General features: G+C 36.4%; 1 protein-coding gene across 5 annotated transcripts; it reads left to right on the plus strand.

The window, feature by feature from the left end:
• The first annotated feature begins 10331 nt into the window (after positions 1 to 10331).
• ITGAV (integrin subunit alpha V) lies at positions 10332 to 101695 on the plus strand. Of its 5 annotated transcripts, none has more exons than XM_055289951.2 (30): positions 10391 to 10954; positions 22463 to 22593; positions 42732 to 42823; positions 45848 to 45962; positions 51537 to 51598; positions 54061 to 54106; positions 56798 to 56923; positions 57775 to 57819; positions 58978 to 59021; positions 59110 to 59166; positions 61576 to 61628; positions 62044 to 62246; positions 67352 to 67543; positions 70399 to 70444; positions 72549 to 72656; positions 74952 to 75010; positions 76536 to 76690; positions 79633 to 79770; positions 84655 to 84722; positions 85383 to 85530; positions 86043 to 86135; positions 87617 to 87696; positions 88071 to 88151; positions 88592 to 88697; positions 89665 to 89823; positions 90604 to 90717; positions 96434 to 96547; positions 96650 to 96757; positions 97642 to 97764; positions 98034 to 101695. In XM_055289951.2, exons 1-30 carry the CDS (start codon positions 10770 to 10772, stop codon positions 98127 to 98129), a joined length of 3147 nt encoding a protein of 1048 aa, XP_055145926.1. In that variant the 5' UTR covers positions 10391 to 10769; the 3' UTR covers positions 98130 to 101695. The 5 variants fall into 5 exon arrangements, with proteins under 5 accessions (XP_055145929.1, XP_055145926.1, XP_055145927.1 ...); XM_055289952.2 differs by having other exon boundaries at positions 51540 to 51598; XM_055289953.1 differs by lacking the exon at positions 10391 to 10954 and adding an exon at positions 20637 to 20812.
• Positions 101696 to 110570: the final 8875 nt, after the last annotated feature.

Below are 110570 nucleotides of genomic sequence, written 5' to 3' on the forward strand. Positions count from 1 at the left end.
GATCATAGCTCACTGCATCTTCAAACTCTTGGGCTCCTGCTTAAGTCTCCGGAGTAGCTAGGACTACAGGCATGTGCCACCACTCCTGACTAACATTTTTTATTTTTTGTAGAGACTGAGTCTTGCTGTGTTGCCCAGGCTGGTCTTCAGCTCCTGGCCTCTAGCAGTCCACCTGCCTCAGCCTCTTCATTCTTGAAAGTGCTGTAGGATCTACCACAATACGCCATAGCATCTTGTATGTAGCACTGAGTTAGTAAAGGTTTTTTTTTTGAGACGGTGTCTTGCTCTGTCACCCAGGCTGGAGTGCAGTGGCGCGATCTCCGCTCACTGCAAGCTCCGCCTCCCTGGTTCACGCCAGTCTCCTGCCTCAGCCTCTCCGAGTAGCTGGGACTACAGGCGCCCGCCACCACGCCCGGCTAATTTTTTTTTATTTTTAGTAGAGATGGGGTTTCACCATGGTCTCGATCTCCTAACCTCGTGATCCACCCGCCTCGGCCTCCCAAAGTGCTGGGATTACAAGCGTGAGCCACCGCGCCCGGCAGTAAAGGTTTTATAATTCAATAAGCATTGATAAATCTATCTTCTGGCATCCTCAAAAGGTATTGTTGGTGATCAAGGAATAATTTTGTCAAAATAATTATCATTATCTACTTGCTTCTCTAACTCAATTACAACAGGAAAAAATTTTCTCTCTCCTTTTTTTTTTCTTTTTGGTTAAAAGTTCCACTTCCTATATGTAACACTGGATTTTCAAAGAATTGGCTGAATTCTTAACTAATGTACCCATGTGAAATACCTTAAAAATACATATATACATCAAGCTATGTTCAATAACCTTTTTACCTATGCATTTTTCATTTTTATATGACTTACTTTTCAAAAGTTTGTTATGCCATTTTTGGTAGTCAAGAAAGATTTCCTATTGGAGATAATATGTAAGGAATTATAAGATTCTCAGACATGTTTATAAAATCTTTTTAACTCATATTGTTTATGGTGATAATAGAAAGATAAATGCCTTTCAAGAGACCTGTGTACTAGTCTCAGCAACACCTTTTATTGATTTTATGACAATGGCCAAGTCCTCTCTGAGGCATCTTTTTCTCATAACAATATATACTTATATAGCATATATAGTCATATGAAAAAGACAAAATTTTATTTCAAACTCTGGAGCCAGAATCCTTTTTAGAATAAGAACATTTTAAACTTAGTTTTTCATTCAAAATTTTGAGTCTTGCAATGTAAGTTCCAAACATGGTCTGAAAAAAAAAGGCCAAAACAAAGAGAAGTCTTTGTTACTCAGTATGAAATCTGAGAAAGATGTAGACATGGCCTTGGCCCAGAAGGAAGACACGGGGGCCTAGGAATGAGGACAAGAAAAGCAGAAAAGGTCTGGTGGCAAGGAGTGCACACAACACAATGGCAGGCCAGGAGGCTGAGAAGGAGACACAGTCAACGCGGTGTTCCCATGGTAGGAATGGCTGAGGGCTGTAAATATGTCTACTATTCAACTGTAAGTGGTTAGCTGGTCTCCGCTGCATTACTCTGAAATATTACCCTCCACCATCACCATCAGACTTTCTACAGAATTCTGTTACGTGCAACCACCATGCATTCAGGTTCCTTTGTGGAATAAATGTAAAAGGGGCTATATTCCATTTTTCAGTTTGGATGAAGTATGTGCAAGGTTGAGTAAATAAACCGGATGCAGAAGGTGACGTGCCAGTGAGATTGGGAACTTAATGTTGGCTTAAGCCCCTCTGAGAATTCTTGGAACACTGGCAACAATCCTGGCAATAGTGGGAATTAGGTACAGCCCACATGCAATCTCAGATGTGCAAGTAACATCACATTATTTACATTAAAATCGATTTGATCTGACTCAGTATCCTTATTATTCCTGCACAACCCCATACATTTCTGTGGGTTTGCTCCTTCTAAGCAGAGAAATACCTGCTAAATCTGGAAGTCCCTGCATTTAGGGTTTTGTGTCCATAGCCTAGTACCTTGCTATCACATTTGACAATGAGACATGTGTCCCAGAGGAGAAGAGATATCGAAGGCAGTGAAAGAGAAAAGCAAGGTCAAAAATGTTGATGCCAGAGCAGCTTCTTCTTTTTTCCACTGCACTTGGCACACTAATTCTATTGATGATTAAATTAATGAATAAATGAATTCCTAATATTAAAAACAGAAAAATTTGGTTCAGAGTGGAGCAGCAATGGAGAAAAAGTTTTACCGTTTATTTTTGCAGCTATGGCAATATAAAGTTGGAAGAGACTTTAGAATCTATCAAATCTGATTCTTTAACCTCTGTATCAATACCATCTATAACTATGCTGTCCAATTTGGGAGCCATTAGATACATGTGGCAATGAAAAATTTGTTTAAGTTGAAATTTAATTTTTCCATCATACTAGTCACATTTCAAGAGCTCAAGAGCCACATATGGGTAATGCAAGTGTTCAGACAATATAGATATGGAACATTTTCATCATTGCAGGAAGTTATAGTAGACAACACATATTTATTACATGCCTATCAAATGATCATCTAGCCTTAGTTTTCATTCTTCTTAATAAATGTCCTTTACTATTGCATTTCAGGCCAGCCATATTGTTAGGTTGTCCTTGAAGTTTCTTCCATATATTTATCCTAGATATTTTAGACATATGAACAAGATTTATTCTGTATAGAGAGTACTTCATTAAAGTAACTGTTTAGAAATTTTGTTAATAATAAAGATAGTGTAAACTGAAATAGTTAGAACAACTAGACAGAATAAAAAAGTTTCTTAAGGACTCTCTTACAACCAAAGAATAGAATTAATTCATGTAACCATCTCCATACTAGTAATTTAGTCAAAACTCAGAAGAAAAGAAATCCAACTGTAGAATGCTTTATGCTTCACAAAATGCTGAAATGCATAAAACCTTTAATTTTTTATCTCTATGTGCTAAATCTAATGCTATTATGCAATTAAGAGTTATGTATCTAACATCTTAGTGAACATCATCATTTTCTATTAAACCCAAATATATCCATAAAGACCGAAAGGTGAAAATCTTTAGTCTTCAAGTTTTAGAGGAAGTAAGGGTGGAGATTTTAGAAAACCTCCCAGAAGGAACAAAATTAGTGATGGCACCAGACCATCTGAAAATTAGAGTATTGCTCACAGTGACTTAATTCATACTTGTTTTATTAATGTCAACAATTGGAGGAGCTTCCATGGAGCATATAAACTTTTAAAGACCCGAAACAGTGAACTGACTCATCTTTCTGTACATAATAATAACCTTGTATCATCAAGAAAACTACCTGACAATGTTTCTCTTTTAGCTACCCTTCTCTTTTAGAGTGGTCAGTATATGTAGCATAATTTCTATCCAAATAGGTTAAGAATAAAAATTTTTGGCACTCAAAATTTAAATCTCTGTTTGAGGAATTAAGGTGAGTATATCAGTTAAGATTAGGTTAGTCAAGGTATAACTGAAAATCCGAGTCATAACAGCTTAACAAAGATAAAGGTACATTTTTCTATTGCATAATACAGGTTTACAGTTCAAAACTGGTATGATGGGTCCATGGTTATGAGAAACACAAACTTTCTGTTCTATAATTCTTAGTTCATGACCTATATTACCAAGTATGGCTTCATGTTCACAATGTGGCTGCTGCAGCTCTGACTATCACATCCATGTCTTAGGCAGCAGTTATACAGAAATTGAAGAACAAAAAAGGTTCCTTGTGATAGTTAAGATAGCCCCTCCTAAAAGAACTTTCCTACAAGCTCCACCTGACAACTTCCACTGACATATCTTGTCCATCTGTAGGAAGCTGGAAATGGTTTCTTTTTTTTCCAGCTAGACCATTGTTGCCACCACACAATATAGGGGTTTTATTACCAAACAAGAAGCAGGCAATAAATATTGGATAGCTAGCTAGCAGTCTCTGTCTGAATAAGTGAACTATCCTTTCTTTGTGCTAAACTTACATTGTTGCACAGGCCATACTGTATATACTTACTTATACTGAAAACAGAATTGTGTAGCAATAGAGAGCATAGGATGTAATTAGGGTGATCCTTTGTTCCAATTTGCCCTGGAGAGTTCCAGTATATAGCTGTTGTATCAATATAATTATTATTAGTGTTTCTATTACTCTCTAAAGTGTCTCAGTTCGACAATAAATTGCATGGTCACCTTAGCTATTATAAACTGGCTAGAACATCTTTAATACTTCCTAGCTCTGTGACCTTAGCAAATTACTAACTTTTATAAACTCATTGTATTAGTTATCTATTACTGAATAACAAATTTTACACCCCAAATATATTGGCTCAAAACAACAAACATTATCTCAGTTTCCATGGGTCAGTAATTAAAGAGCTACTTAGATAGATGGTCCTGGCTCAGAGTCTCACTTGAGATTTAGAGGCTGGCAGGAGCTGCTATCATCTAAGGGCCTAATTGGGAAGCAGGATCCACTCTGAAAATTATTCGCTCACATGGCGGTTGGGAGGAGGCCTCAGGTCCTCACCATGTGGGTTTCTCTATAAGGCAGCTTGTGTGTCCTCACAACATGGCAGCTGGCTTCCCCTCCAAGAGAGAACAAAAGGAAGCTTCAGTGCCTTTTATGCCCTAGTCAACAAAGTCCCACAGTCACTTCCTCTTTATTCTGTTCACTAAAAGCAGTTCGCTAAGTCCAGCTGACACTCCAGGGGGGACTACAGGCATATGGCAACATGCCTGGGTAATTTTTTTATTTTTTGTAGAGATGGGGATTTGCCATATTGACCAGGCTGGTCTCAAACTCCTTGGCTCAAGGGATCTGCCCACCTTGGCCTCCCAAAGGGCTGGATTACAGGTGTGAGCCAACACACCTGGTCATGATTTCTATTTTGGTGCTTTGAATCTCAGTTTTATATGTCTTCTATCATAGATTGTACCAACTCTGAAAGATAAGTTTGAAAAAGGAGTCTTATGGAAATAGGACCACAAGGAAGGTGCTCAATAAATGTATAACTCCAGGAGAAAATATGACTGGATATTTAAAATGTAAGTTTGACTCTAGTAGAAACAATAAGTTTTAATATGTATTTATTACATATATATGTATATGTATACATATATGTATTGAGAGAGAGCAAAAGAGAGACAGAGTATTGCTCTGTTGCCTAGGCTGGAGTGCAGTGATGTGATCACAGTTCACTGTAACCTCAAGCTTCTGGGCTCAAGCGATCCTCCTGCCTCAGCCTCCCAAGTTTGTAGAAATGGGGTCTCATTATGTTGCCCTGGCTGGTCTCAAATGTCTGGCCTCATGCCATCCTCTGCCATGGCTTCCTAGAGTGTTGTGATTACAGGCATGATCTTCCTTGCTTGGCCAATGCATCTTTTCTTAATCTATGCATTAACTTTCTCTTCACACTTGAGTTTATATAGTGATGTCATTGAGCTCTTGCTATGCTGCCCAGGCTGGTCTCAATCTCCTGGGCTCTGGTGATCCTCCCACTTCAACCTTGCAAAGAACTGGAAATATGTTAGTTATTATTAAGTCTCTGGACAATGGAATTAATTCCTAAGGTCCTGTAAGCTCCGCGAATACAAAGACAATAAGGTATGGTTCCCAGTGAGTCTTCCTAGGAGACATGGGTTCTTGCTATGCTGCCCAGGCTTGTCCGAATCTCCTGGGCTCAGGTGATTCTCCCACTTCGGCCTTGCAAAACAGTGGGGATATGTTAGTTATTATTAAGTTCCTGGATAATGGAATTAATTCCTAAGGTCCGTAAGCTCTTTGAGGATACAAAGACAATAAGGTGTGGTTCCTAAGAGAAGTCTTTCTTGGAGACAGGCTGATGCCTAATACAAGCAATGAAAGAAGAGTAGGAAACAGCCACTTTGAGGACACTGTGTATGTTTGTATATAACAGAAGGATGGGGGCTTGTGGAAAATGGTTACAGGGAGGACTAATGTTGCCCAGGAAGATGGAGCCCTCTGAGCAAAGATGGCACTCTGGAGAAATGTTAAGTAATTTAATATGGCTAAAGCTCCTTTGTGAGGTGGGAGGTGTTAAGAAGTGAGAGTTGAGAGCATGACAATGCATAAGATCACCCTGAGGAGAAATGCAGTGATTCAAGAACACAGACTTGGGGAATCCTAGCATTGAAGGGGTAGTTTTGGAAACATGGCCCAGAAAGGTGACAAGTTTACTGCCTGCCTTCTCTTCTTCCCCATTCACCCAAAGAGCAGAAGTGCTGGCCAGAATCTTTTCTGATAGAGATCAGATAGGAAAGAGCAGCACTGGGAATGGAGGTAGTTATGGGAGTGAAGAGAGAACAAGTCAGTCTCCCTAATAAACAGCCAAGAGAGGAGTGACAGGAGTGAGTTAAACAAGCAAACAGCAACAAAAATTCCAGGGCAGGGTTTAGTGGGTTAAAGCCACCAGAGAAATGGAGAGTAGAAGCAGATTTCTGAAGTTCCCATGGGTTATTATCTGAATCTCCTTTGAGGTTCTTTGAGACAGATAAAATTTGAAATTCCTTGAGGTTCTTTGAGACAGATAAAATTTGAAATTCCTCTTAAATGATGGACTAAGTTCCTTTGTTTGCAGAGACAGAGCTGCATGAAGCCCTGATTTGATTATGGTTATTGAAGGACCTGTTGGACAGACACTAGGGGAACTAAGAGAGTGTAATAATAGTCATAAAAATTTACGGCAGGAGAATTGCTTGAATTCAGGACGCAGAGGTTGCAGTGAGCTGAAATGGCGCCACTGCACTCCAGCCTGGCGACAGAGTGACACTTTGTCTCAAAAAAAAAAAAAAAAATTATTATTGCTACCATGCTAAACTATTAGGTGTAAAAGTATTAATGGCAACCAGAACTGTTCAATTCTAAGAGATAGACGTAGTATTATTTCCCTTTCCCTTTCATAGATAAGAAAACTGAGGCACAGATTGGTTGGATTGATTTCCGCAGGGTCATACAACTAGTAGTTGGCAAAGCCAGGAATGGAACCCAGGCGCTTTATTTTACAGAAACCACTGGAATCAAGATTTTTACTAAAGTATAGGGTAGTAGAGGATAAAATTCAAAGTACAAATTCTTTTTACTATCTAATATTTTGTTTTCTAAGAAAAGGATTATATTCAATGAATACTTAATGTATACACAGAAGTTCTCCTTTTAAGTTGGAAAACTGTTATAATGTAGTTTAAAGAGCAGTGTCATGGGGTGGGGGAGGGGCATTACCATTCTTTCACAGACTAAAACATTCTTTTCTCTCTCCCATGCACATAGTACCAGGTGCAATGTGGATTTTGAATCAGCACTAGCTGAATTGACATGTTCTATAATACAATTTGCAAGGCACTGTGTGAGTGGCTGCTCAAGCATGGTCACACAAAGAGATGCCTGCATTTATAACGCCAAGTTTCTAAAGCTGCTGGGTTAGTCTGCTTCAGTTTCCTAATTGAAATGTATGTTTGCTTTTTTTTGTTGTTAGACAGTCTCGCTCTGTCACCCAGGCTGGAGCACAGTGGCCCACAATACCACAATATCTTGGCTCACTGCAGCCTCCGCCTCCCGGGTTCAAGCGATTCTCCTGCCTCAGTCTCCTGAGTAGCTGAGATTACAGGCACACACCACCACACCTGGTTTTTTTTTTTTTTTTTTTTTGAGATGGAGTCTCATTCTGTCATCCAGGCTTAAGTGCAGTGGCACGATCTTGGCTCACTGCAACCTCTGCTTTCCAGGTTCAAGTGATTCTCCTGCCTAAGCCTCCCAAGTAGCTGGGATTACAGGTGCCTGCCACTGCACCCCGCTAATTTTTGTATTTTTAGTAGAGATAGGCTTTCACCATCTTGGCCAGGCTGGTCTTGAACTCCTGACATCGTGATCCACCCACTTCGGCCTCCCAAAGTGCTGGGATTACAGGTGTGAGTGAGCCACTGCGCCCGGCCAATTTTTGTATTTTTAGTAGAGACGGGGTTTCACTGTGTTGGCCAGGCTGGTCTTGAACTGCTGATGTCAGGTGATCCACCCACCTCGGCCTCCCAAAATGCTGGGATTACAGGCATGAGCCACAGTGCCTGGCCTGTTTGCTTTTTAAAAAAAACCAAATTCCTTGATTTTCAAGACTGCTCATTCAAAATAAACTCATAAAGAATGGTTCAAGAATAAGTGCTTTCAGTAATTTGTAGCCCTATTTGGGGGTGTGTTGTTCACTCAAGTTTTGGTGGATGTACATGTGTAGTCATTTCGTGGGCTTCTTCTTTTCCCTGGTCCTCTCACATTTCTTCACTCCACCCTGGTCTGTTGGACCCCTGTCCTGGGATCAGAAGTTGAGGAGTGGGAGACTTACTGGATCTAGCCAGAGTTTAAACTCTTCTGTCTTCCTTATCTGGATGGATTCCCAGGTAGACTGGTTGTCATGTTTTTAAGATATAAAAGACCCTTTGGGCTTATGTATACATATCCATAGCCTCTTTGGTGTATTAGGAAAGAAGACGAGAAATAAGCTGTATTTGCATTTATGTGTAAGGATTTGTGTAGGATTTCCTCTCTCAATCAGTAATTTCTTTTAGGCAGATGCTAGACTATGCCCTGTAAAACATGCCAAAGGTTTTTTTTGCTGCATATCTGTTAGTCAAATTTTAAAATGGAAATATGTAATGCAATTTTTTTTTTTTTTTAGATGGAGTCTCACTCTGTGGCCCAGGCTGGAGGGCAGTGGCACCATCTCAGCTTACTGCAGCCTCCCACTCCCGGGTTCAAGCAATTCTCCTGCCTCAGCCTCCTGAGTAGCTGGGACTGCAGGCGCATGCCGCCACACCCGGCTAAGTTTTTGTATTTTAGTAGAGACGGGATTTCACCGTGTTGCCCAGGCTGGTCTGGAACTCCTGAGCTCAGGCAATTTGCAGGCTTCAGCCTCCCAAAGTGCTAGGATTATAGGCATGAGCCACCACGCCTGGCCTTTTTTTTTTTTTTTTTTAAACACAGGGTCTTGTTCTGTCACTCAGGCTGAAGTGCAGTGGCAGGCTCATGACTCATCATAACCTGGAACTCCTGAGCCTCAGCGATCTATCTACCTGCCTTAGCCTCCGGCATACCTAGGACTACAGGCAGGCACCACACTCCCAGCTAATTTTTAAATTTTTGTAGAGATGAGGTCTCCCTATGTTCCCCTGAAACTCCCGGTCTCAAGCAATCCTCCTACCTCAGTCTCCCAAAGTGCTGAGATTACCAGCATGAGCACCTGGACCTGCTCCAATAAATATTATAAATTCGAATTAGGCATTTCACTTCCATTTATATACATATCCTTTTACAGGATTATTTGATAGTTATTAATGTATATTGTGATTGAGTTTTAATAGTTACTTTGGGAAAACAGAAATTACTGTTCCAGTACTTACTTGTAAGTTGTTAAAGTCCACACAACGCGCTTAAACTTTATCTTGTTCAACAGATTCTGTAGCACATAGAACACTTGAAATATGGAAGAGTCACTTCTCTGGGCACTTTGCTCATTTCGTCTGCTATTCATTCACTGATTCGACATTTTATGATCGATTACTATCTGCTTGGCAAGGTGCTAGAAATAGGAATACTAAGAAAAAGGTCAAGGTTCCTGTCCTCAAGGCCCTCTCTCTCAGTCCAGTGTTGTCAAGGCTTGATGGAACACACCAGTGGCAAACAAGCACGACGGGCCTTATTTCACCGGTGTGCGGTCCTTCTTCCAGCTCTGAAATTATGTCTATCCAAACATCCTAAATCAACAAATCAGTTTTTCTAAATCATACAACTGCAGCTAACAAACTGGGAATAAGGCTTCGATTATTCTGACTTGATTTAAAACGATGACTGCTGATTCTTTGCCCTGCGAATCCTTTCTTTGACTACTAAGTTAAGCTTTACACACCTCACTTGCAAGAGGCTATGCTGGCTTTCTGGAAATCCGTAATTAAGTTCAGTGTTTGTGGGATGGAGTGTAATTAACGACCATTAATTACAGAGTTTCATTCGTGAGAACCTGCCAGGCTAAGTAGCAGAAACACGAGAAACTGGTAAAAAGCTTTCCTCGTTTTTAAACAAAAGTCGCACGGAAGTTCCCGGCGGGACAAGGGAACGTGGGCTGTCCTTGCTACTCCCGTGGACGCGGGTGGATTGGGACGCTGGACCGTGTCCCCCCGCCCCCGCCCCCACGCCTCCTCCGGTGCTCAGCCTGAGGCCTTCGTCCAGGAGCGCTGCCGCTGACCCAGGCTCAGGAGCTGGGGGCTCCGGCACAGACGCCCAGGTCTCGGGACAGGCGGCGACTGCACTCACGGAAGTGCGCTGAGCTCTCCCCTGTAGAAGGGCGCCTCTCCTCCCCCACTTCCTCCTCCAGCTCCACGGCGGCCTCCCGGGCCGGCTCCTCCTCCTTCCAGGTCTCCTCCCAGTGCCGCCGCGGCTCTCAGGCCCGAGGTGCGGCGCTCACCCCGGCAGTCCCTAGCCTGAGACGCTGCGTGGAGCGGCGGAGCCGGAGGGAAGCAAGGGGCCGTCTGCGCTGCTGTCCCCGCCCCGCGCGCTCTGCGCCCCTAGTCCCTTGCGGTCGCTCCGAAGCTCAGCCCTCTTCCTTGCCCCGGAGCTGTCCCGGGCTAGCCGAGAAGAGAGCGGCCGGCAAGTTCGGGCGCGCGCAGACTGCGGGCCGCGGGCACTGGGCGCCTCGGTGGGGCGGGGGGAGGTGGCTACCGCTCCCGGCTTGGCGTCCCGCGCGCACTTCGGCGATGGCTTCTCCGCCGCGGCGACGGCTGCGCCTCGGTCCCCGCGGCCTCCCGCTTCTTCTCTCGGGACTCCTGCTACCTCTGTGCCGCGCCTTCAACCTAGACGTGGACAGTCCTGCCGAATACTCTGGCCCCGAGGGAAGTTACTTCGGCTTCGCGGTGGATTTCTTCGTGCCCAGCGCGTCTTCGTAAGTGGCCGCACTTGGAACTGGAGCCGGCCCCCTCCCCCACCGCGCGCACCCACCCAGCGTTTCTCCATTGGGATTGATTTCTGAGAGATCCCGGCGTCTGTCTGTCTCACCCATCTTACCCCTCAAAGTGGTTTATGTCCTGGGTGGAGGAAATATTTGGGGAAATGAACTCCCCTTGGTACCCATCACCCAGTTACACCCCGCTCCTCACCTCTTAAAATTGGTTAGGGGCAGCGGGAGAGCTTTGAAGCCGACCTGTACTTAAAAATCGGGGAAAGTGGGAAATCAACAAAGGCTGATCTTGCCGGACTCCCCGCCTCCTGTGCCAATGTCGAGGATTTGGTCAATATCATCCCCGAACTTCTTTTTCTCGTCTACCAGTTAGGCTTCTTGGTAGCCTTTTTCTGCTTTACAGACTTAACGCCCGTCCTTTTCAGTCTCCCTAAACAAGCCCTCCCCCACTCTTTCCGCCTCTGTCTGATTCTGTTTCTCCTCACTCCTTTTGCAGACATTCTGATGACTTAAAATGACCATACTGTCCTATTGAATTCATTGTGTCTTATCTCTGGGACTGTCAGACATTTGCACATTTGAAGTTGAACAGATGAATTGAATGTGTCATCTGTTCTTTTTATAGTGATTCACTATTTAGGTCATTGTTCAGAAGGAACAAGGGTGTTTGCTGAGTTTTCACTCACTGCAGGTCATTTGAATACTGCAGTATTTAATAATTCAGTTATGTTTTCAAGTTGCCAACATTCCGCGTTGCAAGGGCTGTCAGGATTTCTAACAGTTATTGCCATTATTGTGTTAGAAATTGTCTCCGACTTTACCGAATGCTGACGTCATTCTCACCACCCCACCCCCATGTTAGCGTTAGGAGTACCGTTTTAATGAGTGTTGTCTGTTTTTTTAATGATGTTTAAATCTTGTTTTCAAGAGAGAAACTGTTCTTAGGGTGCCTTCTAAACGCTTAGACATTGTAACAACATATTTTTGTTTCCATATTTTCTGTATAAGATATCCCTTCGGGGTGAAGTGGAGGATAATTTTGACGGTTAGTACGTGGATAGGACCATCTTCCACTACACACATGCCTAATTTGAGGGTGGTCTTAATGTTTTTCTATGACTGTTGGGACACTCAGCAGAATTTAGTCTTAGTGTTTTTCTGAATGTTATTGAATATCATTCATTTTGGTAACAACCTTTGCAGCAATACATAGATTGGATGCGGCTAATGGAAACTTTGTTAGTGGAGACATTATTTTATGTAGCAAGCTTAGTTTTATTTGATGTTAGCAGTTACAGTGCTTTCTGTGAGACCTGGAGCACAGATTTTCCAACATGATAAAAATAATCATTATTTAGGCAACATTTACCAATTTCACATTCCATTTAGTCATTTTAGTCAGCATTATCTTTTTATTTATTGTTTTTAACCACAGGGGTGAATACCAAACGTTATCTTTAAACATTTTTGTTTCCAGATACTTTCAAGTGTATATCTTTATGAGACAGAACATTTTAGTTGCTCCCAAGGGTTCAATTTTAGATATAATTTGTACAGAAATTCTAATGATTTTGAAAATATATGTCTTCAGTCAAAAATTAGCATTTAAATACTTCAGGCCAGGCACGGTGGCTCACGCCTGTAATCCCAGCACCTTAGGAGGCCAAGACGGGCGGATTGTCTGAGCTCAGGAATTTGAGACCAACCTGGGCAACATGGTGAAACCCCGTCACTACAAAAAAATACAAAAATTAACCGGGCATGGTGGTGCACACCTGTAATCCCAGCTCTGCGGGAGGCTGAGATGAGAGGATTGCTTGGAAAGTGGAGGTTGTAGTGAATGGAGATTGTGCCACCACACTCCGGCCTGGGTGACAGAGACTGTCTCCGAAACAAAAACAAAATCAAAAACAAAAAACAACAACAAAATACTTTAAAGTTGATGGCAGTGTTTTACAAATGTTACTGTTAATTCTTCAGCAATGCTCTGAGTTTAGTGTAAGATAAATGAGGGGCTGATAAAGTGTTTTTTTTTTTTTTTTCATGGAAAATGCAGTAATGTTGAACTATTCATGATATTTGCTACTGCTGATTACAAGCCAGGGTGACTAATCTTTGGTCAGTCATTATAATCAATGAATATGTTATGACCTCACAGGTTTACATGACTTCACTCATAGACCTTTAATGATAAAGTAAAATTAAACTTGGGTTTGGTTTCATATAATATTTTGAAATATTCATCAGCAACTTTGTTACTGATAGACTAGAGAGCTCTAGGTATAGGTAACTTAAAAAATGGAAACCAACCTTGAGTTTTTTTTCTTGGTTTTTTTAAACAAAACATATATAAACAAAGGTTTTTACTTACTGAGCTTTTCAGATTTAACAAAAATTTATGTAAAATTATGCTGAATTTCTAAAAGGGCATTTTAAATTTAACAAGCATTGGAATCCAAGGTACATGGGATGCCATTTCCAATATTACCAGTTGGATTTATTGTTATTTGGTATTACCATAAACTTTTAAAAGAAAAAAAGCCACATAATGAAAAAGTATTTGTCAATTCAAGGGCGCCTTTCTTCTGAGGGTAGAAGGATTCGTGAGGAGCAGTGGTTGTGACGTCCACTCCTGTTGCTTTTTCCAGTTTTGGTGTCCACATACCTTGGGGAAGCTGTAGAAGTATTTTATGCCTAATTTTTCTCTTTATAGAAAATTATTATTGAATTATCTGCATAGTTCATAGTTTTGTTGTGAAAATTAATGAATCAATATTTATTAAAGAGAAGGACAAAGTACTAAGCAAAATATTAAGGCGGCCCCTCAAAAAATCACTCCAGAAATGAGTCAGGTTCGAAGTAAAAATTCACAAAAGTAGTGATTTTCAAAATTATGAAAAATAAAACATTCGCATACTTTTTTTTCTATAAGCATTTATTTATGCTATGTTGTAAAACTTACATAAAATTTAAAGATTGTATGCAGGCTAATAATTAAAGTCATACTTTTCTTGTGGAGACTAATTGGAAAAATTAAAAATTACATCCTAGGTTTAATTATAATGATGACATCTTATTTTGGTAAACATATTTTATAATTTGCTAAGCACTTATATCTCATTTCATTCTATAGCCCACACCGCTGGGGGGAAGTAAGGGGAAGCAGATATACTCATTCTTACAGATGAGGAGGAAACGGAGGCAGAACCGTTTGCAGTCTAGTTATTTGAGTAGGTTGGTGTGAGTAGAGGGTAAGGAAGGGAGGGATCCGAAGACAGGGTGTAAAATTCAAATCCCACTTTTTAAAATTCAAATATTGAATTTTTAAAGAAAATAACTGAACAATTTTAAAATTCATTCTTCAAATATATGTTATACAGTTCTCATTTTATGTATTTCTTTATTTTAAAATAATGCTATAACAAATAACACTGGATTCTTGCCTTTTCCCCCATTAAATGCTAATGGAGCCTTATCTTACAGCTGGCAATGTGTAGATGTGTGTGCCTTAGAAGCAGAAGGTCCTTCAATGGTTCTCAGTCCTAACTTCATGTTTGCAATATCTGGAAAGCCTTTTAAATAAAACTCCTGCCCTGCCTGTATCTTAAATCTAAAAGTAGATCTCTGACTTGATATTCCAGTGGCCTGGCCTGTGAATCATTTCTCGTTGACTAGCCTGTCTTAACTCAATTTGACTAAAAAGGAACTCTTCACCAAGAGATGTTAGTTGCACCTCTGTTTCTATTAACAGTGGCATCATTTTCTCTGTCACCTTGGAAATACTTTCCTATTCCTCCCTCTATTTTTCTGTGTTTCTCCTACTTTACCACCTTAATATCAGTCAGTGATTAGTCAACAGGCAGAAGCTCCTAGAAATTCTTCCTTTTTAAGGTTTTCTTGATACCATCTCTGCTTTCTACTCCTTATTTCAGTGTAGTTATGACAAGCGTGGTCAGTGGCACTCAGGTCCTCCCCCATCCCTCTGCCCATCATTTGGCTCTTAAACCTGCAGAACATCTTGTCTGTTTCTATTCATTTTATCTTTCTGTAACATCCTTTTTCGTCCTGGTATTCTGTTGCAAAAATTTTCATAATAAAGCTTCCGTTGCCAGCAAGAAAGTCCAAACCGCTTAACGTGGATTAAGGTCACTTACAATCCGTCCCAACCTGTGTGTATTTTTAAAACTTTATGTACCATTTCTACTCTTACCATTTTAACCGTTTTCACAACACTTTACAAAATGATGCCAGCTCATTTTTTATAAACTTCAGAGTAGCTCTGACTATATTGGTTGATTTTTCTCATCATAAATAATATACATGTATATTAGGGGACATAAAATTAGACCGTAATTTTGTTATTTAGAAAGCAAATCCTATATCGATTACTTCTGATTAAGGATAGATAATGTTTTATAGAGCATTATGAAAGAGAAGGGAAAATATGTGGAAATTGTAGTTACTGCTTCTGTTTTACATCATGTAGTTGTTGACTGGCATTTTTGTTTTTCTTTTGATTCAAAAAAGCATCTTTTAAAAAATGAAAAGTAAATCTGAAACTGGAATTGTAGCTTTGAAATAACATTCAGTACTATTTCATACACATTTATTTCTATATACATGTATGGTAGTTTTTCAGAAGTTCCTTTTGGTGAATGCTCATTGGTCAACTCAGAGTTAGCTAAATATATTAAACATGCTTTGTCTTAGAAAGGTCAGTGCTGAAAGCAGACAAACAAGTTAGTTTATTTGGAGGGTTTGAAAAATGGACTTGTCATTGTTTGGCAGGTTGCCCCTCCTTGGTTGTCAAGGTCACGTTCCGTGAATCAACTGCCCTTCAAGTACACTTTGGATAGGGAGTGCATCCAAAGGCCATCCTCCTGATTGGTTCCTCTGAGCCTCTTGTCTGTCTCCCTCTCACTGCCTCCTCTGATACCTCTCCCTCCCTATCTCTCTCTCTTTTCTCTTTTCCTGTCTCTTGTCCTTCCACTCTTTTTCCTTTCCTCTATCTCTTTTCCTCCTTTCCATCCATCTTTCTGTCCTCTCTCCCAAACTCAATCCTTTATATTTTAGCACTTCTTGGCATGGATGTAAACCTTAATTTTGATGTCCCAGAGAGTTATTTAATGGCAATGTTTCCAGTCATTAAAAAAAAATGTTGAGGATGGGGATTCTGATGATGTTCTTGGACACACTTTTTGGAGGGAAATGGAGTCTATCGAGAGAGTTGCAGGCATAGGAAATTAAGTCACTCAGCTACAGATTTACACTGCTAATCAGTGAAAACTCTTGTCAACCTTGCCTCACCATGTGTATTCTCCCCACCTCTCCACCATTGATAAGAAATATTTAAGCCGGGTTTTCTACCCTTCTTTCTCTTTTTCCCCTTCATTTGAGTTAATCACTTGACCATTAATGGCCCTTTGAAAAAACTGAGGAAAGAAAAGCCCTTTTAAAGACAGAATTTAAGTTTTACATTTTCTACTCTTTTAGGGAATAACTTATTAATGGCATCAATTGTTTTCAGGACCAAGATGATAATTAAATCCCATCATCTTGTTTTTCGTGGTGTTTCAGATTTTCTAAGTTTGCATTTATTTATTATCACCTTCAGAAAATTTCTTTTTAAAGTAATTACAGTGGGCATTGTTATCTCCATTCAATAGAAAAGGGAACAGAGATTCAAAGTTACTCCTTCAATTGATTTGCAGTGTTTGTAAATTTTAATTCCAAACTGTTTCCATTAGATAGTGCTGCTTAGATCACAAGCATTTTTTTCTGGTCTGTCAGTTCTCTTACCCTAATTAAGCTGTTGTACATATTCATTAGTCATTCTTAGATGAAATTCAAGTAACAATTATTTTTATGGAGTGTTTTATTAACTTTGTTTTTTGTAGTATGTGTTGCTTTTTTTTTTTTGAGATGGAGTCTCGCTCTGTTGCCCAGGCTAGAGTGCAGTGGCACGATCTTGGCTTGCTGCAACCTTCGCCTCCTGGATTCAAGCAATTTCTGGCTAACTTTTATATTTTTAGTAGAGATGGGGTTTCACCATGTTGGCCAGGCTGGTTTTGAACTCCTGACCTCAAGTGATCTGCCTGCCTTGGCTTCTCGAAGTGCTAGGATTACGGGCATGAGCCACCGTGCCTGGCCTGTGTTGCTTTTTATTCCTTAATTATTTTATATAGCATCTTTTATCACCTTGTACCCAGTTTTCTATGCAAGTATTTCTTTTTCACTACACAACTTCCTCATAAGACTTTAATATATGTCTAAGGTCATTTTACTTTCTCCATCTCTTCATTGTTCTCTTTAAAAAACTTAAATATCTTAATGATAACTTTAATATCGAGATGGCATTTTGGATGAAAAACTTCATTCATCAGCTTTTTTCCCTCACAAATTTAGCATGTAGATATTGACACATTCCTTTTATATTATTCTGCCATTTTGTAGCATTTCACCAGTATGCAAGTCTGCACATGAAGGTATGCTTAGGAAAACTTAATGAACATCCATATTTGTACACCTGATTACCATCATTTCAGCCTGTAATGTGCAGATAGCCTGATGAAAAGCAACAGGCTTGTTCCTGGTCTTATTCAAGGAACTCAAGCTATGTGCTGCCAATAGAGTGGTGTTTGCATTCAGAGAACTCTCCTACTGGGCTCTTTTTCTCTGTCTTTGTTGAAGGCCTTCTAATAACTTCCGAGTTCTGTCTGTCTTACAGTGCCAAGTAAAGAAAGTATCTGAAACCCAAAATTAAGTAGAGATGTTACATAAGGAAATTGTTTTAAGGGTAATTTAAATAATTGGATGTTTAATAGACGATGCTTTCTGCATTTTTGAGGGGTTCAGACATAGTAGAAATGACTCATTTATATATGGCTACTTTAAGATTGAGACACAGCTATTGAATTTACTTTGCTCCTCCACTGTCCATTTAAACTTTTCTTGAGTTCTTATAATGTGGCAGGTGCAAAAGATGAATTAGAGTACCCTACATTCAAAGAAGCAATTTATCATAAGGTAGGCAGGATAGTTTTGACCAAAAAGTTATAAAACATATTGTAAAACAGGGGTCCCCAACCCTCGGGCCATGAACCAGTACCGGTCCATAGCCTGTTAGGGACCATGCTGCACAGCAGGAAGTGAGCAGCAGGAGAGTGAGCATTACCACCTGAGCTCTGCCTCCTGGCAGATCAGCGGTGGCATTAGATTCTCATAGGGGCAAACCCTATTGTGTGAACCCTGTTGTGAAGTGTGCATGCAAGGGATCTAGGTTACATGCTTCTTATGAGAACCTAATGCCTGATGATCCAAGTTGGACAGTTTCATCCTGAAAGCATCCCCCTCTATGTCCAGGGAAGAAAAGGTTGGGGACCACTGCTGTGAGCTACTATTTGAAGACAACCCAGAAGTGATTTTTGCTTGTAGGTTTCCAGGCAAATTGAGAACCAGCTCTCCTATCCTGATGTAGAACCTGGTATTATCTACAACACTAAGAATGTGTACATACCTGTGCTTGTATTACTCTCATTAGGACTACTGTGGCAATGTCCCAAGCAAGCACTATTCAAAATATTGACCCTGAAAAGCAAACTTACCTGAACTGTTCTTTTGTTCTAGTATGCACTCAAAAATCATTTAATTCTGATGAAAAGGGGTAGTTGTGTGATTTGGGGTCAAATTTTAGACCTGTAGAAAAAAAATTGTATATGTAATAAATTTACATATTATAATTTATACACACACACACACACAGACACACACACACACACACACACAGACTTTCACTGTGTTAACCAACTCTGCTCTAGAAAAAGAACCAATGGGGTTTTGATGACGAGCTGGCCCTTAGTTATGGGAGGTGGGGACTCCCTTACTCATAGCCTTTTTTTTTTTTTTTTTTTTTTGAGACAGAGTTTTCCTCTGTTGCCCAGACTGGACTGCAGTGGTGCAATCTTGGCTCACTGCAACCTCCACCTCCCAGGTTCAAGTGATTCTCCTGCCTCAACCTCCCAAGTAGCTGGGATTACAGGCTCATGCCACCACGCCTGGCTAATTTTTTATATTTTTAGTAGAGATGGGGTTTTGCCATGTTGGTCTCAAACTCCTGACCTCAAGTGATCTGTCCGCCTCAGCCACCCAAAGTGTTGGGATTACAGACATGAGCCACTGTGTCCAACCTCTTTTTTTCTTATGAAAGATTTTTGCTGAATGAAAACTAAGTTCATTTTCTACCCAGAATCATTTTGCTGTGTTGGGAGAGAGCCAACAATGGTGTTTTACTGATGCCAAATATGACTGCATGAAGCTCTATTAAACAGGGCGTGGTTTGGTTGGGAGTTACATCTTTATTTTGAATTTGTGGATTTTTAAGATAAGTGTCAGAAAGCAGGATTCTTTGTAACCCTGCAATTCGTACAGCTAGCTTTTGTATAGTGTAGATGAGATTTGGCAGCTACTACCCAGAATAAGAAATTGATTTTAAAAGTTCAAGTGAATGCATTCCATATTTAAGATGTACATTCGTTCTAATTTCACAAAAAGGTGAAAAGCAATTGTAAATGTTTCCTTTGCCAGAATAATTTAAGTGACTTAGTATTTAATGAAACAAAATGATTATGGTGATAGCATTTTAGGACTGTTTTTGTCTGCCTATATCCTGTTTTATTTCCTCCTATATTTCAATCAGTTTCTTGAGAAGAAAGACGAAAATCTTTTTTACTTTATCTTCTTTCTCTTCTTGACTCCTAAATGTTGTTGTCCCTGAGAACTCACTCATTTCCCCTCTTCTTTCGACGCTTCCCCTGGCTGAATAACCCCATCTGTGTTCTGATACAGCATACTGTCTTGGCAGGGCTTCAGACTACAACTGGATGACTCAAAGATATCTCAGACAAACATATTAATAATTGAATTCATGGTTTTTCTGTAAATACTAATTTTATTTTATTTCTTGAGACAGGGACTCATTGTTTCACCCAGGCTGTTTGCTTACTTTGTAGCACTTGTAATCACAGCTCATTGCAGCCTCAACCTCCTGGGCTCAAGCCATCCTCCTGTCTCAGGACCCCAGCTCCACCCCCAAAGTTGGGACCACAGGCGCATGCCACCACACCCAGTGAATTATTTTATTCTTTGTAGAGATGGGGGTTTTACTATGTTGCCTAGGCTAGTCTTGAACTCCTGTAAGTACTTAATCTGCCTTCTGCTTCTCTGCTCTCTAGGCTTTTCTCCCATCAATGCACTCAAGAAGGAAACCTAGGTGGCATTCTTGAATGTCTTTTCTCTCATATTCAGGCCTCCAGTGATTGCTGTTCTACTCCAGATGTTTTTTTTCCATCTGTCACCTATCTTTCCACCCACCCTCCTACTGCAGATCACGCTCACCTGCTCCCCGAGCTGCGGCCAGTCCTTTGCTTTCCTTGTTCCATTTTTTTTTTCTCTCTCCCTTAATGCTTTCCCCATAAGGCATAACATTTAGTTTTCTTTAGTAGATGATTTCATTCTTCTCCTTAAAAAACTCAGTGGCTTCAAATGAACCTTGGGATAAAATACAAGGTTTAACCATGGCCAAAAGGCCCTGTTTGACTTAGTTATTGCCAGGTTCCTTGACCTTATCTTGTGCCACTCCAAGCTTGCCCTCTCCTTCAGCCATACCTTTCTTTGTAGCTCCTGGAGATTCAATTCTTTCTTGCCAGGATCTTTCTACGTCTGCCTCACATATTCCCTCCATCTCTTCATTCCATTCCCTCATCCCCACCCCCAACTCCCCTCCATCCTCAATACACAAATGCTCCTAGGCACCCTCCTTCTGATCCTGTACATCTTAATGTTGTAGTGAGTTCCTTAGAAATAACTTCTCTGTCTACTTTATCTAAAAGAGAACTTTCTTCCCCATTCTTTAAAGATGACTTCATTAGAGAGACTTCCCTTTACCTAGAGGAAATCTTTCCCCTCTCATCCTTAGAGATAACTGCTCTGTCTAAAGAAGGTCTCCTCTCCATATTCCCAAAACTTTCTCTCAGCTAATTGTTTGCTTACTTGGTAGGACTTGTAATAGTAATTTATTTGTTGGCTAGTTTATTGCCTCTAAGGGAATGTAAACTAAATTCCTCCATTAAGAGCAGGAACTAGCCAAGCACAGTGGCTCACGCCTGTAATCCCAGTACTTTGGGAGGCCAAGGCAGGCAGATCACCGGAGGTCAGGAGTTCGAGACCAGCCTGACCAACATGGTGAAACCCCGTTTCTACTAAAAATACAAAAATTAGCCAGGCGTGGTGGTGGGCGGCTGTAATCCCAGTTACTCAAGAGACTGAGGCAGGAGAATCGCTTGAACCGGGGAGGTGGAGGATACAGTGAGCCAAGATCACGCCATTGCATTCTAGCCTGGATGACAAGAGCAAGACTCTGTCTCAAAAAAAAAAAAAAAAAAAAAAAGGCAGGAACCAAGGTTGTTTTATTCATCTGGTATCTCTAGCACTTAGGACCTTGCTTTATGTAGAGGAAACGCTCAATTGATATCTTCTATGAATGAACAGTAAACAACAAAAGAAAAGATCTCTTTAGAATTAAAAATTTTACTCCTGATTATTGTGTCTGGTTTATTGTACCTTAATGACAAAGAAATTGAATGGTGGTCCTAATCTTTGACCAAGAATTGATTAGATTAATCTTGTGATAAGAAATTTTTTATTAAATAGCCAACTATTAAAAAAATTAAGCCTAGGCAATGTAGTGAGACCCCACCCCTACAAAAAATTTAAAAAAAAAAATTAGCTGAGCATGGTGGCATATGCTTGTAGTTCTACCTACTCGGGAGGCTGAGGTAGGAGGATCGCTTGAGCCAGGAGTTGGAGGTTGCAGTGAGTTATGATTGTGCCACTGCACTCCAGCCTGGGTGACAGAGCAAAACCCTGTCTCTTAAAACAAAAATAGAATAAAATAAAAATTACAGCAATATTTCTAATGCAAGATAATTTTTCTAAATGGGAAAATAATAATATTTATAATTGTACTTTGGAATAATTTACTTAGAATATATTTTTTTGCTCAACATTCAGAATATAGAAAATGCATAGTAATTCTCTCACACACACACACACGCACACCCACACACACACACCAGAACACCAAAACAAAACTTTCCTGCCTCTAGGCAGCATACATTTTTAACAGCTTTACTGAGATATGTGACATACAATAAACTGTACATATTTAAAGTGTATGATTGACCTGCATAAATTCCTAAATGAATGTAACCCTGAACTTGCCTTATAAAGTTATCAGGAAAAATAAACTATATCAAATAATGTATGCATGCAAGAGCGTACCAAATGAATAATGAAGATTATGCCCTCAGTGTATAGTAAATGGTTTTAAAAAATATTTGTAGATAATATCAAGGGAATGATTGCTCCTCATAAATCAGAAGATATTGCTTACGCTTTGTTTCGTTTAAACTTTGGTCTGCCCTTTTTGTATTTTAGCCGGATGTTTCTTCTCGTGGGAGCTCCCAAAGCAAACACCACCCAGCCTGGGATTGTGGAAGGAGGGCAAGTCCTCAAATGTGACTGGTCTTCTACCCACCGGTGCCAGCCAATTGAATTTGATGCAACAGGTAAATGTTGATGCACAATTTTCTTTTCATTGATTTCATTTGATTTTTTTTTTGCAATTGGTTTAGTTTAAATGTAGCCATTTAATACAATAGTATAGACAAACACCTCAGCTCCACAGGGTAAATTATATAAAGACAAACGATTTATTATATGATTTTTTCCTACAATTTTTGTGGTAGATGAAAGTATTAAAAGTATGTTGTGTTTCCATTGGTTCAGTTGTCTTCTGCCGTAAACTGATAGTATCAACCCACAGAAATTTGGGGTAAACCTGTTAGGATGTTTTTGTACCTTTTCTGAGAATAGGGGGCTCATAGGTACAGAAAGGCATTCTGCTGCTTCTCTGTCAACCAAATTGAAGCATGACTCACTGATTATTGTAGAAGATCAAATCTCTGATCATCAATGTATCCAAGCCTTGGGCTGTGCTATAAAAAGCAGTTGAGGAGGCTGGGCGTAGTGGCTCACGCCTGTAATCCCAGCACTTTGGGATGCTGAGGCAGGCAGATCATGAGGTCAGGAGTTCCGGACCAGCCTGACCAACATGGTGAAACCCCATCTCTACTAAAAATAGAAAAATTAGCTGGGCATGGTGGCACACATCTGTAATCCCAGCTACTTAGGAGGCTGAGGCAGGAGAATCTCTCGAACCTGGGAGGTGGAGGTTGCATGGAGCTGAGATTGCGCCACTGCACTCTAGCCTGGGTGACAGAGGGAAACTCCATCTTAGAAAAAAAAAAAAAAAGCAGTGGAGGAATCTTTTGCATTCAGGTAGACTTAGGTGACGTAAACTGTTAACACTTACCAAGACTTTGTTGGGACAATTATGTATTATGGTTCTGATAACAGGAGAATTTTATCTTAGGGATAATTTTCAGTGTCAGGATTGTGGTAGCAAGGAGAAAAATAGCATGTGTAAGATGGGAAATAAGTTTTACATTTTTGCCAGTGAAATAAAATATGCAGAATTCTGTACACATTTATATTGGTATATTTATATATATTTGTGAAATCTTAGATGATCCTTAAGGAAATAGTGTGACATTCTTCTAGTATGATAGTCTTACAAAATTTTTTATTGATTCTGATTTGCTGGCTTTGACAGAGTGCTTTAAGATAAACCTGCACAAAATTAATCCTTTTTTCCATATTGTTATTTCCTGCCAGTACTAAAATATATTGATTCTGGGAAATATATCAGTGAAACAGGAATCATGATGTGGACTGTTCCATTTGACATTGTGATCTGTGCCAAAATGATTGTTAGTCATTAAGCCAGCTGTTAATGGGAACCAGATCACATGCACATGTTTTCAGGGTTTTTTTTTTCCATTTGAAATTATCTACATTAAACTGTGTTGTTGTATTTTTCCATATATGGCTAATACTTGGAAAACTCCAAGAGTTTGTAAAAAGGCCCAATTTTACCATAAATGGAGAAATACCTGTGACTCATAATATGATAGTTTTAGGGCATTTATTGTCTAACAAAATATGAGAACTAATAAAACGAAACCACAGTTTAGATTTTGGTAGGTCGAACTGTTCAGATGTTTCCGTACTTAACACCATAGGTTTTTGTGTATTGCAAGATAATTTATTGCTTCAGATAATTTTTTGTTTATTGAAAATAATATATGCACATGGTAAAACGAATTTTAAACAGTCTCAAAGGGTGTATCATGAAACATACAACTCACATCAGTCTTCTCAGAAGCAATCACTTTTTTTTTTTTTTTTTTCTTTTTGAGATAGGGTCTCGCTCTGTCACTCGGGCTGGAGTGCAGTGATGTGATCACGGCTCATTGCAGCCTCCACCTCCCAGGCTCAAGTGATCTTCCCACCTCAGCCCCACAGGGAGTTGGGACTACAGAGGTGTGCCACCAGCCCGGCTAGTTTTTATGTTTTTTTTTTTTTAAAGAGATGGGGTTTTGCCATATTGCCCAGGCTGGTCTCAAAACATCTGGGCTCAAGCAGTCTGCCCCCCTCAGTCTCCCGAAGTCCTGAGACTACAGGTGTGGCCCACTGTGCACAGCTTGAGGCAATTACTCTTAACAATTTCTTTTATCCTTCTAGAATTTTCTTATTTCTGTATATGTATACATCCTTGAAAAAAAGGCAACTCAAAAATCTGATGCCGGCCGGGCGCGGTGGCTCACGCTTGTAATCCCAGCACTTTGGGAGGCCAACGCGGGTGGATCACGAGGTCAGGAGATCGAGACCACGGTGAAACCCCATCTCTACTAAAAATACAAAAAAATTAGCCAGGCGTGGCGGCGGGCGCCTGTAGTCCCAGCTACTCGGAGAGGCTGAGGCAGGGGAATGGCGTGAACCTGGGAGGCGGAGCTTGCAGTGAGCCGAGACTGCGCCACTGCACTCCAGCCTGGGCGACAGAGCGAGATTCCATCTCAAAAAAAAAAAAAAAATCGGATGCCTCCCTGCACCTAACAATAGAAATCTCTTGTAGATCTTTCCTTATCGGCATATGAATTTACCTCATATTTTGTAAATCACTGGTACTGTTCTATTGTATATGTGTACTTAATTTGCTTAAATTATATTTTCTACTAGTGGATACTTCAGTTATTTCCAGTCTTTTATGATGAACACTGCTGTAGTGAAAATGTTATACACAAGTATTTGTACAAATATGTGAATATATCTGTATGATAAAGGAGATTTTGGGATCAAAATATATGTATATTTAAAGTTTTGTTAGGTATTTTATACTTACCCTCACAGAAGTTTACACCCCTCCAGTTATGTTTTGAAACCCATGGCAACCTCATTTATTACCCTATTTTTAAATCTTTGCCAATTTTATAGGAGGAAATAGTATCTGTTATGTTAATTTGCATTTCTTTAATTAACAGTAAGACTGAGTGTCTTCATATTTGTTTGTAAGCCTTCAGTAACCCTTTTCCTGTGAGCTACTTTTAGTATATTTGCACATATTTTCTGTTAATTTGTGATTTTTAAAAAATGAATCTCAGTTTATGGCACTCCATCCTTTCCGTGTTTAGGCCAGAATCTGGAGCCATGTTTGACATTGAATCTGTCAGTAGGTCAAAATTTAACTGCTTCTCATCAGTCCACTGCCAATATCCTGGTCCAAGCCACCATTGTCTCCCACCTGGACTATTGCCCTAGATTTTTGAATTAGGGCACTGCCAGGAACGAGATGGCACACTTAAATTGGGGTAATTTGACTCTTTACAGAGGACTGTGCAGGTACGTGGGGATTGATTGTATATCAGCAGTAGTTAAAATATGTGACCTCTAGGCCTGAAGGCAGTGATTACCAGAATCTGAAGACAGAATACTAGGTGTAGAGAGCCACATGACAGGAGCTGTGGCTTTTTTCAGAGGGCGGGAGCCAGCCCAAAATGACCAGGGGATTATAACAATGAGCTCACTCTGCTTCCTCCCTTTGATTCTCTGTGCTGTGCTGTGCCTCGTAAACAGTAGGCACATTCCCACCTCACCCTTGCCTGGGCTGTGTTTCCTGCCTGGAACATTCTTTCCCTAAATATCCACTGCGTATCTGCTTCACCATCATTTTGAGAATTGCTCAAATATTATCATCTTAGTGATGACCATCTTATTTAAAATTCCAACTCCCTCTTCCCACCTTGTACTTCCATCCTCTTCTCTGTTTTTCCCAGTAATGCTTACATTGTTATATGTTATTTATTTGTTTTTAGTGAATGTCTCTTTCCTTCAATTAGAATGTAAGTTCCATGAGGACGGTTTTTTATCTTTGTTCATTGCTGAAACTCCGGAGCCTAGAACATTGTCTGGTGCCCAGCACAAGTTAGTGCTGAATAAATTGAGGAGATGAATGTACGATAAGAGGTTTTTGTATAGTAAGGAAATAACTAAAGTCCTTTAGTTGTCGTAGATGTACATATATATATAAATATATTTATATGTGTAATACATATATTCTTATGTATATGTATATCTTTTGTCCCCGTTTATGATATTTCTGTAATCCTTTTGTATAACTTCTGAGACCTCCCCAGTGGAAAAAAAATTGACTTCATTTTTTTATATTAGTATTTTTATTCAAATGGTATTTATTTGAATGTAAGAGGACGACACAGATTTAAATAATCCAGTCAAGAAAATGTATATCTAAAACAGCCACATTAAACTATATGGTATTGAGTTTCAAGGAAGAAATGCTTGTAGCTTATCGCATCCTGCTAAACTTTCTTTATGTCTCTCTCCCAAGGAACTCTTCATCCCATCTTAGCCCAAACATATAAGCATTCCTACAATACAAATGTCTTCTCTTTTTTTTATTATCTCAAGGGAGACAGAAGCTGAGCAGATATGTGGGGTTTCTGAAGGCAGCATCCCTGGGGCTCAAACCCCGGTTCTGCCAGTTACCAGCTGATGTTGCACGAGTTACTGTTAGGTTACTCTCATCTCCCTGGTGCAGTATTCTCAACCTGCTCCATGGGTGTGGATTACACCGCATGAGTTAATGTACATATAGGTGAAGACTTTTAAAGTGCTTAGGACAGGGATTGGCATGTTGAAATGGCTCAGTAAACATGAGCTGTTTCATGTCGCTATTCCTCCCTTTTGCCTTCTTAGAGACCCTCCCTATTCCTTCATTTGCTTCTGTATCCCTGCTGCATTACCCCTTTTCCTTTCTTCCCTAACTTTGAAGTGTGTTTAAAGTTTTTTTTACCTGAAAAACCAATCAAAAACTGTTTTCCCTTAAACATGTATCTTTTTGTAGTCACATCTTTCTCTCTTCTTTCCTTTACATCCATGGTTTTTGAATACATATTGTGTCTTCATCACTTGCCATGTTTCAACCCAATAGAATCACTGTTGGGTTGTGGCACCGACCCAACCCAGCAGTGATTCTAACTGTGATTGTTGACAGCAGCCTATTTGCCAGCTTCAGTGGATGCTTCTGGTCCCTCATCTTTTTGGACTGCTTGTTTACAATTCACCCCATTGGCCATTCCCTCCTTAAAGTTTCTGCTCTTTGTCTGCTTGAAATGATCACATCCTTTTATCCCTCCTAAACTTCTTGATACTATTGTGGACTTTCCTCTTTGACTCTTTTTCATCACTCCATTATTTGTTAAACCTCATGGTGTCATGAAAAGGAATAGGCCTTGTAGTTAGACAGACATGGGCTCAAATCTGGCCTCTGTCATTTTTGCTAACATTACCTTGGGAAAATTACCTGCCGTTCTACATTGTATAATACATTCCAGGGGTGATCACGAAGAGCATAAATTGGTTAGTTTATTTACTTTATTGTGTTTCTGAGCCCAGAACAGATTTAGGTGCTTAAAAGTGCCCTGTCCTCATGTTTTTAATATTTGGGAAGTAATTTAGTTTATGAAATAGTCTCAAGAAGATTAGCTGTAATTATATGATGTGGGAGATATTACAACACTTTGTCATTATTCGCATTTTTTTAAACTTCTGGGAAGACCTTTGGTATGCCCATGTGACTTTTTCTGGCCCATAAAACATGAGCAGAATTGTGTCATTTATGGATGGCAGGGTTTAAGAGCTGGGGCATTATTCTGCTCCTTCCCAGATGTCACAGGGAGAAGTGATAGTTGAAATGGTAGAACTTCTGTCAACCTGAGGCCTGTGGTAAGGAAGACATAAAGCTTAGACTCTTACTCATATGTGTGTGTACAAAAAAAAAATCTACTGTTATTTTTAACTACTTGAGATTTGGGGGATGCTTGTTACTGTAGCATAATGGGAACTAAACTGAATAACATATAGGGATGTTAAAATGGAATATTATCAATAATCATCTACTGGGAAATGGTTATTAAAACCGCTTTCTATTCTGCATGCCAGTTTAGTCTTCCTTTAAGTTTCTAGTCTGACTTACTGAGTATCTGAGTGACTAAATGACTAGGTATCATTGCTTATGCTAAAAATGGCCCCTGATGTTAAGTTGCATTTGGATTGGGAGAAACTATAAATAGACTAAGTACCTGATAGGGATATCATAGCTTTGGGGTTCCTTGAGTATAGTGACTTAAAACTGGCATGTGTTTTGTGGCGACTCTGGAAGCTATGGCTATGGAGTTGTTGCAAAAGATATCATTTCTGTGGGGGCAAGAGGCTTTGAAGCCAGAATGACTCTTGTGTCTACCAGGTTTTGTTTCTTCATATCTGAGCTGTCACCTGGTGGGACAAAGAGAAGTACTCTGGACAGCTGGGTGGACAGCTGTATAGGAAAGTTCATGTAAGGATTCTCACCAAAGAGGTATGTCTGGTTCTGTCCTGCTGGAAAGCTGTGGTTCTGTCCTATATCCTTGTAAATAGATTGGTTCTTCCTATGGCCTTTGATAGTTTTGTGAGTTTTAAAGTTTAGTTGAGCCTTAGGAAGCCCCAGATGATTGTTGCATCAACATTTGAAGTTTGTAATTGTATGAAATATTCTAGGCTGGTTGCTGCATAGTCTGTTTCTCCTTTGAAAAAATAGAATAGTAACTATATTCCTTCCTACAAAAAAGAACAAACCTCAGCTAGCTCTAGAATCACAATAAAAATTTTACAGTGAAGTGCTTGGAGATACTATAAATGCTTGCTTGGCATTAAGTAATACTTTGTAAAATGGTCCTTTCCTCTCCCATTCACCTTTTAGGTGAGGTTCTGCCATACTGGTAGTCTTAGTGCACTGAGTCTTAGTGCACGGAGTACAGTTCTCTTTCTTTATTAAGCTGAATTTTTTGTTGATTTTTTTTTCTTACTGATATTATAGTATGTTTGTTTTCCTGAGTAGACTATAAGCTATCTAAAGGCAGGGAACACATTTATTTCCACTCACCATTTATTCCACTTCCATATGGTGGGTTGCCTGTGTGTATGTTCCATGCAAGTTTTGGGCTCTTCATGAAAAGTAATAGAAATAGACTCTAGCTAAATTTAACAGAACAAGAATTTATTGGAAGGATGTTGGTAACTTAACAGTTATCTGAAAAAATAGGCAGGAACCAAGAGAAGTTAACAAAAGAACAACTAGTGGATTTTACTGTTGCTGGAACTGCTATTGCTGAATGTGGAATAGCACCATGAGAATAATTTCTTATCCATCATGCCTCTTTGCATCATTTTCTAGAGATTTAAAACTTTTATAGTAGTGTCTGTTTGGGTGAGTCTAAGTCTCATATCTGTGAAAGACCTGGAAAGCCTGTCTTATCTTGCACAACTAAGATTATGAGCTTGTAGAGGGAACTAAGAGGTATAGGATTAGAAGGGTGCCTTTTTCTTCTTTTGACTGGAAAACAGGGTAATAGGAAGGAAACATCCTTTGCAAATAACCCTTTTTATCTGTTGGGCTAATTAGTAATTCATGAACTAATTTTACTTTGTGTTTACCAGTGAGGTGCCTGGATATTAGATAGTATTATCATTTATTAAAAGGCCATTTAACTGTTGCTTGTCACATGCATTAAGACATACACTAGTAGCCAATTAAGAAAATCTGTATTTTGCTTTTAAGGTATCATAACACAACTTTCTTAGCTTTTAAAGAAGACAGATGGACACTTTAGATGTGCTTTCTTTCCTATCCTGTAACATGATTTTGGTGGTTTGAGTTGGGGGTAAGAGTGAGGCTTTCAAAAATATATTTGAGAGATCAGTCTAAAAGTTATTTCACTGTAATTCTGAAAAGTAGACGCAAATAGATTCATACCAAAATAAAGGAGGCATAATTGGAAAGTATCTAACTTTGCCTGGGGACTTTGAAGAAGGCTTCCTAGATTAGTTGGTGACATTTGAGCTAGCTAATGAAAAATGAGGTGAAATTCCTTAGATGTCGAAGAGGGTTCCAGCTTTAGAAAACAGTATGTGTAAGCTTAGTAAAAGAAGTTAGTGACTGATAATCATGTAATTCCATGTGCCCTACATATATGTATATGTATGTGGGCATAAGGGTTATACGTGTGTGGTGGTGGGGTTATGGTGTTGAGGACATGATGAGGAATAAAACTGGAAGTAGCTGGGGAAAGATATAAATGAGTTTTTAAAAAGATACTCTAAAGATCTAGCCAAATAAATTTACCATTAAATCTTAATGCATATAGAGTATTATATGAGAAATAGAAGGATCTAGAGCTCCATAGGGACATCTTGGATTCTTGGTTCCTTGTAGATTTCACATGAACATTGCAGATGAACTAATACTTTCAGTACCTGTTTTATTAATTTTCCTAGTCACTTTTTTGGTAAAATGATAGAAGTTACATGAAATAATGAATATTATCATATACATATATTCAAAATATTATAGACATGACTTTAAAAAATGTGGAGTTTCATGATACGAAGTTTAATTTAGTAGAAGGTACAATCCAGGATAGAAAAGTTACTCGCCGCTTTGATTTTTGAATAATATTTATGCTTTAGTGAGCCTTCAGGAGTAAAAGGAAACCTTAGTCCAAAATTTAGATTTGCAAAATTTATCTCCAAAACATGCTACCCTGTTAATTTTCTTTCAAGATCTTGACTCTGGCTTGTCATCTTTATTTTTCTTTTTCCCCCAAATTTGCTTGATAGAATGTATAAACAAAGCCACAACCAAGATGTTTTAAAAAGTTTCTTATTTTATCTGTTTATGCAATGATTGAAATATTACAACTTGCTTTCGAAATAGCAGTTGCCCTCTTGGATTTGTAAACCTTTTCATCCAGTGACTCTTCATAATTTATAGATTTTAAGCAAGGTCTGCATAATGACGGAATAGTTTTTTTCCCCTAAATTGAAAGAATAATGTGAACTTTGATATGTTGTGGAAGTAGTGAAAATGAAACAGTTATTTTGGGTATGATTTCTTTGTTTTAGTCTAAGATGATTGATAGGTAGAAAACTCACAAGTGGATGATTTAGTTTAGGGATTAATGATCTATGTATTTTCAGTAGTAAAGTTATTCCAAACTATAATAGATTGCGATGCAAAACAATATTGAGACTATTCATGTAGCAAACCTAGACTGCTCATGTAGTCTGTTATCTGTTTTGCCTTCATGGCCGCATTAGTTTCCTGTTGCCATTGTCATAAGTTACCAAAGGTAACACATCTGTTATCTTTAGTTCTGGAGGTCAGATGTCCAAAATGGATTCACCGGGCTAAATCAAGGTGAGAAACTGTTTCCTTTCCATTTCCAGCTTGTAGAGCCATTGGCATTCTTTGTCTTGTGGTTCCTTCCCTTATCTTCAAAGCCAGCAATAGCTACCAGTGTCGTTCTCATGCTGTATTACTTGAACAGTGACCCTACTGCCCCCTCCCATCCTTGTGATTATAATGAGTCCACCGGGATAATCCAGACTTACCTCTTATTTCAAGGTCCTTACTTTGATCACTTCTGCAAAGTCCTTTTTGCCTTACAAGGTCACATATTTATGTGTCAGTTTCTGGGAATTAGAAGTTGAATATCTCAGGGATAATTATTCTGCCTACCACGGTGCTCTTTTATATATTTTCTTTTTTAATTATTTGTTATTTTTCTCTTTAAAAAGGAGAGATGGGGTCTTGCTGTGTTAGACTAGGCTGGTCTCAAACTCCTGGCCTCAAGTGATCCTCCCATCTCAGCCTCCCAAAGTGCTAGGAGTACAGGTGTAAGCCATAGTTGTTATTGGTTATACTGCAAGCTATGCTGAGGCAAGAACCATGCTTATATAAGTAGGCATTGCTGTCTCTCTTTTCTTTTTCCCTTGGCAGCTTTGGTTATAAAGAATGCAAACTAGATTTAGAAGATGCAGGCTCAGATTCAGACTCTGATATTTATTAACTGTGACCTTGGGCAAGCACCATCCACAATTTCTCCATTTGTCAAATAAGCATAATACCTACCTCTCAGGGTTGCCATGTAGATCAAATGAGGTAATGTCAGTCAGGCATGGTGGCCTGGTGGCTCATGCCTGTAATCCCAGCACTTCGGGAGGCAGAGGCAGGAGGATTGCTTGAGTCCGGGAATTTGAGACCAGCCTGGGCAACATAATGAGATCTGATTTTTTTTACAAAAGATAATGTCTATGAAGGTATTAGGTTGGTGCAAAAGTAATTGCGATTTTTGCCATTATGTTCAATGCTTTGTAAACAAGAAAGCATTATATAGGTGAAGAAAGGATTGTTTATGTTGTGCCCATACTAGAACTGTGGGGAACTAAATAAATATGGGAAAGGAAAGAAATAAAGATAATTGTGGATATTCTTAAATTGATTATAGCTTGGTTTGCATTTTAACTTCTCTTATTGTGACATTTGAGAAAATCCTCTTCTTATAACATGTTTTCCTTTTCTAGGGAAGCAGATGTTACTGACAGACTGATCCTTGGCCATGTTTCTTAGTAATGTGTTTTTTTTTCCTCCCAAAAAGATAGACTGCTAATGTGCATTGAGAAAAAAGACCATGTATCACCGCCCTATGAAAGTCTGTTTGCTTAGAAATGCAGGCTTACCTACCTGTTTAAGTTTTCTTTTCTTTTTTTTTTTTAAAGGAGAAGCTCCTACCTTTATATTCCAAATACAGTGAATGGATGTCACCTACCACTAACCATTTCTGTCATACAGAAGGGCAGAGGTCAGATTACTCTTCTTCCTACCCGAAACAGCTTGCCGGAATGCTTGCCATTTGTTCCTAGAAGGGCCTGGCTGTAGGTTGAGAGCAAACCTTGGCTATGGCAGTTCTGTGGTCAAGAAAAGTGCTGTGGAGTATTTTCTGGGTATAACTAGGCTTTGTATTTAATAGAGAATATAAAACATTTATCTGTTTTCTAGCCTCTGCAGTACAATTTCCATCTCGTTGCAATTAAAACACTCAGGCAGACCCTAAACTAACCTCCTTTAAGTTTTACTTCCTCCTATTGATGAATTTTCTGTCTTCCAGAGTTGTGTCTAGGTATTTCTACAGTTGCACCTGTCCTGTAAACTAAAAAGTTAAAAAGAAAAGTAGTTTCCCTTCCCTTGTTAATACAAAACAAATTTATACTAAGGATTTTTTGAAAATAAAAATGTTTCTCCTGATATAATCTGTTATCCCCTGTTACAGAATTACACAGAGAGCTGGTAAGCACTTTAGAAATCTTTTAGTCTAATTACTTTATTACTAATTGACTGACAGTCATACAGTTAGTCAGTATTTTAATGTTTTCAGTATTTTACTGAAACAAAACTCACAAGCTCTTTTAAAGTCTCTTCCTTTCCCTGCTCACTTTGACCTGACTCAACCCATTCTTTAGGACTTAACATGGGATTGGCTTTTTATTTATTTATTTATTTTTTAAATTCCCAGTAAAGAGGTTTTGTCTTAAAATGTTAGATGCTTTCAGGATCATTTCCTTTTCATGACTAGAAGGAAACAAACCGGCATTGATAAAGCAGTGAGTGTTTTCAAAAGGCCTGTATTCTTTGTGCTGCACTCCAGCAGGACCACTGGAATTGCTCATGGAAGAAGAGGGAGATTTCGATTCTTTATTCACTGTAGTGGTAGTAACTAACTAACTCAATGAATACCAATCCCAGTGAAATGAGCTTCATTCCTCTTTTCCTCTGGTTCTGCTTTTCTGACTCTTTTTGTTTATTTTTGGGAAACAGCTGTATCTTATTTTATGTAAAAGATGTTTCTGGATAGTTCTATATAAATTAATAACACTTTTGCATGTCCATGGATTATGGTTGCAGAACTTATTTTTGTATATATAAATGATTTATTTTTCAAACACTTTGGATTTAGGGACCTTGGTCTCTTGGCCATTTTAAGTCAATACAGGTAAGCTTCAAGAGACATTTGAAGACACTTTGGAAGTTTATAAAGCAAATGATCCTTTCATTAATAGTACTAGTTCTAATATCTTACCACTACTTATTATTTGTCAGAGTCTTTTAAATAAATTAACAAACTGTATTTCCTTACTAAGTCAACGAAATCATTAACCACCAGTTTAGTCTTCAGTAGTATCTAGAATTTTTATTTTTTAATTAGTTATCTTATGCAATATTCTACTCTAATAGTTTAATTCTATAACATAGAATAGAGGTTCCTAGGAAGGTTAATGCTTAAAAAAAGAAGGAAGAGGTTCCTAGAAACGCTAATGCTTAAAGAAAGAAGGGCTTGTGTGATTAAAATTTTTTCTTGAATTTTATGAACTAAAACTCCTTTACATGTAAGAGATGAAAATATAAACATAAAGTTAAATAAGAAGGGATGTGGGAGCTTCAAACTAAGCTTTTGTATATGAGGATTGAAGGATATTTATCCACACTACTTTTTAAAAAAAAACATTTTATGAATAATGCATGGCCATTGATGAAAATATGAGAAAACCAGACCTACTTAAATCTCACCACTCAGGAAACCAGGGGCCATAGGATATACTTTTGTGTGTGTATTTGTGCATGTACCTTATGGCCTGTGTATATTCTGTGTGTGTGTGTGTCTGTGTATAAATATACAAAATACATAAAGTTATAATTTACTCTGTGTCCTATTCTGTTGGACATTCTGTTTGACATGCTTATTAGACTTAGTTCATATTACAAAAAGTTTTTTTAGTTAATTTTTAAAAATTAAATTTAGAAGTCATAGGAATGTGTGTTTTAGGATTTCTGATACATATTTGCCAAATAGGAGAATACTGACACAAGCAATCTTTGAACAAAATTTGATACTATCTTCCTTTGCCTGACAGGTGAAACATATATCTTGTTTTAATTTACATTTCTGCCATTTCTGGTAAGCTTGAGTCTTTTTTCATACACTTATTAGCTCTTTCTGGGTTTTAAAATTTTGTTTTCTATTATCCATTTTCATTCTCGATCTATTATATTATTCATTTTTATTCTTGGTCTATTACTCTTCTGACACATCTATTTTTAATTAATTTTGAAAAAGTCGTTATATATATATATATATATATATATACACATTTCTGTTCAATGCTACAGCTACTTTTTCTCCTGAAAAATTTGTCCTTTTTAAAAACAGCTTTATTGAGATATAATTTACCATAACATTGACCTGTTTTAAGTGTATAATTCAATGAATTTTTACTATATTTATAGAGTTTTATAGTTATTACTATAGTCTAATTCCAGAGCATCTCCATTACCCTAAAAAGAAATGTGTCCAACATCAGTCTCTCCCCGTTTGTACCTCCAGCCCTAAGCAGCTATTAATTTACTTTCTGTGTCTACGTATTTTTGGTTTTGGATATTTTATATAAACGGAATTATATGATACATAGTCATTCATATTGTAGCATGTATCAGTGCTACATTCCATTTTTATTGCCTAACAATATTCAACTGAAAGAATAAACATTTTGTTTATACCAGTAGATGCACATTTGAGTGTTTTCTGCTTCTTGGCTATTATGAATAATGTTACTGTGAACATTCATGTGCAAATCTTTGTGTGGACATATGTTTTCCTTTCTCTTGCATAGATGTCTAGGAGTGGAATTGCTGTGTCATATGGTAATCTATATTTACCTTTTTTAAAAACTGTCAAACTATTTTCAAAAGTGGCTGTACCATTTTACATTTCTATTAGTAATGTATGAGGGTTTCAGTGTCTCCGTATCCTTATGGACACTCATATTCTGTCTTTTTTATATTATAATAACCATCCTAATGAGTGTGAAGCCATATTTTATTGTGGTTTTGATTTGCATTTACCTGATGATGAGTAATGTTGAACATCTTTTCTTGTGCTGACTGGCTGTTATTTCTTCTTTGGAGAAACATCTATTCAAATTCTTTGCTCATTTTTAATTTGGTTGTTTGTCTTACTGAGTTGTATGAGTTTTTTTTTTTTTTTTCCATATTATTTAGGATACAAGTTTTTAATCCAGTATTTGATAAGCAAGTAATTTCCCCAATTTTGAGGGTTGTCTTTCCACTTTTTAAATGGTGTTTTCGAAGCACAAAAGTTTTTAATTTTAATTGGCTAATATATCTACTCTTTTATCATTATGCTTTTGGTTTTTTAAATCATTGCCTAACCTAAGTTCATGAAGATTTACTTCCTTGTTTTCTTTTAAGAGTTTTATAGTTTTAGCTCTTACATTTAAAAATGTCTGTGATCTATTTTGAGTTAATTTTCTGGTACGGTTTGAGGTATGGTTCCAAATTATTTTTTTTGCATATGGGTATCTAGTTGTCCCAGCGTCATTTGTTGAAAAGACTGTTTCTTTGCCACTGAATTTGCTTGGCATCTTTGTCAAAAATCAGTTGACTGTGAATGTAAAGGTGCCTTTGATGTTAAAATGTACTATTTATGTACTACTAAAAATACTAAAAGTGTCACCATTATAAATATATCACTGTTGACTGTTGTACACATTCAGATTTTAGGCATGCTAATATCTGAATATTTGCAGCTCTGAGTCAATGATATACCTTATTTCAAAATAGCATTGGGTTACAAATAAATGCAAGATAACAGTAGTTGTCTGACCTCCAAATCATTTTCTCTCAAATGTCCGTTATGGTATTTATTGCTCTCTGAAAATAATTTATATAATTATATATTACTTTTCTCCTTGAAAAGCAAGGACTTATCTGTCTCGTTTAATGCTGTATTACTAGCATATAGATATAGGAGGTACCCGTGATTTATGATTTATTTAAATAAATTAATGGATAATCTCAGAGATTTCTTCCACTAACCTGTCCATTTTTACCTAATAAATAAGCATGCTTTATTGGGTATTTTTTTCAAGCAAATTTATTATAGGAAGTACAACTAAACAAGTGATGTTTGAAGTAAAAAGCTACTTAAGAAAGTCTGTGAATTGTCTATGAATGCAGGGTGGTATTGTTTTAATAGACTTTTTTTCTTTTTTTTTTTTTGTTTGTTTTTTTTTTAGCAAAAAGTAAGTTAGGGACCTGAATTATTTCATTATTCATACAAGTCATAGTGATACATAGGAACCAAGTGACTAAAACCACATTTAGCTTCAAAATGGAAGTTTACTCTCTTGCTTTTCTAATGCTTTAGCATTCTTGTTCACTTTGGCCTTTTCACAAAAGGTGACATAATCTTGTTCCAAGGGATATTCTTTTGGCGTGAAAAGAAGAAACAAAACATTTTGCTTAGGGTAAGAAGGTAATTGTGTCTTAAAAATCAGCACTGCCCATAATTGTCCAGCAAGTTGAGTGCCAAATGTGTTGACAATGGCTTTGGAAACATCAGGGAAAAGAGTTGGCTGCTAATAAGGAATAGGGTCGAAAGCTACGACAATCCGTTTTTCTCATTTGCTTCTGTCCTCAAGCGTGCAGTCGTGGGAGTTTGATAAAATGCAAATGACAAGTTTCAAAACCTGGCAAAATAAACATGAAATTTTCAAGTCTCTAGTGATTTACTTGCTTATTAACTTCAAGTTTCTCTAGCAAAGTTTTCCTCTGTATTTTTGAAAGTGGTAGCATAGAGCCTTATGTTAATTTATATAATACAGAGCAATTTCTTCTCAACTTTATTAGAGAGATTTAAAGATTATTAAATAAAATAATATTTAAGTTATTAAATACTTTATTTAGATAATTAAATAAAATTATTTTATTGTGTGAGATACTCTTTTTTTTTCTTTTTTATTTTTCTGGGTGAACAGAGCTAATCTTCCAATGGGTTTTGTGATTATGGACAGAAATCTTTCTATTCTTGGCTGTTGCCGGAGAAAGCATTTCTTCCAGCCCTTGAGTTTCTGTGGTTGCCTGTGTCCTGTTTCCTTTTCAAGTGTGTCAGCATAGTCCAGGCTATCTGAGGAGGTCCAACATCATCCTAAATGCTGACTTCAGGGCTGTGATTCAAAATATTTACTTCACTCATGTGCCTCAGGATAGCTGCCAGTTTCAGCCAGGTCATGAATGAATTTGTCAGTTTGTCTGGAGAGCAGGCTTTCCTTTGCGTTCTCTTCACCCACTCTATTTACACTTCCTCTGGGTGAAACTTCTATGTAATGTTGAATCAAGGATTTTAAGACTTGGTCTTCAAAAAAACAATTTTGACTAGTAAAGAAAAACTTCCTAATGAGCAAACTTCTTAAAAAGATGGTAACATGAGGTTGTAACTCTGTTGCAGCTGAAGGCATTGAAAGCACTGGATGATGTTATTCTTTTTGAAGACCATTGACTAAGTTTTGGGTGCCAGTGTATGCCAATGCATTATATCCAGTTATACTGGACTACTTTGGTTTCCAAAAAGATATGTCAAATTCGTACTGTTTTGCATGAATTTTCTAGCTTAAGCTAACCCTGATGTCCACAAAGACAGATATCCATAAGTGTTATGGCAAGGGATGTTTTTCATACTTTTTTAAAGAAATAGGAAACAGAACATGGTAGCTTTGCAAGCCTATGCTGCTTGACAGTGCCCAGCAGCATCTTGTGCCACCATATACAAATTTAAAGAGAAGTAACGTTTGTTAAGAAAAACATTCATGGAGGTAAATTTTCGAAGTGGTAGGGAGAGATTGGATAACGTTTAATGAAGAAGAAATTTCACTTTTCAGGAATGTAATAATTGAGAAAAAAACGCTTAGCGTAGAAGGCAACTCAAAAATCCCATAAAGCCCATTCTTAGCATGGCATAAAAGCTCTTGACCAAAGTGAGAATGTAAATTAATACAGCTACTATGGAGTACAGTACGGAGGTTATTCTAAAACTACAAATGGAACTACCATATGATCTGGCAATCCCACTACTAGGCATTTATCCAAAGGAAAGGAAATCAGTATATCAAAGAGACATCTGTGTCCCCATATTTGTTGGAACACTATTCACAATCGCCAAGATATGGAATCAGTTCAGGTGTCTAACAACAGATGAATGGATAAAGAAAACATGGTGTGTGTGTGTGTGTGTGTATATATGTATGAGTGTGTGTATACATTATATACATTATAATATATATTTTATATATATATATAGTGTGTATATATATTCCTGTCTGTGTTCAGGAATATATATACACAGTGGAAAAATGTGATGTGTGTGCGTGTGTGTGTTCAGCCATAAAAAGAATGAAGTCCTGTCATTTATGGCAACATGGATGGAACCGGAGGATATTATGTTAAGTGAAATAAGCCAGGAACAGAAAATTAAACACTGCATGTTTTCACTCATAGGTGGAAGCTAAGAAAAAGTTGATGTCATAGAAGTAAAACGTAGAAGATAATAGAGGCTGGGAAAGGTAGGGCGAATGGGAAAATAGAGATTTGTTTAAAGACACAAAATTACAGCTAGATAGGAGGAGTAAGTTCTAGTGTTTTCTACCACTAGAATTATTATAGTTAAAAATAATGTATTATCTAATTTCAAATAGGTAGAAGGAAGGAATCGAATGTTCCCAACACAAAAAAGTGCTAAATGTTCAAGATGATGAACATGCCTATTACCCTGACCTGATAAGTATACATTATATGCATTGAAACATCACTATGTACCCCATGAATATGTAAAATTATTATATATCAATTAAGAAAAAAAGGCTCTTGGCTGGGCAGGGTGGCTCATGCCTGTAATCCCAGCACTTTGGGAGGCTGAGGTGGGCAGATCAGCTGAGGTCACGAGTTCAAGACTAGCCTGGCCGACATGGTGAAACCCTGTCTCTACTGAAAGTACAAAAAATTAGCTGGGCATGGTGGCGTGTGCCTGTAATCCCGGCTACTTGGGAGGCTGAGGCAGGAGAATCACTTGAACCTGGGAGGTGGAGGTTGCAGTGAGCTGAGATTGCGCTGCTATACTCCAGCCTGGGTGACAGAGCGAGACTCCATCTCAAAAAAAAAAAGAAAAAGAAAAAAAGGCTCTTGATAACCACTCCCTTCCTGACCATTCTCTCTAGTGAACAACTCACAATTCTCCTAAAAAAGCAGTGAACAACTCACAATTCTCTTAAAATATTCAAGACTACCCACTCTTCTGCCTCTTTGCACAAGATTTTCTTTTGGCCCAGAAAACATTTCCTCACTTGTACTGTGCCCTTACTTTCCTATAACTCTTTACTGGTGCCTGTACTATTTTCCACCATAATTGCTTGTTCCTGTGATTATCTTTTGTGTTAGAGAAATGTTTCCATAAAGAAGCAGACTACCATTTCATCATGGGTTAGCATCATGAATAGACAAATTTCAGTTAGGATTTGAACCCAGAGTGGAGGGAATAAAGTTTCCTGGCAAGAGGACCTTGGACACAAATGCCTGCAGGTGGGAATAAGCATGACTTGTTTCAGAGACTGGGGATGAAGGATAAGAGAACTCTTTCACATAAAAATAAGTATATCAGCCAGGCATGGTGGCTCACACTTGTAATCTCAGCACTTTGGGAAGCTGAGGCAGGTTGATCCCTTGAGCTCAGGAGGTCAAGACTAACCTGGACAACATGATGAAACCCTGTTTCTACAGAAAATACAAAAATTAGCCAGGCATGGTGGCATGCATCTGTAGACCCAGCTACTCTGGAGGCTGAAGTGGGAGGATCCCTTGAGCGTAGGAGGTTGAGGCTGCAGTGAGCTGTGATCACACTACTTCCCTCCAAAAATAGAAAGATTTCTAAATTTGAAATTGAGGGAGATGTGGGGGATCGATTAAATAAAGTATTCTATGGCTGTATAATGGGATACTACACAACAATGAAAATGATACTATAGGTCTGCCTTTATAAGTGGCATGTTAAGGGGAAAAAGGTATATATATTTATAAAATGATAATTTTAATGTTATCTTAAATATTGACTTAATATCTATTTTACATATAAAACATGCATGTATTCATGAAACAAGTCTTTAGGATAGATACTAATGTGTTAACAGAGGTCACTTCTTTATGGTGGGGTTGTGGTATTTAGATCTATCTTTATGGCTTTGTTTTATTTTTGGTTTGTTTTGTAATGAGTAAGACTTCTATAATTAGAGTAAATACAATAAAGTGTTAAAAAGGCGAGAAGGTACCATTGGTCTTGTACATATATTTTGTACTTATTGATTGCTATGTCTTAAAAATTATTTTGAAAATTTTCAAACCTATAGAAAATTTGAATTTCAGTAATACAATGAACAATGAACAATACACTGTTCACCTAGCTTCACCCATTGTTGCAGACATTGTTACACTTATCCCTAAATACTTAAGCATGTATCTCCTAAAAACTAGGACATTTTCTTATGTAAGTACAATATAGTCATCACATATTAGAAATGAATCATTATTATGAATAATGTAATATTAATAGTAACAATGTAATTATTGCTGAATTAAACATTATTACTGTTATTTACTCTAGTTTACATTTCAAATTTCCACATTTATCCCAATAAAGTCTTTTGTAACTTTGAAAAAAAATTATTTGGACATAAAATTCAATCAAAGATCACATCTTGCATTCGGTTGCCATGTCTTAGTGGTCTCTTTTAATCTAGAAGCGTTTCCTGTTCTGTCTTTCATGATACTGACATTTTTGAGGACTCTATCCCGGGTGTCCTGTAGGCAAGTATACTTGTATTGGTAAGAATATAGTGATGTTTGGTCTATCCCAATGCATCATTTTGTTTTTGACACTGGAATTTTAGTGTACAGAAATAATTTTCTCAATAGTGAGGGCTGAAGTGATAAAAATAAATGTTTGATTGTAGTGTGCCATATTGAATTCTTTTTTCTACCAACCAAATCAAGTTTCCTGGATTCTAATTCTTGCATTGTTATGTCGTAGGCACACGTCTCAGTCTTGTCTTTTAGAGCATTTTACACAAAGGTGTTTCGTAGCATTTAATTTTCATAATTATCTTTATGCCCCACAGAAAGATCTTCTGGGAATAGGTGATCATACGCATTTGTTTAATAGTTAATTATCTAACAGTTGAGCAACTGGAAAACTTTATTTACAATTGCTTTTTCAATCATGTGTATTATGATAATTAATGGGGCCAATAATAACACTGAGACACTTCTGGGTCATCATGTATTCTATGTTTCTGATTAGTTGAAAGTCTGTAAGGTATATAAACTGTATATGAGAAAAATAACCAGTGGAGTATTTGATTAATCAAAGGTGTACTATTTCTCAACCTAGCTGGATAAAAATAAACTTATATTAAGAATAGTATATTTTGTGTCTTACCACTCACAATATTCTTTTAGGCAACAGAGATTATGCCAAGGATGATCCATTGGAATTTAAGTCCCACCAGTGGTTTGGAGCATCTGTGAGGTCGAAACAGGATAAAATTTTGGTAAGTCTTCTGGATATTTACTCACGGGTGAGTTTAGTCAGTTTATGTGGAGATGCAGAAGGTTTTATATTTTCAGGCTGATAGTAAAATTCAGTATGCTCAAGGGTGCAGGGTATAACAACATAAGATAGCTCTGATCAAAGGCTACTCTGTCCAAGGAGGCCATCTCTCTAGCCCTTCTTGAACAGGCTTTCACATTTTTTCACCCTCATTCCTACTTTGTTTTACCTGCCCCGCTTGATAGTTCCTATCCATTTATTTCCACCTAGGCAAGTATAGGAATAGTGTGACTTTGGTTAACAAATGCTTTAGTACTTCCTCTCTCTTTTTTTTTCTCTGAGATGGAGTCTTGCTCTGTTGCCCAGGCTGGAGTGCAGTGGTGTGATCTCGGCTCACTGCAACCTCTGCCTCCCAGGGTCAAGCAATTCTCCTGCTGCAGCCTCCCGAGTAGCTGTGATTACAGGCACCTGCCACCACGCCTGGCTAATTTTTGTATTTTTAGTAGAGACAGGGTTTCGCCATGTTGGCCAGGCTGGTCTCTAACTCCTGACCTCAGGTGAGCCACCGAGCCCAGCCACTTCCTCTCTTTGAAAATACAACATGATGTTGAAGTGGAATACAGAACAAAGAAAAAAAAATAACAACCTTCCTTCACCTCGTCTCCCCCTATGCCACTGTCCATTTCTCTGCTCCTCTTCTCAAATACTTTCTGAAATGTTTTCTATGGTAACATCATAGTTCTTTACTTCACATTCCCTTTCCTATGTCATCATTGACTTTCAGGTCACTGAAATCCACTAGCATTTATACGTATGTGCATACATACATACCATTATGTTTTGTTTTCTCTGCTGGTATTTATTTTTATCTTTCTTGCACTCTCAGCATTATTCAGAATGGTCAACATCCCTTTTTTTTTTAAACTAAATTTTTCTTCTCTTGGTTTCTGTGAACTGTGTTTTCCTGGTTTTTCTCCTATCTTACTGGGTGCTCTTTTGTAGTCTCCTTTAATGGCTCCTCTTGCATTCAGTTTCCAAATATTGGAGTGTCCTTGATCTCTATTTAGCTTTCTTTGCTTCCTCTGACTACAACTTTTACCTAGAGGTTCCTAGCCTATCCCATGGCTGTATGTATAATCCCCAAATCTATACCTCTAGCTTTTAAGTCTCCCTGGATCCTTAAAGGCATATTTCCAGACTACCTATTTGGCTTCCAAATGAACATGGCCAAAATAGGACTCTTATTTCCTTCCATCAAAGAAGAAAAACAAATAACTATTATTATATATATATTTCCCAATTTATTAGGAGGCCTGGCTTTCCGCCCTGTTCACTAGTGAGCATTCACAATCTACCTCAAAAATATATCTCACATTTATCAGTAGATCTACATGTCCGCTATTTCTACCCTGCAACAAGCCACCATCATCACCCCCTTGGACCATTGCAATGGCTTTTCTCATCCTGCTGCTGCTTCTCTTACCCTAACTGCAGGAAGGACCAGAGTGAACCAGAGCATTTTACCTTCTTGATTAAAACAGTCAAGTGGCTTTCTATCACTCTCTGAATGAGTATGACAAGCTCATACTGTCTTAAAAACATCCCCAAAAACAAGTCACTGGCTGTGTCTTTGGCCTCCTCTCACTCCGTTTCACATACTAAAGCCAGGCTTGTCTTTATTTCTTCCACATTCCAAATCATTTCAGTTAGTACCTTAGTGTTTGTGTTCCCTCTGCTTGTATTAGTTGTCTTTATGATTTCTACTTGGCTATCCCTTTGTCATTCAGATTTTAGCTGTCACTCAGATTTCAGAGACCGCCCCCGCTCTTTTAATTATTTACATAGTATTTATTATTGCCTTTATTTTTTCATCTAATTATGCTGCATAGGGAAGGATTTGCTTAGGAGGTGAAGTTTCAGCAGACTTTAAAGGATGTGCCACATTTCAGCAATTGGAGGTGAAGGATGGGGTTAAGAGTGGGGATGTTCTAGGCGGAAAGAGGTGCAAAGAAGCAGGAGTAAGCAAAAGGAGCAAGCCACCCACTCTGGAGCAACAAGTACGAGTAGAAAAGTAGCTGCTATGACCTACTTTCACTGTTTTCAGGGTACATATACAATAAGTCAGTATTGATGTTCTGCAGTGCTTATGTTAGCACTTCGCTTCAAAAAGTATTATAGAAAATCAATTAAACCTTTTTCACTAAATGAATTGTTACACATTTGGTAGATTACTATGTTGTTAAAGCATTCATTACTCTACTGCTCTGTGTGGTATTACAGTCTAGAATGCTGAAAACAAAAAGGTCACAGTTGATTTGGAAAGTAAATAAAATAAGTACTGCACATTATTTTACTCTCTTAATAAACTATTTGCTGTATAATTTAGGGGGTATATTCCATATGCATGAGTGTTACTTAGTTCAAAAGCTAATTTGGTCTCTACCTTTAGCATAGCATATTACATCAAGAAATATACTACCTGAAATAACAATTTTGCTAACTATTTTGAAAAAAAAAATTGGACTACAAATATGGCCTTCAGAATAATGTGAGAAAAAGACTTCATTTAATATATTTACCACTATGATAAGAAATTTAAGGTATAGGATAGGTTTGATTAATTTCTATGAATGCTTTGAAAGTTGGCCAGGTGTGGTAGATATGGTGGCTCACAACTAGCACTTTGGGAGGCTGAGGCAGGAGGATTGCTTGAGTTCATTTAGAGACCAGCCTGGGAAACATAGTGAGACCCCGTTTCCACAAAAAAAATTTTTAAAAATTAGCCAGGCATGGTGGCATGCGTATGTGGTCCCAGCTACTCAAGAGGGTAAGGCCAATTACTTGAGCTCAGGAGTTCAAGGCTGCTGTGAGCCATGATCACGTCACTGCACTCCAGCCTGGGCAACAGACTGAGACCCCATCGCAAAAAAGAAAAAGTGGTATTATATTTTGAAGTAGTATAGAGCATCTGAAACACTAAATTTTTAGAAAGTCTTTATGTCATGGACTAAACCTTTGATTTTAGGCCTGTGCCCCATTGTACCATTGGAGGACTGAGATGAAACAGGAGCGAGAGCCTGTTGGAACATGCTTTCTTCAAGATGGAACAAAGACTGTTGAGTATGCTCCATGTAGATCACGTATGTATAGGATATTGTACCAGCTTTTAAGAAGAGGGGTGGGAAGCCTAGTTTGTTAAAAATGTGTGTGTGTGTGTGTGTGTGTGTGTGTGTGTGAGAGAGAGAGAGAGAGAGATTGAAAGATTAGAATTAAGATAGATATATTATGATGATAACAAAATGAAAACAATCCTACTAATGTAAAGATATTACAAATGTGAAGTAAACAGGTTTACTTTTTCTAAGAACTCATTTTCATCTTCCTTCGTTAGTATAATAATAATTACTACCTGATTTTAAGAACCTGTATTTTTGATGACTAATAGTCAAAAGATGCTCAGTTGAACTTCTCTAACAGAGAAGATGTAGACCCCACAGCTAAAGATTCTGATTCAGTAGGTCTAGGTCAGGCCTGGGTACCTGCACTTTTAACAGACTCTACAAGGCAATTCTGATAGATACCAAAGTTTGAGAACCCCTGCTTTATATTAATAATGATGTTGAAAATAAAGAATATTATGTCTTAAGGAGCCAAAGTTTATACAGGAAGATGAACATTGAACTTAGGAGTCTTGACTTGGAATTTTCCTGCTCTTAATCAGTTTCTTTGTTAACCTGCTACCAAGCCCACCCCTTTTTGGTGATCCAGAGGATTTTATGCTCTTTGCTAATATTACTTGAAATTTCAAAAGGAATTAATATCATGGCTAAAGATGACTTCAAACAATTATAATTTTGATTATCCTTTTCCAAAATCTCTACATCCACTTCTCTTTGGAGATTCCAGTCCTTTTGTGCCCTGCTACCCTTTGTTGAATTGGCTACTGCTTTAGATCTTCCTTGTACCAGAAGCATAAAAATAGATTACTGAAATGCAGTATAGTGTTTATGCCTAGAGCCCTTAGGCCATTATTTTTTGTGTTCCACTGGTCACCACATAGTTTATTAGAGAAAATTAGTTACAAAAGCACAACACGTAAGACTCTTACTCCTACATTTGTTTTGTCCATGTTAGGTGACATGTGACACCAGGCCAAAGGAACTGTTCTGTCCTCCAAATTCTAAGTAGTTGAACCTATGGGAAACTGTAGATTATTTCAATAAACACTTGTTTTCTTAGCCCAACACTTTGATCCTACCCGTTATAAGTGGGAAGTTAGCATTAAAAGAGTGATACCTACTCAGATCTGTATTGTGTGTTAGGAAAGAGAAAAAATCAAGTTAGAAAACATACACTGCACAGGATGAGGGAAATTGAGGCTTTATCCTCAGTGCTTGGATGCCATCTGTACTGCCATCTTTATGTTGGCGTTTTGGTTATGGTACTGTCATCTTCAGTGGTATGTAGAGAATCTGAAGATTAAATTTGTATTTTTAATTTCTATATTGCAAAAATGTTCCTATTTGAGAAGATAATTTTATAGCTATGAAGAATGAGTTAACCCTTGTATGCCAAGTTTGTTACTTATTACTTCTATGATGTACACACACACACAATACACTCTTATTTTCATTTGATGCATGTGGGAACTGAGATTCACATAGTTGAAGCAATTTTATTTCCACATCTCATGGGGTTGAGAGTGGGGATATTCTAGGCAGAAAGAGGTGCAAAGAGCAGGAGTAAGCAAAAGGAGCAAGCCACCCACTCTGGAGCATCAAGTACGTGTAGAGAAGTAGCTGCTATGACCTACTTTCACTGTTTTCAGGGTACATATAGAATAAGTCAGTGTTGATGTTCTAAATGGTCAAATGAGGATTTAAACCGAAGTTCGTCTATTCCAAAAGAACCTTTCCTCTACATTATTCACAATAGAAAATGTTTTCCATTTCAGTTGCTTCTGTATTAAGCACAGCTTTTCTACAAAGAATACCTCCTGCTTTCATGACCTAGGTTTAGATAATTCCTGATATGTAAGAATACATGGAACTCTCCTGAAAACATACATTCTAACGATGATTCCCTTGTTCACAGAATGCTTTTATTTGGTTTAGGCACAGAAATTATAAAGTCATTTAAAGCCATATTTTCTTTTTTTTTTTTGAGACAGAGTCTCGCTCTGTCGCCCAGGCTGGAGTGCAGTGGCTCAATCTCGGCTCACTGTAAGCTCCGCCTCCCGGGTTCACGCCATTCTCCTGCCTCAGCCTCTCCGAGTAGCTGGGACTACAGGCGCCCGCCACCACGCCCAGCTAATTTTTTGTATTTTTTAGTAGAGACGGGGTTTCACCGTGGTCTCGATCTCCTGACCTCGTGATCCGCCCGCCTCGGCCTCCCAAAGTGCTGGGATTACCAGCGTGAGCCACTGCGCCCGGCCTAAAGCCATATTTTCTAAGGTATTTAACATCCAAATGAGGTCAATGAACTGTGGCTTGTGGGCCTCTTTTTGTGAATAAAGTTTTATTGGAATACAGCCACACCCATTTGTTGATGTGTTATCTACGATGATCTAGTACAGTTGTGAGAGTTGAGTTGCCACACTATGTGGCTCCTGAGCCTACAATATTTACTGTTCAGCTTTTTACAGAAAAAGTTTGCTGAACCCTGATCTAAATAATAAAACCTCAAATCTTAGGAAAAGCTTAAAGAACAATCTCAAAAAACAAAAAAGCAAAGTGCATGCCTTTGTTTCTAATAGGCATGGCACTTTCAGTAACCCTTGATTATTGTACATGCTTTTTGATTCAACCTTTGAAATATTAAGCCACCTATAATAGGCCTAAATTGTGAGGGGCATCTTGTTCAGAGAAGAAGACTCAGGAGTGGAAGTCTGAGAACCTGGGTTATATTCTGACTTTCTGCTGACAATCCACCTATAGCTGTGGGTAATTCACCTAACCACTCTGGGCCTTTGTTTCATCATTGGTAAAACACCAATTCACACAAAAAACTTCAGAGGTATAAATTTAGTGTTTTTTATCTGTTTCATACTTCAATAAATTATGCAAACCAATAATTGGTTTTATGAGGTGATGTCAGTTTTGTAGGACTACACTGCTAACTTTTTAATAACTTTGCTTGTCTTGTGGGTTGTTTTATTTATTTGATTGTTTGCTTTTGGGTTTTTTTTTTTTTTTGGTGGTTAGTTAGTTTGGTTAGTTGGTTGGTTCTGTTTTTAACCTGACTTATGTGGACACCCTGGACAAGGAACTTCACTGTCTGTCACTAACTTACCTTTTTACTGATTACATTTGCTTTCAGCTTTTCATAACTGCATGATAAAACCTCAAATCTTAGGAGAAAAGCATAAAAAACAACCTCAAAAAACAAAAAAGCAAAATTACTTAGGGAAATTAAGTAACTTGACCGTGGCCAACCAGCTAGTAAATAAGAGAGTATAGACCTGACCCCACGCATGTCTACACCACTACACTGCACTATCTCAAGTCAACAATATACTTATCATTTCCTGAGTAATGACAAATGACATTATGCAGTAGACCAGATGTTCTTCTGTTCTAAATTGCCTAGCCACGAATCATATGATGCGAATACCCTTTCAACTCCATGCTCAGACTGAATATTTTGTTCCTTATGTCTGCTTTCTGATGCTAATATTATTTGAACGTAGATTTTTCTCAGTAATGATTTCTAGTTGGCTTTTCCTTTCCTTTTGTCATTACTCAGGGAATGATAAAGATATTATTGATTTGAAACAGTACAGTGTAGTAGTATAGACACACCTGGGTTCAGGTCCTACTCTCTTATTTACTAGCTAGTTGGCCATGGTCAAGTTACCTAATTTCCCTAGGCATCAGTTTCCCTATCTGTACAAATTATTGAGTAATAATAGTATCTCTTATAGGATTGGTATAAAGACTTAAAAAGATAATATCATGTAAAATGCTTTAGCACAATACCTGACTCAGAGTAAAGGCTTAATAAACCCTAGCTGATCTTACTGTCAGAATCAATAATATTACTATTTGTAATATAATTACCAGACTTAACAAATGGGAGAAGTAATAACCATCTGCAGGAATAAGTACCAGAGCCTGCGTCAAAATAGTTTATATTCAACATGAAGTCTTTAAATTGGCAAAAGCACTTAGTTCAATATATACCTGTTAAGAAAATTTTAAGAGACAGTCATGCTTTTTAGCTGGATACTCTGGGAAACCAAATAAAGCAGATAATTGTACAGTATGATAATCAAAAAAAGGATGTCTTTATAAATAGCTTGAAACAGTTCCCCAGATGCAACTTGAATAAAGGAAATAAATAGCTGACTTGATCTAACTTGAGGTTAGAGCAGAATTCCTTAGTCTGATTCACTGGACGCTGGAATCCCCAGCCCCACATTTTCCCACTCCCTCTTGGTTAGAAAAATTTACATTGGTTTAGCATTATACTCTTGAGGCTATTTTCTTTCAAAAAAAAAAAAAAACTTTTTAAAAATTTAGATATTGTGTGTAATCTTTGGGCAGTTTCCAGGCTTTAAAAATGGGTTCAAAATTTCCGATGGGATTATTTGGCAGAAGTTCTTAGAAGTGTGTCCTTATGACTGAAAACAGATATTTTTGGTTCCTGTATTTGGGTGGCAAACAAAGTAACAGTACAACTTTAATGTATTTGTAACATTGGCCACAATAAGTCTTTGATAACTGAAGGGTAGTGTTTTCCATTGTTCTCTGTTATCCTCAAAGTAAAATAAGGGGGAAGTGTTCAGATTCATCCTTACATGTGCTCCAGGTACTGTATTGCTCATGATTAAAATTAATTTGAATTAATTGGCTAATTGTTCAGAATTAATCCCTTTCTATGAGAACGACTAAAAAGGGAACAACTACAAAACAGCAAAACTATTGAGCCTGCTATGGTTGGAAAATACTTGAAAGTGTCATTTAAAGATGGTTACTTTAATTAGATCTCCATACTAAATGTGTGAGGATTGCTTTATATTTTACTTTTTGAAGAGCATTAAGTTCTGGTCAGTCCATTTCCTGAAATTCTGAGCTATGTTATTAATCTCTGTTGTTGGCTATAAAATGTATGTATCTGTTTGCTGCTATTCATAATAACAAAGGTCTCAGCGAAGACCTAGCAATCTTAGGGTAATAGGAAGAAAGAGGAATTTCAGAATGGAATTTTTAACTTGCAGATCAAAACTTGTTAGTGTTTTACGAAATCAGTGTAGTGGGTCACAACCACTATAGTTTTTCTAAAAAAAAAAAATAATGAAATAAAATAGAAAATGTCAGAGTGTATTCTATATAATAATACAAATATTGTTTCATAAGATTTTAAGTTGTATCTCTATGTTTTATATACACAATGTGTGTTGGGTTGTGATATAGATTATAATCTTTTTGTGGATTGTGGTTAACAAAAGGGTTTAAAATTTATCATTTTAGTTGGTTTCTTTGTTCTCTGGTGACTGGTTCAGGTATTTAATCTTTGTTTCCATATCTGAGTAAATGGTGCTGATAAACATGCATACTCTCTTGGAATGTGGTAATAACTAAGTGCTCGAGTGAATGACCACTCTCAGAAATTGGTACATTATCTTATGATTCTAGTGATATCAGGTTTTCTCATGTTTTGTTTTGTGTTGTTTGTTTTTGGGTTTGTGTATATTTCCAATCTTTTTATTTTAGAAGATATTGATGCTGATGGACAGGGATTTTGTCAAGGAGGATTCAGCATTGATTTTACTAAAGTAAGTTCTCATTTAAGACTGAATGAGATTCACATCTACCTTATTGACTAAACTGTGGTTAAAAATAAACTGGTCAATACCTCAGCTCCTTTATAGCTGTTACCTCTTTAATGAAAACAGTTAATAAAACGATCCATTCATTTTGACATTCTTTGTCTTATATTATTCCCTCCCTAGTAAACATTGCTTATTTGAAATAGGGAGACATCCCCCATCACTCTGGGAATGGAGGAAAGTAGACAATCTCCTCAGTAAATGATAGGTAACTATTATGACTTAATATTAAAATTTCCAGTTATATGAATTTATAGCATATTAAAGTTTTCTATTTTTAATTAAAGTTGTTTTTCTTACAAAAGCGATCAATGAGAGCTTTATTACAAAATTAGAGTTACATAAAAGCTGGGAAACATGTATGTTTGCCATATATTATGTGCCTATAGGCACTGAGTGAAGCTGACTTCACTTATGTAATGTGTAATAATTGTAAGAAATCTCATAGGCAGGGCTCTGTGTATACTTTACACTAAATTAATATTCTCTTCAGAATTGATATTTTTAATCTATTTTTTGAAAATAAGACTTCCATTTAAATGTTCAAAGGTAAATTTTCTGAAGTACTTTTCTTTATTTACTTTTCTTTTGTGTGTTTATTTATTTTGGTGGTGGGGGAGTATGCACATTTTGAATATCAAATTGAGAATATTCTTTCTAGAGAAGTCTAAAAAATATGTTGATTGATTATATGTAAACCTTCCTTAGAAAGCTTATATGTAGGCTTTCTTAGAAATGTGAGCAAAGAGGAGTGCCTTAAATGTATGAAAACAACTGAAATTGAAATAATATGATGCATAAGAACTAAGAAAGCATTTTCTTATTTTTTAAAAATTTGTAGGCTGGGTGCAGTGGCTCATGCCTGTAGTCCCAGCCCTTTGCGAGGCTGAGGTAGGAGGATCACTTGAGCCTAGGAGACCAGCCTGAGCAACATAGTGGGACACCATCTCTACAAAGAATTAAAAATTAGCCAGGCATGGGTGACATGTGCTTGTGGTCCCAGCTATTCGGGAGGCTAAGGCGTGAGGATTGCCTGAACTGCAGTGAGTGAGGCTGCATTGAGCCATGTTCATGCCACTGCATTCCAGCCTGGGCAACAGAGCAAGACCCAGTCTCAATTTTTTTTTTAATTTTATTTTATCTGTATTTGTATTTTATTAATTTTTTTTCTAGACTAGGTACTGATAATTATAGTTAACTCTTCTTACTAGGTAATTTGTTTTTAATACTCTAAATTTCATACTATATTACTCAAAATTCAGAATGTAAGTAAGCCAAAGAGAGATAAAGTATATTAATAAATATTAGGTTTAAACTTGTATGATACATTCCCAAATAGGTATTATATATTTTTAAAATATATAATGTCCATCTTTTCTGTATTTATGCCTATACAACCATAACCCCAGAAGTACTCTCATACTGTGAAAGTCATTGCTAAATTAGGTGTTCACTTTCTTAAACACATTTCTGAGAAAAGGGTGTCTTTTTAGGGCAGATGACTTAGAAGTGTCTTTTATGTAGCCAAGGCAAAAGATTGTCTATTGAAAGCTTGGAAGGTCTATATGTACATTTGGAGGGGAAAAAAAAATTTGTCTTACCTCCAGCAAGAAGAGATTTCCAAAATGTTGTGCTCAAACACAATATACCTAGAATTAGAAACTTTTAGTTAGTTAAATATAAGAAATGCTAGGCAAGCATAATTTGTATATGTATAATACACCCTGAAAACTTTATTCTCAACTTCACTTCTGTTTAGATCTGAGACACTAAAAATATTTCCTTTAGCAGAAAATTCTTCAATGATTATAGAAAGAAAATTTGCTGTATATAGTCACAAATATACAAAATTAATAAATGACTTTAAAAAATTGTAACCTGATAATACTTTGCATTAGTGCCTTATTTCAAATATGTGAAGCAGCCAAGATCCACAAAAGTGTATATTTTCATATATTGAATGAATATATTATAACATTTCTTTTAAATTTTATTTTAGAAAAGACACAGTGAAAACCACTGAAACTGAGTTAGATGAATTTGAGATTTATGATTTTGTTTGCTTTAATATACATTAGATAGATAGATAGACAGACAGACAGATAGATAAATAGACAGACAGATAGATATAAATCTCAGCACTTTAAGAGGCTGAGCTGGGAAGATTGCTTAAAGCCAGGAGTTTGAGACCAGCCTGGGTAAGGGAAGACCTTGTCTGTACAAAAAAAAAAAAGTATCTTATTAAATTTTAAAAAATATAATTAACCTGGTAATGATATAAAGATATAATACTGTATTGTTCAGTCATATATACATATACATATATATCTTATGTTTTTCATTGATTTCTATTTTGAGAGATATTTGTTCTTTAAATATATATCTTTTTGTTGTGTGATTTCATCTAGGCTGACAGAGTACTTCTTGGTGGTCCTGGTAGCTTTTATTGGCAAGGTAGGTTAATATTTTTTAAATTACAATTAGTGACTATGTGTCACTGATTCACCTGGATAATTGTATGCCTATGACATTTTACAAATTATTTTAAAGAAAGAAATGGAAATACAATTAAAGTATATAAACACTCTGTTTTACACAGTGTTTTTTAAAAGAATATGTATAATATATATTAAATAGTGTATATTCCTAGAAGAAAATAAACTGAATATTTAAAAAGTAAATACATACTTTTATGTTAAATATATTTTAAAAGTAATTATATAATTTATTTTTATTGTGTGTGATATATACTTCTCCATGTCTGTACTCTAGGGGCCATGACATAGTCATTAGGCAGTGTGCGAAACCGATCTGTATAGGCTGACTGTGGCATTCTAAAAGTTGAAGGTTTTGAAAGTATTTTGAAGTTGCTCATTAGGATATTTAAGTCATTATTTTCTTATTACTGATATTGAGAATGATCTCTAAGTGTTTGAGGACTTCTTAAAAATTGAAGCTGGGCATGGTGGTGTGGGCCTGGCATCCCAGCTACTCGGGAGGTTGAGGCAGGAGAATCACTTGAACCCAGGAGAAGGAAGTTGTAGTGAGCCAAGATCATAGCACTGTACTCCAGTCTGGGTAGCAGAGCGACACTCTCTCTCAAAAAACATATATAAAATAAAATTAGAGGATCTTAATAGGTTTTTAAAAAATATTAAACTGGCATTGATATAAAGATATATTATTATGTTATATTCAGTCATTCTGGGAGGCCTAATTAAATTACCATTTGAACATATGTACAACAGATTATTGTTGACACTTTGAAAATAGATAACTAAAACTTTATTTGCTTTCTTTATGTATCATTAAGAGATACACAATTATTTATCTCATTAATATATTGACCTGTTTAGTTTCTGCTAAAATGTGCCATTTATGAGGTGAACTATTTTGTATTAGCATTCTGATATTCAAGCATTGTCAGTGTTTGGAAGAATTAGAAAACCTTTGACTGGATTGATTTGAAAGTTTCAAATTTTACTCTGTTTTCTACACTATGCTTTCCTGACTTGCTTCTTTGTAGAAAAACTCTTGCTTGCTTTTGCCTTGTGGAGAGGGAAGCTAAAGAAAGAGATTTGCTGGAGGATGACAGGATGGAAGAAGAATAAGAAGGAATGAAAACTAGGAATAAGTGAAATATTGAAAGGGAAGGCAAAGGAGGGAATAAAAAAATAGAAAATTCAGGCATCACAGACAGGGATCAGAATGTGAGACATAGCAAAGCTGAAAAATTGGAATTTCTATGCAATATACATCTACTGGGAAATAAAATGATTTAGAAAAATTATAATTGAGTTTTACTGTTGTAAAACAAAAATAGCAGTTCTAAAGTACATATGAGAAAATAGGGGATATTAATACTTTCTAGTTAGATATAGAAATATGTATTTATTTTTCTTCTTTATTGCTGATTATGTCATTCAGTGGAGGGGAAGGAAGTATCTGATGAGCATGCCTGGGAACCAAAACTGTCAAGGAAGCTAAATTTTGTGATTCTCAGGACTACTTGCTAACTCTGTCTCTTTAAGAGATACAGCTGTGAAAATGTATGAACTTTTTTTTTAATGCCATGAGTATTGCATAAATAGGAATAATAATAAATAGGAATATGTAATAATTAGGACAGTAATAAATTAGGACAGAGAGGTACTATTAATGTTATATTTATTAGAATTTTATTACAAGTTGTCTGTAATTATATAGCTAGCAGACTCAGTGAACTGGCAGATAGCATTTTGTTTTAATAAGATTAAAATCAGCAGATGTCACCCTGGATAAGTACATTAGAATGAATTTTTTTCATGGATCTCAGAATTGTCGTTGTTAGATTGGAGAAAAGAATAATGTTTTATTCAGAAGAAATAATGAATTTTCCTCTGTTCTTCAATTCAGGAAATGTTTATTGAATTTCATATGTTCTTGGTACCGCTTAAGCCCTGATGACAAAGTAGTGACCCAGACAGAGAAAGTGTTTCTGTCCTGTAGATTCAATCTCTGTGACTGAACAGATGGGAACAGGCCTGAAAATGTTAGCTGTTACACATTTCTTTCTAAAACAGCAGAAATGATAAGAGATTATTGTGTCCATATTGTGGAGACAACATTTGATAAACCAGCTATCCTTTCTTGGCATGGAGGGCAGGCTGATTTTTGTGTAGTCATCTAGATTTCTTGTCTGCTTAATAACAAGGTTGTGAACGAAGGTGAACTCATCCATTCAGGTTGTTTCCTAAAGATGTTTAAATTACTAGTTAAAAAAATCAACTGAACCAATTATTCTGATTATAAAGGTAACAGTATTGTTTCAGTAAATTTTTCATGTTTTAATGGATTAGTTGGGTAATAGCCTTTGATTTCATTATTCCATATATTTAACATTGCTTTCTAGTGATTTAAGACAAATCCTGTTTTCTTAAATTTTTATTAGCAGAGACTGCTTTTAAGTACTGGCTTAAACAGAAATAATTTTCAGTTAAGAATATCCATTTTCAAATTGAGTATGATCAAGGAGAGTTATGTAAGGCTAATAATTAGAAGTACTAATATCTAATATTGTTTTCCTTCATGCAGGTACCATACATAATCTGTATCATAAAGTTCCCGTTCGAAGGTTATTTATTTTATATATACACCTTTTTTTAGGTCAGCTTATTTCGGATCAAGTGGCAGAAATCGTATCTAAATATGACCCCAATGTTTACAGCATCAAGTATAATAACCAATTAGCAACTCGGACTGCACAAGCTATTTTCGATGACAGTTATTTGGGTAGGTAAAACCAAAATTTACTCATTTTTGGAATTGTGGTATGTTTGTCTTATATCTGCATATGGTCTTTTAAGTAGAAAAATATTTTATGTAAAATAGATTCGGATTTTTTGAAACATACAGAATATACAATTTCAAATTGTTAATGAGTACTTTGGTTATGTTACATTTCAGTAATTGAAATTGAAAAGAGTGATTATTTGTGCAGTGATAATAATAATAGCTAGCCTTTAAGCTATGCTTACTGTGTTCTGGGCATTGTTCAAGGTGACTTGGTTTGTATTTGCTCATTTAATCCTCACAAGTCAAGCATACTGTATTATTCTCATTTTGTAGGTGAAAACACTGAGGCACTGAGACGCAAAATAACTTGCCCAAAGTCACTCGCTTGTAACTTGCTGTTCAGAGATTCAGATGGAGGCAGTCTAACTCCTGAAGTTTTATTCATGATGTTAAATAAAAGTTTTGGTCTTTAGGACTTACTAACATGTGTTCTTTCTTTAAATTTCTTTCTGATATATTAAAACAAGTAATATATGACAGAAATAGTACTTCCTGATTGAGAGAATTTATCTTTTTGATGAGTTGTAAATTTGCCGTTTTTAACAGACTCCTTTGTAAAGTTAATAAGACAATTGTAGTTTTGTAATAAAAATAGCATATTTGAGTATCTAACTCGTTTCATTTAAAATTCATGTGTCATATACATATGAATCTGTTATGACTAGGGGACAAAATATCACATAATTAAAGGAGTTTCTTGAAAATATTTTCAAGGAATGTTTACTCAGCAAGCCTGCTGAAGATAACTTCCTTGTCCTGATGGTTCTCCCCTTTGGTTTCCTGTTTAGGTTACTCTGTGGCTGTCGGAGATTTCAATGGTGATGGCATAGATGGTATGAAGTACTTGAACTATATCTAATCTTTAAAAAAATTAGATTAAGCATTTGAAACATGTGGCATTGAAAATTTTAAGCAGTTTGAGTGGCTGGGTGCTGTGGCTCAAGCCCGTAATCTCAGCACTCTGGGAGGCCGAGGCGGGTGGATCCCTTAAGCCCTGGAGTTCAAGAACAGTCTGGACAACATGGCAAAACCCTGCCTCTAGAAAAAACACAAAAATTAGCTGGGCGCGGTGATGCACACCAGTGTCCAACTTCTCAGGAGGCTGAGGTGGGAGGATCTGCAGAGCCCAGGGAGGTTGAGGCTGCGGTGAGCTGTGATTGCGCCACTGCACTCCAGCCTGGGTGACAGAGCTGAGACCCTGTCTCAAAAAAGAAAAGAAAAGAAAAGAAAATTTTAAGCAATTTTAAGCCATCGTTATGGAATATAACAGAAGAAATGAGGAAGATGTTAGCACACTGGTGAGAGTCCAGGCTAGGTCTGTGCTAAACTTCCTCTAGTGGCTGCTAAATTGAGACAGCTACACTTGGCTTCAGTGCCTTTCCTTTCTGCTTCTTTTTAGCCCCCAACACTGTCAGTGATTTATTTAGCATTTTCCTCCTTGTCTTCAGCAAATTCATTCCTCTGAGAGAAAGAATTAGTGTCTTCTTTCTTTAGGCATCCTTTGTTACCTTCTGGGCCATCTCTGCACGGTTATTATCCCATCCTCTCATTGTCCATCCATCTTCCTTCAGAGCTCCATTTAGGAATCACAGTCTTTACCTGATTTTGATCACATTTTTGTGCCACAGCCACTTCTACCCCACTTCAGTTTGCTCTGTATTATTTTTCATTACTGTACTACTAAACTAAATGTAGTTTTTCTTCATTCTTAGGTTACTTTATCTTGTCTATTCTTGTTTAACAATATTACAAATGACTTGAGGGCTTATTTGCATATGTTTGAGAGCCCTCAAGAATTTATATTTTGTAAATTTTGATTTTATAGTTTAAAAATGCTGGGCTATTTATTATGGAGTACCAATTTTTCTAAATCGATTGTTTGTTTTGAACTGAAGTAGTAAAACTTAAAGCTTGCTGACATAGTCACTTCTGGTCTGCAACTTCCAGTGTTGTCCTAAAAAATGAATAATTTGTTTGTTTGTTTGTTTCAGACTTTGTTTCAGGAGTTCCAAGAGCAGCAAGGACTTTGGGAATGGTAGGACAGTTAAAAGGTATTTTTAAAAAAATCTCTAAGTTATCTTCTATTTTACTAGAGTTCACATACTCCTGTTTTTCCTTCACAGGTTTATATTTATGATGGGAAGAACATGTCCTCCTTATACAATTTTACTGGCGAGCAGGTATGCTTCCAAAATACGATCGCCCTCTCCCACTATAAAAGCAGTATGTACTCATCGGAGAAAATTTGCGAAATAAAACTGTAGAAGTGAACTATAATCTCATCAAATAGATAATTCATCCAACTCTTATCATTTTGGTCAAACTATTATCATTTCTCTTTTGAGAGTGTGTGTGTGTGTGCGTGTGTGTGTGTGTGTGTGTAGTATATAAACAAAAATTGGTTTATTCTGTATTTTTCATTTTGTCTTGCCTTTTTCACTCAGTATTTTATCATCAGAGTTTCTAATGTCTTAAAACTTTCCCTGGCAGTATCAGAATGGTTTAATGATTCCATAATATTCAATATTCTAGATATAAGATGGGCTTTAAATATTTCATCTTTGTTTTAACCCAAGTAATTTGGATATTTTGGCTTGTTTTTGTCTGCCTTTTTTTTTTTTTTTTTAGGAAATGCAAAATCACATACATACAAAACCACAAAGACTTCCTTTTTCTTTACTGGTAACATTGAATTCTTTTTTAAGGATAATCTATGCCTTATAATTTTATTAGATGCAACAGAAAGCATGGCATAGATGTGTGTACTATAGATATTACAAGCAAACTTCATTTGTACTTACATGAAATAAGATATTTCTCAGCTAAAAAAATGCTAGTACTTTTTAAGTATTAGGCATTTCTCTGTGAGTACAGGCATTTTATAATATTCCCTGTTGTATGTCTCAAAGAATTATGCCATAAGTTGGTAATGATGAATAAACATTTAAACAGTAGGTAGAGAAAAATCTTTCTCAAAGTTTGCAGATCTGGGATTCAAGGCTTTTTATTCAGTTGAGATTGTTGGGCTTTGGGATAGTATTGATAGGCTGACTGACTGGACTCATGGTTCCCAGAAACCTCTTCCCATTTGTGTGGCAGTCAGGATTGATGCACAACCTGGAGGGCCCTGCAGTTGACAGGCAGTTAGAGTTGCTGCAGGGGTGGTCCCTTTGTTCAGTTTTGGCTTCTCCAGCTCAAGCAGCTTCTCCTGTCTGGTGACCATGTATGAGTCTGGATCCTACTGTATGTACTCAGTGATACTTGCTTTATTCCTCCTTCCACTATTGGAAAGTGGGAGTGGCTAGAGAGGAGTGGGAAACATGGCTTTTAGATGAGGACAAACCTGGGTTTTCCATGCTCAATCTGTTATTGCATTGGATAAGGTATTTGCTGCTGAAAATCTGTTTCTTATTTATAAAAACAGGGATGCTGGCAACTTCCTCATGGGACAGTTGTAAGAATCAAAAGAAAACATTTGAATCATAGTGCCCAGGACAAAATGTGTCTCAGTAAATGCCATCCTTTCTTTACACTTCCAAGCCAAACACCGTAGGTGACTAAGGCCCATGAATGTCATTCTGTTACATAGTCGGCACATCAACCTTGTACCCCAAACATAGTATATTTTATTTCACAAGCTCTGATCTTGTTATTTAATACAGAATACACCTTTCATTTTCCCAATTACACTGTATCAACCCAAAATAGATAATGCAGGAATCTCCCTTATCGTTCTCTCTTGATATCTGAGCCAATCAAATTTGAGAAGCATTGCTAACTTTCCTTTTTTGGTTTGTTGACTCATTTTTCACCTTACTTTATATTTAATCTGTCATCTCTTTTAGTTTTGTTTTGCACTTTCAGCTCTCTTTAGAGCTTTCCTTTTTCACACTTATTTACAGCTAAGCTGCTCACCCTATGAGAGCCTGTGGTCTCCTGTGGTAGGGAAAAGGACATTTCTGCTCCCTGTGCATTATAAGCTCATAATAAACCCAAACACATTTGTACTGTGTGATTCAAAAGCAAAATCATGTGGCAAGTAATCGATAGAGATATGACACAAAAATGAGCTCCTTTCCATATCTTTCCAAACAGTAATTTTTAAACAATAGTAGTAAGTTTCACATAGGGGAGCCAATTATTATCTATTATTAATAGTTATTATCTATTATCCTCATGACATAGGAATCCATATAAAACTTGTTGGGTTCAATCACAACCTTTGTCTGTGACTATATATCTTTGTTAGTGTGCTTGTGTCTGGTATGTTTTGGGAAGTGGAGAGAAAGGGAGATAATAGGGTAGGCCTGGGAAGGAGAATTGATAGTCCTTAGACTTAAATGTCATATATCAACAACACTGGAATGATATACATGTAATATATTGTGTCCATGATCTAGGAAAACAACAAGCCTCATTACCTGATTGTCATTGTGTTGGTAGAATAAACAAAAGACAAGACATTTAGATTGAAGCACTATATGCAGAGAAAAAAATTACCCTTTCTATTTGGTACATATATTACAAATGTTAATTGTCTAAACTAATTGGATGAAATATAAACATTTCATTTTCATCTTTTTATCCAGATGGCTGCATATTTCGGATTTTCTGTAGCTGCCACTGACATTAATGGAGATGAGTAAGTTTAAAAAAAATGTTTCCAGAAAGTTATCTTCTCATATTTACGAATACTTTACTCAAACTAAACATTTTTTTCTTCTGTTTTTGTATTCCTTTTCTGCTAATCTTTCTGTTTAAGGAAACAATTTGAAGCAACCTTAATCATGAATTCTAGAAAACCTCTATGTTTATTCTGTTTTTTTCAGTAGCTTTTATAACATGAACAAATAAAGTAATTTTATGAATTACTGATAGTTTCTTAAAAGAATTAAAGGAAGGTTTGAATTTGAAATGAGTGCTCTGGTAATCATTTTGTGTTTCACTGTGGGTATGAGAGATGCAGAAAGAGGAAAAGTGAGTTGTAGTAAGAAAGAAAACGCCTACTAAGAGATGAAATTTGATCTTGCTTTGGTGAGAAGATTCTGTTCTTTTAGTTATGCAGATGTGTTTATTGGAGCACCTCTCTTCATGGATCGTGGCTCTGATGGCAAACTCCAAGAGGTGGGGCAGGTCTCAGTGTCTCTACAGAGAGCTTCAGGAGACTTCCAGACGACAAAGCTGAATGGGTTTGAGGTCTTTGCACGGTTTGGCAGTGCCATAGCTCCTTTGGGAGATCTGGACCAGGATGGGTTCAATGGTAAGATCAAAGTTTAGCAGCTGCAGGTCCCTGATTATCTGTGTCCACCTGGAAAAGTCCTGTAACTCCATCTGTAGGAGTCTACACAAGCAAATCTTCTTCCTAGAAAGGTGGATTGTGTGTCAGTGAGTAACACACCAAATTGAAAGACGGGTTGCTATTTTTCTTTAAAAATCAGAGCAAAGATTTTAAAAACAGACTCTCATGAGTTGTTATTCACTCAGCCTCAAATTAGAAGGTCAGAATGATTACTTTCTGAAAGGAACCTTCATTCCCCTGGTGCCTACTGCTAGCTGGTGGCTTTATGTGTTTCTGCATCCTGCTTAGCAGCAGTGCCCTCTTCTGTTCATTTGGCTACAAGTGTTAAAAAAAAAAATGCTTCCAGGCACATTGTCAAGGCAATGCTGACTAATGCATACCTCAAAGGTATGATTTGCCATTAATATTTTTAAAGCCATAACTTTGTTGTAGCTGTCCAAAATGTTCTAAGGGATGTTATATCTCCCTTCATGGTGGCATATTAAAAGTATAAGCCTATTCTTTTGTAATAGCACCATTTTAATAGTTGTCGATATCTTTAAAAAGCAAAGTTAACTTTTACTTTAGAACTCTTTTCAGAAACATGAAATATAGCTTACAAATTACCAAGATTTTTTTAAAAATCTATTCAAAACCTTTCTAGAGATCACAGAATGGATAGTTTAACTAGTTTGTGTAATCAACAGTATAGTAAGCCTATGCCCCCTTAAAACCTAAAGGAAAGGTATACATTAAGAAGAAAATTTTAAAAATACAGATGACTTGTTGTATATCTCAAATAGTAGTGGAAAGGTAAATGTTGTTTGCCCTGAAGATTTCACACTTGTCTTGTGGGTAGGTGCTATCATTTACTAGAAGCATCATCTGGAAGATTAACCCTAGGTGTTTCTTTTTCTTTCTTTCTTTTTTTTTTTTTTTTTTTTTTTTTTTTTTTAAGGCAGGGTCTCTGTCACCCAGGCTAGAATGCAGTGGTGCAATCATGGCTCACTGCAGCCTCGACCTCCCGGGGTCAAGAGATCCTCCCACTTCAGCCTCCTGAGTAGCTGGGACTACAGGCTCCCACCACCTAGCCCAGCTAGTTTTTTTTATTTTTAGTAGAGCTGAGGTCTTGCCATGTTACCCAGGCTGGTCTCTAACTCCTAAGCTCCAGTGATCCTCCTGCCTTGGCTGTGCGAAGTGCTGGAGTTACAGATGTGAGCCACTGTGACTGGCCAACCGGAGAAGTTTCAGTGGTAGAGAACATCTACCCAGAGGTACATTTGCTACCTAAAATAGAGGCTTAAAGATTTTTACCACAAAGAGAACTTAGCATAAATCAAATGGAGCTATGGTATGAAGTTCATAATAAAATGTGAAAAGAACACTATATAACAGACCAAATCATTACTTAATCATAACAAAAACTACATAGGAAATGCAGGGCTAAGTTTGAGGTTCCATCATAAATAAAGTTAATGAATTCTTTGCTGTGTAGCTGGGCCTCTGTCTCCCAGGTTTTCTGGGAAGCCTGGTCACATTTGCTGTTACCTTGTCTTGATGTTATTCCAGTTACTTTAAAGAAAGTTTTCTCATTACTATGATCTAGCCAACATCTCTTCCAGCTTTCTAAGTTTCTGTTATAATGTGTTGTCTGTCAGTACAACAAATATAGACAACAGCTTAAAAAAATGTGAAGTTTCACAATTATTTTACAAAGGGGTAAAATATAGATAAAATCGTCCATAGAGGATGATTGTGGTCTCCCAAGGTTTCTCTTTGGGTATTACTGTACCAAATAGTAGATTGTGAATGATAATGTCTTTAGTGAAAAATTATCTGAGCTGTATTTATGTATAGTATTTAGTATATATGTACATATATAGGTTCTATTAATTATGTTAGATCTTTTGTTGTTGTTCATACATGAAGACATTAAGTGTCATTGTTCCTGTATTCCTATATTCCTCTCTTTCCATCTACCCCCACCCTAGGCATCATCAAGAGGGATATTGAAAACAAAACAATAAAGTTATGTTCCAAAATTTTATATAGCCCTAAGGTAATTATGTGCAGTTTTTATCAGTACTCTTCCAGAAAAAGCAGAGGAAAAAAAGAAAAACAGGAAAGAGCGTCTAAAATGATCAAAGGAAGAAATCGATTGCATGAATGTGTAGGACTTTCCAGACTCGACAGATGATAGCGAAGAGAGAAGATGATCAACGTGTATAAAAATAATGAAGGGTTTAGGAAAGTTACAGATAATTTTTATTAAACAATCACTCAATATTGGAGCCGTCTTTTGTTGGAAAATTATATTTTAACGAATACTTTATTTATTATTTATTGAGACAGGGTCTTGCTCTGTCACCCAGGCTGGAGTGCAGTGGTACGATCACAGCTCACTGCAGACTCGACTTCCCAGGCTCAAGCATTTCTCCTACCTCACCCTCCCAAGTAGCTGGGACTACCAATGTGCACCTCCATGCATGGCTGATTTTTGTATTTTTTGTAGAGATGGAGCTTTGCCATGTTGCCAAAGCTGGTCTCAAACTCCTGGGCTTAAGCAATCTGCCTGCCTCGGCCTCCAAAGGTGATAGGATTACAAGCATGAGCTACCATGGCCAGCCTGTTTTAATAAATACTTTATTAATGCATATGTCAGTAGAGAAGTTATGCTTATCTTTGTTTTTTTGTTTGTTTGTTTTTTGTTTTTTTTTTTTTAGACTGAGTCTTGCTCTGTCGCCAGGCTGGAGTGCAGTGGCACGATCTCGGCTCACTGCAGCCTCCGCCTCCCGGGTTCAAGCGATTCCCCTGCCTCAGCCTCCTGAGTAGCTGGGAATACAGGCACCCACCACCAAACCTGGCTAATTTTTGTATTTTTAGTAGAGATGGAGTTTCACCATGTTGGCCAGGATGGTCTCCACCTCTTGACCTCGTGACCCACCTGCCTTGGCCTCCGAAAGTGCTGGGAATACAGGCGTGAGCCACCCCACCCAGCCAATTTACCTTTAAGGCTTAAAAAAGGATAAAAAGAATACTTTTACATAACTTAGGTACCCATTTTTAAGGATAACAAATTCTTAGTTGGTGTTTACTGCAGGCCAGGCACTCTTCTAGGTGGTGAAAATGAGCATAAATCAGAATCTACTCATGTCTTTAAGAAACTCAGCATCCAATGGGGGCAGCATATATGTTTAAAAAAAAAAAAAAGCACCTCAATGTGATCATCACAGTGTTTGAGATCCCAGGCTTAATGGTCTCATGCAAAGGATGAGTGATCAAGGTATCGTTGATGTTTCAGGGGAGCCATGAGACAATGAGGCATGGCTTATTAAGGAGCTGTGAGACAGCTCGTGTACATTAAGGAAGTTGAGGCAATTTGTTATGGCTGGTACTTAGGGTCTGTGATAGGCAAGATACGAAATGTCCTTGGTCTCATGAAGCTTATGTTCTATAGCTTACTTACTTTGTGTAGTCATAGAATAAGTGAACAATGGGGAAATCTAGATAGTGATAAAGATGGTGGATTTTTTAGAAGGCAAGGTAATATAATAGAGTTTCGGGATAGAGAGGGTGATAGAGAAAGTAGGGGGTCGAGGGGGTGGTGCACTGCTACATAGAGTGGCTAGGGAATAATAGCTTGCTGACAGAATGACATCTGATCTAATGACAGAACGACATTGATCTATCATTTGGACAAATGAATAGAGTTGTAAAAGCTCTGGAGCAAAAGCTGTTAAGGCAGAGAGAACAGCAAATATAAGTCCGTAGTTGGAAACTAGCTTGGTGTGTTTAAGAAACAGAAAAAAAGGCCAGGATTGCTGGGAAGAATAAATAAGGGTAAAAAACTGGATGGCGTTGGGTTGGGGATGGGGAGAGGAATTAGATTTGCATGGTAAACAATGGAAATACCAGGTAGGGTTTAGAACTTACTCTAAATGCTTTGGGAACTAACTGAAGGATTTTAACAAGGGGATGGATGTGACATGATACGGTGAATGTTTGGCCCTTTTGAAGAGAAAGTTACAGGCAAGAGTAGAAGTGGGAGGCCACTTGAAAGGCTGTTTAAGGCCGGGTGTGGTGGCTCACACCTGTAATCCCAGCACTTTGGGAGGCCAAGGTGGGCAGATCACAAGGTCAGGAGATCGAGACCATCCTGACTAACACAGTGAAACCCCGTCTCTGCTAAAAAAAAAAAAAAAAAAAAAAAAATTAGCCGGGCATGGTGGCGGGTGCCTGTAGTCCCAGCTACTCGGGAAGCTGAGGCAGGAGAATGGTGTGAACCCCGGAGACAGAGCTTGCAGTGAGCTGAGATTGCGCCACTGCGCTCCAGCCTGGGGGACAGAGCGAGACTCCATCTCAAACAAACAAACAAAAATAAAAAAGAAAAGAAAAGAAAAGAAAAAAAGGCTATTTAAGTGCAAAATATGGCAATGACTTGTTTAGGGTGGCAGCAGCAGAGAGAGAAGTGGGCAGATTGGTAATATATTTTAGAGGTAGAAAAGATAATTTGATGTTTGGGGTTTTTTAAAGATTTAAAGTGTTATTCATTTATCTTTCAGTTTAAGTTGAGCAAGATCAAGATGAAATCACAACTTAGGAATTTCTGAGCAGATTGGCTTCTGTTCAGAAAAATCAATACCATCCATAAATAAATTAACTAGAATTTTGAGAGTGAAAATAAACTTTAGATGAATCTTTTGATGTGTCCTCCTCCATCCCCTACCTCCTAGTTTTAAGGAGGAAGCATTTGTGGTCCAGAAAGTTTAAGTGATTTGTTTACGGTCAGAGCCAGATTATCTGGTTCTAAATTAATGTCTTTTCTGTACAGTTTTGTGTGAGTTTCCTTGAATTAGATTATTGCTTGTGGATAAAGAGTACCCTACTGAACTTTGAATTAGTGTTTATCATGATAAATGGGTTCTATAAATATTAAGATCTGTACAAATAATTACAAGTACTGAAACTTTCTTCTCTTCATCCTTACCCTCCTCCCCCCTTCTCTCGTTTCTTCCTCATTCTTCCCTTTGTTTTCCTCCTCCTTACTTCTGTCATTCTCCTTCCCCCTCCTCTTTTTTTCCCCACAGATATTGCAATTGCTGCTCCATATGGGGGCGAAGATAAAAAAGGAATTGTTTATATCTTCAATGGAAGATCAACAGGCTTGAATGCAGTCCCATCTCAAATCCTTGAAGGGCAGTGGGCTGCTAGAAGCATGCCACCAAGCTTTGGCTATTCAATGAAAGGAGCCACAGATATAGACAAAAATGGATATCCAGGTGCTTTCTTATCAACATATAGAGCCCTTAGATTTTTCAGTCCTAATAGCAAATAGTATTAGTTACTGTTCTTGATTTATATTATAAATTATTGCAATTCAGTATTTCATGTGTTGATCAAACCTCTAAGATATTCAAGGCATCATTCCCATCACCTAAGGGGATCCGAAGAAAAGTCAGCTCTCTTTCCTGGGAGTGTACAGTATACTCTGAGCTTCTCCTGTAGTCTTTAATGAAATGAGAAGAGTATTACAGAAGCTGTAAACAAAAACTAAATGCTCATTCTAAGCTATTTTAATATTAGCTATCTTTTTTATTTTTTTAATTATGTAGAATTTATGTACTTGACTAATAGTTGTGATTTTTTTTTTTTTAAGACAAGGTATGGCTCTATTACCCAGGCTGGAGTACAGTGGCACAATCTTGGCTCATTGCAGCCTCCATCTCCTGGGCTCAAGCCATCCTCCCACCTCAGCCTCCTGAGTAGCTGGGACTACAGGCACACACCACCACGCCTGGCTAATTTTTGCATGGTATGTAAAGAATGGTTTTTGCCATGTTGCCCAGGCTGGTCTTGAACTCATGAGCTCAAGCGATCCACCTGCCGTGGCCTCCCAAAGTGTTGGGAATACAGGCGTGAATCACTGCACCCAGCCTTCATTGTGATTTTTTTTTAAAGTATATTATTTTATTTAATTCTCCCATTAATACCTGAGTTAATATAAGCTCATTTTTGTGGCTCATTATTATACCATTTCTGAATGTTAAAAGAGACTGAGAAAGGCAGTTTGCCCAAGGTTGCCCACTGTATGGGTCCAATAGAGCAAGCAAGACCTTTTTCTGGTTCTTATACACTTTGGAGCATTATAAATGGATCTAGGATCAAAATAGATCTTTTCTTTAAATGAAATACAGTGTAGAAAATTTAGATGACCTTTGTGTTGAAACACTTAATATGAGCTCAATATAAAAGTATGTTGGTCTGTTTCCAGAAATAAGACATGAAGTTGATTCTCATAAATTAGTATTATTTTAGAGTTTTTTTGTTATAAATGCAATATATTTATTATCGAACTTTTAGAAAATACAGCAAAGCATATCTTTTCAATGTTTTTCCTATGCAGTCACACATTTTTTAAAAAGGAAATCATGCTTTTATATGCTATTCATAGTGTGTTTTATTCAACGTTTCAGAAACATTATTATTCTTCTAAAACATGAATTTTGTTTCCCTTTGTAACAAATAGCTGTATCATATCTTATTTACCCTATTTTGTGGCATTTTTATCTTTCTTTATAATTCTTTTGCATATCTCTGATTATGTCATTAGGACAAAATTCAAGAATCACTGTGTCAAGTGTGTGCACTTCTTTTTTTAAGGTTGTTAATACACATGGTCAAGTTACCATCCCACTCCCTCCACAGGAAGGTTTTTGTCAACTTTTTAAAGCACTCACCAGCAGTAAATAAGTCATTGTTTTCCCACACTTGTGCCTCTTTTAAAATAATTTTTAACTGTATAACAGGTGGACAGTGTATTTTAACTAACAGTTTGTGATTCTAGAAATAAGGCATGAGTTTGATTCTTTTTTTTTCTTTTTTTTTTTGAGATGAAGTCTCGCTCTGTCACCCAGGCTGAAGTGCAGTGGTGTGATCTCAGCTCACTGCAAACTTCACCACCCGGGTTCAAGCGATTCTCCTGCCTCAGCCTCCTAAGTAGCTGGGATTACAGGCAGGCACCACCACGCACGGCTTATTTTTGTATTTTTAGTAGAGATGGGGTTTCACCATGTCGATCAGGCTGGTCTTGGTCAGGCTGATCTCGAACTCCTGACTTCGTGATCCGCCTGCCTCAGCCTCCCAAAGTGCTGGGATTACAGGCATGAGCCACAACGCCTGGCCATGAGGTTGATTCTTAACTATACATAAATAAAAATGATTATTTTTACTAATAATCTAATGTATAGTTATGAGATTGATAATTATACATTAGATTATTAGTAAAAATAATCATTTTTATTTGTGTGTGTATATATATATATATATATATATATATTTCTGTGAATTTCCTTTTTGTGTCTTTTTTTTCTTCTTTGCTACTGGGATCATATTTTGCTTTTCTTTCATTCATTCATTTTTTTTAAACTTTCACCGTGCCTTAAATGTTGTGAATATTAACTTCTTAACTCTTGTATGTATTTTCTAGTTTGTCACATTTGCATTTTGAGCATAAAGTTTTAAACTTTTATGTAATTAAATCTCTCTGTTTTTATGGTTTTTTTTTCATGTGCTTTTCTGTTTAGAAAAGACTTCCTCAAATTTAGCTTGGGTATGCTGTGAGATAGAGCTCTCATTTGACTTTTTCTGAATCGTTAACCAGTTGAACCAGTGGCATATGAAAACTAATGCTTTTCATTCTTGCTGATTTGAGTGCTATCTGCTATCGTATTTTATATACTATATATGTGTGTTATACATATTATATATAGGAAATAGAAAAGAAATTTTATAATAAGATTGTAAAATCCACAGGCATCTTTAAAGCTTTTTCCTTTGGCAGTATGTATGTTTGGCAGGTGTATGCTTATCATTGCTACTTTTTACTAAATATTCATTTAAAAGATTTATATCCACCTAGATGAAAGTCTACTTTATGATAAGCATTTTCCACTGGTGGTAGTTTGTTTACTGTTTTCATATATTTTAGCCTTTTATATGATATCTTACAACCTTTTAATGAATAGTTTTGAGAATTTTTTCAAGCCTTTTTATGTTCATTGAAAATTTTATAGAATAGTATATACATTTTAAAAACCATTATCGTTATTAACATGTTTTTCCACTCTTTCTTAAGACTTAATTGTAGGAGCTTTTGGTGTAGATCGAGCTATCTTATACAGGTGAGCATTTTCTGTATCCTGTAGTATAGGAATATTCTGAATTATTTGAACATTTTTAAATTAAGTGTCAGTGTTTGAATTTTAGTTTAATTTTCTTGAAATAATGATAAAATTTGTTCTTTCTATTCATGATTTGCTGCAGGCAAATAGTATTATTTTTATTGATACATAATAATTGTACATATTTATGGGGTACATGTGATATTTTGATACATTCATACAATGTAATGATCAAATCAGAGTAATTAGGATATTCATCATCTCAAACATTTATCATTTATTTGTGTTGGGAACATTCAGAATCCTCTCTTCTAGCCTCTCTTTTAGCTATTTTGATTTTTTATTTTCTTTGGAGACGAGTTTCAGTGCAATGGGACCATCTTGGTTGCCTGGAACCTCTGCCCCCTGGGTTCAAGCAGTTCTCATGTCTCAGCCTCCCAAGTAGCTGGGGTTACAGGCACATGCCACCACACCAGCTAATTTTTGTATTTTTGATAGAGACAGGGTTTTGCCATGTTGGCCAAGCTGTTCCTGAACTCCTGGCCTGAAGTGATCCACCCGCGTCAGCCTCCCAAAGTGCTGGGATTACTGTCATAAGCCACTGTGCCCAGCCGGCTATTTTGAAATGTACAATAAATTATTGTTAACTATAGTCAATCTACGGTGCTATTGAACACTAGAACTTCTGTCTTTTATTTATTTGTTTATTTTTTGCCCAGTCTGGAGTACAGTGGTGCAATCTTGGCTCATTGCAACCGTTGCCTCCCAGGTGCTAGTGATTCTCATGCCTCAGCCTCCTGAGTAGCTGGGACTACAGGCATGTGCCACCACACCTGGCTAATTTTATGTATTTTTGGTAGAGACAGGGTATTGCCATGTTGTCTGGGCTGGTCTTGAGCTCCTGGGCTCAAGTGATCCACCCATCTCAGCCTCCCAAAGTGCTGGAATTACAGGTGTGAGCCACTGTGCCCATCCCTTCTTTGTCTTTTAAATTATGTTCAAAGGTATTCTCCTGTAGTTTTAATCTCTCTAAAAATTGTCTGGGTTTACATTTTCCTATAAGAAACAGGAAATTAACCTCATGCTTATGTCTTGGTATTCTCTGACCACAAGGTCAGTACATAATGAAACCCCAAATGAATATTTTATTAGAGCAATATGTATGAATTTATATGTTTCTATTTCCCAATTTCTTATGTATCCCTAGTTATTCTCTGTATTTCATCAATTCCTCATGACTTAGAATATCAGTTGGCATCCCAAGTAGTTAAGATGTTTACATATCTATGATCTGAGTTTATACATGGCAGGAACACTAACATTAGTGCTGTGTAGCAGAGTTTGTGATGGGTCAATTTAATTGTAACTATACAATACTTAACAGATTTCAGAGATTTATCATTTTGAGACAGGCACATTGACTTGAGCCAGCTGTATTTTTGTATAGGATTTAAAACTGTGTATCTGAACTCAGGAAAACTGTATTTATTTTAATTTATTGTTTTTAGTTTTTAAAATTGCTGTTAATTATATAATGTATGTGGTAAAAATACAAACAGTATAAGAAGGGTATATAAAAAAATGTTTTACCTCATACCAGCTAATACTTTATTTGTTTCTTCTATTAGAAATATTCTATGCATTAAAAAATCATATTATGTATGTATGTATGTATATCAGTAGACATCCTTTGTACTTTTTGGGTTTTTTTTTCTCTCCCACTAAAACTATATGTTGGTTTTGTCTTAGAGGTCATCCCACTCATTTTCTCCGTGGTAGTATAGTGAATTTGGTAGATATCTCACAACTTATTTAGCCATTCTGCTTTAGTGACTGAATTAATATAGGCCAGCCATTGTCCCACTTTGCCTGGAACTGAGCGATTTCCCAGGATGCAGGAGTTTCTGTGCTAAAATTAGGAGAGTTCTGGGCAACTGAGACAGTTGATCACCTACGGTTATGTTGTTCCTGTTCCTTTTACTATTACAAACAATGCTTTTAGTAGACATTGTGCTATATATGTAGTGAATATGACCAAAAATATTTCAATCAACCTAACTTTTTAAATAATTTTTTTCTTTATCTTCTTTTTTCCCCCTGCTAGGGCCAGACCAGTTATCACTGTAAATGCTGGTCTTGAAGTGTACCCTAGCATTTTAAATCAAGACAATAAAACCTGCTCACTGCCTGGAACAGCTCTCAAAGTTTCCTGGTAAGGGTATTTGTTTAATAATAGTTATTATTGTGATTATTGTTCAGGCATTGTAAGAACAATTGAAAATGAAGGTGGTAGGGCTGAAATATTGCTAAAACAGTTTCTGTGAGTGTACTGTTTTTTCTATTCTTTTTTATTTGAAGCAAGGTCTGCCTCTGTTGCCCAGGCTGGTGTGCAGTGGCACAGCCATGGCTCACTGCAGCCTCAACCTCCCAGGCTTAAGTGATCCTTCCACCTTGGCCTCTCTAGTAGCTGGGACTACAGGCATGTGGCACCATACCTGGCTAATTTTTTAAATTTTTTGTAGAGATGGGGTCTCCCTATATTGCTCAGGTTGGTCTCGAACACTGCTATGCTCAAGCAGTCATCCTGCCTCAGCCTCCTAAAGTGCTAGGATTTACAGGCATGAGCCATTGTACCTGGCCTTATACTCTATTTTCATGTTATAAATTGGATTATAGAAATAGTGCTCCAAAAAAGATATCTAAAGGCTGTAAAGATACTCTATAAATTAGTATGAAATTAATTTTTAAAGAATTATGCATGGTCAATGAATATTTTCAAAAAGAAAGAAAAGCTAATAAGATCTCAGTTTATTTATATGTAATTCCAAACAGGCCCATGAACACTTAAATTTTTAAAAGATACCTTGTTTTTCAGATTTAATATCTGTGAACAGCTGTATGAAAAAAATTATTTTGCTGGAATATATTAATTTTCTGCTTATTCCTTTACTAGTTTCCAAAGAAAAATATAATATTTTTTCATAAGTTAAATATCTGAATTCTCCTCTACTCCATTCTTTCTCTCATCTTTGTCATTTGTATGCTACTTCAGTAATTTTTGCTCTATTTTCATTATAGATATTTTTTAAGCTGTCTCATGCTTTACTTCACAATATTTAAAAGCAAAATGTAGAAACCAGTATCTTTCTCATACATATCAATGTAAATATAAAACTAATGAAAAATCTTGACCCGTATACTACCAAAATCACCATGAGTAGTCATTCATGAGTTCCCATTTTGGGAAACACTATTCATGTTCCTTACTTACACAGAAGAGCTGCAGAGAACTTATGATCAAGGAGAAAATGATTGGTACCCAGAAAAGTTTTACTTCAAAAGAGCCAATTAAAGATATTTTTCCTGAATTTGTTTTTGAATATTTTTGAATTATTGTTATAGTTATTAAAATTTTGAAATTTTCATTTAATTGGATTACATTAAAAAATTCAGTAATATTTGGTCTTCATTTTTATTGATTGGCCGTGAAGTTGTTTTCAAGATTTTGCTGTAAGTTTTACTGCTTTTCTACCCTGCATACCTCTGTGAAGTTGCCAATAAGCTGCTTCTAATTATGTTAGTAATTCAAAGATTTCAAATGTACTAACTAGAGCAGTAACATCGTATGATTTTTGAGTATGGCATATAGTAAGAAATACATTTTGCATTATAAACACATAAAAGTAATTAAATCAAGCATTTCAGAAAATCATGTTTACCTTTGATACCTAAATCAGTTTTATTTATTTATTAAAAAATTTTTCTTAAGATGCTGAATACAACCCATTAAACTGATTTCAAAACCTGCAAATAAATTGTGAAGAACACTGCTGTAAAGGAGGTTGCTAATTAAAGAAAGCTTTGGTGGGTCATTTCATCAATGAGACAGTTTTTAAAATCTGAACTGTTGGCTAGGCACAGTGGCTCACTGTAATCCCAGCACTTTGGGAGACCGAGGCGGGTGAATCACCTGAGGTCAGGAGTTTGCGACTAGCCTGGCCAATGTGGTTAAACACCGTCTCTACTAAAAATACAAAAATTAGCCGGGTGTGGTGGTGCATGCCTGTAATCCTAGCTACTCGGGAGGCTGAGGCAGGAGAATTGCTTGAATCCAGGAGGCAGAGGTTGCAGTGAGCCGAGATTGTGCCACTGCACTCTAGCCTGGACAACAGAGTGAGACTCTGTCTCAAAAAAAAAAAAAAAAAAAATCTGAACTGTCATTTCCCTCATTTAGATTTATCAATAGGTTCTATAAGCTTGAGAGGAAGTTAGAACATTCTTTTTCTTTTTCTCATCAAGGTATCATGAAAGGAAATGTGCTTAAATTACTGAAGGATGAGTTAGGTTAGTATATATAGTTTCATGTTTTTAGAATAATATTAAGACATGAAGAAAGATGTAAGCCTTCACAGTACAAACTGTGTATTAGAAATATGAGATGTGGATGATAATAAAAAATATGTCTAAACTGGATTATAGGATTTATGTATGTTTTTTATTTTTCCAGTTTTAATGTTAGGTTCTGCTTAAAGGCAGATGGCAAAGGAGTACTTCCCAGGAAACTTAGTAAGTGTTCTATGAAAAATCATATTATTTTAATGATACTGCATACACAGCACTTAAAAAATATTTTAAGATATTCAAATAGTTACTTGAATTGTTATTATAATTTTTTATTTGAATGTTTATGCTTAAAGACATTTAAGATTTCAACATAATTATATTCTTTGGTAACTCTTAAGCTAATTCAAAAATAATACACTTATTTATGGACGTTATGAGCTAAATGGCCCACGGAATGGTAAACATGACCTTTAGAAGGTTAAGCAGTTACGAATGTGAGATAATGAACTCTGGGGAAATATGAATATTATTGTTTATAAGTAGATGATCTGCTGAGAAGTCTGTATTTTATGTCTTTGAGCAGCCCCAAGCAATCTCAGAAGTAGAGGTGGTTTAGAAATAGTGGGAAGGAGGAGAAAAAGTTTTGATCATACAATTTAATTCACACCGTAAACTCTACTCTTCTTTTCCTAAAATGGTTGATGTGGTCCTGAGAGCAAGATAGGAGTGTTAAATAATTATTGCCAGGGTTTGTCAGTATGTTACTGGCAAGTGGTAAGGAATAATAATAAAACAGAGAAGAAACTGAAACTGTTGGGTGTGTGTTTGTGTGTGAAAGTTTACATAGGGCAGCCAAGCAAGGTCTCCCTAGGAGAAAACTTGTCAGTAGAGACCTGAAGGAAATGAGGGAGCTATGGGATGTGTGGAGGACTGTTTGACACAGAGGAACTGGCAGTTTCAGCAGGCCTGAAGCAGAAAATGTGCTCAGTGGTTGAGAAACAGCATGGAGGTCAATATGGCCTAGTAGAACAGAACATGAAGCAAAATAACCCCGGGTATTCACCCAAATTTGAAATAAAGGTCAACTTTTAGAGAAACTTGCAACGTGAATTCTGGTTTTAAAGATTTGCACTCTCTTAAGAAACTATTTAAAGAACTGAATCTTACAAGGCGCTAATCCTAATTGCTACATCCTTGTTTTACAATGATTCTTGATGTATTTAACTGTTTGATCACTTGCTTCCTGAAGGCATATTCATCTGACAATTTGATATGATAGCTTCACTGGAAGCAGGAGTTTCAAGTGGGGCAAACTGTTCATTCATCATAGTGTTTAATATGATGGTATTATTGAGCAATACTTCTTAATCAAAATCAGCAAGACTCTTGCTACTTGAATTTATGGTGGAAGTCTTAATTCACATGTTTCATCCTCTGGATTTCCTCCTCTCAGCTTAAATTAAAAGATAGCATTTCTCCTGTCTGATAATTGGCTTACTACTATCATTTTTGGGGGGATTATTTATGACATTACTTTAGGGAAAATTTGATTAATTATTTAATTATTATTAAATATTTTTCAGAATTAATATGTTGTAGTCTCATTGCAATGTAATGACATTTTAAATTAATTAGAAGCAATTTACTTCTTAAGGAATAAAGATCTCTGTTTACATGAAAACTCTAGAGTAGGATAGATAGGTGTCCATAAAGAATATGTTGGTTATAAATCCTTTGGTTTACATAGATTTCCAGGTGGAACTTCTTTTGGATAAACTCAAGCAAAAGGGAGCAATTCGACGAGCACTGTTTCTCTACAGCAGGTCCCCAAGTCACTCCAAGAACATGACTATTTCAAGGGGGGGACTGATGCAGTGTGAGGAATTGATAGCTTATCTGCGGGTAAGAGATAACTTATCTGCTACCTTGCTGTTCCTTTTTAGTCATTAGTTTTTCTTTTTTATCTAAATGATTTTCATTTTCTGTAAATTAGTGTTAGATCTAAAGGAAAAACAGAAAAATACACAAAGGAAATTTAGCTTTGTAAAGTGTCAAACCTGAATTATGGACTTCTACTTCTGGCACATTGGATATTCCAAATGGCCTTTCCACAACAATACTACTGAACAAATTATGATAAACATATTTCTTAAATGCAACTGGACTTTCAAAGACATTAAAAGAAATCGCCAAAGTCCAGAAAAAAAAAAAGAGCAATCAACTAAAAAACTCCAGTGGCAAAAATCTGAATTGTGAGTTATAAGCAAATATATGAGCCAGAGTTGCTGGCAAAGGATGAAGCCTAAGGAGAGGGCAGGTGGTAATTGCAGACACCAGCACAGGAATTCTGACAGTTGTATAAGGCTAAGTGTTCTTACGACAGAGGTGCATCTGATTCCAGCAAGAGCCAAATGTAAAACCTTGCTGAAGGGGAGCAATCCAGTATGGGCCCCAGGATTTCCACAGGTTAAGTTTGATCAAATATGAATTCATTACACACACACACACACACACACACACACAGAAGCCACTAGAAGAAGCATCAGATTTTAGACCCGCAAAGGCCACTTACAGAGTACAAATTTGTATAAAATGTTTAAAGAAACAAAGGGGCTGGCACAGTGGCTCAAGCTTATAATCCTGGCACTTTGGGAGGCCACAGCAGGAGGATCACTTGAGGCCAAGAGTTTGAGACCAGCCTGGGTGAGACTCTATTTTATTTAAAGGAAAAAACAAAACAAGATAAAAACATCAGTAAATATTTAGACAACAACATAATTAATGAACTTAATTTAACAGACATATAGAATCTACACCTAACAATTAAAGAATATGAAAACTGACCATGCATAGGCCATAAAGGAAGTCTAAACAAATTTCAAAAAGTAATTTTATAGAATACATGCTATCACAGTGCAGTTGTTAGAAATCCATAACAAAAAGATCAACTGGGAATTGGGAAGTGTGATTTTTAAATAACTTATGGGTCAAAAACAAGATCATAATGGAAATTTACTTGTAACTGTATTACAATGAAAATATGACATCAAAATGTATAGGCTGTCACAATAGTAGAATGTAAAGATAAATGTATAGCCTTAAATGCTATTTAATTTAAATGGAAGTTAAGAAAAAATGAAGGTAAGAAGGAAACACCACAAAATTAAGAATTGAAATGGGACATCACAGATAAGGGAGGAATTAACAGAATTTTATGAATAACCTTGGGCCAGGACATAGGAAAACTTTTAGGCAAAACATGGAAATTCTTAGAAAAACAATACAACTGTCATAAGAAGAAACAGAAAACCTGAATAATCCTCTAAACACTTAAAAAATAGAATTGACAGTTAATCTTTACAAAACGACAAAGCCCAGATGGTTTTATAGGCAATATCTACCAAACATTCAAGAACAAGACTTCTCAATTTTAAATAGCTCTTTGAAAGAATAAAAAAACTAAAATATTTCAAAGTCAATCTGTGAAACTAGTTTAATTGGTTCCTGGACTGGTCGAGAATAGCACCAGAAGGGAGAATTTCATTCTAGTCTTACAATAGATGTAAAATTACTAAGCCATTATAAGCAAATAAGTCTTAGCAGTTTGTAAAAAAAGATACATAAACCAAGTTGGATTTATCCTAGAGTGGGTTAATATTAAGTCTAAAAATGTAATTTACCACATGAATAGATTAAAGAAGAAATATGTGACTGTCTTATTTAAGTACAAAAAAGGTTTTAGAGTAAATTTTAAAAACTTCATGATTTAAGAAGCAAGACAGGCCGGGCGCAGTGGCTCACGCTTGTAATCCCAGCACTTTGGGAGGCCGAGACGGGCGGATCACGAGGTCAGGAGATCGAGACCACGGTGAAACCCCGTCTCTACTAAAAATACAAAAAACTAGCCGGGCGTGGTGGCGGGCGCCTGTAGTCCCAGCTACTCGGAGAGGCTGAGGCAGGAGAATGGCGTGAACCCGGGAGGCGGAGCTTGCAGTGAGCCGAGATTGCGCCACTGCACTCCAGCCTGGGCGACAGAGCGAGACTCTGTCTCAAAAAAAAAAAAAAGAAAAAAAAAAAAAAAAAAAAAAGAAGCAAGACAAATACCCCAAATTATGACGAAGAAGAAATAGAATCCTACATTTAAACAAAGTCTGTCAATACCTATTAATTGGTCAAGATATGAATTAAGAATTCTTATACATTGCTGACGGCAGTGTGAATTGTTTTGAAGACTTTGGAAAATAATGTGGTACTACAGAACTGACAAATATACTTGTCACTATGTATAAGAATAATTACAGCAATTTCTGTAATAGCAAACACAAACAAAACCCATAAACAATCAAAATAGCCTTCGACAGAATGGATAAATGAATTGTAGTATATTTACATGATGAAATAGTACTCAACAGTACAAAATTAACGTAGGCTACATGCAATAGAATGGATGGATCTTAAGAGTGTAGGACAGAAAGCAAGTAATCCTATTGAGAAGGAATGCAGAGGGAGGAAGAGAAAGAAGTAAGTGGGTAGCTTCAGCAGTATCAATAATGTTCTTATTATGTTGGGTGTGTGTGTTTGAGTGTTCATGTTGTTAACATGTCTCGTACTTTCGTGTGAATCAAATAGTGTATTGTAAAACAAAAATTGACTAAAGGTTCTTATTTGATAAGGATAATCTTCTTTTGGATATTCTATTTCTACATAAGTATAATTTTCCAGAGAATTTTGTTAGAATTGAAGGCTTAGGGATGAATACAGCTGGCTTTGTAATGTGCACTTATGGATTTCTCCAGATAATTTAGGTTGATGTTATCATTAATTCAAAGCGTTTCCATTTCTAGGATGAATCCGAATTTAGAGACAAACTCACTCCAATTACTATTTTTATGGAATATCGGTTGGATTATAGAACAGCTGCTGATACAACAGGCTTGCAACCCATTCTTAACCAGTTCACGCCTGCTAACATTAGTCGACAGGTACTGTACTCAGTTTACCACTAATGTGATATTGTTATTTTTTTTACAATTCGTGTTTTTAAATATTAGAGGAGATTTCCTTTATCATATTGATGGATGTTTAGTCAAAGTCAGAAGGTTAGGAATCTGAATTTTCTATTTTTTTTTCTTTTTGCTTTTTATTTTTTTGGGAATCTGAATTTTCAAGTCAGAGATATTTAAAGCCAGTCAACATGGAGATATACAGAGAAAGACAGGATCACATTTCATATACATGAAATAGGAAAGTAATTCAAGGAAAACAGCAAAGTGCCAGTCTGTTTACATAGTATTTTAGTATTTTGCTAAATATATTTGATATCTATGTTATCTTTGATATTTTAATTTTAAAAAGTGCATATATAGTAAATAAATAATTCTTTTCAGAAAACCAAAGAAAGCAACAAAATTTGATAGGTGGTATTCTAGTTTTAGAAAATCTTATGTGTAATGTATTTAAATATTGTTAATTCTAGTTACTATTTCTCCTTTTTAAATTACATGTTCATGTTTTTACATTAATATTTCTTCTTTCATAACTCTTTGCCCTAAATTTAGTTTGTCATTTTTTTTTTTGTCTTTCTAAGATCCCATAAGCTCTTTTTTTTTTTTTTGGTTTGTTTTCCGTATCTGTGACAGTAGCAAAAGGCAAATTAAAATATTTTTTTAAAGTCTTTTCTAATTTTTATATTTTAACAATTTCATATTTCATCCTGTACCTTAATAATCATAGTATATGTGCCATTTTCTAGTATTCATTAACATAGAACTTATAACCATACTTCTGTGTTTATATTCTTTACATCTTTTATTTTTAATGAATGCATAATAATGTTGATTAATGGTTTAATAATGACCATCTGAGCCTCTTAATGTCTGTCATTCAGTATTATACTTTCTTTAAAAGTTAATTGTTACTTGTCCCTTTATATTATGTGCTTTCATATATGGGTTATGGTTATTTTCTATTTATAGTTTTATAATTTTTTAGAAATCTTTTATTATCATTGTTATCACTGCTTTTGATTAATTTTCCAAACTCCCCATCCAATTTCTTTAATGCCAATACCATATTAAAACCAACTGATCAAGTAGGCTAACTTTTGAAACCCCTTGGAGGGCAAAAATAACTGCAGTAATATTTGACTTCCTTTTTTTCCCACCTATTCTCATTCTTCATTGTTTGAAAAAAATTTTTTTTGGTCTCCTCTGTGTCCTACATTTGTTCCATCAGTGACATTATTAACTTTTAGGTATGTTTCTTTCTGCATTCTTAGCTTTGTTATTCACTCTTGTTTTTATGTTAATTACTTACCCCACCATTTTTGTCATTTCCTTTTCTCTAAAATGGATCCTTCTTTTCGCTGGTTACATTACAAACTCTTCTTTGCACTCTCTTTTTGCTGTCAAATAGAAATACAAAGTTTTAATTGTAATTTTAAATTTGTAATTTTTAATTTGCTGGTTAGCAACATTTTTTTAAAAGGTAGAAAAGGTATAGGTGAAATTTATTTTAAAAATATATCTATATTAGTTTTCTAGGGCTGTCATAACAAAGTACCACAGAATGCGTGGCTTAAACAACAGAAATTGGTTTTCTCCTAATTTTGGAGCCTAGAAGTCTGAGATCAAGAGTCAGCAGGGCTAATTTCTTCTGAGGCCTCTCTTCTTGGCTTGCAGACAGTCACCAGTCACCTTCTTGTGTCTTCACATGGTCTTCCTTTTGTGTGTGTGTCTGTGTCCTAATCTCTTTTTAAGCATCAGTCATTGGATTAGGGCCCACCTTAAAGACGTTTTAACTTAATAACTTCTTGAAAGACCATATCGCCAAATACAGTTCCATTCTGAGATACTGGGGATTAAGGCTTCAACATACATATTTTGGGGGGACACAGTTCAGCCCTTAACGATATTTAAAATATTGTCATTTTTACATGGAATCAATTAAAAATTATCAGTGGAATATTTTGCATTCTGTTTCTTACTGTCTTCAAAATCCCGAATGTATTATATACTTTTAACACATCTAAATTCAAATATTTAGGTTTTATTAGAAATTTTTTTTGTATTTAGAATCCACGTAATTCACAGTTGAAAAAGTAGATTCAAATACTCAAGTTGTTCTAAACATACTAAAAGTTTTGCAGTAAGAGAATTAAGCATCAGCTTTTAACATTAATTAAAATTAAATAAAATTTAAAAATCAGTTCCTCAGTGACACTGAGCCCATTTCAAGTGCTCAGAAGCCACATGAGGCTTGCAAGTGGCTACTATATTGGACAGTGCAGTTCTAGTGTTTCCCATTCTGCTCCCTAATCCTTTGGTGTTAGAGATTTAGTGTTTTCTGCAGAAAGAGTTGGGTTTTTTTCTCTCATTTTTTTTCATTCAAATACACGTCAAGTTTTTTTTTTTTTTTTGGGACGGAATCTTGCTCTGTTGCCAGGTTGGAGTGCAGTGGCGCAATCTTGGCTCACTGCAACCTCCGTCTCCTGTGTTCAAGCGATTCCCCTGCCTCAGCCTCCTAAGTAGCTGGGACTACAGGAACCCACCACCACGCCCGGCTAATTTTTTGTATTTCAGGAGAGACGAGATTTCACCATGTTGTCCAGGACAGTCTCGATCTCCTGACCTCGTGATCCACCCACCTTGGCCTCCTAAAGTGCTGAGATTACAGGCATGAGCCACCGTGCCCGGCCTCAAATACATATTAATTTCTTAATTTGTACAAGATATAACATATATGACTGTAGAGATTTGGTTGTCTGAGCATGGAAGACATTGCTTTTCCATCTCTGAAACTATCTTTCCTGACAGCATATTTTAATACTATGGCTGCTTCAGTGCCAGCTAAGTCCTTTTTTTCCCCTATAGAGTGATATTAGCCAAATATCTCTATATTACAGTTTTATTAATATTTTATACATATGTCTCATTGCAAACTTAAGATACTCATCTAACATTCTAACTGGGAATGTTATACCTTATCACTAGTTAATTTGTTATCTGCAAAGTCCACACTTTCTTCCTGATCTAATCAAGCCTTGATTTATATTTGGCATAATGTAAAGAATCACCATATAGTTCTTCTAATCGTCCTTTTTAAAAAAGGCTTATAGCAACTGCTTATATCTAGGTAATTGAATTAATTCACACATATTTTTGTGTTTCCTTCAAATTAAAACGACAGTTAAGAATCTTTGTCCAATATAGTAGCCACTTGCAAGCCTCATGGCTTCTGAGCACTTGAAATGGGCTCAGTGTCACTGAGGAACTGATTTTTAAATTTTATTTAATTTTAATTAATGTTAAAAGCTGATGCTTAATTCTCTTACTGCAAAACTTTTAGTAAGTTTAGATTTGAATCTACTTTTTCAACTGTGAATTATATGAATTCTAAATACAAAGAAAATTTCTTTCTTTTTTTTTCTTTTTTGAGACGGAGTCTCACACTGTTGCCCAGACTGGACTGCAATGGCGTGATCTCGGCTCACTGCAAGCTCCATCTCTCGGGCTCACACCATTCTCCTGCCTCAGCCTCCTGAGTAGCTGGGACTACAGGCGCCCGCCACCGCGCCTGGCTAATTTTTTGTATTTTTAGTAGAGATGGGGTTTTACCGTGTTAGCCAGGATGGTCTCGATCTCCTGACCTCGTCATCCGCTCGCCTCGGCCTCCCAAAGTCCTGGGATTACAGGTGTGAGCCACCATGCCTGGCCTACAAAGAAAATTTCTAATAAAACCTAAATATTTGAATTTAGATGTGCTAAATGTATATAATACATTCTGGATTTGGAAGACAGTAAGAAATAGAATGCAAAATATTCCACTGATAATTTTTAAGTGATTCCATGTAAAAATGACAATATTTTAAATATTGTTAAGGGCTGAACTGAGTTCCCCCAAAATGTGTATGTTGAAGCCTTAATTCCGGACATTCTTTGTGACTTGGAAGTTTACAATCATCATCCTTTTTTTAAAGGACTCTATTTTTCTTTTCCTTTAAATCCTTTTCTCTCTTCTTTTTGTCTGCTTCTGTGCTTGAAGCCCTTTGGATGTTACCAATAGACAAAGCAAAAATGGCCTCATCTTTATTTTCCATTCTTTTCTTAATTTTTATGTTTCTTCTTTCACATCCTATCCAGCTCCCCTGCTTTTTTCCCACTGTTTGACTCTTTTGGGTGTTTCCATTTTGCTCTAGCTGGAACATTCTCCTGGCCAGATCTAGTGGGGAAAAAGTTCAGGTCTTTGCTTTTTTCATCTACCCTGATTGGCTAACTATAATGCTTCAAGTTCCTTTTCCTTCATCTTTTTCCAAATGACCATGCAATGCTGGACTCATTTTATCCAGTTTGTTTTGCCCCTTGGTCTCTCTGCCTGTCTGAATTGCTGCTGAATATCTACAGCTCCTTATTCTTTTATCTTCTGCAGCCCTATTTCCCGATATTGGTAGAGGCACAGTCCATAATGAGAAACTCTAGAAGGGAGTCTATTTTGCCCAACATCTCACAACTTAACTAGCAGCAGGGTAAAAATGAACCCTCATTTCTTGACTATTACTTTCTCTTCTACACCAGTCTTCTTTCAAAGATGATAGCAGCTTAATCTGAGATAAAACTGAAAGGTTCCAAGGAACTGTATTATATTCCTATGAATCTTTTTCTTCTTTCTCATTCTTGACTGGCTACACTGACCTGTTTAAAAATAAGTGGCCATGGTCTCTTCTGCATTCAGGTATACAAACAAGCTGATGAGTATATGAAAATATATACATGTGTACATATAGGCATAACCACATAGATATTGATAAACACTGCTTATGCCACCTGCATTGGTATTTTTCATATAGAAAATAAAATGTGTTTTTCTAGGCTCACATTCTACTTGACTGTGGTGAAGACAATGTCTGTAAACCCAAGCTGGAAGTTTCTGTAGATAGGTAAGTTTTGCTTGAAATAATAATGTAGTAAGAAATTTAAATGGAAGGGCACATTTTTCTATTCAAAGGACTAACATATTTTAACGAGAATTAGTTATACTGGAGAGTAATGCGTGATTTTCTATAATACTAAAACTATCAATATTGAGCTTCTGAAGAAAATATCCACTGTGTTTTTCACTAGTTGCCTGGGTTGAAAGAGTTATTACCATTCAACTTTGGGTAATATCACAAAGTAATATTGTATCATTTTAAAGATACACTTCATGGTAAACATTCTTTGAACTCAAGGAATATCCTTACCATTTTGTAAGGCTTATGAATTATAAAGAATATTGTGAGAAATATGACACATGTTTAATTTAGCTTTTAGAAAAATATTGGGGAATTACAAAGTACATATAATTCACTTCAGTAATAGATATGAATGATAGTGATATATTAGTGGCATCGATGTTTATTTTTATTGAGAGAAGCATTGGATTTTCACCCAGTGTGCTATTTTCTGTTTTCTGTCAAGCTGTGAAGTAGTCTTAAAATATCTTGAGACACTGTTGAACATGTCAGTGCTGTGTATTTATCTCTTGTTTCTTTGAACAGTCATACTTTCCCCATGTAGTCTTTTTTTTCTCAGTCTGGATTTGTATTTTTAACTTGTAGTGATCAAAAGAAGATCTATATTGGGGATGACAACCCTCTGACATTGATTGTTAAGGCTCAGAATCAAGGAGAAGGTGCCTATGAAGCTGAGCTCATCGTTTCCATTCCACTGCAGGCTGATTTCATCGGGGTTGTCCGAAACAGTGAAGTAAGCAGGCTGCCTCTTTAAAAATCGAAATGCACTCACAGATCTTATTAACATTAATGAGCTGTTCCCCTATTTAGTGAAGCACAAGCTTAGCTATTCTACCTAAGGCTAAATTGCTAGACAATGTAGTGCCTATCTTACATAATTCCTTTTAAGCCTAATACTTTGCATAATGCATTGATATGACATTTTTAGAATTGCAAGCTAAGTGCCTGGAAACGAGGTTAGATAGATAAAGTGTGTAAGCCTGTCCATCAAATTATTTGTCAGAGGCTATATGGTTATGTATGGTAGTCCTCTAGGGATCTTTCAGAAACACTTCTGCCTTTCCATGTGGCAATTGTACCCAATTCTGGCTTTTTCCTTACCTCCTGGTTTGCTCAACTAGATTTATTTGCTTAGGACAAGAAACTGAAATATCCAACTGCATGATACTTTATTTCTTTTCATATCCATTTTTATTTTTTATTATTTATTTATTTATTTATTTATTCATTTTTTGTCTATCAAAGGCCTTAGCAAGACTTTCCTGTGCATTTAAGACAGAAAACCAAACTCGCCAGGTGGTATGTGACCTTGGAAACCCAATGAAGGCTGGAACTCAAGTAAGACAATTTAATTAAATGGATTTTTCTACCTGGCAAATAGAAAAGCATATTGTTCTCTGGGCTCATAGTAATTTTTAAAAATAAACACTTCAAAACAATGTCCTTAAATTGGTTTCGATATAATAGTTAAATGATTAGCAGAGTTTTGCTTAGTTTTAACTAAGATATGAAAACAATTGGTTGTACTCCTACACGGTTTGCAATCAGCTGCTCTTTATGCCTCCTTCACTTTAGCAAATGGATGAGAACATGGTTTAAACTAAGGACTGAAATAATAATTTTTGCTATTTTACACTGATGCCTTAATGGATCCTGAAAAGCTACTCTGGCAACTACCAAGACTGTCAATCCTAGGTGAGCTAGATTCCATCACAGGCCCCACACAGAGGATCAAAGCAAAGGTCAGTTCAGGCTCCCCTTCAGATGGTGGAGCAGGGTGCCCAGGAGCTTGAAAAGAAGCAGCCAATGGCTTGCTTTCCGAATCCTCTAAAAAGTAAACAAAATATACCTTGTAGAATTTCTAGTCGCAAGGACAAAATGGCAGTATATGCTGTGTGACTTTTTCAATAGAATTTATTTAATGACATATTGATACTGGTACTTTGAAGATCTGTAGTAATACAGGTCTAAATATTCCATATTTCTTTAGTGTGTTTTCTATTACAAGTCATTAGTGTTTCTAGATGTACGATATCTTAGGGATGAGAACTTGAACAAATTACCCTAAGTTCAGTTTTTCACATGTATTCAATGTTTTATTAACAATGAGCATGCCTTTTATTTTCTCATATTCTCATTCTCTCTAGCTTTCTGGTTAATATATAGTTTCTACTTATTCCAAGTAGCCAGTTCCAGGTTTTGTGGAGTGGGAAGCAGTACCCAGGAAGTACTGTTTTTAAATGTCATTTATATGATCCCCAAGAAGAGTTCTTTTTTGTACCTGGTGGTTCAATTGTTTTATTTAAAATCTACCAATTTTCTGCCTGCAGGAATTAGGATATTTGGTGTTGGGAGTGTTATGAGAGGTGTGTGGAGAAATTCTGGTTGTGGCCCTACTCATGCCTTCTTTAGCCAGGTTCCCTTACTCTAGTAAACCATCCATTTCTTCTTTCCTGGCCTATGAACACAGCACATACTTTGGCTGTTAGCTTCGTGTTATCAAAGTTTTGTACCCAGTTGCTAGACTTTCACTGGATCAACAAACATTTAGTTTTACACTTTTTAGAAAGATGGTTAGTATTATAAGGAGGTATAATTATGATTAATAATTGTTGTTAAATAGGCTCTCTTATGGATTGGCCCAGGTATATTATGTAAAATAGGTTTGATAGAAAATAAGATTTAATTATCTTTGTTCAGTATTATTGTAAGCTCAGAAAAACCCCATTTTAGAACATTATTTTTTATTTAGACATTGAATTTGAAATTTTGCTAATTAGACATTGACTAGCATTACTATCTTTTCCTCTCTTCTTCAGCTCTTAGCTGGTCTTCGTTTCAGTGTGCATCAGCAGTCAGAGATGGATACTTCTGTGAAATTTGACTTACAAATCCAAAGGTATGAAAACAACTTATGTTCACTTATAACTATCAAATAAATGTTATTTGTTGTAAATATACTATGTAATATACTTTAAACATAAAGTAGCACAGATTAAATTTTATTGCTTGATTATAGCATTTTAAAATCAATATTTACATTATAAGAATAAATTTTATTGTCAGATTTGAGTTTGTAAAACAAAATTTAAAATCCAGAAATAAAATGTTCATCTTCTTGGAATTAAATGTTAATGAAAATAACTATTTTGAGATATAAGCTTCACACTTGTTTCTTTTGTTTGTTAATTTTTAGTTTCACTGGGTTTGCCTCTGTATGTTTTTGGTGGTTATGCATAATTCATTTTTGTTGTTTTTTTTTTTCTTTTTCAGCTCAAATCTATTTGACAAAGTAAGCCCAGTTGTGTCTCACAAAGTTGACCTTGCTGTTTTAGCTGCAGTTGAGATAAGAGGGTCAGTATGAATACTTAGTTGAGTATCTCATTCTCATGATTGCTTTTTAAAGGTAACTATCAGGCCTTAGCCTCTTCTGGACAGTAGACCCTACTTGTTTAGTGGTGGTTTTACTAGGGCATTAGCTTCTGTAGAAATAAAATCCTAGGTATGTTCCAATCCCCCAATACTGGGTGATCCTCAAAAGGAACAAGACATGGCAACAACATGCACAAAATAATTTTATTGAACTTTTACACAAATTGTCAATTCACCTGTTACATGTACATTTCATAAGAGCAGTTTTTGTGCATGTGTGTGTTCATTAGTTTTCTTTTAAAGTATTTTTTAAGATTAGATCTAATTTTATTTATTTGAGTAATGAATACGGGGTACTTTTGAAAATGAACTGACTATATCATTTTGATATTCATGGTAGGTTTTCTTTGGTCATTGTTTAGAGTCTCAAGTCCTGATCATATCTTTCTTCCGATTCCAAACTGGGAGCACAAGGAGAACCCTGAGACTGAAGAAGATGTTGGGCCAGTTGTTCAGCACATCTATGAGGTTTGCAGTTGTTAGATTTTACTCAAACCTAGTGAGCGAGCCAATGAAGAGAGGAACAACTAAGCTACCTTTAAAAAAAAAAATTCTATGTAATTTTTATGTAAACTCTACATTGGTTAAGTATGTGTCAGATTTCTTTGAATATTTTCCCTGTACATAAATTCATTTTTATTTGACAAATAGCTTTGTTTAAATAAAGCAGTTTATATAATTTGTTGCTTAAAATCAATTAGTTCTACTTGAATAAAAGAAATGTCATTGGTACTTTCTCACGGGCGTTTTGTAGTTCTGGCTAAAAATTGAAAATACCTATGGCAAATAACCAAAACTATTTCTATAGGAAGAAATTTTCTTTGTCATCCTTCATTAATAACTTTTAAATATTTTGTGTTTTGTTTATACATACATACATATATATATATGTGTTTGGTTTTTTTTTTTTTTTTTTTAGGTGGAGTCTTGCTCTGTCGCCCAGGCTGGAGTGCAGTGGCGCGATCTCAGCTCACTGCAAACTCCACCTCCCGGGTTCAAGCGATTCTCCTGCCTCAGCTTGCTGAGTAGCCGGGATTACACGTGTGCGCCACCATGCCCGGCTAATTTTTGTATTTTTAGTAGGGACAGGGTTTCACCAACAGGTTTCACCACGTTGGCCAGGCTGAACGTGAACTCCTGACCTCAAGGGATTCGCCCGCCTCTGCGTCCCAAAGTGCTGGGATTACAGGCATGAGCCACTGTGCCCAGCCTTGTTTATATTTTTATCCTGACACGTATTACTCTGTGTTAGAGACAAATGTTGAGTTTGATCATTTTTTGCATAAAAATGGTCACATTGTAATTAGAGGTTAACTGTGGAAACTGCTATTATTCAAAACCTATTGCTAACATGATTTCTAAAGTTGATGTAGGGGAAGGATTATGGAATAGATTTTTGCCCAAGGTGTAGATGCATTTTCTTTTTTCTCCTTAGCTGAGAAACAATGGTCCAAGTTCATTCAGCAAGGCAATGCTCCATCTTCAGTGGCCTTACAAATATAATAACAACACTCTGTTGTATATCCTTCATTATGATATTGATGGACCAATGAACTGCACTTCAGATATGGAGATCAACCCTTTGAGAATTAAGGTAATATGCTTAATAGCAGCTCTTCATTACAATGATATTTCATTGCCTTCTTTCTAAACCTATAAAAGAAATTCATAAAATAAAACAACTATTTTAATATAAAACACAGTCTGCAAAAAATGGTTTAGTTCATAAGCAGTACACTTAGGATAAGTTCATTTGTATAATGGGTAAGAATTGATTCTGTGACATCCTAGTGAACCACATCTTCATGGAGTGCTTACTGAGCCTCATGAGATGTCTTTCAGTGACTCAGTTTGACCTTGGCTCCATCACATTGTTGTTTGTTCAGGGCATAATATCACATCAAGGGTGTTTTGTTGTTAAAATTTCTACCTTTGGGATAAGCTATACCATTTTACTCATGATTCTCTTGACTTTTGGATATAGTCATCTCCATCACAGATTTGCACTAGAAACTATTATACAATATGGTCTAAGGAAATGTAAAGAAACAAAATAAAAGATATACCCATGATTGACATCACAAATGTACTGTGGAATTTCAGGCCATTTCTGTGTGTTTCATCAGTTTCCACTCTAGCTAAACAAGGGCTGAAAATAATGGTTAGGGAGAAGCTAACTTTTTTGGTACATATTAAAGACTCTAATCTTTATTTTCTGTCCTTACTGCTCACCATATACTCAGTGGTAAATATTCTGTCATACTAAATTTTCATTCACTGTTTTTTAATCATATCTAAGAGTTTATATCAAAATGCTGATATAAAATGTTTTTCATTATCATTTACCACCATTTTGTTAATGTGATTGCATTAGATCTCATCTTTACAAACAACTGAAAAGAATGACACAGTTGCTGGGCAAGGTGAGCGGGACCATCTCATCACTAAGCGGGATCTTGCCCTCAGTCAAGGAGATATTCACACTTTGGTAAGTGCCATTCCAAATATGTGCACCATAGACATTTAAAAATATGTGACTATAGAACTGATGCCAAAGAACATTTCAAAAATAACAACAGCTGTGCTTGAACAACTACATTTATTTTTATACCATGCATTCCTCTTACTTTCCTTTTTCCTAGTCAGATTAATGCCATATTTTCTTCAAATGATCTATTTTTGTAGATAGCTAATAAAACTAGTTTATGTCCCAACTTGATTTTCCTACTCTAGTTCTTTAACTGTCCTCTTTCTTGGCCTCCTCCTAATCTCTGAGGCTTTAGTACGATACTAAAAATTCCAGAAGGTCCCAACAAAAATACATTGGAATAATAATTAGCACTTGATTAACCTTTGTTGAGTTAGTCTATATAATGGCTATAATGTTTTTAAAGGCAATTGCCTTTTTTTTTTTCTTTTAGTTAACAAATCTCCAGATCTCTAGTAGAGAACCTGGTATAGTGTTTTTTGTTTGTTTGTTTTTTGACACAGAGCCTCACTTTGTCACCCAGGCTGGAGTGCAATGACACAAACACAGCTCACTGAGGCCTTGACCTCCCAGGCTCAAGCAATCCTCCCCTCTCAGTCCCCCAGTAGCTAGGACTATCGGCGCTCACCCCCATGCCCAGTTAAGTTTTGTATTTTTTTGTTGAGATGAGGTTTCACCATATTGCCCAGCTTGGTCTCGAATTCCTGTGCTCAAGCGATCTGCCCACCTCAGCCTCCTAAAGTGCTGGGATGACAGGCATGAATCACCATGCCCAGCACTGTTTATGTTCAATAGTGATCACTAGTTATTTTTGCATCACCAAATTCTGTGGTTCTTGTTAATCCTCATCCATTCAATTGCCTAGTGGCTTTGGTTCACTTAATCACTTCCTTCTATTGACTCTCATGGCTGTAAATACCATGTGGTGTAGATGCTTCAATTTATATTTCCAGTCTGATCTTCTGCATTGAACTTCAGATTCCAATATCCAACTGCTTACTAGAAGCTACTTTTAAATATCTAATAGGAATCTCAAACAATTGTAAATATATACCTTTGGGTTTTCCCAAGTCCGCTCTTTCCATAAAGTTGTTAGTTGATTTTAGTAAATATCAACTTCATTCTCGAACACCTGGACCTCATGCTTGACTCCTCTCTTTCTCTCATATCTCACGTGTTGTATTTCAGCAAATTGTATCAATATTTTCTTTCAAAATACCTAGAATCTGGCACCTTCTCACCAGTTTCATCACTGACACAACCTAACCCAGGCTACTTTCCCTTCTCGATTGGACTATTGCCAAACCCCTAGTTGGCCTCTGTATTTCTGCGTTTCTCCCAACTATACTTTGTATGCTATAGAAGCCACAGTGATCCTTTTAAATATAGGTCAGGTTGTGTCACTCCAGTGCCTTCCCATCCAACTCAATGAGAAAGCAAGAGGCTACAATGACCTTTAAGCCCAACATCAACAGGCCCTTCCTGCCTCTCTGCTTGCATCTCCTCTCCTTACTATTCTTTCTCAAATTTTCCACCTTGCTTTCATTGAACAGATAGCCCCAAGCATGTTTATTCCTCCATGCTTGGAAAATTGCTCTTCCATCTGCATGGAATTCCTTGTCCAGATATCCTTGTGGCTTATTTTCCCATATCCTTCTCGTGTCCTTAAAAGTAAAATTATGTCAGAGAACTTCCCTGACCAACCCATGTGAAATAGAAACTGCCTTCTACTTCCCAAACCCACTTTTGATCTTGCACTTTCTGTCCTCCTTCAGAATCTGTTTTCTTTAATTGAGACAAAACTTACACAAAATTAACCATTTTAATGATTTTAAAGTGTATAATTTAGTGTTTTTTAGTATAATTACAACATTGAACCACCATCACCACTATAATTGTAAACATTTTTGTCACCCCAAAAAGAAATGCTGTACTCATTAAGCAGTTTATCCATTCTCCCCTATCATCAGCCCCTGGAGACCACTAATCTGCATTCCTACTGATTTGCCTATTCTCGACATTTCATACATACAGTATCATACAACGTATGGCCTTTTGTGTCTTGCCTTCTTTTTTTTTTTTTTTTTTTTTTGAGGCAGAGTCTTGCTCTGTCACCCAGGCTGGAGTCCAGTGGCACAATCTTGGCTCACTGCAAGCTCCACCTCCCGGGTTCATGCCATTCTCCTGCCTCAGCCTCCCAAGTAGCTGGGACTACAGGTGCCTGCCACTACACCTGGCTAATTTTTTTCTATATTTAGTAGAGACGGGGTTTTACCGTGTTAGCCAGGATGCTCAATCTCCTGACCTCATGATCCACCCGCCTCAGCCTCCCAAAGTGCTGGGATTACAGCCCACCAGTACTTCATTTTTATGCCTGAATAACACTCCATTGTGTGGACATACCACCTTTTGTTTATCCATTCATCAGTTGATCAACATTTCGATTATTTCTACTTTTTGTCTATTTTGAATAGTGTTGCTATGAACATTCGTGCATAAATTTCCATGTAAACATGTTTTTCAGTTTTATTGAGAATAAACATAAGAGTGCAATTGCTAGGTCATGTGGAAACTCCATGTTTAACTTTTGGAGGAACTGCCAAACTATTTTCCAAAGTTGCTGCAGCATTTTGCAATCCCAACCAGCAATATATGAGGGTCCTATTTTCTCCACATCTTTATCAACACTTATTATTTTCTGTTTATGTTTGTTTTAAAATTTTTATAATCATCCTGGTTGGTGTGAAGAAGTAACTCATTGTGGTTTTGATATACATTTCCCTGTAGACTGATGATATTCAGCATCTTTTCAGTTGTATATCTTTTTTAGACAAATGTCTATTCAAATTTTTTGCCCATTTTTAAATTGGGTTATTTGCCTTTTATTGTTGAGTTACAAAGAGTTCTTTATATTATATTCTGGATACTACCTTCATTAGATATATGATTGCACAGGCTTTGTCTCATTCTGTGTGAACTGTGTTTTTACTTTCTTGATGGTGTCCTTTAATGCACAAAAATTTTTAAATCTGAAGTTAAATTTATCTATGTATTCTTTTGTTGCTTGTATTTTTGTTGTCATATTTTTAAAACCATTGCCCAATACAAGGTCATGAAGATTTATACCTAGGCTTTTTGGTTTTATAAGTTTTACACTTACAGCTCTTACATTTACATCCCTGATTCATTTTGAGTTAATTTTTGTGTACGTGAGGTAGGGGTCCAGATTGATTCTTTTGTGTGTGGCTCTCCATTTGTCTGAGCAACGTTTGTTGAAAAAATTATTCTTTCCCCTTAAATGGTCTTGGCAGTCTTGTTGGAGATGAATTGATTATAAATATATGGATTTATTTCTAGACGTTCAATTCTATTCAGTTGACCTATATGTATATCCTTAATACAAGTAACAAATTGTTTTGATTACCATAGCTCTGGAGTTCAGGTTTTGAAATAGGGAAATATGAATACATTTTCTTCCTTTTAAGATTATTTTGGTTATTTAGAGTCCCTTGCAATTCCATGTGGATTTTAGGATCAGCTTGTCTATTTCTGCAAACAAGGTAGTTGGAATTTTGGTAGCAATTTTCTTGAGCCTGTCTCAATCTGGGGAGTATTGCTATCTTAACATTACATATTTTAGTTCATGAACATGGTATGTCTTTCTGTTTATTTATTCTACAATTTTTTCAACAATATTTTGTCACTTTTAGTGTACTTGTCTTGCACATCCTTGGTTACATGATTTCTGTGTATTCTTTTCAATGCTTTTTATTATTTTTTTTTTTTTCTTTTTTTTTGAGAAGGAGTTTTTGCTCTTGTTGTCCAGGCTGGAGTGCAATGACGTGATCTCAACTCACTGCAGCCTCTGCCTCCCAGGCTCAAGCAATTCTCCTGCCTTAGCCTACTGAGTAGCTGGGATTACAGGCACCCGCCACCAGGCCCGGCTAATTTTTTGTATTTTTTTAGTAGAGACAGGTTTCACCATGTTGGTCAGTCTGGGCTTGAACTCCTGACCTCAGGTGATCCACCCACCTTGGCCTCCCAAAAGTTCTGGAATTACAAGTGTGAGCCACCACACCTGGTCTATTTTTATTTTTATTTTTTAGAGACAGGGTTTTATTTTCTCATCCATGCTGGAGGACAGTAGCATAGTTATAGCTTACTGCAACCTCGAAATCCTGGGCTCAAGCAATCCTCCTGCCTCAGCCTCCTGAATAGCTAGGGACTATAGGTGCACCCACCACACCTGGCTAATTTTTAAATTTCATTTTTGTAGAGGTAGAATCTCACTATGTTGCCTAGGCTGGTCTTGAACTACTGGCCTCAAGTGACTTTCCCACCTTGGTTTCCTAAAGTGTTGGAGTTAACGTGTGAGCCACTGCTCTTGACCTCAATGCTGTTTTAAAGGAAGTTGTTTTCTTGATTTCTCTTTTGGATTTCTTATTGATAGTATACTGAAATATGACTCATATTTGCATATTGATCTTGTGTCCTGTACCTTTTCTGTACTTGTTTTTTTAGCTTAAATAGTTTAATATGGATTATTTAGTGTTTTCTATATGTAAGATCCTGTCATCTACAAAGAGATAGCTTTACTTTATCATTTCTAATCTGGATGCCTTTTCCTTTTTTTTTTTTTCTTTTTTAAGAAAGAGTCTAGCTCTGTCACCCAGGCTGGAGTGCAGTGGCATGATCTTGGCTTAGTGCAACTTCTGCCTCCCAGGTTCAAGCAATTCTCCTGCCTCAGCCTCCCAAGTAGCTGGGATTATAGGTGCCCACCATCACACCTGGCTGATTTTTGTATTTTGAGTAGAGATGGGGTTTCACCATGTTGGCCAGGCTGGTCTCGAACTCCTGACTTCAAGCGATATGCCTGCCTCAGCCTCCCAAAGTGCTTGGATTACAGGAGTGAGCCACTGCATCTGGCCTTAATTTTTCTTACCTAATTGCACTGGCTAGAACCTTCCGTACAATATTGAGTAGAAATGGCTTGATTTCTATTGTCTTATTCCTGACCTTAGAGAGAAAGAAGTATGAAGTATGATATTAGCTGTGGGCTTTTTATCAATGCCCTTTCTCAGGTCAAGGAAACTCTTTTCTACTCCTAATCATCAACAAATGGTACCACTACTGGATAGCATTGTCGTGAGGTGTATATATATGATATGTCTAATAAAGTGTGATCAGCATATAGAAGGTGGTGAATATTTCTTTTGGCTGCCAACCTTGAAGTTACTGATTAAAACATTAAATGTGTCAGAGGCCATCAGCATGCGATTTGATTTCTGTAGGCCCTCCATGGAATAACCATTAAAAATTCTGTTTTCTTTTCCACGGGGATGTTGAGATCTGGTTATTATATCTTACAAATATCACCATGTTCTGGGTTTGCCTAAAGAATACTGAGTTCTAGTCATAGAATGAATCTTTTAATATTATGGATCTTATCTTCCTATAACAAATCACAATAAAACCAACCCTTTCATTTACAAGGAACTACATGTGTGGCAAAAGAAGAAAAAGAAAAGAAACATACCAACCCCTTCACAATAAAAAGCATTCATAGACTCAATTATTAGCTTGTTTATTTTCAAGACAAAAGACTCTGGATAATCTCTTTGGCCATCACACAAAAAGAAAAAAAATGGCGAATTTTCAAATGTTGGAGAGATGATAGAATGACCTTTTCTTATAAGTAAAGGATTTGTTTTGGCAGGGTTGTGGAGTCGCTCAGTGCTTGAAGATTGTCTGCCAAGTTGGGAGATTAGACAGAGGAAAGAGTGCAATCTTGTACGTAAAGTCGTTACTGTGGACTGAGACTTTTATGAATGTAAGTAGGCAGGTGCAGCATTTAGCAAACATACCCAGTGTTTTCAAAGAAATATAAAAGGCCTGATATCTGGGAAATCATCTAATTGTTATTTCCAAACAGAAAGAAAATCAGAATCATTCCTATTCTCTGAAGTCATCTGCTTCATTTAATGTCATAGAGTTTCCTTATAAGAATCTTCCAATTGAGGATATCACCAACTCCACATTGGTAAGTCATTGGTTTAGGCGAATAGAATAAATTTACTCAATTCAAATGCTGTACATGCTTTTATTTTGTTTTTAAAAAAATGACAGCTTAACTCTTTTGATAATTTAAACTAATGAAGTTACATGATAGCATTATAGCCTAGTTTAATATTATCATTTTACTCCTCTACCCTGGAATGATTAAAGCTAGACCTTTTAGTTTAGTATCTTGTCCAGTGTAAGAGATTTCTTAGTATATAGTAAATTATATTGGGGAAATTTTAGGAATTTTCCTCTAGAAAGTTAGAAAGTTGGAAATTAACTGCAACAAATGAGGCATTTTGAAGATATTTAAGGAGTAAAAATGGGATCAGCACATGATAAACTGGATTGGATTATTTAAAAATCATTTCAAGCTGAGTGTGGTGCCTCACACCTGTAATCCCAGCATTTTGGGAGGCTGAGACAGGTGGATCATTTGAGGCCAGGATTTCAAGACCAGACTGGCCAACATGGTGAAACCCCTTCTCTATGAAAAATACAGAAAAATTAGCTGAGTATGGTGGTGCAGGCCTGTAATTCCAGCTACTGGGGAGGCTGAAGCATGGAGGTTGCAGTGAGCTGAGTTCGTGCCCCTGCATTCCAGCTTGGGGTACATACAGGGTGAGACTCTGTCAAAAAAAGAAAAAAAAATCATTTCAGATGCAATCAGAAGTCAGCCTATCATTGGGAGTTTCATGTGTGTATGTGCATGCTCTTGATATCAAATGTGAAACCACTAAATTATCATATGCAGGAAAAGAATATACTGTGAATTCCATTAAAATAAAATACAATATTTACTCAGATATTTGTTGCTTAAGTCAATGGACTGTTTTAAAAACTAAAAGCTTTTTTCCTTGATAGGTTACCACTAATGTCACCTGGGGCATTCAGCCAGCGCCCATGCCTGTGCCTGTGTGGGTGATCATTTTAGCAGTTCTAGCAGGATTGTTGCTACTGGCCGTTTTGGTATTTGTAATGTACAGGGTAAGTAACGGACTTAGAAAGAGAGAAAGAAGGAGAGATGGAAAGCAGAAGAAAAGGGAAAGGGAAGAAGGAAAAGAAGAATGAAAAGTAAGGGAAGGAAGAAAGGGACTGTAATGATGATACTTGATGAGCATTACTTATTATATGAGGGAAGATAGATTGTGTGAAATACAATTTAAATGTTCTTAGTGGTAATATAGTCACTCAAAAAATACTTTTCGTATTCTACACTGATGTGACAGTAATAATGGTTTTTCTTCAACTGACAGATGGGCTTTTTTAAACGGGTCCGGCCACCTCAAGAAGAACAAGAAAGAGAACAGCTTCAACCTCATGAAAATGGTGAAGGAAACTCAGAAACTTAACTGCAGTTTTTAAGTTATGCTACATCTTGACCCACTAGAATTAGCAACTTTATTATAGATTTAAACTTTCTTCATGAGGAGTAAAAATCCAAGGTTTTACTGCTGATAGTGCTAATTGGCATTAACCACAAAATGAGAATTATATTTGTCAACCTTGTCCTTATAAATAAGTTCAGACATACATTTAATAACAGAGGGTGACTTGTGTTTTTAGGTATTTAAATAATAAAATTTCAAGGGATAGTTTTCATTCAATGTATATAAGACAGGTAGTGCCTGATTTACTACTTTATATAAAATAGTACCTCCTTCAGTTACTGTTTCTGATTTAATTTACGGAACTTTATTTGTTGTTGTTGTTGTTGTTGTTTTAAAGCAGTCCAAATTTGGACCTTAGCAATCATGTCTTTTGTATAGGTACTTAATGTTAATACATATTACACTACAGTTTACTTTTCAGGATACTAAAGACTTTATAACTGCATGAACTTGGATTTTTTTAATCACTTATATGGTAGAATTTTATAAACACATACGTGATACCATCAAAATTCTTGCTTTTAATAACAAAGGTACAATATTTTGTTTTAATATGAAAATCTTTTGTTTATATTAAATCCACAATATTTTATTACATCTTTAACTTGTATAAATTTTATGTCAAATCCTTCAAGCCAACCTATACTAAAAATTAGTTCCATAATCATAAATGCCTCTTTTGTGTAATTGTTTAATTTCACCCGAATATCATAATGCTTAAAGCCATATGGAGTTGGAAATTATTTCCAAAGCATATTTATTCCATTGTTTTAGTCTGGCTATTTACAGTACAAAAAAAGCATTTTTATTAAAATACTGTGTAGTTCTTTGAGATAGTTGCTTATGCATATAGTAAGTATTACATTCTTAGAGTAGAACAGAGTTTTTAGTTAGTACTAATTTATTTTCCTCCATTCATGTACTTTTCGTTATATTTCCAAAACTGTTACTGAGAATGGGTCAAGATCAATGAGAAATCTTTACAGTTGACAGGAACCTGGACCCCTTACCCCAACCTTATGAGTAATGCTTGGAATAAAAACTCTTAAGGCAACTCGCTGATTTACTTCTAGCAATAGCATGATGTTACGGGAATATTACCTCTGTTTAAGCAAGGTAATGTGTAAAATCAGTCTCAGCTATCAGAATAACTTCTAAAAGGTATTTTTATAAGCAGTTCAAGTTATTGTAAACCTTTTAAAGCTTTCTGAAGTTTGTTAGTATAAATTACTTTTCTAGGATTATTAATAAAAGCCACATAGGTGGCAAGTTGTAGTTTTATATGGCTCTGTAGAGTGGTGAACCTTCTAGAGGAATATATGATTTATTCACAGTTCCTCAAGGCCTGGGGATGATGATCAGTTATACCTATTTTTGTGCAATTACATCATGTTGTGCATTAGAAATGGAGAGTTTAATAGCTCTTTAACTGCTGTCCTCATTAGTAATGATAAATATTTCCCTTAAATAATTGACTATTTTGCTGTGTTTTAAAAATGATTGAAATTTATCTTGCCATATCTCATAATTTCATGCACAAGTTGACTGAGCTAATCTTGAGAATATATTCGTAAAATAGGAGCACATTTAGTTGAGGTATACAAGGTAGGACTCTAGACACTCTCTATTTTAGCTTTAGTGAATTTCAAAAGTAATGGGTCTTGGAGTATAGATTTTTATTAGTAGCTTGAAAGAGCTTAATCATATGCAGTAAGTATTTTTATTACCAATAAATTTAAAATTTTTTAAGAAAAATATTTTTATCCTAGGGCCAAGTGTTGCCTGCCACCAATCCGTAAGTTAGTCTATAGCAAATTTTACCTTAACAGTTTTACCACCTAGTAACAGTCATTTCTGAAAATATGTTGGATAGAAAGTCACTCTTTGACAAAAGTATTAGAATTTGCTTTTCTGCCATCTATTCCTTTTATGGCATCTATCTTGAAAGTAATCTTGTATTGGAGATTGAAAGATGTTGTAATTTGGAAATTAACATGATTTCTTAAATTACCTTTATGAAATATAGTTTTGTATAATAGCATAGATTTTCCTTCAAAAAATGAACATTTGTATATCTACAAAAATATGGAGAAGTGTAATTTGAAAGCCTACTTTCTGAAGAAAATGATGGGATTTTTTTTATCACGATTAAATATCAAAAAATTGCCCTATGAAAACTTTAAATCTCTAAAACATTTGAAATACTACCATATTTGTGATTTATTGAGAATAAAAATCCATTTTGAAATGTAAAATTCTTATGATCTGATTCAGTTTTAAGAAAACATGAACGAATTAGAAGATATTAAAAACATTTGACATTGGTAAGAAATATTGATACTGATATTGATTTTTATATAGGTATTTATTTCAGAATTGATATTTTGAGAAAAATACATGTGAGTCATTTTTTCTTTTTCTCTTTTCTCTTAACGATTATCACTGTAATTCTGAATCTGGAAGGTAAAACAATTAGTCAAAATATTATTGCTGTCATTCCACCTGTGTTATGAAACTATTTATTCATAGTTAATTCTCATTAACACTTACATTTCCATAAAGAAAACTCAAGTGTTAGTAAAAGAGACTTTACTGGCTTAAGAGGGCTGTGAAAGATTTTTGATAGTGAATCATGACCCTAAGGGAGAGATTTGTGTGATGAAAGTATTGTATATAATCAGCGATTTTTGTAAGGCAAACAGAATTTGTAAGTTGGTAGATCTTCCTAAGTTGCAAAATGTAATAATGATGAGCTTGGTGGAGAAGAATGAGTCGTTCTTGGAATACCTGTGTGCAGCCACTACCCATCTCAGTGTCACCTTGTTTGTATTCTTGGATAGCTTGTATATGTAGTAGTTTGATGAATAATTTAAAGAAAAACACCTAAAATTTGAAAAATGATTGTAGGATCAAAAAAGGTAGATGAAATTACTTAATACTCGTGTTTTGGAGAATACTCCTTTTAGTTTGTTGGTTGGCTGGTTTGAACAATAGAAATATACAGCATGCAATATATGCTTATATTTCGTTTTAATTTCTGATATATAATGAACTTCTTGGGAGAGGTACTGAATCTTTGATGCTTTTTGTCATTGTTCTCAAGTGCAATATAACAATGTAACCAAATCTAGATAATTTCAAAGTCGTCATTAATTTAGTAAGCCTAATATAAACAAATATGTGTATTATTTTTGTTAGCAGGAGTGATTAAGTGAGGTTATTTACCCCTAAATGGTCCATTCTGCATTGTATTTCAGGCTGGAAATGAATTATTCTTTACCAGTTTTGAAACCCTTTGAAATATCCTAAGGTAACTTGGAAGCTGTGTAGTATATCAAATTAATTTGCTACCTAATAACATAGAAAGTAAATATCTTTGTGGTCACCCACATTGGGTGAGACAGAAAATGAATCTGTTCTAAAATTTGTAATTTGCTAACTTGAGTTAGTGAAAACTGGTACAGTGTTCTGCTTGATTTCCAACATGTAACTTGTGACTGTACAATAAACATAAGCATATGGTGCCACTTTTGTGTATGGGGTTTATCCTTTCTGTGATGTGTTTTTGTTTTTTAATTACATGAGCTAGCAATAATGTGCTAAAAGGTTGACCTCAGAGAGGTAACTTTCTCTAAAATTTCAAATCTTGAATGTCATTTATTTGATGAAAAGAAACACAAAAAGAGCAAAATGTACCACATTAAAATCCATCCTTAAAAAGACAAATATGTATTTGCCTGAAATATAAGAATTATTTCATTTCTAAACAAACATTTCTAAATTCATTACGCTAATCTTTATTATTTTTACGTTATCAGATTGCTTTTAAAATGCACGTTTACATCTTTTATAGTTTTTAATTATAGTGTATATATGTCATTGCATATATGCAATTGCAATATACATATGCAATTCTAGTATAAAAATACCTATTTTTATAAGTGAAAAGTACCAAGAAGAAAATTAAGTGTTGAGATGCTTGGGAAATTATACTGAAGTAGCATGATACACCACCGTAAATTACTGTGGAAATTATAAAATAGAGTATTGCCAGCATCCACAAGCCCCCTTCTGTCTCTTTCTAATCATATCTCACCCTGCCCTGCAAAAGTAACCACTGTCCTTACTTCTAACACTATATGCTTAGATAGATGTTACATTTCCCCTGGACCAGCAAGTCATAACTACCCCTATCCTGACCACCATACTTGATATTTTGGCTCAAATTAAGATGTAAAATGTACTGCACCTACACATGGAAGTATTTTGAGTGTGAGAATTAGAAAATGGGCAGACCCCTCCTGTCCTGCCTGACTTACTAGTTGCTCTTTAGGATCAAATGAGATAACACATATGAAATGATTTTATTTTTTTTGAGACGAGGTCTTGCCATGTTGCCCAGGCTGTTCTCAAACTCCTGAGCTCAAGTGATCTGCCTGCCTTGTCCTCCCAGAGTGCTGGGATTACAGGCATGAGCCACCATGCCCTGCCTGAAATCATTTTGAAAACCGTTGAAACCACTTGGGTTCAAAGCTCTTTCCAGTCACTTAGAAATTTGCCCTCTGTGGAAGTATCTTGGTCCACAGAGGGTAAATTTGTGAGGATTTTGTGAAAATGCAAGAGGCATATGTTAAGTGCTTATCCAGTAAGTCTCTTCCATCATTCGCTTTACTGGTCCAAGAAGAAAATTTTGAGCCATGGAATTCTCTTTTCCCACATTAATTTTAAACATCCTTTGAACCTTATAATGGTGATAAATCATTAATGAGGCAAGCCATTATAGAGAGTTGTATTAGTCTGTTTCACACTGCTATAAAAGAACTGCCTGAGACTGGGTAATTTATAAAGGAAAGAGTTTTAATTGACTCAGTTCAGCATGGCTGGGGAGGCCTCAGGAAACATAATCATGGCTAAAGGCAGAGGAGAAACAAGGCACCTTCTTCACAAGGCAGCATGATGAAGAAGGAGGAACTACCAAACACTTATAAACCGTCAGATCTCGTGAGAACTCACTATCAATAGAACAGCATGGGGGGAACTGCCCCTGTGATTAAGTTACCTCTATCCGGTCTCTCCCTTGGCATGTAGGGATTATGGGAATTACAATTTGAGATGTGATTTTGAGTGGGGACACAGCCAAACCATATGAAGAAACATTCTTGAACAGGCCTGAAATACAATAAAATTCAACCACCGGCAGCCATGTTGGCAAAAAGTGACAGAACTGTATGCATTTTAGAAAAAGAAATTATACTACTTATTTCTAAGAAGTAGCTTTGGTTTTTTGCTTTGGTGATATGTCTATTTATTATGAATAATTTATATAATAGCTAATATAGATACTATATTGATACCCATTTTATTGATTTGAAAATCAGCTCAGAGAATGATTATCAAAGCTCTCAAATTAGCATGTGGTAGAGCTTTGTTACGTCCCCAGGATGTTCTCTCTTAATGTGTTCTACAGTAGCGTCTTTCCTTGCACAAACCACCTAGCCCCTCCATACCTTTTTATTATATCCTATATAATGGACATCATAATAGCTACCTCATTATGTAGTGTTATCTTTGGAAATATTAAATATATGCAAAGTACTTACATATATTAGTATATTAACATATTAGAAGACAGAATGATGGCTGGCAATATTTTCATATTACTGCCAAAAAGAGGTAATAAGGGCTTAAATAAACCAGGCCAGGAACAATGGGAATGGAAAGAAGGAGACATTTAGGATAATGTATGATGTAGAATCCATAGGGTTGGGTGATTGGCTGGACTGAGAATTGAGACAGGAAATAGGAGCCAAGGGGCAGAGATTTGGAAAAGAGCAGAGAGTTTAGGAGGGGAAAAGATACATTATATTTGAGATACTTATGGCATATCCAGATGGAAATTTCCAGCAGTTTCTTGTAAACATAAGCCTTGGTATTCAGGAGAAAGATCAAAGCCAGAGAAATAATATAGGTATTAGTAGAAGCTAATGGATGAGATTGTTCAGGAGAAATATGTAAAGTAAGGAGACAGGAAGAAGGCAGTGCAGTGAATTTTTACATTTAAAAGGAGGATGGGATGGCCAGGGGCCAGGAGGCTTGGCTATAGAAGTAAAATAAAAGTCAAGAGAGACTGTGACACGAGACCACAGAGAAACAAAGTAAGATGAATGGAGAAGAGTAGGTTATTGGTGACCTTACAAAGAGCCATTTCAGTGGCGTGGTCAGGCACTAAACCCAGATTACAGTGGGTCAAGCAGTGAGTGGATAGGCATTAGGCTTGGCTTGGCTTAGAAAGGAAGAGAAAGGGCTGTAGTTTGAGGTGAAAGCAAAAGTAGGAAAGTTTGTTTTACAGATGGAAAATACTTGAGCAGTTTTATACATTAAGGGGCAAAACACATTTTAAAGGATATGATGTAGATACGGAAAGAAGAAAAACTGGAGAGCAGATCTAGAACATATTGGGAGAAGGAGGGTCAGGATTAGCATCAAGAGATGAGACAGAACAATCCCAGGGAATATCTTGGATCAGGAGCAAAATCACAAGTTGCAAACAGCGGCCTGATGTTGTTTTGTTTGGCCTCAAAGTATTTTAAAAATAAATGAACTAGTTGGCACCATTAATGTATTATAAATACCCCAAAGACAGAGATTCTGAATTCTAAGAGCTGCAATATTCTTGAGGATAGGAGCCTGTGTTCTTGCTTGGATACAGCATTGGAACTGAGTAAGGTCTGCACTAAGATGGTCAAGCAATTTTGGGGTTACCATAAATCCTAGAGAGACTTCCGTTTATTTCACAAGACTAAGTTCTCATTACTCATTTGCCTAGCCATTGTAGGAATTTGAGTTTGTAACTCCTGATGAGGAGCCTCCTGAAATCATGAATGGATCGGAATTACCTGCTGAGTTTACCATACCAAACACTCTTTGGCTAGGTTATACCCCAAATACCCTTTGCATTTATTTGTTCAGTTTGTTACTTGTACGTAAGCTAAATCTAAAAACAAGGCAACCAGCTGGGCACAGTGGCTCATGTCTGTAATCTTGACATTATGGGAGGCCAAGGTAGGAGGTTCACTTGGGGCCAGGAGTTCTAGACTAGTCTGGGCAAGACAGTGAGACCCCCATCTCTACAAAAACAATTTTTTTTAATTAAAAACTTTCTTGTAAACAAAGCAACTTGATCACAGATATCATAATACTTTGACATGCTTGATTAGAAAAAAAGATTATAAATAATTTTAGTGACCAAGAACAGAACCATAGCCATTTAAAGTTTAATAGGGGTTTCCAATTTCAATAATGGCAGGATAGCTTTTATCAGATAACAATGATAAATTCTTAACAAAATAGGGTGGAAAACAATCTTTTGAAGACATTGAAGTTACTGAAAGCAGGCAGAAATTGGAGGGGATTTAACTATTAAAGAAGGCAGCTACACTTACCCCTGAGGTTACTCCCTACGGAGCGGATAGAATACAACAGAAAGCTGTCTTTTTTTCTGTAATGATGAGACTGCCACTATGGCTAGAAATTGAGGAGAAAAATCCAGGAAAGGAAGCAGCCACAGGGTGGGAGGTGGGAAATATTTCCCTCAAATCCTTGGCTGAACCCAGCACTGAGTGAGGCTGTAAGGGGCCCAGAGGAAAACAACAGAGGGAAGGCTGAAAGAACGGAGCAGTTATTCAGCTACTACTGTCCACTGCACGAGAAACAAGAGATGAAAGTTCAAGCCTTACTCAGTTACAGGGCTTCAAAAAACCCATCTTTCCATTGAAACCCCATTGGATCTATGCCTTAGGAATAAGTAGTACATCCAAAGATTAATTAATTCACCCTAGGATGAAGGACAAAGCCAAAACAGGCCCACCCTAACAAACCATAAAACCAAGCTTCCCCAAGTTTATGATACACCTGTAATTTAACTGACTGCTGGTAAAGACTTACTTTCAGAGGAAGATGACACAACACAGAGACTCTGCAATGTATCATCCACAATGTCATGGAGGGGAGGAGGGTGGGGAAGAATGGGAAGAAATGGGAAAATGTGAGAAAATATAGCCCAGAGTTTTGAGAAAAATCAGTCAATAGGAACAGACCCACAAACAATTTAGCAGACATGATTTTATTTTTTCTGTTATTTTTATATTTAAAAATATTTTATCTTTCAATTTGTATTTTTTTTATTTCAATAGCTTTTGGTGTACAAGTGGTTTTTGGATACATGGATGAACTGTATAGTGGTGAAGTCTGAGATATCAGTGTACCCTTCACCCGAGCAGTGTACATCATACCCAATGTGTAGTTTGCTATCTCTCACTCCCTCTCACCTTCCCCACTTCTGAGTCTCCAGTGTCCATTCTGTATGCCTTTGTGTACCCACAGCAGACATGACTTTAAATAACTATGATGAAAATCCTCAAAGGTCTGTAGGAAAACATGAATATTATGGATGCAGAGATGGGCATTTCAGGAAAGATTGGGAAACTAATTAAATACACTTGAATGAATATTTTGGGATTAAAAGTAGTATCTGAAATCAGAAATCCATTGGAGGGGGATCAAAAGTAGAGTGAGGTAGCATAGAATAAAAGATCAATGAATTTAGATCAACAGAATTTATCCAAACTGAAGCACAGAGCGGAAAAAAAAAAAAAAAGAAAAAATAATTAACAGCCTCAGTGACTTGTGGGACAATCTAACTAGGTGGAAAAACAGTCTCAGAGAAAGAATGGGGCAGACAAATTATTTGAAGTCAAAAACTGCAAATTTGATTAAAAAAATAGCAATCTACAATTCTGGAAGCTCAGTGAACCCTAAACAGGACACCTTTTAGGCACATCAAGGTCAAACTCCTCAAAGCCATAAGTTAGAAGAAGTTTGCCTCAACCCCTTCTTAATGTTAATGCCCAGATAATTCATTACTTGGCCAAGGCAGTTACTAGCAGGATTGGGACTAATGCTTACACATTCAAACTCCTGGTCCAGTATGCTTTCTGCTGTGCAACATTACCTAGATTACTAAACATAGCTCATAAAATAGAATTGCTGTTATCTAGTAGTGAATAGGTTGCAATGCCCGAATATCAATTTGTGCAACAACAATATTTTTCCAAGTAATGTTTTATTCACTTTCTAAAGTGTTCTGACTTTCCTAGAAAGTTATTTGGTTATGGTCCCTTTCATACCATTTCCTTATCAACCCCATTTTCCTGAAGCATAGCAAATATATAATCAGTTTTAATAAAAGTGTGTTTAGGTTTTGACTTTGGTCATTACATAGTAATTTACCTTCACGTTATTTAAAAATACCTATTTCGTTTCAAAGTAATTAATCTTAAAGTTATTTTACTTACTTTCTCAGATATTAGGGTGTTAAAATGGAGCCTTTAGGGGTTACTCTTTAGTTAATCCTGTATTCAGAATATTAATTAGTTATCACTAAGTTATTCAAAAAGTGTCAACTGATCTACATTATTATTAGTAGTTTTCAATTTGGAGAATTATGCTCTTCACCAGGGTAACAGAAATTATTTTTGATCTTGTGTATGGTACATGGTAAATTTTTAATAGAAAATTCTGGTGGCTTATACTTTTTTCATCTTTGAACAATGCAGATATAGTTGTTTTTGAGATTATAAGAGACATAAACATCTTTAAAATTCAGGGATATTATCACCTAGTCTGCAGACAAATCAGTAATTTTGAATTTTTCAGTATACTTTAGTGAGGAAATAAAAAGGAAAAAATTTTTAAATAAGTAAATTTCCTATTTGATAGTAATACCAATTTTGACTTTCTGACTTGCACCTTGACTATTAAACCAGATCCAAGCACTTCACCTGGTGCTAAATTACTAGCACAAACTGAACCAGAAAGGTGTTTTCTCAATCATCCCACAGGTATTTAATGATTCCCAACAAATAGAGATGACATACCAGTAACTAATTTTACTTTATTTCCAATGGACAGCCCTAGCCTTTCAAGGGAACCCTAAAGCAGCTGCAGTATAGTAGTGATTCAATGACAGAACTGAGAATCTGGTTTTTTACCATACAGAAATAATCCTGTCTTCTCACTTTTAATTCTCCAAATCCAGCTCTTCTCCCTACCGATTCTCTATCCTCTCCTAGTTGCTTGCAGTCTTGTCACTGGATAAGCTTCATTACTTTATCATGTATTGAATGATAAATTAGTTTTACATTGCTGCCAAATCCTTTTAAGGCACTTTGGATTTTAAAGTCCAAACTATGTGTAAGGTAACATATTCACAGCTCCTATGAATTACCTCATGGACATCTTTGGGAGGCATTTTTATGTCTACTGAAACCAGGCCAATTGTCCCATAGAACTGATATTTATGGTTTATTTTTAATAAACATAGAAATAGACCCTACCAGTCTTAAAACTTGAAAAATTTACATTTGTGTTATCTGAGTTCCTTTCTCAGGAAAGCACCAGCAGCCCTCCCAGACAGTATCAAGGAACTGAGACTTAACAGATCACGGCATCTGGACAATGAGATCTCAGACCTCTTTCTTGTCATGATTGCCTAACCAACCATCTGTTTCCTGTTGATGAACTCCTCTGCCTTACTCTTCCCTAATCTCCGTTTTCCAACACATAGTTCCATTTCTTCCCTGCTATATAACCCTTAATTTTAGTCTAGTTTTTGAGGAACTGCCAAATTGTTTTCCACAGCAGCTGCACCAGTTTACATTTCCACCAGCAATGTATGAGGGTTCCAATTTCTCTACATCCTTGCCAACACGTGTTTTCCATTAAAAAAAATTATAGCCATCCTAATGAGTGTAAAGTTGTATCTCATTGTGATTGATTTGCATTTTCCTAATGACTGTTGATGTTCAGCATCTTTTCATGTGCTTATTGGCCATTTTTATATCTTTTTTGAAAAAAATGACTATGCAAGTCCTTTGCCCATTTTAAATATTGTTGGGTTGTCATTTTAAGTTGTAAGAGTTCTTTTTATATTCTGTAGGTTGTCTTTTCACTTTCATGATAGTGTCCTTTGATGCATAAATGTTTTAATTTTGATAAAATTCAATAATACATTTTTCTTTCTTTTGTTGCTTGTTCTTTGGTGTCATATCTAAGAAATTATTGCTGAATCCAACATGACGAAAATGTATCCCTATACTTCTTTTAAGAGTTCTATAATGTTAGTTCTTATATTTATGTCCTTGATCCAATTTTAGTTAATTTTTGTAAATGATGTGAAGTAAGGGTCTAACTTCACTCTGTTGCATGCAGCTATGGAGTTGCCCAATATGAACATTCCCAGCTGAAGTCAAACGAGAAGATGCTCTTCCTTCTTGTTCAGCTCTTAAACTGGAAATGTGTCCTTTCTAGGGTCTATTTAGCACCATATTTTTCACAGTTGTGTGCTTTTTTCCTGGTGATTTTGTTGTTTAAAATGGCTCTCCAGTATAATACTGGAGTGCTGTCTAGTGCTCCTTAGTACCAGAAGGCTGTGATGAGCCTTAGAGGCAAAATACAAGTGTTAGGTAAACTTTGTTTAGACATGAGTTACAGTGCTATTGTCCATGAGTTCAATGTTGTTGAACCAATAATATATATAATAAACATGGTATCTTTAAACGGAAACACACATAAAACAAGGTTCTATATTGATCTGTTGACAAAAATCTTGTGATGAGAGGTTCACAGGAACCTAACTTGCATTTCCCCTAGGAGGAATGGTTCAGTATTTGCTAATTCAATGTTTACGGTGACTTAATAGAACACTGACTACCGACAAGAGGTTCACAGAAAACTAACTTGGTATTTCCCCTAGGAGGAATGGTTCAGTATTTGCTAATTCAATGTTATGGTGACTTAATAGAACATTGACTACTGAGAAAAATGAGAAGTGATTGCATATAACATGCATTTTGTTTTGTTTTTAATTTTTTTCTTTTTATCTTCAGATGAGCATCATGATCTAGAAATTGTATATACGTATAAGATACATACATAAACAAAACAGAACAATCATATACAAGTTTAACAAAATAAATAACAGTCAACATTTACCAAAGACTTCTTCTGGGCAGAAATTCTAAGTGTTTCACATGTTATTTTATTTTGTTAGCTCCTTTAGGTTCTATTATTTCTCCCCCTATACAGTTGAGGAAATTGAGGCCTAGAATCTCATGTAAATTACATCAGCTGTGAGTGGTTGATACCAGAGCAGTCTGATGCCATGGTCCTCCACCCTTAACCAACAGTTCTGCCTCTTAAAATTGTTTTATTGATTTAATCAGCCAAGTAATCAATCAAACAAGCAATGTCAGGTATCATGGTAGGAGCTGCTGACACAGCTGTGAGCATAATGGTCCTGGCTCTTGTGGGGCTAGTAAGTGAGGATACAGACAAGTAAATGCC

This window comes from Symphalangus syndactylus, chromosome 8 (genome assembly GCF_028878055.3).
Source record: "Symphalangus syndactylus isolate Jambi chromosome 8, NHGRI_mSymSyn1-v2.1_pri, whole genome shotgun sequence".
Classification (NCBI taxonomy): Eukaryota; Metazoa; Chordata; class Mammalia; order Primates; family Hylobatidae; genus Symphalangus; species Symphalangus syndactylus.

Bases quoted from the DNA above. Each gene is read 5' to 3' on its own strand.
- ITGAV (XM_055289951.2), top strand. From the start codon at position 10,770: ATGGCTTCTCCGCCGCGGCGACGGCTGCGCCTCGGTCCCCGCGGCCTC. The intron at 10,955-22,462 runs GTAAGTGGCCGC...TTTGTATTTTAG, and splicing joins TTCGTGCCCAGCGCGTCTTC to CCGGATGTTTCTTCTCGTGG. The intron at 88,152-88,591 runs GTCAGTATGAAT...GTCATTGTTTAG, and splicing joins GCTGCAGTTGAGATAAGAGG to AGTCTCAAGTCCTGATCATA.